Genomic DNA, 142699 nt, shown 5'->3' with positions numbered 1-142699 from the left:
TGGGTGGTTGTTTTTTCAAGACAGGATTTTTCTATATAACCCTGGCTGTCCTGGTACTCTTCTGACCAGGCTGGCCTTGAACTCACAGAGATCTGCCTGTCTCTACCTTTCCAGTGCTGGGATTAAATGTGTGTGCCACCATACCCAGCTTTTTTTTTTTTTTTTTGAGATCAGGTCTCTATTATATAATTCTGGCTGTCCTAGAACTCTGCCTCTGTTGATGCTGGGATCAAAAGCAAGTGCCACCACATACAGTGACAAACCTCCAGTGTTATAGCCTCTCTCGAAATAATAAAAAACACAGAGAACCTTGTGCAGAAATGCTCATATTGGTGTTTTTAATAAGACTGAAAACCCAACGTGGGCATGGTGGCTCACACATGTAATCCCAGAATTCGAGAAGCTAAAGCAGAAAGACTGCTAAGAATTTTGTGTCCAACTTAAGCTGCAGAATGAGACCCTGTCTCCAAAAAATAGTGAAAACCTGAATGCCTATTATTTGAGAAATCAATAAGCAAAAATGAGAGATCTATATAGTGCAGTATTCAGTGGTGAGAAGAAATGAGCCAGGTGTGGTGGCACAGTCTTTAATCCTAGCATTGTGGAGACAGAGGCAGGACAGTGAGACCACACCTCAAACAGGAAAAAGAGGAAAAAAGAAATGAAACTCTGATGTGTGATATAAAATGGATCAGTTTTGTCAGGCGGTGGTGGCGCACACCTTTAATCCCAGCACTCGGGAGGCAGAGGCAGGTAGATCTCTGTGAGTTCGAGGCCAGCCTGGTCTACAAGAGCTAGTTCCAGGATAGGATCCAAAGCTACAGAGAAACCATGTCTCAAAAAAAAAAAAAAAACGTATAAAGGATCATTTTTTAAAACATGTCAGACGAATGAAACAAAAAAGACCAAATATTAGGTTAGGAATATAGCTCGTTTGGTAGACTGTCTACCTTGCATACCCAAGATCCTGGATTGGATTCCCAGCACCATGTAAACACCATGTAAAACAGGTGTGCTGGAACATGTAATCCTAGTGCCTGGGAAGTGGAAGCAAGAGGGTCAGGAGTTCAAGGCTGTCCTGGATTACATAGGGAGTTCAGAGTAAGCCTGAGCTGTATAAAGAACCTGTCTTAATGGCTCACCAGTTAAGAGAGAGCATGCCGTTCTCACAGAAGACCTGAGCTTATTTCCCAACAGCTGTGTTGATTGACTCACAACTGCCTATAACTTCAGCTGTAGGGGACCTAAAATCGTCCTCTAGCTTATTCAGGCACACCCCCCCCCCACACACACACACACTTTTTTAAAAAAGAAATTATCCTGTCTCAAAAAATAAGGATCACATAGTATATGGTTCACACATACACACCATATTTTTTTTTTGGTTTTTCGAGACAGGGTTTCTCTGTGGTTTTGGAGCCTGTCCTGGAACTAGCTCCTGTAGACCAGGCTGGTCTCGAACTCACAGAGATCCGCCTGCCTCTGCCTCCCGAGTGCTGGGATTAAAGGCGTGCGCCACCACCGCCCGGCTACACACCATATTTTAAAAAAAAGATCCTGTCTCAAAACAATAAGGACCACACAGTATATGATTCTATTCATATGAAATACCCAGGAAAGATACCAGGCATGGTGCACCTTAATCCCAGTACTTGGGAGCCTGAATCAAGAGGATCTTATGTTCAAGGTCAACATGGGTTCCACAGGAGAGAAAAATCTATAATAAAGACGGAAAGTACCCTGGTGCAGTGGTACAAGTCTGTAATCCCTAGCAGAGGCAGAGGGGGGGGGGATCGGAAATTCAAGGTCATTTTGGCTACGTAGTGAATTTGAGGACAGCCTAAGTTACATGACACCCTGTCTCAAAAAACAAATGCACCAGGACTGCATTTTTATTTTTCACAACAGAATAAAAGTACACTGGAAATGAGTAAATTTTTAAAAATCGTGTGTAAAAGTGTCCCTTGCCTGTGTGTCTGTGCACCACGTTTCTGATGCCCACAAAGGCCAGAAGAGGGTGTTGGAATGTCTGGAACTAGAGTTATAGGCATTTGTGAGCTGCCGTGTGTGTGAGTGCAGGGAACTGAATCCAGGACTTCTAAAAGAGCAGCCAGTTCTCTTACCTGCTGAGACATCTCCCCAGTCCCCCAAATGAGTCAATTTTTGGAGTATGTAAATTATAACAGTAGAACTAGGGTTTTGGTTTTGAGATGTTGAGAATTGAACCCAGGACCCAATGCACACTAAGCATGTGTTCTACCCATGGGCTACACCCCCAATCCCAAAGCTTTAAAATTTGAAAACAAAGGAAATCATGGTTTTACTATATTCCTTTTTAGTACAATTAATGGTCACTTGCACTGCACATAATTCATCTGCCAGAGGAGATATGGGATCCCCTACTTTTGTTTTTCCAGTTCTCAACATATCCAGTGCTATCTGGCAGGGTGGAATATGTGCTCAGATGAGGAAGGCAAAACATGAGAACGAGGACCCATTGGGAGGTTGTACGGTCCATGCTACTACACGTACTACAGTCCTGTAGAGCCTGTACTATGGTACTACGCCTGTACTATGGTACTACGCCTGTACTATGGTACTACGCCTGTACTATGGTACTACGCCTGTAGCGTATCACCTGCACCACAGGACTGTTTGTGAGCCTGGCAAGGGCCTGGAGATTGACACACGCACAGACAGAGACATGGGTCATCCTTGAATTCCCCAAGAATGCCCACCTTATTGTGCTCAGGGGCAGCTTATATAGGGCTCTGGCCACACCCCAGCTGTCAGGATCTTTCAGCTGCAAGCCCCATCAGAAACCACTCCCTGCCATCAGGGTCTCAGCCACAGGCTGCTCAGAGCAGAGGAAAACAAGTTTTGCTCAAAGCAGCTGCAAGAATAACATGTTGTTCACAGGAAATTCAGGGTCTGGGGTCCAGAGCCCCCAACAGGAGGTGGCAAGCTGAGCAATTCTAGCAAAGCCTAGAGCAGTGGTTCTCAACCTTCCTAATGCTGTGACTCTTTAATACCATGTGTGGTGACCCTCCAACCATAAAATTATTTTCATTGCTACTCCATAACTAATTTTGCTAGTATTATGAATTGTAACTATTTTATATGCAGGATTTCTGATATGCAACCCCCACAGGAGTTGTAACCCACAGGCTGAGAAACACTGGCTTAGACTTCTGAGTAATCACAAGGGGGGCAGCCTGCATCTAGAACCACATACAGCAATTCCATACACAGCAACTCTTGGAATAGTGAGAAATGCCCCTATAGAGTCACATATTTGAACACCTGGTCCCCAGTTGGTGGTGCTATTTGTGGGAAATTTGGAGATATTAGGAGGTAGAGCCTTAGCAGGACGGTGGCGCACTCCTTTAATCCCAGCACTTGGGAGGCAGAGGCGGGTGAGTTTGAGGCCAGCCTGGTCTACAAGAGCTACTTCCAGGACAGACTCCAAAGCTACAGAGAAACCCTGTCTTGAGAAATAAAAAAATAAAAATAAAAAAATAAAAAAGGAGCCTCCTGGAGGCAGACTTTGAAGATTTTTTTTCTGTGTATGCTTTGCCTACATGTGCCTTGATGGAGGCCGCCAGAGGGCATTGACTTCCTAGAACTGAAGTTATAGATGATTCTGAGCTGTCAGGCTGATGTTGAGAATCGAACCCAGGTTCTCTACAAGAGTAGCCGGCACGCTTAACCACTGAGCCATCTCTCCAGCCCCAGTAATGGCAAGCCTTGAGAGTTCATAGGCTCACTCCACTCCCACTTTACTCTCTGGTTCATGTTTGTTGTTGAAGATTTGATCTCTGAGATTCCTGCTTGGTCTGCCTGCTGCCATTATAGACTCTCCCTCTAGAGCCATAAAACAGAAAGATCTTTCCATAAACTGCATTTGGACAACAAGGTGTTTTATCCAGCAATGGAAAAGTAATTAATATAGGTCATTAAGAATTGAAATAAGACAGGTAGTGATGGCACACGCCTTTAATACCAGACTCAGAAGGCAGAGGCAGGCGGAGAGATCTCTGTGAGCTCGAGGCCAGCCTGGTATACAAGAACGAGTTCCAGGACAGGCTCCAAAGCTACAGAGAAATCCTTTCTTGAAAAACCATAAAAAAATGATTAAATAAGGATAAGATCTGTGGTAGTGTACCTTTAATCCCAGTTCTCAGGAGGCAGAACAGGGGTATCACTATGAGTTTGGGGCTAGCCAGGGTTGCTTAGTGAGACTGTTTCCAAAAAAAAAGAATTAAAATAAGGGTGGGCTAGGTAGCTCACGCGTGTAATCCCACCATTCTGATAGCTGAGACAAGAGGATCACCAAGAGTTCAAGGCTAGTCTGAACCCTTTTTCAAAAAAGAGCTTGATGTTGCATAACTGGGTCATGTGATAGTCAAAGTTTTTGAAGAATTTCTATATTGATTTATGTACTGGCTAAGCTAATTTACATTCCCACCCCACCCCCCCAAAAAACATAGAAATCAAAGTCAGCATATAGAGAGACACCTACCTGGACACCTGGTTTTCAGGGCAGTATTTTTGTTTTGTTTTGTTTTTTGTTTTGAGACAGGGTTTCTCTGTAGCTTTGGAGCCTGTCCTGGAACTCACTCTTAGACCAGGCTGGCCTCAAACTCACAGAGATCTGCCTGTCTCTCTCTCTCCCAAGTGTGGGAATTAAAGTCGTGCGCCACCACCACCTGGCTTTCAGGGCAGTTTTTACAATAGGCCAGTTATGGAATCAGCTTAGGTGTCTGTCAGCAGATGAATGGATAAAGAAAATCGGGGGGCGGTTGGAGAGGTAACACACCAGTTAAGAGAAATGGCTGCTCTTCCAGAGGCCCTGAGTTCAATTCCTAGCACCTACATGGTGGCTTACAACCATCTGTAATGAGATCTGGTGGCCTCTTCTGGCCTGCAGACATACACGTGGATGGAAGACTGTATACATAATAAATAAACAAATCTTTAAAAAAAAGAAATATGATTGAAGCACCTTATATGTGTGTATTAAAATGTCTTAATAAAACCAAATATTTTGTGCAATTAATTAACATTTACCAGAGGAGTGAGGAAATGGCTCAGCAGTTGCAAGTGTTTGCTGCTTTCCCAGAAGTCCTGAGTTCTCTTCCCAGCATCCACATCAGATGGTTCACAATCACCTGTAACTCCAGCTCCAGGGGATCCAGCACCTTTGGTCTCCGAGGGCACTTCACTCCCTGCACACATACCCCTGCACAGACACATAATTAAAAATAAATATTACACACACACACGCACACACACACACTGCTTTTTAAAGCCAGAACAATCGGAAAGCATTTAGCGTTGAATCGAGGATGGAAGCAAGCAAGGCCACCCTTAGAGACACAGAACAGCTAAGGACAGTGACAGAAGATACCCCAGAACTCATTGATGACGGTTTTGTTTTATTTGGGTGATACTCTTGGTCTCTCCGTAAGGTAAGATGTGAATGAGAAGGGAAATGACCACACAAGAGATTTAGGAGCCCAAGGTCGGTGGTGGTGCACACCGTTAATCCCAGAATTTAGCTGTTCTGGAACTTGCTCTGTAGACCAGGCTAGCCTCAGACTCACAGAGATCAACTTCCCTCTGCCTCCCGGAGTGCAGAGTTTAAAGGCCTGTTCCTCTAACACCTCCCTGGTGGGACGTAGCTTTTTCAAGGACTAATTCCGTATCACCAAGTCCACGGCGCGAACACTCTGATAAACATTTGTCTCAAAAGGCATGTAGAGAAAAACATCAAAAGAAATACAGACCAGGGCTGGAGAGATGGCTCAGAGGTTAAGAGCACTGGCTGCTCTTCCAAAGGTCCTGAGTTCAATTCCCAGCAACCACATGGTGGCTCACAACCATCTATAATGAGGTCTGGTGCCCTCTTCTGGCCTGCAGGCATACACACAGACAGAATATTGTATACATAATAAATAAATAATTTAAAAAAATAAAAAGAAAAGAAATACAGACCAAACGTGGTGATGCAGGTAGATATCTAAGTTCAAGGCCAGCCTGGTATGTATAGCAAGTTCCAAGTCAGCCACACTACCCAGGGGAACCTTGTCTGATAAATCAACGCCAGGAAGATGGCTCAATGTGTAAAAGCACAAGTGTTGCACAAACCTGATGACTTGAATTTGGTCCCCTAGAACCCACTTTATTTACTGCTTTCTACAGTTGACTTCTATACTAAACTGGAGAAGTTTTCCACATTGAAGACAAATGGCTTGGCTGTCAGAAGTGTCACAGGAAGCTGTAAACCAGACACTCGGGGTGAAGAAAACCATGTGAACACTCCTCAACCTTGAGCTACACACAAAACCTGTGCTTTTTTTTTTTTTTTTGGTTTTTCGAGACAGGGTTTCTCTGTAGCTTTGGAGCCTGTCCTGGAACTAGCTCTTGTAGACCAGGCTGGTCTCGAACTCACGGAGATCCGCCTACCTCTGCCTCCTGAGTGCTGGGATTAAAGGCGTGCATCACCACCGCCCGGCAAAACCTGTGTGCTTCTTAACTTAGAAGTAGCAAGGGGTGAGGAACCATCAAGTATAGCGGTGTATTATTTGTATTTTAATAAATAGAGCATGCCTGAAGATCAGAGTGCAAAGCAGCCACACTAGTCAGCCGTACAGGCCAGGCAGTGGTGGCACACTCCTTTAATCCCAGCACTCAGTATTGTGAACATTTAATTAGAAGTTTATTAATAAGCTTGTGGTGGAGGCTGAACCCCAAGTGCAGTGCTTACTATGTAAATGCTCTACCACTGAGCTATACCTTCAGTACTCAAATGTAGGCAGTTTAACCCTGTAAAAATTACCCTTGGGTCTGGGGGGGGATGGCTCCATGCTTAACAGTACTTGCTGCTGCCGGTTGGTGGTGGCGCATACTTTTAACCTTCTTCTGGCCTCTATGGGTGGTACTATATACATGTGGTTCACAGACAGACATGTAGGCAAATTAAAAAAAAATTTTTTAGCCGGTCAATGGTGGTGCACGCCTTAATCCCAGCACTCGGGAGGCAGAGGCAGGCGGATCTGGTTCGAGACCAGCCTGGTCTACAGAGCTAGTTCCAGGACAGGCTCCAAAGCCACAGAGAAACCCTGTCTCAAAAAACCAAAAAAGAAAAAAAAAATTTTAATGGGAAAATTACCCCCAGCTAGTGCTTTCACAGAACCCCATAAATTACAATATGCTTTGGTTTTTATTTTCCTTCAGTTTTAAATATTTTCCACATTATTATTTCTTCTTTGGCTTATTGTTTATAAAGACATGGATTTCTTGCCAGGCAGTGATAAAAAAAAAAAGAAGTAGTGGGTTCTTGAGTCAGGTATGGTGGCAGGTAGGTCTCTGTGATTTTGAAGCCAACGTGGTCTACATAGCAAGTTCCAGAGCTACACAGTGAGACCCTGTCTCAAAAAAAAAAAAAAAAAAAAAAGCCGGGCGGTGGTGGCGCACGCCTTTAATCCCAGCACTTGGGAGGCAGAGGCAGGCGGATCTCTGTGAGTTCGAGACCAGCCTGGTCTACAAGAGCTAGTTCCAGGACAGGCTCCAAAACCACAGAGAAACCCTGTCTCGAAAAAACCAAAAAAAAAAAAAAAAAAAAAAAAAAAAGCGCGAATTCAAGGTTGTAAAGTGGCTGCCTGTGTGCGAGCACAGTGGGACTGAGAGGAAGACTGAGGATTCAGGGAGCTGGAGTTAGAGCTCAAGGCCCACCATGGCCTCCCATGAAGCTGCGGAAAGAAGGCAGTGTGACAGCACTGTCACTGTGTAGAGAAGAGCTCTAGGTCCAATCTGGAGATGGCTCCATTCGCTATTGGAGACAGAAGGTCCGGAAGCAGCTGGCGCTTTCTCAGAGCCCCATGAATTTCAATATGCTCTGGGTTCATTAGCCTTCGGTTTTAAACATTTTCTGCATTATCCTGTCATTTCTTCTTTGACTGATTGTTTATGAAGAAATGGATTCATGCCAAGTGGTGATGGTGCTCACCTTTGATTCCAGAACTTGGGAGGCAGAGGTGGTTGGATCTCTTTGAGTTCGAGGCCAGCCTGGTGTTCGGAGTGAGTTCCAGGACAGCCAGGGCTACACAGAGAAACTGTCTTGACAATAAAGAAATAAATAATAAATAAGTAAAAGATTTGCATTGTGGTATAGAATATGTTTAATTCTGATAAGCAGTCCTTGAATACATGAAAAGAATGCATTTGCCTAGTTACTGGTATTGTGAGGTATTCACCAAAGAAGGGTGCTCGGACATGGTTTTTTTTTTTTTTCTCTTTTTTTTAAAATTTATTTATTGAGCCGGGCGGTGGTGGAGCACGCCTTTAATCCCAGCACTTGTGTGAGTTCGAGACCAGCCTGGTCTACAAGAGCTAGTTCCAGGACAGGCTCCAAAGCCACAGAGAAACCCTGTCTGGAAAAACAAAAATAATAATAATAATAATAATAATAATAAAATTTATTTATTTATTATGTATACAGTGTTTTGTTTGGTGGTGAGAGGATGTATGTCTGCAGGTCAGAAGAGGGCACCAGATCTCATTACAGATGGTTGTGAGCCCCCATGTAGGTACTAGGAATTAAACTCAGGTCCTCTGGAAGAACAGTCAGTGTTCTTAACCACTGAGCCCTCTCTCCAGCCCTAGCTCAGGCTTATTACTAGCTACCTCTTAGATTCTTACATTTTAAGATTTATTTATTTATTATGTATACAACATTCTGCCTCCATGTATGCCTGGATGCCAGAAGAGGGCACCAGATAAATGGCTGTGAGCCACCATGTGTAGTTGCTGAGAACTGAAGTCAGGACCTCTGGAAACCAGACAGTGCTCTTAACCTCTGTGCCATCTCTCCAGCCCCTTGAACACGGGTTTAAGACATTACAAAGTCTTTATTAGCCTTCTGGTAACTGCACTTCATGTTTAGGATCCCAGCATAGTCCTGAGCCTTTCTCAGGGTGAGGTTTTTTTTTTTATATATATTTATTATGTATACAATAGAGGGCACCTCATTACAGATGGTTGTGAACCACCATGTGGTTGCCGGGAATTGAACTCAGGACCTTTGGAAGAGCAGGCAATGCTCTTAACCACTGAGCCATCTCTCCAGCCCCCTCAGGGTGAGTTTTTAAGCATAAAAACCATGTCCTCGGTTGACACACTTCAGTTGACAAGAACAGTTAACCAGAAGCAGAACCACAGAAGCCTAAAAGCAAGGTTAGACATGTAGAGACTTTCCCAGAACTATGGACTTTGGTGGATTAGGTCTTTGTTTAGTTTTGGCAGGTGGTGTGGTCCACATGTTGGCATTTCTAGCCTGATTGGTATGTCTTCCACCATGGAATCAGTCCTGCTAAGGTCTCAGAGCCATTAAGTCTGGGGTCCTGTTACATACCCCACTGGTCTTAGTGAATGAGTCAAATCTTGGATTTATCCTGCTCGAAAGAGATGTAGTATAAGTAGATGACATATAATTGGCCATGTAGTTTAAGATGCAGCAGCCCACTGTTAACCCTATCAGAATGGGAATTAAAGGCCCAGTCAGTGCTTATAGAGTACTTAACCAAGAGAACAGTGACAGGGGCTGGAGAGATGGCTCAGAGGTTAAGAGCATTGCCTGTTCTTCCAAAGGTCCTGAGTTCAATTCCCAGCAACCACATGGTGGCTCGCAACCATCTGTAATGGGGTCTGGTGCCCTCTTCTGGCCTGAAGGCATACACACAGACAGAATATTGTATACATGATAAATAAATATTTAAAAAAGAGAACAGTGACAAAATAAAATAAAAAGAGAACAGTGACTGGTATCAATTATCTGACTTATGCCTTTGTTTTTTTCTTGTTTTTTTTCCAGCCATGGAAGATTTTTTTTTAATTACTCCTGATCAATTAGCATAGAAACAACAGGTTTTTCCCAAAGCAACTTAAAGTATATCTCATGGAAAGTAAGTCTAAACCTTTCTAATTTCTTTTTTAAAAAGATTTATTTATTTATTGTGTATATAGTGTTCAGCCTCCTTGTATGTCTGCAGGCCAGAAGAGGGCACAAGATCTCATTACAGATGGTTGTGAGCCACCATGTGGTTGCTGGGAATTGAACTCAGGACCTCTGGAAGAACAGCCAGTGCTCTTAACCTCTGAGCCATCTCTCCAGCCCAACCTTTCTAATTTCTGTAGGACCATTTCTGCAAGGGAATCTGTTGTTTTAATACCTCCAGGGTCTGGTCAACCTGTCTACTTAGTTGGGAAAGCATCAGAAGAGGCAATTTAGACAAACCATTGGTACACGCCCACCAAGTATTCCCAGGGGCTTGGTAATACTGCTGTTATCCAGATGAATTAGCCCATAAGGCAGAACAGCGGGCATGAGAATAAGGGGAAGTGCCTAGGCTAAAGGTGGTGGTGCCTGCTCTTAATCCCAGCACTCGGGAGGCAAAGGCAGGTGGATATCTGTGAGTTCGAGGCCAGCCTGGTCTACAAGAGCTAGTTCCAGGACAGACTCCAAAGCTACAGAGAAACTCTGTGTTGAAAAACCCAAAAGGAAAGAAGGAAAGAAAAGGTTTTGGATATTAACAAGTTTCAGCCCAGTTCCGAGTATTGGGTCCAGGTATCTAAGCATAACCAGCAATCCTGGCTGATTTCTTTTTTTTCTTTTCTTTTTTTTTTTTTTTTGTTTTTCGAGACAGGGTTTCTCTGTGGTTTTGGAGCCTGTCCTGGAACTAGCTCTGTAGACCAGGCTGGTCTCGAACTCACAGAATCCTGGCTGATTTCTGGCTGGGAATGATTAACTCCATCCGTCCCCCAGGCACAGAGTGGCATAGAGTCTAATTCCCCAGGTTTGTCCTGTTTCCCAGAGGAATTTTTTTTTTTTTTTGGTTTTTCGAGACAGGGTTTCTCTGTGGTTTTGGAGCCTATCCTGGAACTAGCTCTGTAGACCAGGCTGGTCTCGAACTCACAGAGATCCGCCTGCCTCTGCCTCCCAAGTGCTGGGATTAAAGGCGTGCGCCACCACCGCCCGGCTCCCAGAGGAATTTTAAAGGAATTTTTTGGAAGTCCCAGTTTTGCAGTGGAAACTCCTTTGTTTCTGGCAACTGGGAAGCCCAGCTACAGGGCAAGCATAGATTTGTAAACTCTGCATTTCTATCTCAAAAGATAAATTTCCATAGCTTTCCTTTCTCTAGTGCAACCAGATATTTAAAGTAGGCATCAGCAAGTAAAGTCAATACAGAACATGGGTTGCTGGTCGGTAGTCCCTCTAGCTGATATCTTCCCTGTATCTGTCCTCCTCGGTTTCCAGTCCAGGCCTGAGGACAGTGGGGGTTGGGTCATGATCTTGCATTTATACCCATAGTGCAAAACACAAGACTCAGGAGGAGGTAGAGGGGCAGAGAGTGGAAGGGCCAGGGACCCAATGAAACTTTCATTTCAATGGCGCATAGTCTGGAGACAGTCCACTTGGCAGCAGCGTCTGTGGTTTCCGTTTTCTTGACGTGGATGCAGTAGATCCATGGAGTAATGCCAGCTGCCTTCACCACTGTAGCACTGGAGAGAATAACCGTGTAGGTTCTTTTCAAGTTGATTTCAGTGCCCCTTTGGCTACTCACTTGACCCAGACTGTATCCTGGACTGGAACAAGGGGAACCTGGTGGTGGACTCAGGGGTCGACTGTCTCTCGGATAGTCTGGAGAACTGGAGGGCCTGTCGAGAAACAAATGGTTAGAGAGTTCTGCCAACTGCTGGTCTCTGCGTCTGGGAACAGTGGGGAGGTCTTCCTATCATAATCTCATAGGGGAGTAGATTCCTCTCTATATGGAGTGCAGTGGGTCAAAGCAAAGGAAGGAGCCCTGTCCATTCTTCGCTGGACTCTAATGAGAGCTTTGTTCTAGTTTCTTTCCGTGTCCTGTTTATCCCTTTTACCTGGCCAGAGCTCTGTTGTCTGTATGCACAGGGAAGTTTTATTTTTTTATTTTTATTTATTTATTTATTTATTTATTTATTTATTTTTGGTTTTTCGAGACAGGGTTTCTTTGTGGTTTTGGAGCCTGTCCTGGAAGTAGCTCTTGTAGACCAGGCTGGTCTCGAACTCACAGAGATCCTCCTGCCTCTGCCTCCCGAGTGCCACAGGGAAGTTTTAAATCTATGTCTAAAGCTTTAACTATTAACTGAGAGATTTTGGCTATGAAAGCCAGGCCTGTGTGGGGCCTCGGATGAGACCAAATCAGGGGATGAGTTCCTGGAGGAGTTTTTAGCTACTATTTGAGCAGTTTCAGTCCCGGTGAGGAACGCTTCTACCACCCAGAAAAGATATTAAAACTAGCAGGCACTTTTATCTTTCTCCTGCAGGCCGGATGTTGGTGAAGTCAGTTTTCCCAGAAATTGGGGGCCTGTTGGTCTCTCATTGGAGCCCTGCCTGGGTAAGGGCTCCCTGTTCTGTATTGACTTGAACACAAACCTGGCATCTGGCTGAGACATCCCGCACTAGGCTGTCCAGTCTAGGTATAACATACCTTGGTCTGAACAACTCAGAAAGTTTTGTGGACCTGAGCTGAGCGACCTGGGGAAGGTCAGTTACAGAGTCCTGCCTGGTGTTTCTGGGAGAATGGCCTTTCCCTCTGGGTCCTCCACCAGCCTGTGGGTTTGAGCTGTCCATGCCTTCTTTACCGTGGAGTCTCAGACAGCACCGGATCATGCTATGTCATTAGGATATTAATAGGCCCCACTGGTCTTGGGGCTGCTCGTCGGGCAACCAGGTCAATAGCCTGGCAGTGGAGGACAACAATTTGTAGGGGAAGCCAAATAGCCTCTAGGAGGGCCAAGACATTATTTTCTTGAGAAGCCCCCTTTCTCTATAGATCATACTGTGGGCATGGCCGGTAGTAAAAGCACACTGACCGACAGTCCGTGTGTATGTTGTTGTTAGGCCTTCCTTTCCCCATCTGAGAGCCTGGCTCGGATCAATCAGTTCTGCTCTCCAGGCTGAAGTACCTGGCTTGGGCCCAGATCATTTCAGTTAAAGTAACTATTGCAGCTCCCATGAACCTGTCTTTAATCCTTAAGAAGGACCTAACGAAAATTGTTTAAAGTCTCCTTGATCAGTGTTGGGCAGAAGGGAAAATTTGTTCTGTCCAGGCTGTGTTGTTGGCAGTGATACCCCTGCCAAGAGTGACTCAGGGGCAATTTTTCTACTTTTTCAGAGAATGGTGGGTTTTCCCGATTGCTGGTTGAAAAAGTGACAAATACCATGGAAAGGAACAGAGTGCAGCTTTCTCTTTTCCTTCAGGCTCAGCCCTGGGAAACTTTTTTCCTTCCCTGGAGCTGCTTAGAGCAGGCACAGAGTGGAGCAAAGGGGGTGTTCACCTGGGGGAACTATTTCCCCCTTTGTGTGCATTCCACTTAGATGGGAGGGGATCTTAGATGCGGGACCCAGCTCCTCCCAACAAGGACCAACCCTGATCATGAGCTCGAGCCTAGCAACGAAGCAAGTAGGTGCTCCTGCTCCCAGAGTGGGACATGGGACGTGTAGGTTTATGGTTTTGTGTTTGTTTTCTTGTTTGCTTTTCTGTTTCTCTCGATGACCTGGAAGAGCTAAAAGGATTTGAATTCCCAGCAGAAGGTGGCACAGGTCTTAAGCTGGGAGGGGACGGTCTCACACCAGAGAAAGCCAAAAACTCTCAGAAGCACATAGAAACACAGAAGCCGGGCAGTGGTGCACACACCTTTAATCCCAGCACTCAGGAGGCAGAGGCAGGTGGATCTCTGTGAGTTCGAGGCCAGCCTGGTCTACAAGAGCTAGTTCCAGGACAGGCTCCAAAGCTACAGAGAAACCCCGTCTCGAGAAACACACACACAGAGGGGGGGTGGGGGGAGAAAGAGAGAGAGGACACAATCGGGGCAGCCAGCACACAGTCACACACCTGAACAGACAGAGGAATCCAATGATGTCACACGTGGATCCAGATCCTGCATCAGCCGCCATGTCTGACCTCTCCTATGCATGCAAACAGAAGGAGCCTTAACCAGACTCACCAGGAGGTGACAGACGGAGGTGACACACCAGGGGACTTTCTAATTGGTTTCCTTTTGGAGTGGAGGTGTCAGCTCCCTCTGAAATGTTAGGCAACAACCTATAAAAGGGAGCCCTGGGGGCCTGGGTCATCTCAGGTTACGCACCCCTAGGAGATCCTTACCCACCACACTCTTCCTCACTCCAGGGGCTCTGAGACCCCCAGTGTATCGAGGTCTGATCTCTGGGATCTGTGTGGGACCTCCAGAAATGTTGTGGGGTGCTCACAGAGAAGATTGCTTGGGCATGGGTTTAAGCCAATAAGAAGCTTTATTAGCTGGCGGTTGCACTTGGTGTTCAGGATCCCAGTGTAGTTCCAAGCCTTTCTTAGGGTGAGTTTTTAACCACAAAATCATGTTCTGGGTTGACATACTTCAGTTAGCAAGAGCAGTTAGACAGAAACAGAAGTAAAGAAGCCAAAAATCCAGGTTAGACATTAAGAGACTTTCCCAGAACTATAGACATTGATGGATTAGGTCTTTTTTTTATTTTGGCAGGTGGTGCTGTCTACATGCTGAGTTCTATAGTGTGAATGGCCACTTCCATTCATGAAATTAGTTGGGAGAAGGTATATGGAACTACATCTGGGGTTCTGTTACACTAGGGAGAATCTTCTATAAAAGTCAACCAGATCACCATGATCCATGGTATTTCTCATTTCTACAATAGCCTTGCTAAATTTATGCCTGTCTGTTCCATCCACTATTGAAAGGGAACACTGAAATCTACAGCTTGCTCTCAGGAAACAGGTATTGTCATGAATTCCAGGTCAGCCTCTGCTGCAGAGAAAGACCCTGTCTCAAAGAAATCTTTGACTCAAATTGTAGACCTACCTTTTTGGTTGTTGTTGATTTGTGTCTGTTTTGAGACAGGGTCTCATTATGTAGCTCTGGCTGGTTGTCATGGAATTCTGTGCCAGAACTCACAGAGAGTTCTATGCCCTTGTCTCCTAAGTGCTAGGATTAAAGGCATACCCCCACCACATCTAGCACTGGAATCCTTTGTGTTTGCTGGGGTTACTGGAAATCTCACCCATGCTAGGTGAGCACTCTGCCACCGAGCCCCACTCCTCTCTCAAGCTTCTATTCTTTGTTATTTTACTGACTCTTTAAACCTTCTGAGGGTACCATTCTACTTTCAAGGATGATTGAACCATTGGGCATGGTGGTGACAACTTTCATAGCAGCACTTGGGAGGGAGAGACAGGTAGATCAAGGTCTGTCTTGTTTATACAGGGAGTTCCAGGCCAGCCCAGGCTACACAGTAAGACCCCGTCTGACTCTGTCTCCACCACCTCCCTGCCCCCCAAAACAAATAATAAATAAATAAACTTGGTAGGTAAGATATATATATATATATATATGTGTGTGTGTGTGTGTGTGTGTGTGTTTATATATATATACACACATATATATATTGTGTGTGTGTGGTGCGTGTGTGTGCAAGTGTGTGTGTGTGTGTAAAACAATACTAAAGAAGAGAGCATGAATTTGCAGGGGGAATTGGGGTGGGAAGAGGGAGGTGCCCAAGTGATATAGATGAATGGGTCTATGAAATTTTCAAGAAAAAATAAAAAGTAAAGTTTGTTTGGATGTGCTAGAGCACACCTTTAACCTCAGTACTTGAGAGGCAGAAGCAGGTGGATCTCTGCAAGTTTGAGGCCAGTTTGGATTCTAGAACAAGCTCTAGGCCAGCCAGGGCTACATAGAGACCTTGTCTCAAAAATAATACTAAAGCTTACGGGGCTGCAGAGATAGCTCAGCAGTTAAGAGCATTCATCATTCTTGCAGAAGACCCAGGCTCCATTCCCAGCACCCACATGGTGCCTTGCAGCTGTCCATCATTCCAGTTCGAGAGGAGCCAACGCCCTCTTCTGACCTCCCTGGACAACAGGAGGTGCACATAAACACACACAGTCAAAACACACATAAAATAAGAATAAAAATAAAAATTTAAAAATCTAATCTTAGGAAAAAAATCTAATCTTAGAACATTTTCATCACAATCTAAAATTGCCTATTTTTAGTTGCCTCTGCGTCCAGAATGATGGGATTAAAGGTGTGCACCACCACCGCCTAGCAAGTAACCCCACCTTGTAACAAGCCACCAGGTAGCCATGTTATGTGCCAGATTTACATAAACTGTGTTTGCTAAATCTAGAGAAGTCCCCCAATAAGGACAAAGATATTCCCAGAGTCTGGTTCAAGCCTTTAATCACCTCTGCTAATATAACACTAGGTGGCGCTCTAAAACCACGTTTGTTAATATTACTGTAGCTATACCGCTGTAAACCAGAGGAGGATGCGAGGTAGGGGGTTGACCATTTGGGGAAAATGAAATTGTCCACATTTGTCCTTCCCCCTGTAATCAACATTCCAATAAACTTTTCCTAGGTCTTGCAATGCTAGGTAAGCATTTTATCAGTAAGTTCCATCGAAGATGTACGTAAATGTGCCCCATTCTTTGAGCCATCCCAATGCAAAGCCAGATGTGGGCTCTTCCCCGCCTTTTGGCTAAAATCATGTGCAGAGTCAAATGTTAATTTACATCTAGGGATAGTCTCATGAGAATCTGCCATTTTTCGAGGCTAGTTTAAAGTTATCGATATTACAGTGTTCATCAGTACTTTGTCTACTTTTATTACCTAATTACATTTCTTTGTGGGTTTTGTTTGTTTTGTTTTGCGTGAGGCAGGGTCTCTGCTGTAGCCAAGTCTAGCTTTCAACACAAAGCCTGTTTGGAGCTCCCAAGTGCTGGGATCCCAGGTGTCTGTGTTACCACGCCCAGCTCAGCATATATCTTTTGTGCTCTTTGTATTTCTCTTTTTTCTATAAAACTTGTTTTTATTATTTTTAATTACATATAGATGTGCATGTTTGTATGTGGGTATATGCACATAGATACTATAGGGGCTCCTGGAGCTGGAGCTAAAGATGGCTGTGAGCCCCCTGAAGATAGTTCTGAAAATCAGACGTGGGTCGGAGGAGCCACAAATGCTCTTATCTGTTGAGTCAGCTCTCTGATCCCTTCTTTTAAGTTTCATTTTTTTCTTTATTTTGATTTTTTTGTTTTTATTTGTTGCTTTTAATTTTTGTTGATTTATTTTTATTTTTTTACTGTTTTTTTAAAGGGTATAAATTTACTCTGATTTACGTGCATGTCTGTAGGAATGTGTGCCATCTGTGTGTGGTGGCTGTGCAGGCCAGAAGATGCATTGAATCAGTCTATACAATGTTACTTGTATCTGTGTTCTCAGGATAGACTATTGGGATTGGATAAGCAGTTGGTGTGCTCCTCCCTGGGGAAGACTATCTCTCCCTCTAGCATTCCTTAGTTGACTGTAGGCCTTGTGTAGGGCTGAGGCCTCCTGGGCTTTCCCCTGTCCATGTTACCATGTCTATTATTGTCCTTGTTTCTTTGCCTGGATCACTTTATATCTTCTGTTACTATTATAAGTAGAATTTGTTTCCTATGCGTGCTCTTAATAGCGGAGCCATCTCTCTAGCCCTCAGGATTCAGGTATTTTAGGTCATTTTGCATATAAATGCTTCCTTTGTTTAACGAATGGAGAGTTGATTGTTTGGATTTCCACCTTGTTGTAGGGCATTCACCAGAGAAGAGTGCTTGGGGACATGGGTTTAGGCCAACAGAAAGTCTTTATTAGTCACTAGGCAACTTACACTTGTGTGTTCAGGATCCCAGTCTTTCTCAGGGTGGAGTTTTAAGCACAAAAACCATGATCTGGGTTGACATATTTCAGTTAATAAGAACAGTCAGCCAGAAGCAGAACCACAGAAGCCCAAAAGCAAGGTATTTAGAGACTTTCCCAGAACTATGGACTTTGGTGGATTAGGTCTTTGTTTTAGTTTTGGCAGGTGGTGCTGTCTATATGCCAAGTTTTATGGCCTGAATGATACTTCCATCATGGGGTCAGTTGTACTAAAATCTGGGGGCCTACTAAGGTCTGAGGTCCTTTACAAGGTCAACTGGAAATGATGAATTTCATAATACCTTTTATTTTGATTTCTCATTTCACTGCATTGGTTAAGATTACCACGATACCTGGGGTTGAAGCTGAGGGCAGAACACTTGCCTAGCATGCACAAGGCCCTGGCTCAAATTCCCAATATCACAGGGGAAAAAATAGAATGCTATCATAAGCTTAAATGGTAGCTAAGTAGTAATTGGGCTTCAGGAAATAAGAGGAGGACTGCCAGTCAGGCAGAGTAGCACAAGGCTTTAATGATGGCACTGGGGTGTTGCAAGGAGGGCTGCTTGCTGGTTCCCGGGCGCTTAGCCCCAAAATAACCACACTGAAACTGTATTAATTAAATCACTGCTTGCCCCATTAGCTCTAGTTTCTTATTGGCAAACTCTTACATTTAATTTAACGCATTTCTATTAATCTGAGTATGGCCATGTGGCTGTGGCTTACAGGCTAAAGTTTCAGCGTCTGTCTCCAGCGGGGCTACATGGCTTCTCCCTGACTCCGCCCTTCTTTCTCGCAGCATTCAGTTTAGTTTTCCCTGCCTAGCTAAGTTCTGCCCTGCTAAAGGTCCAAAGCAGTTTCTTTATTCATTAATGGTTAATCACAGCATACAGAGGGAAATCCCACATCACTTAGGAGGCAGAAGCAGGCAGATTTCTGTGAGTTCAAGGCCAATCTGGTCTACATAATGAGTTCTAGGACAGTGAGGGCTGTATAGAGGGACTGTGTCTAAAAACAAAACATATAGATAGATCACAACATCCCCTGTACCCTCCCCACCAAAAGATGAAAGAACTCAGGCGGTGGTGGCATACGCCTCTAATCCCAGCACTTGGGAGGCAGAGGCAGGTGGATCCCTGTGAATTCGAGGCCAGCCTGGTTTACAGAGCAAGTTCTAGGGCAGCCAGGCCTACACACAGAGAAACCCTGTCTCAAACAAACAAACAAACAAACAAGAACACAGAAAAAGAGAAATGATTAAAACTGGGTTTCAATGGTATGAGCAAGAACTGTAGAGGTGTCAAGAAAAAATAGGAAAGACCCTAGAAGAAATGGACAACTAGAGCAGCTTAAAGGTTCTAAAGAAAGTCCGGGTGCACACCTCAGTGGTAGACTGCTTGCCCTGAATACACAATATAAGAAACAGTCAGGGCTTAGTGGATAAAGGTGCAAGCCTGACTATGGGAGTTCAATCCCTGGGGACCACCCACATGGTGGAAGAGAACAGACTCCCCTACAATGCACACACACTAAATAGGAATTTAATAAACATGTAAAAAAAAAACTAACAAAAGAAATAGTAAAGTGCCATGGCTCTTGGCTATAATCCCAGTACTCATGAGACTGAGGAAGGAGGTCAGAAGTTGAAGGCCACTCTTGGCGATAGTGAGTATAAGGCCCACTGGGGCTACATGATCTTGTCTAAAATCCAGAAAAAGGGAAGGGGAGAAGGAGAAAGGGAAAAAGGCAGGAGAGGAAGGGAGGGGAAAAAAAGGAAGGACAGGAGGGAGGGAGGGAAAAAGGGAGGGAGGGAGGGAGGGAGGGAGGGAGGGAGGGAGGGAGGGAGGGAGGGAGGGAGGGAGGGAGGAGGCATAGTGTCTCACACTTGTAATCCGAGCATTTAGAAAACCAAACAAAAATCAGAACATCCTCGGGAGGCAGAGGCAGGCAGATCTCTGTGAGTTCGAGACCAGCCTGGTCTACAAGAGCTAGTTCCAGGACAGGCTCCAAAACCACAGAGAAACCCTGTCTCGAAAAACCAAACAAAAAAAAAAATCAGAACATCCTGAAGATGTAATTTGTAGATTAGTGATTGCCGAGCAGGCACAAAGTCCAGTGTTCAAGTCCCCAGTTCTGAGTAACTGCCTGCACTGCCGAACATTTCTAATCTCAGGCACTCTAAAGGTTGGAACAAGAGGATTAGAAGTTCAGAGTCATCCTTGGCTACAGAGCAAGTTGGAGGCCAGCCTGGGACATATGAGACTCAATTAAAAAAAAAATACAACAAAAGAAAAGAATCCCAACTCTTGGGCGGGTAGAGTAGGAGATCCCTAGGAACTTGAGGCTAGCTTGGGGTTGTACAGTTAGTTTTGATCCAGCCTAAACTACAGAATAAAGCCCTATCCCAAAATAAACAAATACCCTGAGACTCAAGACAATGTAGATTATGATATCTTTGTACTAGGGCAAAACAAAGGTTATGAACACGTGCTTATATATATGAATATTGAGACAATCTGGGGGGCGGTTGAAACAGGGTTTCTCTGTAGCTTTTGGAGCCTGTCCTGGAACTAGCTCTTATAGACCAGGCTGGCCTCGAATTCACAGAGATCCGCCTGCCTCTGCCTCCGGAGTGCTGGGATAAAAGGTGTGTGCCACCACTGCTCAGCTTCTATCCAAATTCTTGATAGCAGCTGTTTATTTTGATTAAAAAAAAATCTCATGTGTACAAAGATATCTTGGCAGTTAGACACTGTCTGCTCTTGCAGACGACCTGGATTCAGTTCCCAGCACCACATATTGGCTTACGAGCACCTGTCATTCCAGAAGAGTCATTGCCTTCTGACCTCCGCAGGCACCAGGCACACACATGGTGAACAGACACAAATGGTAAGGGTTTTTTTTTTTTTTTTTTTTTTTTGGTCTTTCAAGACAGAGTTTCTCTATGTAGCCCTGGCTGTCATGGAACTTGCTGTGTAGACCAGGTTGGCCTCGAACTTACAAAGATCCACCTGCCTCAGCCTCTTGAGTGGCATGATTAAAGACATACACTACCACTGTTGACCGAGGTTTCTGTCCCACCAGGTCCCACATCTGTTTAGTTCAAATCATCACACAGAGATCTACATAGATTATAAACTGGTTGGCTTAGTAGCTCAGGCTTCTTATTAACTCTTATAACTTACATTAGCCCATAATTTTTGTCTGTGTTAGCCACGTGGCTTGATACCCTTTTTGCAGAGACAGTCACATCTTGTTTGCTCTGTGTCCGGCTTTCTCTGTGCCTGGATGACGACTGGAGACTGCCTCTTTCTCTTTTCAGAATTTTCATTGTTCTGTCTCCACTTCCTGCTTGGTCGCCCTGCCTATACTTCCTGCCTGGCTACTGGCCAATCAGCATTTTATTAAAAATAATGCAAGTAACAGGATAAAAGACCATTATCCCACAGCATATCACCACCCGTCAAAATAAATATTTTTTTAAAAAATTTGAAAAGATTTCATCCGGATCATGATGGCACACACCTTTAATCCCAGGACTCAAGGGACAGAGGCAGGCGAATCTCTGTGAGTTCGAGGCCAGCCTGATCTACAGAATGAGACCTCATCTAAAAAAATAAAAACCTCAAAAATAAATACATAGAAATAAAAAGATTTCAAATATCGGGATGTTCATAAAAATAACCTTTAATTTTGCAAAACAATTAAAACTATTAGACAGGCTGAGTAATTCTGGGACTCAGAAGGTAGAAAGGAGGGACATGCAGGTGTTCAAGGCCATTCTCAATCAAGAACAAGCCTGGGATACATAAGACAAACACCAACCCTTCAGTCTCAAAAGAAAAAGACCATTATACCAAGTCTTTTTATAAAGATACATCTGAGTTCCCAATTTTCTTTCTTTTTTCTTTTTCTTTTTCAAGACAGGGCTCCTGGCTGTCCTGGAACTCACTTTGTAGACCAGGCTGGCCTCAAACTCACAAAGATCCTCCTGCCTCTGCCTCCCTAGTGCTAGGATTAAGGGCGTGCACCACCACTACCCAGCTTGACATGTCAATTTTTATCCACAAAAATGCATTGCTGTGGGGCTGGAGAGATGGCTCAGAGGTTAAGAGCACTGACTGTTCTTCCAGAGGTTCTGAATTCAATTCCCAGCAACCACTCGGTGGCACACAACCATCTGTAATGAGATCTGATGCCCTCTTCTGGCCTGCAGGGATATGTGCAGGAAGAATCCTGTATACCTACTTAGTAAATAAATCTTTTTTAAAAAATGCATTGCTGTGTTTCTGTTGAATAGACCCACACCTCATTCAAATGTGGGATGTACCACACTTAAGTATACCTGGAAGTTCCCCTCAGGAACTCAGCTGAATGAGATTGACTTTGCAGGCACAACTGAATCATATCCCTGGTTGTTACTTTAGTGTATTTTTTACATTTATTTATTTATTTACCTACTTATTTGTGTGTGTGTGTGTGTGTGTGCACGCTCATAGGAGCATTTGCCTCATGTATGCGACACAGGACAGTTTGGGGGAGTGGATTTTCTTCTTCCACCATTCCAGTTAGTTCCAGGGATGTGCACAAGTCTGAGGGCTTGCTGGCAAGTACGTTTAGGTTAGCTGAGCACTTTTTTCTGGCCCTTTTGTATAACTGTTAATGAAGGATTATTAAACCATGTAGGGATCCTGACTAAGCTATTTTTACATGTCTAAAAGGCATTCTTTACTATGCTTATTAAGGTGACCTATTTGAAGCAAGCCTGACTTAAATATTGAGAACTTGTTTCAACAAACAAAAGGATAAGAATGGGCTCCATCTGACCACTTCCTAAATTTCACCCCAGTAGCACAGACACTGAGAGAAACATTTAATAAATGGGACCTCCTGAAACTGAGAAGCTTCTGTAAAGCAAAGGACACAGTCAACAAGACAAAATGACAGCCTACAGAATGGGAAAAGATCTTCACTAACCCCACATCTGACAGAGGTCAGATCTCCAAAATATACAAAGAACTCAAGAAATTGGTCATCAGGCCGGGCGGTGGTGGCGCACGCCTTTAATCCCAGCACTCGGGAGGCAGAGGCAGGCGGATCTCTGTGAGTTCGAGACCAGCCTGGTCTACAAGAGGACAGGCTCCAAAACCACAGAGAAACCCTGTCTCGAAAAAAAAACCGAAAAAAAAAAAAAAAAAAAAAAAAAAAAAAAAAAAAGAAATTGGTCATCAAAGGAACAAATAATCCAATAAAAGCATAGAGCACAGACCTAAACAGAAAACTCTCAACAGAGAAATCTAAAATAGCTGAAAGACACTTAAGGAAATGCTCAACATCCTTAGTTATCAGAGAAATGAAAATCAAAACAACTATGAGATTCCATCTTACACCTGTAAGAATGGCCAAGATCAAAAACACTGATGACAACTTATGCTGGAGAGGATGTGGGGAAAAGGGAACACTTCTGCATTGCTGGTGGGAGTGCAAGCTGGTACAACCCTTTTGGATGTCAGTGTGGCGATTTCTCAGAAAATTAGGAAACAACTTTCCTCAAGACCTAGCAATACCACTTTTGAGTATATATCCAAAGGATGCTCAATCGTGCCACAAGGACATGTGCTCAACTATGTTCATAGCAGCTTTGTTGGTCATAACCAGAACCTGGAAACAACCTAAATGCCCTCAACCGAAGAATGGATAAGGAAAATGTGGTACATTTACACAGTGGAGTACTACACAGCAGAAAAAAATGAGATCTTGAAATTTGCAGGCAAATGGATGGAGCTAGAAAACATTATATTGAGTGAGGTAACCCAGTCCTAGAAAGACAAATATATGTACTCACTCATAAGTGGCTTTTAAACACAAAGCAAAGAAAACCAGCCTACAAATCACAATCCCAGAGAACCTAGACAACAATGAGGACACTAAGAGAGACATACATGGATCTAATCTACATGAGAAGTAGAAAAAGACAAGATCTCCTGAATAAATTGGGAGCATGAGGACCATAGGAGAGGGTTGAAGGGGAGAGGAGAGGAAGAGAGGGGAGCAGAGAAAAATGTAGAGCTCAATAAAATCAATAAAAAAGAATGGGCTCCATCCTCAGCAGTGCATAAACTAAGGGGCACGGTGGCACATCCTTGTAATCCCTGCACTTGAGAGGTGGAAATAGGAGAATCTTGCGTTCAGGGCCAACCTGGAACATAAGAGAGCTTGTCTCACACACACACAAAGATAAAATATAGCTAAGAATTTACTCTGTTTTTTATTGAAATAGAATCACACCACTTTCCCTCTACCTTTCTTCCCTCTAGTCCCTCCCAGGTACCCTCTCATCAGCCCCTTCCATGCTCCCTGCTCAAGTTGACAGCCTCTTCTGATTCTTATTGTTACATAATACACATATATGTGTGTATACAAATATATAACTAAATGTATTTAGTCTGTTTTGTTGTTTGTGGATATATATTTCAGGGCTGACCCTCTGTGTTGAATTAGTAAGAGGGCTCATCCCTGGGAGGGGCTAACTCTCCTCCCAGCAGCCATTACTTGCCTATAGTTCTTTTTAGAAGGGAGGGACCTTGAAAATCTCCCCCTTCCCTGTTAACATGTCTGCTGATATTGCCACTGTCCTGATCTTTGTCAAGAGCCATTTCTAATAGAGACTGTTTCACAGTGGGTTTCCTGGTGTTCTGACTCTTACAATCTTTCTGCCCACTCTTCCACGTTCTTCCCTGAGCCACGGATGCAGAAGCTATGACGTAGATGTATCTGTTAGGGCTGGGCTCTCCACCATCTGTCCGTCTCTGCATTGTGTCCAGTTGTGGTTTCCCTAATGGTCTCCATTTGCTGTAAAGCGAGGCTTCTTTGATGAGGAGTGGCAGCTACCCTTCTCTGTGGGTGTAAGGATAAGATTCAGAATGCAGTAAGGCATTGCACTGGTCTAGCAAAATGGCAGTAGTCAATTCTTTTCTAAGGTCCATGACTCACTAGTCCTAGAATATTATTTAGGTTTCTAGTTCCAGGCATGATTTCCCTCTTGATGTGGGAGAGTCTTCTGTTTTGTGTTGATTTCATTGGTTAAGAAACTGCTTGGCCTTTGATAGGACAAAAAATTAGGTAGGTGGAGTAGACAGAACAGAATTCTGGGAAAAAGAAGCTGAGTCAGGCAGTCGCCATGATTCTCCACCAGACACAGACGCAGGTTAAGATCTTCCCTGGTAAGCCACCTCGTGGTGCTATACACATTATTAGAAATGGGTTAAAGCAAGATGTGAGAGTTAGCCAGTAAGAGGCTAGAGCTAATGGCCCAAGCAGTATTTTAAAAAAATATAGTTTCCATGTAATTATTTTGGTAAAGCAGGAACGCAGCCCATCACAGCTCATACTACACACTCTTTTGGAGTGGGTCTATTAGCCAGCTGTTGTCACCAACATGTGAGTGCCACTTCCTGCACCTTTACAAATCCCTTGCCATGCTGGTGACTATCACGGTTCACAGGTGTTACAGATGACTATTTAATTGCTTTCCTCCATTGGCAGTTTGCATAGTATTTTTTTTTTTTTTTTTTTTTTTGGTTTTTCGAGACAGGGTTTCTCTGTGGTTTTGGTTCCTGTCCTGGAACTAGCTCTTGTAGACCAGGCTGGTCTCGAACTCACAGAGATCCGCCTGCCTCTGCCTCCCAAGTGCTGGGATTAAAGGCGTGCGCCACCACCGCCCGGCTCTGCATAGTATTTTTCTGTCACCATGGAAGCCAGACTGTAGGAAAGAGGCTTTTAGGTCAGATCCAGCTCTACGCATCCTAATTCTGTGTCCTAGGTGCAATGTCTTCAGCGATACGGGTCCACTCTCAAGCTGAGGGCAACCAAGGGCTACAGTGATAGTCTAGCGTTGAAAGTCACTTGGACTACACTTACCAAGCACTCAAAAGGAGATTTATTGTGCCTCGTACTAGGGTTTTTGTTAGCTTTGTTAGCTCTATATCTGCCAGAGGATTGATATGAAGAATGTACAAAGAACTAAAAAAAAATCAAGGAAACAAATGACCCAATTAAAAATGAGTTAGGGATATAAACAGAGTTCTCAATAGAGGAAATAAAAATGCTGAAGAAATACCTCCAAAAGTGCTCAAAATCCATAGCAATTATGGAAATGCAAATTAAAACAACTTTGAATTGTTCATTGTCACTTTGGCCTACCCCTTGGACAAAGCATCTGGAGATTTCCCAGGTGGGAGAAGAGCTGTGTAGGGTGGGGATGAACGAGCTCAAGTGTGAGCACAGGTAAACTGCTGCTGATAGACTGCATTTCCTATTTTTAAGTTTCATTTGGATTTTAGAAATGGGAAGGGGGTGGATGGAGAGATGGCTTAGTGGTTAAACCTGCAGGGAAACCACCAATGCACACAAATTAATAATAATAATAAAGCAATTGTGTGTGTGTCTATGCATGTGAGTGTAGGTGATGGTGGAGGTCAGAAGTATCAGTTCCCCTTTGGCTATCATTATAGGAGCTTATGAGCTGATATGAGGATTCTCAAAAATGAACCTATGAGCCAGGCGGTGGTGGCGCACACCTTTAATCCCAGCACTCGGGAGGCAGAGGCAGGCGGATCTCTGTGAGTTCGAGGCCAGCCTGGTCTAGAAGAGCTAGTTCCAGGACAGGAACCAAAAGCCACGGAGAAACCCTGTCTCGAAAAATCAAAAAAAAAAAAAAAATGAACCTATGTTCTTTGTAAGAGCAGTATGTAGTTTTATTTTGAAACAAAGTCTCACTATGTAGCCCTGGCTGTTTTAGAACTATCTTTGTATATTAGACTGGCCTCCATCTCAGAAATCCACCTACCTCTGCCTCCCAAGTGCTGGGAATAAAGGTGTACATCTGGACATCAGTATGTTCTCTTAACTGCTGTGCACAGAACTCTTGTCTTAAATAGTTTTATTTATGCTTACGCATGTGTGTCTATATGGGGGTATGCACACGTGTGTATGGTACCCCAGGCCAGAAGAGAGCAGCAGATCCCCTGGAGCTGGAGGTATAGGCTGCTGTGTGCGCGCCCTAATGTGGGTGCAGGTCCTCTGGAAGAGCGGTATGTGTGGCTCTTAACCACTAAGTTGGCTCTCCTGCCCCAGGATTTTCACTTTTTTAAATGTGACCCCTGACTGTGTGGCCCTAGTCCAGGTCATAGAGCAATCTCTTCAGAGACAAGACCAGAGAAGTCACCACCACAGCAGTCACGCTCTGGGTGAGCCTTTGTCTGTCATGAATGAGAGCTTGCTGTTCTTCAGAACCCCCATGAGATTTCAGCTGAGACTTTGCAAAATGTCTGGCACTGAACATCCATTATAAAATGCCAGTGAACCAGCCTGGAAATGGTTGTATTAAGAATAATCTAGAAAGTTGGGGGCTGAGAGAATAGGAATAAATTAGTCTATAATGTTTTTGTGTAAGGCGTGCTAAAAATCAGAACCCAGGGCTTTGCACATGCTAAGCTACACTCCTAGCCTCTTTTCTTCCTTTCTCTTTTGAGGCAGGATGTCTTTTAGCCCAGGTTGGCCTCAAACACACTTGTGTAGCCAAGGATGACCTTGAATTTTGCTCCTTTTGCTCCTGTTCCCCATGGTGGAATTAAGTACACCACAGCACCAATATATGAGGACAGGGGATGGAATCCAGGGATTTGTGCATGCTCTACTAGCTGTCCAATCCTTCATTTCTTTTCTTTCCTGAGACAGAGTCTCACTTTGTAGCCCTGGATGTCTTTGAATTCACAGACACCTGTCTGCCTTTGCATCCCAAAAGTGCTGGGATTGAAGGTGAGTGCTACTATGCCAGGAATTCTTTTTTTTGCCCAGGAATTTCTGTCTTTCTTCTTCATCTTTTTCCTTCTTCCTTTCTGTCTCTGTCTCCTGTATATCTGCATTAAGTGTTTCATCTGCATGTATGTATGTGCTCTATGCTATCTGTGGAGTACAGAAGATCCTGGATCCCCTGGTCCTGGAGTTACAGATGGTTGTCACTATGTGGTTAGGTGCTAGGAACCAAACTTGAGTCTTCTGCAAGAGTAACACATGCTCTTAATCAATGACCCATCTCTCCAGCCCCATCTTTTTTTTTTTAAGATAGGGTCTCACCTTGTAGACCAACCAGGCTGCCCTCAAAGTCATAGAGATCCACCTTCCTCTGCCTCCTGAGTGCTAGGCTCAGAAGCATGTACCATGGAAACTGGGCATGATGACACACACCTTTGTTGTGTGGATTTATGTGTGTACATGTTTTACCTGTTTGTATGTCTGTACATCTGTACATCATGTGTACCTGGTGCTCATGGAGGTCAAAAGAGGGCATCAGGCTGGACATGGTGGTGTACACTTTTAATCCTACCTAGTACTTGTGAGACAGAGCAGGTGGATCTCTGTTCGAGGCCAGCCTGGTCTACACAGTGAGTTCTAGGATAGCCAGAGCTACATAATGAGACCCTATCTAAAGAAGAAAAATGAGAAAGAAAAGTGAGAGGAAGAAGGAAGCAGTGTGTGAGGTCCTGGAACTGGAGTTCTATATGGATGGCTGTCAACCATCATCATTCAGGTGCTGGGAAATGAACCTGGCTTCTCTGACAGAGCAACAAGTGCTCTTAACCCCTGAGCCATCTCTCCAGCACCTCTTTCTTTAGTTTTTTTGTTTGTTTGTTTTTTGAGACAGAATTTCTCCATAGCTAAATCTAGTATCATACCAGAAACTCACTAGACATGATTGCTAAATTGGGAGCATAGCCCCAGCCCCTGGCCTCAATCTCAGCCTCCATGACCTGGTGAAAAGCCCTCGTTTTCAAGGGCGGTGGGAGAAATCCCCCAGTCTCAATAATTCAGGCCAACAGATGCAATCAGCACGAGGTGTCTTTATTGATTACACAGGCGCCTGAGGGTACAACAGTAGCTTACGCCAACTGCCCACCCTGGGCAAATTCAAACAGCCATATTTATAGGGAAAAATGATTACATAAGAGGGTAGTATAGTACAAGCATTTCATTGGCTCTCAAATTGGTGGGCTTAGCTCATCCTGGGAATGGCCCCATGTCTATTCTCGAATTTCCCCGAAAAACCATAAAGACAGATAAAACAACCTGTAGCAAGTTGGCAATTTAGATAGGATGTCTTGGGGGGTGGAGTATCCCTCTCCTTAGCCTAGTCAGTGAGTCTGCAACCCATAGATATCCAGTTTTAGCATTGGCTGAGCCCTGGAGCCCAGCTAAATTTTCAGCAGAATTTAACATAGTATGTGGGCACGGGGGTCTTTCAAGTATGGGGGCGTCTTTCACTGGGAGTTGATTTGGTCTGAACTCCAAATCCCAGCATGTCAGGACCACTCCCACAGGGTACTTAAATAGGCTCCCACAGAAGAAATACGTGGTTTTCGGGTCTGATGGGCTCCCTGTTGTCCTGTCTTCCCGCCATGCGCTCGGCCACCCAAGAGCGTCATTCTTAATAAAACAATGGGCATTTTGATTTGGTTTGATTTGACTTAATTGGATTTTTTGCCCCGGTGGAGCTCCCTTTTTTTTTTTTTTTTTTTTTACTATTTTTACTTAACAATGATTTCTTTAGAAGTAGATTGTATTGCCTCTATTAGTCTCTCTCTTTCTCTCCTCCCCCTCCCCCATATAGGTCAAAGAATCTCTCACAGGAGTCAGTTCCCTACTTCTAGTGGATTCCAGGGCTCAAACTCAGGCCATTAGGCTTGACAGAGAATGAATTCGACATACTAAGTCATCTCACCAGCTATTTACCCATATTTTATAAAGTAGAATGCTGAGTTAAGTAGAAATACCAGCCAGGTGCTGTGGCATATGCCAGTAAGCCCAACTGTAGGGTAAAAGACAAAAAGACAACTGGGGCAGGACACCGACTAATCACTGAGCACCCTGACTCTGAACCCAGACAGTAAAAGAAACACACCCTGTTTTTGAGACCTGAGCCGGGAAAGAAGCATCTTTATCCCTGAACTCAGAACTAAGGACGTGTGCCCTGGCTCTGAAAGTAGTGTCACAGAAACACACTTTGTCCCTAGAATCAGAGTCAGTGAGAGAAATGTGCCCTGGTCCTAAGGTTAGAGTCAAAAAGTGTTGTAATACAAGCGGCGGGGCTGCATCCCCGCCACCCGGCTGCCCACATGGCTAGCTTATGCCCCGAAATAATTACACGGAAACTGTATTCTTTTGAACACTGCCTAGCCCATTAGTTCCAGCCTCTTATTGGCTAGCTCTTACATATTGATCTAACCCATTTCTAATATTCTGTGTAGCACCATGAGCTGGCTTACCAGGAAAGATCTTAACCTGCGTCTGTCTGGAGTGGGAGAATCATGGCGACTCCCTCACTCGGCTTCTTTCTCCCAGCATTCTGTCTGTTTACTCCACCCACCTAAGGGCTGGCCTATAAATGGGCTAAGGCAGTTTCTTTATTAAATGAAAGTAACTCCTCCATCAAAAAAGCTAAAAAGAACCAGGGAAAGAAACACAGTTTGGCCATGAAGGCAGAGCCACCTCTGGCCCTGCCCAACTGAACCAACCAATCACAGGGCAGGACACCGACCAATCACTGAGCACCCTGACTCTGAACCCAGGGCCAGTGAAAGAAACACACCCTGCCTTTGAGACCTGAGCCGGGAAAGAAGCATCTTTATCCCTGCACTCAGAACTAAGGACGTGTGCCCTGGCTCTGAAACTAGTGTCACAGAAACACACTTTGTCCCTAGAATCAGAGCCAGTGAGAGAATGTGCCCTGGTCCTAAGGTTAGAGTCAAAAAGCTAAAAAGAACCAGGGAAAGAAACACAGTTTGGCCATGAAGGCAGAGCCACCTCTGCCCGGACCAGCTAAACTGACCAATCCCTGAGCAGGGAAATGAACCAATCCCCTTTTTTCCTGGGAAAACTCCGCCCCCATGAAGCCCTATATAAGCCTCTCCACTGCTTTGGTTGAGAATTTGTACTAAGTGGTTGAACATCCACTTTTATTGGAATCTCAAATCTCTTTCTTGGAAAGAGTCTTCGTTATTGTCATTCACTCTCTTTTCCAAGGTTGAGGTGTCCCATTGTAGCTTGCTGACAGTCAATCAGTCTAGTTCCAGCTTCAGTGACAGACCTTATTTCAAGGGATATTCAAGTGAAAAGCAGTAGAGCAGGACAGCCAATGGCATCTTCACAAACGTAGGTACACACCCCCTCACACATGTAATTAAAACATGATGGGTTGGAGAGATGGCCTAGCGGTGGAGTGTGGGCTGCCCTTCCAGAGGACCTGGGTTTGATTTCTAGCACCCATGTGTTTGCTCACAACCACCTGTAGTTCCAGTCTCGGGATCTGATACTCTTTTCTGGCTTCTACAGGCATACACATACACAGTACACAGATATACATGCAGGCAAAACACTTGAACACATAAAAATAAATTTATGGAATTTAAAACCTAGGTTAAATCCCTAAAACTACAAGTCAGATTCAGTAGCACGTACGTGCCAAATCCAATCAGGAGACTGAGGCAGGAGGATTGGACCTGTCTTGAAATAAAAAGGGACTGGAAATATAGCTCAGTGTTATAGAGTGCTTAAGTAGCATGCACAGAGCCTGGCTTCAATTTTCAGTACTGAAAAAAATCAAATGTATCCCCAGCAGTGGTGAACACTTTTAATCACAGCACTTGGAGGCAGAGGCAGGAAGATCTCTGAGTTGGAGGACAGCCTGGTCTACATAGTGAGTTCCAGGACAGCCGGGGCTACACAGAGAAGCCTTGTCTTGGAAAAAAAAAAACAAAATGCAAGCCTGATTTGCACTCAGAGAAGGCTAAGACAGAATTTCTTGGGCCAAGGGGTTTAGGATAGTCTGGGCAATAGAGCAAGACCCAATTTCTTTTCTTCTTTCTCTCCCCCTCCCCTCCTTTTTGAGGGTTTCGAGTCAGGGTTTCTCTGGTTTTTTGTTTTGTTTTGTTTTTCAAGACAGGGTTTCTCATTAGCTATGGAGCTAGTACTAGAACTTGCTCTGTAGATCAGGCTGGCCTTGAACTCACAGAGATCCACCTGCCTCTGCCCCCTGAGTGCTGGGATTAAAGGCTTGCGCCACCACTGCCCGGCTTTTTTTTTTTTTAAATAAAACACCACCCATCTTTTTCTTGTTTTGTTTTTTTTTAATTAATTAATTTAGTATACAGTGCTCGGCTTGCATGTATCCATAATGAGATCTGGTGTCTTCTGGTGTGCAACCATGTGTGAGCCACCATGTAGTTGCAGGGAATTGAACTTGGAACCTCTGGAAGAGCAGGCAGTACTCTTAACTGCTGAGCCATCTCTCCAGTCCTCTTGTTTTTAAAACAAAAATTTAAATATATTTTACAAGAAAATTTCTCACATTCAGTTAGTACACGTGAGTGTGTGTTTGCATGCATGGGTACAGTGCACATGTTGAAATCAGAGGGCAACATTTGGGTTCTGGGCATCAAACTCAGGTAGTCAGGCTTGGCAGAAAATGCCTTTGTCCACTGAGTCATCTTACTGGCTCTCTATTCTGGCATTGCTTTGTTTTGGAGACACAACTTTACTATATCGCTGTGGCTGGCCTTGCACACAAGGCAATATTTCTGATTCAGTCTCCCAAGTGCTAGGATTATAAGTATACAACTCTATGTCCACCTAGCTCAGACCCAGTTTCTTTTGTCTTTCATAGGTATGTTTGGGTGGTATGTGTTTATACATGTTTCTCTTCATAGGAAGGTACACATACATGTGGAGTCAAAGATTAATATCAGGTATTTTGATCTATTGCTTTGCACCTTTATTTTTTGAGATAGGATTTCTCACTACACCTGAAACTGATTCAGCTAGACTGGCTGACCTGTGAGCTCCAGGGCTCATTAATCTCCACCTCCGCCCCAGTAATGGGGCTACAGATACATGGTGCTGTGACCAGCTTATACACTAGTACACTTGACCCACTGAACCATATCCCTAGATCCCAGATCCCATTTCTTTTAAAAAGGTGTCAATGTGGTAGGGTGCACACCTTTAATCCCAGGATTTGGGAGGCAGAGATAGACAGATCTCTGAGTTTGAGGCCAGCCTGGTCTATAGTATGAGTTTCAGGACAGCAAGGGCTGTTACACAGAAAAATCCTGTCTCAAAAAACAAAACAATAACAAAAAGTGGCACTGCATTTCTATGTACTGGCAATGAAAATTACAACCCCCCCTTGGGGGGATCTAATGCTCTCTTCTTCCACGGAAACTCCAGTCACATGGGTACACAAGTAAATGCAGACACACATACATAAATACAGGTACACATACATACACATAAAATAAATATTAAAAATAAGACAAATAGGTGGTGGTGGTGCATGCCTTTGATCTCAGCACTCAGGAGGCAGAGGCAAATGGATCTCTGTGGAGTTCAAGACCAGCCTGGTCTACATAGCAAGTTCCAGGACAGTCAGGGCTACATACACAGTCAGACCCTGTCTCAAAAACATGTTATGAAACTCACCCTAACAGTCATATAGGATCTGAAGGAACCTCAAGTAGCCAACATAATATTAAAACAAAACAAAAATGGGCTGAAGAGATGGCTCAGCGGTTAAGAGCACTGGTAGCTCTTCCAGAAGTCCTGAGTTCGATTCCCAGCAACCACATGGTGGGTGGCTCACAGCCATCTGTAATGAGATCTGGCGCCCTCTTCTGGCCACAATGTATACACAATAAATAGATCTTTAAAAAATTGTCAGCTGGGGGGCTGGAGAGATGGCTCAGCGGTTAAGAGCATTGCCTGCTCTTCCAAAGGTCCTGAGTTCAATTTCCAGCAACCACATGGTGGCTCACAACCATCTGTAATGAGGTCTGGTGCCCTCTTCTGGCCTGCAGGCATACATGTACACAGACACGTAATAAATAAATAAATAAATAAATAAATAAATAAATAAATAAATAAATAAATATTAAATAAAAATGTCAGCCGGGCGGTGGTGGTGCATGCCTTTAATCCCAGCACTTGGGAGGCAGAGTCAGGCAGATCTCTGTGAGTTCAAGGCCAGCCTGGTCTACAACAGCTAGTTCCAGGACAGGATCCAAAAGCTACGGAGAAACCCTGTCTCGAAAATCAAAAAAAAAAAAAAAAAAAAAAATTGTCAGAGAACTCAAACTTCTGGATTTCAAAAGTCTCTGCAAAGCTTCAGTGTAACTGGAGGTTTCTCTCCCGCCCGTCAGTTTCCGAATAACCACTCTGAGGCTTAATATTAATTACAAACTGTTTGGCCTATTAGTTCAAGTTTATTATTAACTTGCTCTCACAACTTAACCCATTTCTATTAGTTTCTATTTACCACAGGCTCATGACTTGTCACCTCACATCTTGCTTCTCCAGCAGCTGCTGGCGTCTCCCTCGACTCAGCTTTCTTTCTCCCTGTATTCAGTTTGACTTTCCGGCCTGCCAAAGGCCAAAGCAGCTTCTTTATTAACCAATGGTAATAAAACATATTCACAGCACACGGAGGGAATTCCACATTACTTCCATAATGAAAACTGTGGTCCTGGTGCTGGGGTTGCAGCTCAGTGCTTTCCATGTGAAATATCTGTGCTACAAAAGCACTCCATCACTGTGCTGCATACATGCTCGGGTTCTTAACCGCTTTGACATGTACAGCACACCATTGTTTACTGTATTCAACAGACAATATAATACATCTCAAAGAAATTCAACTTATCTATTCTAATTGAGGCAGCAGACCTTTGCCTATCATCTCCCCATTCCCTCTACCCCTCTCAGCATCTACTTACCACCATTCTGCTCCCTGCTTCATTGAATTTAATTATAATTGAGAAAATACAGCAATTGCAGCACTATTCACAATAGCCAAATTGTAGAGATCAGTCAAAGCATACATAAACAGATGGATAGATAAGGGAAAAGATAATTTCTGTGCACAGAATGAAACACTACTTAGGTTTTAAAAAGAAACCTTGGGGCCAGTGAGATGGTTCAGGTGGTCAATGTACTTGCTGACAAATCAGATAATGCAATCCCTTAGACCCATTTGGTGGGAAGTGAGAACCAATTCCTGCAAATTGTCCTGTGACCTCCACATGCACATTGTAGCAAACACATGTGCACACAAAATACATGTAAAAGATTTAAGGAAACTTAGTTATTTGGAAATAGTTCCAAAGGTAGAATTAGGGAATATGAATCAAGCTTGAAACATGATAAGTGAATGAAGTCAGATACAAAAGGACAAGTGGGGTAGGATTCCCTCTCATGAACAAACTCATGGACACTTACATAGGCAAACTCAGTAGTAAGCAGTATTTAATATTTATACACTTCAAATTACTAAAACAGTACACTGCCTGAAAAAAAAAAAAACGCTTTTTTATAAAAGAGAAATTCAGAATGACTTTGGTGGATCAGAGGTGGGGAAGAGAAGGGGAGAGCAATTCAGGAAATATTTCAACTCATGATAAAGATCATTCTTCGAATTTTCCCAATGGTGTTTTTTAGTAAACAAAATGCTCAAGTATAAAGAAAAAAAACCCAGAAAACTGGACAGCAGTCACGAGTGGCATATATACTTATACAGGAGTGAAATAGACATAACTTTTTGTTGAGACAGGATCTCTCTATCATGTAACTCTCACTGTCCTGGAACTCACTCTGTAGACCAGGATGGCCTCAAACTCACAGAGATCCACCTGCCTCTGCCTCCCGAGTGCTGGGATTAAAGTGTATCACCATGCCCAGCCAGCTTTTAGTTTTAAAAAGCCAGTCTCACTGTATAGATGTGCCTGACCTGGAACTCACTATATAGACCAAGCAGGCCTCAAACTCGTAAAGATGCATCTATTTCTGCCTTGCAAGTGCTGGGATTAAAGGTGTGTCACCATGCCTAGCATACAGGATTTTAAGTAGGTGACATGTGGAGAGAAGAGGAAACCCTGAGTCTGTGAAGTCCGGAGTGGAGTGTGTTGTCGACGTGAGCTGGCCATGTCAAGGACTCTAGTCTCAGACAGATGGCCGAGCCTTTCTCCTGGGTGAGGGTCAGTGGGATAGCAAAGCCTTCCTCTTGCTTAAGTACAAATGTTGATACTGTGTGCAGAACATGTCCACTGGAGCGTTCTCCCCCTAGATACTTATGACTGAAGACTGCTACCCTACAGAACATGCTCCTAACCAAAGATTAGCTAACCCTGCCTCCTTATGTGGCTGTATGTAATAGCCTACCTCCATGTTCAACTGTATATAATAAATGCACGGAACTCCAGGATGCTGCAGTTTCTCCACCCGAGAGCTTAGTAGGCCACCAGATCCCAGCTTTTTCATGTATCCCTGTGTTCCGCCTTTCTTCATTTTCTTGCAGCCCCTGTTAGGCCAATCCCTGGAGCCATGAAGGATGCGGCAGTGAAAAACACAAAGCTGATTTTATGAGATTATAAATTAAATACAAAAGATTGTAAATTAAACACAAAGCAAGACAAAAACTTTTATTATAAAAACGGTAATATCAGGGATCACTGAGGAAGAAGGCACAGAAAGACCTTAAGAGCCAGAAGTGGGGGATATTTTTCAAGGAAGCATTTCACTGCATATAGAACTCACAGTGATGAGAACTGTATGCACAAGACCTTTGAAAGCTCAGACCAAAGTCCCAGCAGCTTATTGGTGTTTACAGTCCTGGGCATCAAGTCCCACCCCTAACTAAGGTGTTATTGGCATTCAAGAGCTGCTTGGAAGGGAGAGTCAGTGTCCTTTTAAGGGTGTTACCCCTGGTAGGGCCACCATACTCCAGGGAACGCCCCGTCCCCAACAAGACTATTTGGGCAACACAAACTGGACTACATGGTTGGGTAGAGAGGTGGGGGTGGATGTTGAGGACTTGGGTGAGGGGTGAATATGATCAAAACACATTGTATGAAATTCTCACAGAATAAAAGTACTTTTGAATGGCAATATCAGAAAGTATACTAGTACATTATTTTGGTAAGAATATAGAGAAACACCCTCCTGTTCTGTTGTTCAACTGTTGGTATAAGTTTTGGAAAGGCAACTTGTCAAAAAATTTTAGCAGTACACATTCTTACTGGGCATGGTGCCACATGCCTTTAGTCTCAGCACTTGGGAGGCCAGCCTGGTCTACGTAAGAGTGCTCCAGGACAGTCAGGGATACACAGAGAAACCCTGTCTCAAAAAACAAAACAACCCAAAGCACACATCCTTTTAAAATTAGCAAATTACAGCCGCACGCCTTTAATCCCAGCACTCGGGAGGCAGAGGCAGGCGGATCTCTGGGAGTTCGAGACCAGCCTGGTCTACAAGTGCTAGTTCCAGGACAAGCTCCAAAACCACAGAGAAACCCTGTCTCGAAAAACAAAAACAAAAAAACAAAACAAAACAAAATTAGCAAGTTACAAAAAAACCCAATTCCAATAGGTTTCAACACTAAAGAGAATTTCTCGGTTCATTCACTTGAGAGCTTCAGAGGAGCAGGTATTATGCTGGTTTGATTTCATAGATAACAATATCCAAGACCTAATTTCCTTCCCTTAGCCTTCCGAAGTATATGGACTTCATTTTAAATTTCATTCATTTCTTGGTGGCAAAAGGAATGAAGTACCTGGAGGCAGTCATACCACATTGTCTAAAAGAAGAAAAAAACATAAAAATATTCTACCCACAAATCCTTCAGCAAATCTCCTCATTTTATTGGTTTTCTGGTGCATTCCCGATCAATCCCGTTGGACAGGAAAATGGTGTCACGGGGGTAAGCCTGAGTTGCCTGAACCAATCTATGAGACTTCCAGGCATGATTGGGTTTCACCCATGGTACACCACTCTAGAAGCTGGTGAAATCAATTCTGCCTCTCCACTTCCAATGTTATGAATACTAAAGATGAGGAAGATGTGGGATGAACTGGCCAAAGAATGTGTGATACTATGTGATATCCAGCAATACCTTGGGGATTTATCCTGCATCATACTGCATATGTGCACAAATACTTGTGTTCAAGGGGTTTTGCATGTTAGGAAACTGCAAATAACTGAAATGTTGAGGGCTGGTTAAAGTACGACATAGGCATATAGAAAAATAAGGCACTGTGTATATATATTGGTATAATACAATCTTAGAGATCTATTAGTGAAAGAATAGAATAATAGTATGTGGCTAGTTCTGGAAAAAACAGAAAGAGATATTGATACATTCCAAGTAAAAAAAGAAAGTAAGCTTCTGTTTTTAGCAATAAACCAGACTAGATAAACACATGTGCCAGCAGGCATGGGGGCACAAGCTGCAACATCAGCACTCTTCAGTTTGATGCCATCTTGGCTTATGTAGTGAGTTTCAAGCCATCAGAGGCTAAACAGTGAGACCCCTTTTCAAAAAACCACAAAAACCATTAGCAATAGAAGTTGCATCTGGAAAGAGAATCAGGGAATTGGAGTAATATATAACTAAAAAAAAGTGTGTGTGTGCGTGTGTGCATGTATATGTTTCTCGTGCTTGTTTTTTTCCTCTTTGTCCATTTGCTTTATTTTATTGTTTTTTTAAATAATTTATTTAGTGTGCACTGGTGTGAAGGTGTCAGATCCCCTGGAACTGAGTTACAGACAGGAATGAGCTGCAAGTGGGTGCTGGGAATTGAACCTGGGTCCTCTGGAAGGGCAGCTAGTGCTCTGAGTCATCTCTCCAGCCCCCTGGGTTGTTTTTTATTGGCTTATTTATTTTCAAAAGAGAGAAAGAAGGTGTGAAGGTGTGGAGTTGGATGGGTGGGGAGGTGGAGAGAGTCTGGGAGGAGATGAGGGAGGGGAAACTGTGATCCGAATATATTGTATGAAAACAAATCTTTGTTTTTTTGTTTTTCAAGACAGAGGTCTGTGTAGCCCTGGCTGTTTTGGAACTAGCTAGGCTGATTTTAAACTCAGACAATCACTAGCCTTTGCCTCCCAAGTGCTGGGACTAAAGGTATGTATCATTATGCTTGCCTAAAAACAAATTTGCAACTAAAAAAACAACCCTACATAGCAAGTTCCAGGATAGCCAGGACAGTTACACGAAGAAACCTTGTCTCAAATAAATGAAACAAGAGGAAAAAAAAAAACAACCTAAGTGTCTATCAATAGGGGAACAACCAGGGTATAAAATATCCACATAATAAAGTGCTATGCAACACAGACTGAGTATCAGAGATCTCTACATATTGACAAGGAAATAAATACCTTCAAGGATTATATGTGGAGGCTGGGTGTAGTCAGTGACAGAGCGCTTGCCTACCACACATAAGGGCCTGGCTTTGATCCCTAGTTCCACATAGTGGATTATACAAAGATGATGTAGTTAGTGGTTACACAAGTTACAGAACACTATTACAAAATGACTGCAGGCTGGGGATGCAGCTCAGTGACAGAGCGAATGCTTAGCATGTACAAAAGTCTGGGTTCAACACCCAGCACCAAAACATTTTTTTATTCAAAATTATCCAGAAAGAAAAAAACAAATTTTGCATATTAGGAATTGTGAGTATTTGTTCATTTTCTATGCCTCTAAAGCAATGGCTCTCCACCTTCCTAATGCTGCGACCCTTTAATCCAGTTCCTTATGTTGTGGTGACCCCAACCATACAATGATTTTTGTTGCTATTTCATAACTATAATTTCATTACTACTATGAATTATAATATAAATGATGGATATGCAGGATACCTGCTATGCAAACCCCGTGTTGAAAAACACTGCTCTAATGTTCTAGTGTTTATCTGAAATGCCTAGAGAACAGATGAATCACAGACCACGGTGACACATGCCTGTAATTAAAAAGAGCCTGGAGGATCACTACAAGTTCATCGAGGGCTGCACACAGCCAAATGCTGTTTCACACTTCTCCACTTGTACCTCAAAAGGAAAAAGGAAGTTGACAGATGCCTGAGTCTACCAAACTGCTAAATGTGACTTTCTCTGAAGAATAAATTGGAGTAAACACAATTTTAATTTTCATTTAACTCACGTCTGTAAACTTGTTCCATTTTACAAATGAAGGAATCTTATATGAAAATATTAATACTAGACGCGGTGGAACACACTTTTAACTCCAGCGCTCAGAACAAAGGGGCAGGAAGATCAGGAGTTCAAGGCCAGAATCTGCTTTGTGAGACCTAAGTTTTTCTTTTAACTTTATTGCTTTACTTTGGGTCTATATGTGTATGTGTACACGTGGGTATGTGTATGTGACTATGGTGGCGGCTCCATTTCCAGGGGATTGTGATAATCTTCTGACCTCCAAGGGCCCCAGGCATACACATGGTACACAGATGTACGTGGGAGCAAAACACTCATACACACTAAATAAGTCTAGATAAATGAATAAAGTTGGAGATTTTAAAATAGCACAAATGATGCAGGTAATACTCATACCTATTTTGAGTGGTGACTTTTCTCACAAACTCCAATGTTGCATTTACCAATAAGTATCTCCTTGCTTTCCTATTCCTACATGTCTATCTTCTCAAACTCATTTCTAAAATAGCATTCTCACAACAATATTCAAATAATAGTAGTTCCCATTGTTTTACTATGGTTTTTTGTTTGCTTTTATTTTTTTGAGACAGGGTCTCACAGGGTCTCTCTATTATGTAGCTCTGGCTGTCCTGGAACTCACTAGATAGACCAGGCTGGCCTCAAACTCACAGAACTCCACCTGTCTCAGCTTGCTGAATGCTGAAACTGAAGGCATGTGCCACCACATCCACCTTGTCCTATGCCTTCTAAGGTCCTAGTTTGCAGGGCTCAAGATGAGCTCAGTGGGAGTACTGCTTAAACATGCAAGAACCTGGTTTAAATCTGAGGCATAAGAGGCTGGAGAGATGGCTCTGCAGCTAAGAGCCCTGAATACTCTTGTAGTGAAGCCAGGTTTGATCCCCAGCATCTACATGATGGTTCACAACTGTCTGTAATTCCAGCTCCAGGGGGTCTAACACCCTCCTTTGGTATCAAATATGCACGTGGTCCACAGACATAGGTGCAGGCAAAACATTAATACACATAAAATAAATATTGAAAAGAAACTTTAGCCGGGCGGTGGTGGCGCACGCCTTTAATCCCAGCACTCAGGAGGCAGAGGTAGGTGGATCTCTGTGAGTTCGAGACCAGCCTGGTCTACAGAGCTAGTTCCAGGACAGGCTCCAAAACCACAGAGAAACCCTGTCTCGAAAAACCAAACAAAAAAAAAAAAAAAAAAAAAAAGAAAAGAAACTTTTAAAGTCTTTAAAAAACAATCCCAAGCATAAGAAGAAAGAGTATAGCCTTCTACTTACTACTTCAACTTAAAATCTCAGCAACATTTTATATATTTTTTCATCCTATCACAAAAACATCATCTTCCGGGGAGATGGTTCAGCAGGCAAAAGCACTCATCCTTTAAACCTAAGGACCTGAGTTTGGTCCCCAAGACCCACAAGCTGGACACAGAAACCTGAGTCCACAAAGGTGTCCTCTGGACTCCACATGCGAGCCATGGTGTTGACATGACCGTGCATGTGGGTGTGCACACACGTACAGCTCCACCGGGAGCCATGGTGTTGACATGACCGTGCATGTGGGTGCGCACACACGTACAGCTCCACCGGGAGCCATGGTGTTGACATGACCGTGCATGTGGGTGCGCACACATGTACAGCTCCACCGGGAGCCATGGTGTTGACATGACCATGCATGTGGGTGCGCACACACGTACAGCTCCACCGGGAGCCATGGTGTTGACATGACCGTGCATGTGGGTGTGCACACACGTACAGCTCCACCGGGAGCCATGGTGTTGACATGACCATGCATGTGGGTGTGCACACACGTACAGCTCCACCGGGAGCCATGGTGTTGACATGACCGTGCATGTGGGTGTGCACACACGTACAGCTCCACCGGGAGCCATGGTGTTGACATGACCGTGCATGTGGGTGCGCACACACGTACAGCTCCACCGGGAGCCATGGTGTTGACATGACCATGCATGTGGGTGTGCACACACGTACAGCTCCACCGGGAGCCATGGTGTTGACATGACCGTGCATGTGGGTGTGCACACACGTACAGCTCCACCGGGAGCCATGGTGTTGACATGACCGTGCATGTGGGTGCGCACACACGTACAGCTCCACCGGGAGCCATGGTGTTGACATGACCATGCATGTGGGTGTGCACACACGTACAGCTCCACCGGGAGCCATGGTGTTGACATGACCGTGCATGTGGGTGCGCACACACGTACAGCTCCACCAGGACAAGCCTAGTGCCTCCACAAGCTCAGCTATACTCTACCACTGAGCAGGATCACCAGCTGAGGATTTCCTTCCTCTGGGTTATTATTTTACATGCCACCCCCACTTTTTTTTTCCTGAGACAGGGTTTCACTGTGTAGGCCCCACAGACCTCTAACTCCCTGTGTAAAGCAGGCTGACCTCAAACTCAAAAGAGATCCACCTGCTTCTGCCCAATGAGTGCTAGAATTAAAGGCCTGGCTCTTGTTTGGTTGTTTGAGACAGGATCTCATGTAATCCAGGCTGACCTGGATCTTCCTGTCTCAGCCTTTCAAGCAGCTAGGACAACAGCACACATTCCAGCACCTGGCTCCTACCCATTCTTTGCCAGCTCAATTGAGGTCCTCCATCCAACAAACATTTATTGTTTATTTTTTTTGATTTTTTGAGATAGGGTTTCTCTGTGTAACAACAAACATTTATTAATCACATATTGTGTATATTCTCGGTAAATTTTGGTTCTGGGAATATTGCATTAATACAGCATTTTATTCTAGTGGAAAAGAAATAATGTACAGATAAATGAACAATCATACAATAAGATAACATTTAACAATGTTAACATTTAGCAGTGGACCCTGTACCAGGCACTATGCTGAGGGGGTTTATATATGTCATTTGATTCACTGTTTCTAATGATACCATGATACAGTGTTATTCCTGTTTTATAGTTAGACATACTAATGCACATAGCTCCTAAATACTTCAAGGTAATATAGCTAGAAAGTGGAGAAGACGAGTTGAATTCAGTCTGACATGATAGTGTATCCTCTTACCTTCCTGCTCTACTGCTTCTCATGTAAGGAAACCAGTTGATAAAGGTTATGGGAAAAATAACCAAGGCTACTCTGAACATAACTGGGACACTAGGTGCTGATTTAAAGGAGATTGTCTAGAATGGCCTTCCTGAGCCAGGTACAGTGGCACAGGCCTGTAATCTTAACATTGGGAGGGCTGTGAGTTCAAAGCCAACCTGAGTTTTAAGTAACTGAGATTACATGCCTCTACCACCACACCCAGATCGATCTATCCGTCCGTCCGTCCATCCATCCATCCATCCATCCATCCATCCATCCATCCATCCATCCATCTATCTATCTATCTATCTATCTATCTATCTATCTATCTATCTATCTATCTATCTAAACAGGGTCTCTCTATGTAGCCTTGGAACTCATTATGTAGACCAGGTTGGTCTACAGAGATCTGCCTGCTTCTATCTCCATAGTACTGGGATTAAATGCTTTTGCCACCATGCCAGGATCCACATCTAGATTTTTTTTCTGTAGAAGGAGACTGCATGTTCGTTTGCCAGCTGCCCAGACCCAAATAATCACACAGAAACTATATTACTTACAACACCGTTTGGCCAGTGGCTCAGGCATATTTCTAACTAGCTCTTATATCTTAAATTAACCCATTTCTATTAACCAGATTTCCTGGCTGGGTTTGCTCTGCTAAGCCATTGGCTGAAACAACTTAATTCATCAACCAATAAAAGTAACACATTTACAGAAGGATATCCAACATCATCTTTCTTTAAAAAATGGTAATATTCTAATTTGTTGGAATACTTTTTTTTTTGGTTTTTCGAGATAGGGTTTCTCTGTGGCTTTGGAGCCTGTCCTGGAACTAGCTCTTGTAGACCAGGCTGGCCTCGAACTCACAGAGATCCGCCTGCCTCTACCTCCCGAGTGCTGGGATTAAAGGTGGGCACCATTACCACCCTGCTTTGTTGGAAAACTTTTATAAAAAAAAAAAAGACACAACTAATATTCTAGTTCCCCTGAGAACAGGTTAATGGTGCATTTTTTCCTTTTATTGGCCAGTTTTTCAACTTAATTAACCAATTATCAGTTAATAGTTATTCATCCTTATGATATGTAATTTGAAATCTGGAAGAAAATTATTCTAGGCAGAAGAAGCAGATAGCACAGAGACACTAGAGACTGAATTGTGTGTGTTATGTTCAAGAACAGAGAAGAGAGCCGGGCGGTGGTGGCGCACGCCTTTAATCCCAGCACTCGGGAGGCAGAGGCAGGCGGATCTCTGGCCAGCCTGGTCTACAAGAGCTAGTTCCGGGACGGGCACCAAAGCTACAGAGAAACCCTGTCTCGAAAAACCAAAAAAAAAAAAAAAAAAAAAAAAAAGAACAGAGAAGAGGGCTGCAGTGATGGCTCGGCCATTAAGAGCGCCTGCTGATTTTGCAGTGTATCTGAGTTTGATTCCCAGCTCCCATATCTGGTGTCTGGAACTCCAGCTCCAGGGGGATCCAACACTTCTCACATCCAAAGGCACCTAAACACATGTGTGGCATGCACACACACACACAATAAACAATAAATCTTACATAGCAAACAACAGAGAAGAGCACATTCCTTCCTCATTCCCAGCTATGGCACTTTCTCACCAGTCCATCCACATACCTTCTGTTCTCCCCACCAGAGCTGCTTCGTATGGCTGGACTATGTTCTGTCCTAATCTGGACATGATGCTACACACAGGGAGTCCCAGGGGAGGGTGCTACAGAATAGGTTCAACTCAAATCTTAAGGCCATCCTGGGCATCGTAAACCCCATCTCCAAAAAAAAATCAATCCCTTGCTGCTGGAGAGATGGTTCAGTGGTTATGTGCACAGGCTGCTTTTACAGAGAACCAGAAGTCTCAGCACCTATAGGGCAGCTCACAACTGTCTGGAACTCAAGTTCCAGAGGATCCCATACTCTCTTCTGATCTCCAGGGCACTAGGTACACATGTGATGCAGACATACAACATACATGAAGACAAGACAGTCATACTTTTTTGTTTTGGTTTGGTTTTTTGGTTTTTTTGAGACAGGGATTCTCTGTAGCTTTGGATGCTGTCCTGGAACTAGCTCTTGTAGACCAGGCTGGCCTTGAACTCACAGAGATCCACCTGTCTCTGCCTACCGAGTGCTGGGATTAAAGGTGTGCGTTACCACTGTCCTGTAACAGTCATACCTATAATAAAGAAATTTTAGAAAAGATTATGGGTTCATGTGACCACTCTTAGATACAGTATCTTTTATTTTATTTTATTATTTTATTTTGGTGAGGAGGTCTTGCTATGTAGCCTTGTCTGGAACTTGCAGCAATCAGCCTGCCTCTGCCTCCAGAGGACAGGGATTATGTTTTGAGTCACCACACCTGTTAAATAGGTAGGTTTGTTTGCTTATTGGAACACAATTCCCAGTAGCCCAAGCTAGTATTACCTTCCCTATGTAGAATGACCTTGAACTCCCACACCCCAAATGATAGTACTAGAATCCTGCACATACCACCACTCTTGCCTCATTAAATGAATCTTATTTTGATAACAGCACTATTATAAAATTATCCATATGATTTCTTTCCTCTTTTTCTGGATTTTTTTGAGGGGGGGCAGACGAGGTCTCTCTACACAGCCCTGGCTGTCCTGAAACTCACACAGAAACTCTGCATCCTGTATACTGAGATTAAAGGTGTGGACCACCAGGCCTGGTTTATCCATACATTTTATCAATAATTAGGGAGGCTTAAAAGATTTGATGATTTATTTAACCTTTTTTCATTTGATGTGTAGGAGTGTTTTGCCTGCATATATGTCTATGCACCACTATCTTCCAGCCCCATAATAAATTTTTTTTACAAAATAACCAAGTAGGCATGGTGGCACACACCCTTAGTCCCAGCAGAGCTACATAGTCGGGAGAACCCTATCTAAAAAACAAACAAAGACTCTAATTATAGGTCAGCAAGACAAATGAATGAATTAAGGTGATGGCCCCAGGAATGACTGACCACTCACCAGGACCTACCTGGTGGAAGGAGAACTGACTCCCTCAAGTTGTTCTCTGATCCATGCAAATGGTGAGCAGCGCATCTCTCCCAACACAAACAGTAAATAAATGTAACTCTTTAATTAAGCAAACCAAAAACCTCAGTCACTGCTAAGAGCTGTCTTAGTGCCATCTGAAAACATGCAAAGTCTATGACCCTGACAGGGATCTTAGAAGAAAAGAGCATCTCCCCAGCCTCCCAGTCTGTCCCTTTGACCAACCTAACTGCGGACTGGGGATCCTCTTGCTCAGTGATGTCATGCACTGATGTGAGACTTTTCTAAGCTACTCGGACCTCCCCCCCCCCCCCCCCATGGCCTGATCTCTGACCTCAGTGGGACTGCAGCCACCGCACCCCCTACTTCTCCAAATTAAGACATTCTCCCAGGTATACTTGCCTTCACACTCCCTGCAGCAGCCACCTCAGTGGCACTGCCTCTGGGTCCCTCATCTACTGTTCTCTCTTTCTCTTCCTGCTCCTAAAGTCCCAGGTCACTGCTAGAGGGATGAACCTGGCAGGCGAGTATGAATTCATGCTGTCCAGTTCCAAGTTGGCCCTCGCAGCTGCTCAGCAACCCTTTATTTGTCTCATCCGTTCCCTGGCACTCTTCTGCAGGCCTCTTCAGACCGTCTGTCTTCTTCTGAAACTACAAATTCCCATCTCGCTCCTACTTCAAAAGATTCCCTGCTAGATACTCTGATCAGATTAACTGTTCTGTCCGCAACAAATTAGTACTATCTGTCTGCCTTCCAGCCCTTCTTTCTCTTACCTATCCAGTTCCCTCCTGCAAAAGCAATCACCATTTCTCTCATATATTCTTCCTTACATAGGACCCTAATAGTAAAAAGACGAAACAAAGAATGCGTGCTGGTTGTTACACATGACGAGAGAAAGAAATTCCAGCAGAGGACTTGTCCTGGGCAAAGGCACAGAGGGAGAGAAGATATATTTAGAAAACAGGAGTTGAGTAGAGTAATCCCCTGAGCAATAGTCCCAGCTGCTGCCTCGACTGCAGCTTCTCCTTTTCCAGCTCTGACTTCAACCTCAATGTTCCTTGCCTGGTCTGCTACGCATACCAGCTGTGTGGAAATTGGACACTACAAGGCCCCTCGCACATCCTACCTTTCCTGGACCTCTGTTACTATTTATTGAGCTTTGACTCCAACCATCTGTTTTAGTCCTGGTAAAGACGTCCTAGTTCCGTTCTGAGTCACTCTTCAAGCCAGTGAGCAGTCTCCCATTTCCTTTGTCAAATGGACAGTTTCTCCACACCACTAAAACCAGGATAATGAATATAAAAGATGCTTTTAGCCAGGTAATGGTGGTGTATGCATTTAATCCCAGCACTCGGGAGATGGATCTCTGTGAGTTCGAGGCTAGCCTGGTCTACAGAGTGAGTTCCAGGACAGTCAGAACTGTTACACAGAGAAACCCTGTCTCAAAAAATTTTTTAAAAAAGATGCTTTTATAAAGATGTTAATACAAAGAGGTAAAAAGAACAGGTTAAACTACATAATAGACATGCAGTCAGTAAAATCCAGGCTTCAAAACTACAAAGAAACAGTCCAAGTTTTTCAGTACAAACCTTAAAAAGAAGATATATGCGATGATGCACACCTCTAACCCCAGCACTCAGGAGATGGAGGCAGAAGGAGAACAAGTTCAAAGCAACCTGGGCTGATAGTGAGTTCTACATTAGCCCGAGCTACATAGTAAGATTCTTTTTTTAATATTTATTTTATGTGTGTGAGCTACCACATGTATGTATATCTGTGTGTCACATACACACAGTCCGCAAGCAGGCTAGCAGAAGACAGATATCCTGGATCTGAAGATACATATGGTTGTCTACCACTGTGAGTGTGTGCTGAGAATTGAACCTGGGTTCTCTGCAAGAGCAGCCTCTGCTCTTAACCGCCGAGCCATCTCTCCAGCCCCAGTAAGATTCTTAAAACAATTGCAAGAAAGGAAAAAAAGGAAGAATGTGAACCTTTACTTTAAGAATGGCATATATGGTCCTATAAACCTAGTCAAAAGTCTGTGGCTGGGGAGATCTTGGGGCCAGGCCCTAGTAGGGAAGCTAGTTACTACTGTTCTTTTGCAAACTGGGCAAATGCCTTCTAAATAACTGCGTTTATGCTCACATAATAATAATGCTGTTGGTTTTGATCAGAGAACTTTTTTGCAGTGGTTAGCAGTGACCTCAGAGACTCATAACTAGTCAAAGTGTTAAGAAAAAGTGATTGCAGAGCAATCGCCATAAATGGGACATCTGTATCCCACACTCCAATGCTCAGGGAATTACTGGGGAAGAGATGGAGGGAGGACAGACATGGCATGGCTGCTGCACTCCTGTAACTCACAGCAGCCATGATGACTGCATGAGGTTGGGCCTGCTATCATTCTGTCATGGGAGGGAGTGACTTATGGACCTACTCTTCCATGGAGACTTGTTTCCTTGAGACAGGGTCTCATTTTGTAGCTCTGGCTGTCTTGGAACTTACCAGGCTAGCTTCTAACTCATCTGCCTCTTCCTCCCAAGTGCTGGGATACAAGGTGTGCACCACCATGCCTGGCTCCTAAGGATTTGTATACATTTAACAGTTGAAGGGAGAAAGAGAAACATACCATTCAGTGATGTAACCATTGGTAAGGTACCGTCCACGCTCCAGTAAACAATCCTAATGTAACTTACTACATCACAAAAAACAAAAACATGAGCACAGAAAGGGGGCTGACGGCGAAGAAGAAGAGGATTAGCAGAAGTGGAAGGGGATAAGAAAGTAATAGGTGTGGATATGCGAATATGGGCAAGCACATCATATACACATATGGAAATGCCACAATGAATCCCATTACTGTGTATAATTCACATATGATAATACAACATTTAAAAAGAAAAGAGGGCTGGAGAGATGGCTTAGCGGTTAAGAGCACTGACTGCTCTTCCAGAGGTCCTGAGTTCAATTCCCAGCAACCACATGGTGGCTCACAACCATCTGAAATGACATCTGATGCCCTCTTCTGGCCTGCAGGCAGACAAACAAGACAGAATATTGTATACATAATAAATAAATAAATATTTAAAAAAAAAGAGAAAAAGGTGACATATAATACCTGGTCACCAATCACTACTAGAGTCTAACTTTATTTGGATAGTGACTCAAACAAAAAAAGTTATATTTTTTACATAATACAGATACCAATTTGTATTGGGTGTCATTTATGTGCTAATGCATTAAATTGGGATTTTTTTACAATTAGGATTTTTATTTTTTGAGATGCACACTGAAATTCTTAAGTATGGAATGATACACTGTCTGGGAGTTTCTTCAAAATAATATAGGAGGAAGGAAATGAATGAAAGATACTTGGAATAAGATTACCCAGAAATTTGTATTCCTTCTGAGTGCTTGGTAAATGATTAAGCTATTTTGCTTATTTTTGTCTTTGCTGTAAATTCTCCACACAAAAAAAGTTTTATAGCGACGTTGTGGAATTCTAAGCATCTGATGAAAGTCTATATATTAGATTGAAAGAGTAGAACAGGAGGAGTGGAATTTAAGATGAGGACAGTCTGAAGAGGCCTGCAGAAGAGTGCCAGGGAACGGATGAGACAAATAAAGGGTTGCTGAGCAGCTGCGAGGGCCAACTTGGAACTGGACAGCATGAATTCATACTCGCCTGCCTGGTTCATCCCTCTAGCAGTGACCTGGGACTTTAGGAGCAGGAAGAGAAAGAGAGAACAGTAGATGAGGGACCCAGAGGCAGTGCCACTGAAGTGGCTGCTGCAGGGAGTGTGAAGGCAAGTATACCTGGGAGAATGTCTTAATTTGGAGAAATAGGGGGTGCGGTGGCTGCAGTCCCACTGAGGTCAGAGATCAGGCCATGGGGGGGGGGGTGGGAGGTCCGAGTAGCTTAGAAAAGTCTCACATCAGTGCATGACATCACTGAGCAAGAGGATCCCCAGTCCGCAGTTAGGTTGGTCAAAGGGACAGACTGGGAGGCTGGGGAGATGCTCTTTTCTTCTAAGATCCCTGTCAGGGTCATAGACTTTGCATGTTTTCAGATGGCACTAAGACAGCTCTTAGCAGTGACTGAGGTTTTAATTAGCAGCCACGTGTCCTCAAGCAACCCAAACAATCCATTTCTTTCTTGTATCTCTTTTTGTTTGTGTGCTTGTGACTGAATGCATGACCTTGAGCACACTTTAGCACTAAGTTATATTCTCAGCCTACCATTTTTTTTCTTTCTCCCTCTTTTTTTTGAGAGACTCTCATAGAGCTCAGATAAGACAATCTTCTTTGTATCCATTCCTGAGTGTTAGCATTATAGGTTCACGCCAACATGCCAGGTTTATGTGGTGCTTGGGATAGAACCTAGGATCTCACATGCTAGACAAGTATTTTACCAATTGAGCCACATCTCCCACCCCATTTCCTTGGTTTCTTCATCTCTAAGAAGTTGGGAAATAGTGTGGTGATAAACATATGTAATTCTAGTGCTCAGGTTGGATAGGAGGGTCACAAGTTCAAGGTCAGCCCACAGTGCATGGGGAGTTGTTAGCCAGCATGGGCTATTATATAATTAGATCAAAAAAAAATAAAAAAATAAAAAAATAGGTGACTAATCCCTCCACCAGAACAGTTGTAAGAATTCCGTAAAAGAACATTGGTAGAAGTGTGTGATGTAGGTGGGTCTTTTGTCTATGTGTTAATTTCATTGGTTAATAAAGAAACTGCCTTGGCTTTTGATAGGGCAGAAAATTAGGTGGGTGGAGTAGACAGAACAGAATGCTGGGTAGAAGGAAGTGAGGTCAGACGCGATGGAGCCAGCCTCAAGGTCAGACATGCTGAATCTTTCCCGGTAAGCCACCATCTCATGGTGCTACACAGATTATTAGAAATGGGTTAAGCGAGATATGAGAGTTAGCCAAGAAGAGGCTAGAAATAATGGGCCAGGGAGTGTTTATATGAATACAGTTTGTGTCTTGTTATTTTGGGGCATAAGCTAGCCGTGCAGGAACCGGGTAGGATGAAAAGCAGGTCTGCCTACAGCTCCTTCCACAAGTGTGTAGCATTGTGGACGGGCAGATGACAGCCCTCCCTAATCTTCAAACTGATGCAAATCTTTAGTGAAAATGTCATCACCTCAAAGAACAGCAAAACCCCACTGTCAAGAAATCGAACCTTTTTTTTCCTTAGCTTTTTTTTCCCTTTGGTGTTTTGAGACAGAGTCTTAGTATGTAGTATTGTCTGCCTTGGAACTTGCTATGTAGAACAGGCTGACCCCAAACTCAAAGAGGTTCACCTGCCTCTCTCTCCCTAGTTCTGGTAATTAAGGAGATGTACCATCATGCCTGACTCCCTTGACTTTTTAAAAAGGATCTCATCTCATATAGGCCAGGCTAGTCTCAAACTAGCTCTGTCAATGAAAATGATCTTGACTTTCTAATCCTCCAGCCTCCACTTTGTACATACTGGGATTACATTATTATGCCTAACAGAAAATCTTTTTTTTTTGGGGGGGGGTTCAAGACAGGGCTTCTTTGTGGCTTTGGAGCCTGTCCTGGAACTAGCTCTTGTAGACCAGACCGCCCTTGAACTCACAGAGATCCGCCTGCCTCTGCCTCCCAAGTGCTGGGATTAAAGGCTTGTGCCACCACCGCCCAGCTGCCTAACAGAAAATCTTATTTTGTTACTGAAACATAAAATTGGACTTTGGAGTTACATCCCCCCTTCTCAGAAGAAAAATTCCTCCAATTTCTTAACAGCCTGAAATAAAGAATATAATAAAAGGCTGGGATGGTGGTGCGTATCTGTAATCCCAGCACTTGGAAGGAGGCTTCGAATCTGAAGCCAGCTTAGATAGCATAGTAAGACCATGTCTCACTAAAAATCAGAAAAAAATCTTAGTGAATACAATGGATAGATTAGGACAGGAGGTGGTGGTGCACACCTTTAATCCCAGCACTCAGGAGGCAGAGGCAGGGGGATCTCTATGAGTTCGAGGCCAGCCTGGTCTACAAGATCTAGTTCCAGGACAGGCTCCAAAGCTACAGAGAAACCCTGTCTCGGGAAAAAAAAAACCCAAAGGATAGATTAGTAAGAATAATAGTAAATAATTACATGACAATTATTAAATCTGGACCAAAAAGGAAGGCCCAGAGATAAAAAGGTGAGCAAATGCCCTACATGAAGTGTTTGAAGTCATGGGTAAACTGGGTTTCTGGAAGAGGAGTCATATAAGAGAAAGGCTAGGATTGAGAGCCAAGTAGAAAAAGAGAAGCTGAACAGGAGTGGCTGGAGTGGTAGGAAGACACAGGCTTGGGAAGCCTGTGTATAAAAGGGTTTCAAGGAAGAAACAATCTTTTTTTTTTTTTTTTGGATTTTCGAGACAGGGTTTCTCCGTAGCTTTTGGTTCCTGTCCTGGAACTAGCTTTTCTAGACTAGGCTGGCCTTGAACTCACAGAGATCCGCCTGCCTCTGCCTCCCGAGTGCTGGGATTACAGGTATGCGCCACCACCGCCTGGCTAGGAAGAAACAATCTTGAGTGTCACATATTGCTTCACAGGTCAAGCAGGATGAGAACTAAATGTATCCACTGGATTTATTGACTTGGTGGCCAATTATGACCTTATTATAAACTGAGGTTTGGAGGTCAGATTAGAATGTATAGAATAGGAACAAACAAGCAGTCAGGCACTTGGGAGGAGGACGCAGGAGGACCTGAGGTTCAAGGTCTACTTTGCCTCAGCTACATCTATGGGAATTTTAAGGCCAACCTGAGCTACATGAGACCCTGCCTCAAAGAAAAAGTACAAAAACCAAACACATAGCCCTAGCATGATCCCCAGCACAACAAAAGAAAGGGAAATACAAAGAGAATACAGTTACTTCCAGAAGAAAGGGAAGGGAGATAAATAGTAGCTAGAGAGGCTATGATGCCAAGAGACACTGTTTTGAAGACTGGAGAGACTTGATCATGTTTACACATCCCAACAAGATGGGAAGGCTGACTAAACAGGAGGAGAAAAGATAGTACCATAAGGCTTCTAGAAAGGTGTAAGGGGATTAGATCAGATCCAAAGTATAATGGATAGAAAGAAATGTAAGGCCTAGGCATGTAACTTGGCAGTAAAGTACTTACTTAGCATATGCAAGGCCCAGGGTTCAGTTTGCACACTGCCCAAAACTAAAAACTACAGCAAACACTTTATTCATATAAAGAAGTGTAAAAGGAAGTAGGGAGAGGATTTGTGTTACTATAAGCAAATATAGACCTCAGAGTAGGAGATGAGGGATTGAGATGATGCACTTAGCATGAAGCCTGGCATGTTAGCTTGTATGTATCAGAAATTTTACCTATGGATGTCATACTGTCAGGAGATGCAAAGCAGCAGATGGTCCTATTTGGAGCAAGGAGACCGGCTCATAGCCCTTAAGGGTACACCTGTTGAAGGTCCCTTATTTATCTCTGCCTCCGGGCTGCCAGGAGGTGAGCCTCTTTTCTGTCACAGCCTCCCTTATCTTGATGCTCTCCTTTCCACACATGGAGAAGCAATAGAGTAACTATTGGAAGGAACTAGGAGCAAAAAAAATTTCTTTTTAAAAAATAAAGAAATAAGGCTGAGACATGGCTAGGTTGGTGAAGTGTCTGTTGTACAAGTATGAGGACCTAAGTTTTGATCCTCAGTACTCACATAAAAGCTGGGCATAAGCCGGGAGGTGGTGGCACATGCCTTTAATCCCAGCACTAGGGAGGCAGAGGCAGGCGGATCTCTGGGAGTTCGAGGCCAGCCTGGTCTACAAGAGCTAGTTCCAGGACAGGCTCCAAAACCACAGAGAAACCCTGTCTCGAAAAACCAAAAAAGCTGGGCATAGTGGTGCATGTGTTTAACCCCAATGCTTGGGAGGCTGAGGCAGAGGGATTTCTGTGAGTTCAAGGCCAGCCTGGTCTACTTTGCAAATTTTGGACATTCAGACCTTGTCTCAAAAGAATAATCAAAAGCCATCCCAGCACTAGAAAGGCTGAGAGAAGGGGAACTCCGAAGTTCACTGGCCAGTCAGACTAGCCAAATCAATAATGAACTATAGATTCAGTGAGAGAATATCTTTAAAAATTAAGGTGAAAAACAATTGAGGAAGATATTGACCTCTGGCTCCACACACATGGTCACACAACATGCATATGCATGTGTACACACACACACACACACACAAAGTAGTTATTTGACTATTGCTACTATACAGATCACATATTGGATATACAGATCATATTGGAAATTTCTTATATTTTAGACTTTGGCTTTATAAAATGAACTAGTACCATACTTTGTTAACACTAAACATTTGGCATTTTATATATCAACCTTATATATAAGAATTATTTGAATTTTTTGAACTCTTACCTTCTTTCTCTTCAGGATTTCAGGACAGTTGCCGTTATCCTGATTTTGATAAGACAGAAAAAGTTACAGTTAGGATTAATGCATATTATGTATCTTTCTCTAGTCATTTTACCTCAAACTTTGAAAGTCTCCCTAGGAAACCAACACTAGCCTTGAACTTGTTACATACCCCAGGGTGGCCTCAAAGTTGCCACATACTTCAGTTTGGCCATGAACTCATGATCCCCTTGCCACAACACCTAAGTACTGAGATTACGGATAGGTATGCACTACCACACCTGGCTTGGGGGAAATCTTTGTTTTCTTCTGATTTTTGAGATAGGGTCTCATTACACAGTCCTGGCTGTCCTGAAACTCTCTATGTAGACCAGGCTGGCCTTGTACTTAGAGATCTGTCTGCTTCTGCCTCTAGGAATTAAAGGCATAAGACACCACATTTAGCCCATACCTGACTGTTTTACCTCTAACTTTGTTTTTGATTTTGAGATAGGTTCTTGCCTATACTAATATTGAATTCATATTGATCCTCCTGCCTCAGCCTCCTGTGCTACCATGCCCAGCTGACAGTGCTAACTTCTCAGAGGGTAAAGGCACTCGCTCCCAAGCCTGACAATGGACTTCAATGCCCGCAATCTACATGGTAGGAGAGAAGTGATTGGCACAAGTTTTCCTACAACCTCCACACCATATATACCACTCCATCCTGTGCATGTCTACAAAAATAAATTAAAATGTAATAAATTGTTTTAGTTTTGTTTTTTTGAGATAGGGTCTTACTATGTAGCTCTCATTGGCTTAGAACTTGCTGTGTAGACCAGGCTGGCCTCCAACTCAAGAGATTCCCCTGCCTCTGCCTCCTGATTCTAGGATTAAAGGTGTGTGGTGCCATGCACATACATCTAAAGAAACGAATGGAATAAAGAGTAAAGAGTAAACTGCTTCCAAGTTTGGAAAGCATTCTTGGCTGAAGATAGTGGCACAAACGTTTTGAATCCCAGCACTCAGGAGGCAGTGGACCTCTGATTTAGGTCAGCCTGGTTCACATTTTCAATTTCAGTGTCAGCTCAGTGGAGCTACATAGTGAAACCCTGTCCCAGAAAAAGAAGGAAAGAAGGGGGAGGGAGGGAGGGTGTAAGGGGAGAAGAAAGGAAGACAGGACTCTTGAGGCTTTAGTTCAAAGGAGAAAATTTATTTGCCCCACGAATCCAGAATGAGAGCAGTGAGACTTGAATGAGAGCAGTGAGATATTATGTATCCTATATAGCCAGGAAGTCTCTTTACCTCTGATCAAACTCCCCTGTGGGTGGAACTCACATCCTCGGAGATATCCCCTGCCATTGCCTAATGTTCCCTCAGCCTCCAAATCCTCATGTACACTACTGTCCACATTTGTTCTAGTTCATTTCACTCCTGGATCCCAATCACATACTAGTTATCTTCAATTTGATCCAAAAAGACACCAAATGAAGAGCTTGATGTGGGTGTGCTGGCAGGAGTATCTCTACAAGTTCAAGGCTCACCTGGTCCACATATTGGGTTCCAGGTCAGCCAGCGCTACATGATACCCTAAAGAAACGAGGAAGAGGGCTGGAGAGATGGCTCAGAGGTTAAGAGCATTGCCTGCTCTTCCAAAGGTCCTGAGTTCAATTCCCAGCAACCACATGGTGGCTCACAACCATCTGTAATGGGGTCTGGTGCCCTCTTCTGGCCTGCAGGCATACACACAGATGGAATATTGTAAACATAATAAATAAATAAATAAATAAATAAATAAATAAATAAATGTTAAAAAAAAAAAGAAACGAGGAAGAGAGGGAGGAGACAGATGGAGGAAAGAGAGAGGATGGGCAGTGGACTTAAAAGAAATAAAGAACTTGAGATTGCCTGAGGTTTGAAGAGCTTCCTTGTTGGGTATTTCTTGGAAATTTATTATTATTGTGTGTCACACCATGTGTGTAAGTGTGGGCACCCACATGCAATAGCACATGTGTGGCGATCAGAGAACAACTTTCATGAATTGGTTCTCTATCATGGATTCCAGGGACTGAAAGGCACGAGCCGTGTGTAGCAACTGTCTTTACCCCCTGAGCCATCTTTCTAGTACTGTTTCTAAGAATTTGATTTTCTCAGATTATTGATTTTGCTGAGGGAGACTAAAAATAAACAAGTCTACATTTCAGCTGGGTATGGTGACCTATTCCTGTTGCCCCAATATTCAGAAAGCTAGGTAGGAGGATTGTTCCAAGTTTGAGGCCAACCTGAGCTATATCTAATGAGTTCCAAAGCATCCTGGGCAACAGTATGAGAGCCTCAATCACAAAACAAAAAATAACAACAGAATCAAAATAATAGAAAGGTCTATGCAGTCATTCTGTGTAATATCAGTAGGAGGGAAATCCATCCAGGAACCTCCTGCTTGCACCAAGCTTGGAAGATACTTAAATTCTTTATAGGAAAAGGCATTATAGCTAAGTGGTGGTGGCACATGCTTTTAATCTTAGCATTTAGGAGGCAGAGTCAGGTAGATCTCTGAGTTCTAGGCCAGCCTGGTCTAGAGTGAGTTCCAAGACAGCCAGGGCTACTCAGAGAAACCCTGTCTCTGAAGAAAAGGCATAGTATTTGCATATAACATACACATATTCTCCTATAACTATCCACCTCTAGATTATAGTACTAAATAAATGCTTTGTGATTACTACACTATTATTTAAGAAAATCTATAACCATTTAGTGCAAATTTTTCTTTATATCTTCAACTCACAATCATTGACTCCATCCATAAACGCAAAATCTGTAGACACAGTGAGCTAACCATAATGTCTTTTATTTACTTTTGAGGATTTTTTTTTTGTAATTTTTTTCCATCACATAGTTCTGTAGTTGTTTTTAAGAGTTTAAAAATGCCATGTGGTGCCGGGCAGTGGTGGTGCACGCCTTTAATACCAGCACTCAGGAGGCAGAGGCAGGCGGATCTCTGTGAGTTCGAGGCCAGCCTGGTCTACCAGAGCTAGTTTAAGGACAGGAACCAAAAGCTATGGAGAAACCCTGTCTCAAAAATCAAAAAAAAAAAAAAAAAAAAAAAAAAAAAAAAAAAAAAGCCATGTGGCAGGCTGGAGAGATGGCTCAGCGGTTAAGAGCATTGCCTGCTCTTCCAAAGGTCCTGAGTTCAATTCCCAGCATCCACATGGTGGCTCACAACCATCTGTAATGAGGTCTGGTGCCCTCTTCTGGCCTGCAGGCATACACGCAGACAGAATACTTTAATCCCAGCACTAGGGAGGCAGAGGCAGGCGGATTTCTGTGAGTTTGAGGCCAGCCTGGTCTAGGACAGCCAGGACTGTTAAACAGAGAAACCCTACCTTGAAGAACCCCCCAAAAATTATGTGTGTGTTTGTGTGTGGGTATGTGCATGCGAGGCCATAGGAGTTGGATGCCCTAGATCTGGAGTTACAGGTGGTTGGGAGACACATGATGTGGGCAATAGGAATCAAGCTCAGCTCCTCTGGAAAAGCAGTACACACTGTGAGCCGTTGAGACATCTCTCAAGCCCCCATATTGTCTTTTAAGTTCCCTTTAGCAGGAGCTGTGGCTTAGTGGTAGAATGTCTGCACAGCATGTGGTAGGTCCTGGGTTAGAGTATCCCCAGTACTACGAACAAAAAAACCCCACACTTTTTGGGTCTGAGCATGGGGACTTGCACCTGTAATTACAGCAGTGAACAGGCTGAGGCAAGAAGATTCTGGGTCATATAGCAAGACTATAAAAATAATGACCTATAATTTTAGGATTTTTTTCAATCTAGCCACATCCTATAACTTTTGTGTTTTCTCTTTGCACATACACTCTGATATGTGGTTGAGTAATCAATAGCAAAAGCACTAGGGTCAACAAGAATGTCATCCAGGCATCTGGACTTTCTATGCAGCCTATGTTGATCTTATACTACACTGCTCCTGCTTCAGCCTCCTGCTTACTAGAATTGTAGGAACAAACCACTACAACTAGCTTTTTTATTTTTTTTTAGCTCAAACTAGACCAGGCTGGCCTTAAAATCATGGCAGTCCTTCTAATTCAGCTTTGCCAGTGCTGGGATTCGAGGTGTAGGAGCCATCAGACCCAGCTTAGAATGTCATTTCTTTTTTTTTCTGTTTGTACCTTTTATTCAGAGGGAAAGCTGTAAGACAAGGTTTCATGTAGCCCAGGCTAGCTTCCAATTCAGTATGTAGGTGAGGATACCAAGAACTCCCGACCCTAAGTGGTAGATTACAGGCATGCACCACCATGCCCAGCCCAGGTCTTTCTCTTGAGAGAAATGAATGAGCCCGATTCTCAGCTTTCTGTAAACCATCTAACATGGAACTGGACATACAGGAAGCGCTCATAAGCTCCTGGTGGCTGTGAGGAGCAGAATGCATATGCATGTGCTTGTTTTCATATGCTCCAAACACATAGCCAAGTGGGGGCGGGGCGGGACTGAATCCACTCTTCCATGATGAGGTGAGAGATGACGCTTATGTGAAACTGCAGAATATAAGGTTTATTTAGGGGAGTAGCAGCACAGTTTGTTCTCTCCTCCTCCAGTCTCCTGCTGCTCAGTGATACCATACAGTCAACCATATCCTCGTCTCTGAGGTCGCCGAGAGCCTACCTAGAAACTCAACTGGCTGCTGTTACTATTCCCCCATAGCTTCTTCCTCCTCTTCCTCCTCCTCTGTCCAGCTCAGGTCATCATCTGAATCCTCAGATTCTTCCTCATCCATCTCTAACAAAACCCCTGCCCTCGCCTTCTCAGCTAGTGAATCGGGGTGCTCCAGCTGGGCCCAGGATCCTGGGTCAGCCTTGACCAGGGAGATTTCCACCCGTGATGGCATCAAGGAGACAGAACTCTGCTCCACGTTTATGACCTAAGGAGGAGGGGGAGACAGAAAGAATGAAGAAATCACAGACTTGGGCTTAGAGTGTTGATGAATAAGAACAGAACAGAAAAAAAGGGGGGAAGACAGAGAACGCAATGGGGAAGAACAGAAGGAGGGAAAACCAAAGCAGTTAAAGAAAAATGCTCTATTCCCCACAGCTTACCCTTCACCTGTCAACCCCCCATGCCTCTGTCTGCTTCTCTTCACTTACCCCCCAGAGCTTCATTTGGGCTTGGAACACGCGGTTACCGTCAAAGGCAATGTGCACATGAAGCTGAGAGGAAAGAATTAGAAGGGTAGTATCAAATCCAGAAGGTCAGAAAAAGTCATTACTTCAGAACCAGGTAAGAGGCAAGATTCACAGGCCCGCCAGCCAACCCTGCTGTAATAACTTTCCATTCCTCTTGGGGGACTCTGGAACCTAAAGAGTGACAGTATACGATGGGTAGTGGTGGCGCATGCCTTTAATCCCGGCACTTGGGAGGCAGGCGGATCTCTGTGAGTTCGAAGCCAGTCTGGTCTACAGAGTGCATCCCAGGACAGCCAGGGCTACACAGAAAAATGCTGCCTTGGAAAACCAAAACAAACAAAAAAGAGTGGCAGCATACAGCATTTGTCCCCGTAAGACTGTACGACCACCAGAGTTCACTCGCCCCCATCCTGCCCCAGATCATCGCTCACCTCAGTTTGACTGGCTTTCACCCAGTTAAATGCAGGAAGTGGAATCTGGCCGTATACAGTCAGCACTACCAAGGAATCCGTTTGGTGCCAATCATGGCGGCAAGAAGCTGGCAGCTAAAGAGATGCGAAAAGAAGATGGGAAATTCAACTCGTAAACCAGGAGGAGTCTCATGGGGAATAAAGACACAAAAAAACCTCAAAAAGATTAACTATTTCATATAGCCAAGACTCTGGGCTATAGAGAGGTAAAAAAACAGAATTTTATTTGACTTGTATTAAAGGAAAATTTTAGGGAGGTCAGCCAGGAGGTATGAGGAGAGCTTATCTCTGTAACTGGGGCCTAACAACTGTTTAAGAAGTGGTGGGGGGCCTTACCTGCTTTGCCCAGTCATGTCTACCAACTCTGCATCCTGGCTGTGCCAGAAATGCCCCAAAATCCAGAGTCTGGATACCACAACAGCTCCAAGACTTCATCCTGAGGGAGGAAGATCATTTATATGAATTCCACTCCAAGCCCTTACTCTCATTTATATTGGGAGAAACCTACCCAGTACTTTCTCTTACCCCTCATGAAACCGAGGTGCCCCTGGGTGGTAGGTACATGGAGCAGAGTCACTCTCAGGACCTTGGTAAACCTAAGGCCAAAGGAGAAACAGGTCATTCAAATTCATGCCTATCCCCAGGTATCACTCAGCCACATGCTTGAGTCCCCCCCAAAACTCTCACTCACAGCATCACATCCTGGGTTCTGGCAGCTGGAACCAGTCCAGATCAGACTACTGTCAAGTCCTGGGCAAAGGAAACAGTCAGGAACTTTTCTATTTGCCCCACCCTACTGCCGTTTACATGAAATTCCAGTCTTTGAGACTTGGCCTATTAAAGGCCCACCTACCTGCTCCAGGTTCCTGGTCTAGTTCCTTCTGTTCCAATGCCACTCCCAGGGCTTGAGATATAATAAGTGGCAGCAATTTTGGAGGCATCTCTGCCCTATAGGTTATAAGCAGGCACTTAGATCTGATCCATTCATCAGAGTAACCTAGCACCCATACCCACACTGTTAGAATCAAGTAAGTCTGGTGAAAGTATATCAGGATCAGAGAAATCAGGGGACAACTCTACTGGCAATTGTCACCTTTGTGGACATTCAAATCCATAGCCCTGGAGAAGGCTCAGGGCTTCCTTTGCAGTTGGTTGCTTCTACTCTTCCCACATTTCTCTGCAGAACTACATCACTTCCTCTTCCTCTATCTGATGTGAACCCAATGCCTTCTTGCTTATAATATTCTCTGCAACCTCCTGCCTTCCTAATACTACTAATACCCTATGATGTAAGGTAGCCTTTTGGGTTTTTTTTTTTTGAGAGGTTTTTCTGTGTAGTCCTAGCTGTTCTGGAACTCATTCTGTAGTTCCAGGCTGGCCTGGAACTCAAGAGATCCACCCGCCCGTTTGCTGAGTGCTGGGATTAAAGGCATGTGCCACCACACCTGCAAGATGTAGCTTTTTAAGGGGCTGGAGAGAATATGCAGCCTCAAGTGGGGGAGCCTCACTACTGCAGAAGACCTGAGTTCAGTCCCCAGCACCTACACCAGGCAGCCACAATCACCTGTAGCCACATACACATATAAATAAAAATGACAGGGTTACCTTGTTTCAGAAAGAAATTCAAATAAAATAATGAGCTTTTGTTATGAATTTTTGTTTATTATTACTAGCATAGTGTCGGGACTGCATACTACAGCACACGTGTGGAGGTCAGAGGACAACTTTGTAGTGTTACTTCTTGGTTTATGTAGACTTTATGTAGACTTCCGGGACCAAACCCAGCTAGTATTATGGAGGAATCACCTTTTCTTGTTGAGCCATACTACTGGCTCCTTTTCTTGTTTTGAGACAAAATGTCCCTCAGTAACCATAACTGACCTGTAATTCACTGTACAGAATGGACTAGCCTTAGACCTCTGGTGATCCCGCCACCTCTGCCTAAGCTTTGCAATCTACGGGCACAGAGCAACATGTGCAGCAATTTAAGATTTACTTTTTATTTTCTGTATCCCAGGCCAGTTCAATATCCACAGCAATCTTACTGACCAAGCATTTTAAGTATTGGGAATACAGGAATGAACCAACAAAACACGTAAGATTAAGTTCTTCCAAAACCAAAGAGATCAATAGAGGTGTGTTGGGGGATAGGCATGAGCAAGGTACAATAATACATATATGAAAACTTGATGAAACCCATTCATTTCTATACTAACTAAAAATTATTAAAAACTGAAAATGCACAACAAAAATATCACTTCATTTTCAAGCAGGTGTGGTTGTGTACATCTGTAAATATGTTGGCCTTCAGGAAGTTAAGGTAGGAGGATCAATTTCAAGACTGGGCCACACAGCCTAGCTCAACAAAATCAAAGCACAGGTTATCTAGTCGCTACTCTGCTCTATACCATGTATTTGAGGAGTTACCTAGTCCCTAGAATAAAGGGATCTATTCCATCATCCTTACACCATCTTATAGCAACAGACATTTCTTGACACAAATTTCCCCTATGACAAAAGATGCATCATGCAAGCCGCCAACACACGACCCTCCTCACATCTCTAACCCCTTGTTTCCAATCCCCAGTGAGCCATTAATCCCTGCATCGGTAGAGAAAAAAGCCTTGGGTCTCTTTACTTAGGCCTTTCTCGGAGCAAGGTCTCTGCTGACTTTGGAATTGTATTCAGAGGTTTTTGCTCCTGAAGTGAACTCGTGGCAGGGCCCTCAGGCTGAGGGCCCTCAGGAAGCTTCTCAGCACAGTGTGGTCCCACAGTACAGCCCTAGTAGATAAGGAGATAAGGATTAGAAAAGTTCTTCCATAGGAACTAGAATCCAAGGAAGTAAAGGCTTTACCTTGATATTTAAGAACTCAGAGAAATCTACAGTTCGCTTTCGGCAGCAGGACCAACCCTGACAACAAGAGACCCTGATCAGCTTAGATTTCCTGGGGGAAAATGCTCCTGCTAGGTCCCCATCACCTATTCCTCACCTTAAGTGCATCATGGAAGATTGGGACCCCAGGGTGATAGTGACAGGAATCTGTAGATACCAGAAAGCAGGAAAGAACTATGTCAAATAGCATCCCTCCTATTTTCTTCAGGTTCGTGTTAATGGTTCTTCATACAATGTGGAAAGTAGACCAGCAGACTGAAGAGCACCCAAATCATGCCCAATTTTTGTTCTTCCTGTTCCCAATAGTCAGCCCACAGCTGAACAACTAACACCTACTCAGAGCCCAAGGTCCATATTTACTCACCAGGGAGATTGATATTAGGGTCAAAGTGTTGCCCACAGCCTTTGTTATGGCAGAGCAGAGACATGGAAGCGCTGGTTGAGCTTACTCAAAGGGTATTTCAAGGAGTCTGGCTGCAGAGTGGGGAATACCTCTTAAGTCTGAAGGCTTTTAGCTGCCTAGAAGGGCCAGCTGTTTCTATCTTTAGTTCAGGAGGCGTCCACCTCCAAACATGGGCAAGGGAACTTCAGTTGGTCTTCCCAACCAATAGGAAAGTGCTCCAGAGTATTTTAGCTCTGAGGCTCAGGAAGAGCCCTTGGAACTTGGGTGAGGTCAGTAACTACAGCAGTTTTAGATGTTGCCAATTCCAAGCCTCTGACATACCAGCAGCTGCTAAGAAACAAAATACTAATTAAGATCCTCCCTCCCTGTGGTATGGACACAACCCCTCCATTTTCTGCCATTTGGAATAGCTTGTCTGCCACTACCATTACCCAGCACTGATCCTAGCCACTCTATCTTGCATCCCACCCTCCCCTGCCCATGTTTGCCTAATGTTTAGTATTTCAAAAGGTGACAGAGATCACCATTATGCAGTCTACTGTATGCATCTCCCAAGACAGAATTTCTTCCCTTCCCCTTCAAAAAACAGCACAGAAAATTAAAAGGCTTCAAATGTATTTTAATAAGGTGATGCTGCATTGCTGCTCCATTTCTCAGAAAAATTTCAAATTGAAGGTATCAGGAACAAATCAAACATAGTACATCAATAAAAAATGCACAGCATAACTACCTAAGATAGGCAAGGCTAAGAGCTACTGTCAGACCTTCAACACACAGCAACCCTGTTCCCAAGATTGTACTAGGCCTATCAAGAAAAGCTGTGAACAGCAATATCAGACAGAAAAGGGCATTTATTCTTGAGTAGTCCTTACCCAAGAAAAACATGGAGGCAAGTTAACACAAGACTTTTTCTTTTTTTAAAGATATACTAAAATGAAAACCTCTAAGAGAAAATGTCTTCCTTAGGACATGAAGGGGTTATATATGAGATATAATAGAACCGTATGTATGTTGTAACCTCTGCGGACATTTGTCTGAATTCTCACCTGGGAGTGAATGGAGGAACTGGGCTAGGTCATTGGAGGATTTTAGGTTTTGTGGTATATATGTGGCAGTGTCTCTGGGGTTGGGGGAATAAAGATGAAAAAGTAATTAAAACATGATGAATGAAGGAGGGAGGGATGGAAGAAGGCAAGGAAGGAAAGAAGGAAACAGGAATGATCAAGATTAATGGAGCTCTCTGAGTTCACTTTGCTATGGTTCAAGGCCCTCAATAATCAACACATTTCAGGAATGCACCAGACAGACTTGAGAAAGCAATATACCACAGACTTTGATTTGTTAAATAACACCCCTCCCTTGCCCTCTGCCTCCAAGCATACTCCCTAGAGTATTACAGGCAGGGAAGACCTATCTATTGGGAAAAACCCCTAACACTTTTCCAGGGTAGAATTCTGGCTAGTCCAAAAAGAACCTTTCTTTTAAGGGTTGCGGGAAACTAGACACTGCAACTTTTATTTAGTATCGGCGGCGTTTATTTGGAGCAAATTCAGCTCCAGGAGCTGGACGGTTGAAAGCAGGAGGATTTCCACCAATTGCTCCAATTCCTTCCATTGTAGCAGCTTGGCCGAAACGTTCAGTTGTTGGTGGGGTCTTAAAAGAGAAAGAGAACAATTTTAAATACAGTCTCTGTCCTCAGCTTCTCGCTCATTTATGGTCTTGCATTGTAAACCATTTCTACTTAACTATTCAAGCAAGACTACTGATTGCTAGGGGCAAGGTAACTAAGTCTGCTTAGAGTTCTCGTGGACCTGAAAGGAACAGAAGGCTGTACTTCTTTAGCTTTTTATCCCTATTTTATATACAACTGAAATTTCTATTTGGATAGGTTCTATCCAAGTCCTTTTTCCAAACCAGGAAGAACAGGTTATCATTTCTCTAGAAACCTTAATTCTATCCAGTTTTGGCCATTTTGATATTTGAACAACTTCGACTTTATGAACTACAAAGCCCTTGAATTAACATTAATTATATGTCATTATATCTAAGCTTTCTTGACTTGCCCCCCTAAGAGCAACCTACCAGTCAGGCAATGTGGTGCATACATTTGGAAGATAGAGGCAGGAGCATCTCTGTGAGTTTGATGCCAGCCTAGTCTACATAGCAAGCTCCAGGGCAGCCAGAACTAGAGACCCTATCTCAAAAACTCCAAAATCAACAAAACAAAAAGCAATTTGTTTACTGAGGACAATGATTACAGTCAGATAGCCAGATAAAGGCCATTGTTTAAACTCCAATGTTAAAATAGCATATGGTATTGAATTTTCACAAGATTAGAAATAAAATATCAAGAACACGGAATAGTGAGACAACTGTTGCCTAATATCTATCAATCAGATCCTGGGTTTAATTATCCTTACCATCCCCTAAACATCTTAAGGTTACATTTTATGTATACCAATAATCCTAAAAATCAGTACCTATAACAAAAAACAAAGTAAACTCAGGTAGTAGATGCTGGGCAGATAGCTTAGTTGGGTAAAATACCTGTCCTGCAAGCTTGAGAGTTCAAGTTTAATTCCCCAGCATCCAATGTCCAAGACCAGTCAACCTAGCCTAATGGCAAGTTTTAGTCACAGATGAATCCTGAGGAACAACACACAATTCACACTTACATGTACACACATGTGCGCACACACACACATAGATACACACAGACCTATATCCATAAAAATTAGACTCCAGAGGTTGAGAAGCTCCTCCTATCACTATTTACAATTATTATGAAGCCCTGTAGTTTATTACCAATCCCAAAGTTCCATCTGGCATCATAGTGGCAGGTCCTGGAGGAGCTGGGGTACCAGTTGGCACAGGAGCAGGGGGCATGGCACCTCTATTGTTTATGCCCATAGCACCTAAAGCAGAGTAGTATGATTAGTATAGGGGAAAGAGTCTCTTTCCCTACCAAGAAACAATTCAGTAGGATCTGTAGACAAGATATATCAACAGCCTCCCATTTCTAGCCCTAATGTTTCTGGAAATGTCAAGTTAAATGTGGACTAGGTAGAAGCTCCATAACTCAGAGATCAGGTTTTTTTTTTTTAAAAAAAAAAAAAAGAAGAAAAAAGAAATTAGGCTCGTCAGATCTGAGTTTAAATTAAATGGAAAAAAAAAAAAAAAAGCCAGGCATGGCATCCCAGCACTCGGGAGAAGACAGGTTCCATGAGTTCAAGACCAGCCTGGTCTACACGTTGAGTTCTAGGACAGCCAACAGCCAGATGTACATACTAAGACCCTGTCTAGAGAGAGAAAAAAAGAGCCAGGCAGATCATAGTAACTGGCCAGCCAACTTAGGGGGGAAAAAAAGGTAGGCAGTTCTTTGGTTACTGGATACCTGCTGCTCTTTTCCTTCTTTCTTTTCTTCTGATGTTACCATGTTTATACTTTCCCATTTCACAGCACCTAGTCTGGCTGATGGGCTAATGGAGTGGCATCAAATGACCCATTATTGGCTTTATTTCCTGCTGTTCTTTTCTGTAACTATCCTTTTCACCCTAAAAGTCACCAGAGCTATTTAACTTACCTCCCATAGCCATTTGGCCCATCCGTATTTCTTGTTCTCTCTGAAAAACAATACATACTCACAGTCCAAGACAACAATAAGGAAGTAAACAGTGACGACATACTAATGCCCTCTTGCTATTTGTGCAGTGACTTCAGGTAACAAATTAGAATTTTCTATTAGGAACAAAAAGAGGCAATGGGGGAAGAAAGTACTAATTTCTTATTGGGGCTGCAAACCATCTAACTACATGGATAGCAGTGAATTAGCCAAATTCTGCTACAGGGCTTGATTTACCTCTTATTGTCACTGGACATGAACAGTGGTACTGGCTTTTTATCCTAAATTTGCAATAAAGCAAGAGCTCTTTTTCAAACCTTACCTCATCTCCCTATCAACATCTTTTTTCTCCTAAAAGTAATTTTATAGCATAGAAAAACTGGTCATAAGCTGGTATCCTAACAGATATTTTATGGTAGTTGTGTCTTATCACCACTGGCCTGGCACATCAAGGGCACATGGGAGATATACCGCATCAGGGAAGGTTCCCTTGAATCCTTCCTGCTGTCGCCGCATCATTTCTTCTTGTTGCCGCCGCATTTCTTCCTCACGGCGCCTGCGTTCCTCCTCCTGCCTATAGAGCCACCAAGTTATTTTAATATAAAGGCATTCCAGAGCATGAGCAGACCACTTGGAACAGGAAGAAGGTTGAGGCAAAGAGACAACCTTACCAAAAACCTGCATAGCTTGCCAAGTACCAGGGCAACAACCAAAGAGATCCAGGGACAAGCACTCATCTCTTTCCCTTTTCTGAAGCCCTAAGGCAATCCATAGAACCCAAATGCAGCTAAAACATCTACCCAAAGGGAGAACCTGAGAGGCAGCAGGAATATTTGCCAGTATTTACAATGTATCAGAGAGAATGGTGGGGAGAAGAAAAAAATATTACTCTTGGAGAAAAAAAGGTTAAAGAAAAGAAGTTACAAAGCTGGAGAGACAGTTCAGTGGAGAAAGGTGTTTATTGATGACCACTTTATCCCTAGGACTACACAGGTATAGGAATGGAATTGCTTCTGAAAGTTGTCCTATGGCCTCCACACACTGTAACATGCGCCCAGGCCCCAAACAAACAAAAGGAGCTACCTGAGCTCTAGCTGCTTTCGTTTCTGAACCTCTTGGTTATGTAGCTCCTCCATTCTCCGAAGCTCTTCTTGACGCCTCATCAAATCTAGCAACAGATTGAGACTTTTGATTTTCTTTTCATATACAATAATTTCCCACAAATATCCAGAAAGCAAAGATGTTGACTAGGCACAAGCTATAGTCATTTTGGAAGAGGGAACCTCAATTGAGATTGGTTGGTGGACAAGTCTACGGTGCAATTTCTTGAATGATGTGGCATAGCCCAACTCATGGTGGGTAAACCAGGCATAGTGGTACATGCCTTTCTTTCATTCCAGCACTCAGGAGGCATAGGCGGTGGGTCTCTGAGTTCAAGGCCATCCTAGTCTACAGAACAAGTTCCAGGACAGCCAGGGCTTCAGAGAGAAACCATTCCTCAAATAAGCAAACAAAACCCCCAAAGCAAAAAGAAAGCAGGGTGGACAAGCCATGAGGAGCAACCTAATAAAATTCTCCATCAGTTCCTTCCTGCAGGTCTCTGCCCTAGCTTCCCTCAATGATAGACTGTTATCTGTAATTCTAAGACAAAATAAACTTTTTCCCTCCTCAAATTGCTTTTGACCACAGTGTTTCATCACAGCACTAGAAACCTTAACTAAGACAGTATATAATCCCAGAATGACTATCCAAATGAACTCAAACCTTACTATCTGCTTCTTCATAGAATCTATCTAATATTCAATATTCCAAACCCACCCCCATCAAAATCAACTAAGTTATTTTAGGGAACAAAAGCAGAAATTTGTTTTATTCTATCAAAGGACAAAGAAATTATTGAACAAAAAATGACATTTGATATTTATTGTACTTTTACAACCACAGGCCTATACTCACCCTGCCTCATTAGCATAACCTGGTGCTCATGGCGTGCTGCCTCCATCTCCATCTCCAGCTTCTCACGAGCCTCCTTGATGTTGCGGTCCACTTGATCCTGCTGTTGCTTCTCCATCTCAATGAGTGCCTTCCAGCGCATGGCATACTCATACTCAAAGGACCCCGGCTGTGCAAATCTGGGTGGCTGTTCTCGTTCCCTATAGACAATAAATATTATGTATGTACACTTAGTCCAGAACTTCTTAGAATCATCCTTTTCTAAGAGCCAAGTGAACACACACATGTATGTATAAATACAAAGATATGCACAATGTACACACACAAATACATATGTACACACAGACATGACTCTTAAACACCCCTTTAAATTTCAAGAACGGGAAAATAACTAGGGGATGGAAATGTAGTCAAACAGGTTATGGTCCTGTGTTCAACCGCCAACACCACACATATAAACACACACCCCACCACCACCACCTGGACCACATACTTGTGAAATTGCTGGTTTTTTATAACCAGCTTCTCTGGAAGTCCCTCCTCATCATCTAACTGGTCCATAGGTTCCACAGTCACAGGCCGAGGAAATCTGGGTAAAGGAAAGGGTTAGTGTAAATGAAGCCATACCCCAAGAAGCATGTTCCCTATGCTTGACACTGGCATGATGAACTAATTAGGGATCAGAACTTCAGAACTGGACAACTACAACATTTTTGCCAGGAATGGGAATTTGGCAATGATTCAAACTGTAAGCTGGGTTGGTCTCAAGTTAATGGAGTTAACTCCTCTTTTTTAGTCTCCCAAGTGCTGAGATTATAGATGTGAATTCCCACATCTAAACATATTTCTGACAAGATTTTTATACTCCAAATAACCAAGTCCTTCTTACTGGCATTATGGATAATTTGGAGTTAAGAGCCCAGGTTTCAGATCTCTCAAAAAAGTAAGTCAGTATGTTGGAAGAGTACTTATCTAATATTTGGTAACTCTAGAAAATGAAGGAGAGAAAATCATTTTCCAGAATTCTAGAAAATGTGCTACGATTATTCCACATGTATGTTTTTTCCTGTATTTATGTCGATGTACCACATACACCTGGTTCCTGCTGAGGTTGGCATCAGATCCTGAAGTTACAGATGGCTTTTCTGTTTGTTTTTGTTCTCTGTTTAACAGCTCAGGCTGTCCTGGAACTCTCTTTGTAGACCAGGATGGCCTCAAACTTAAGAGATCTACCCGCCTCTGGAATGCTGGGATTAAAGACATGTGCCACCTGCCCAGTGTTACAGTTGATTCTGAGTCAACAGGTGGGTGCTGGGAATCAAGCTCAGGTCCTCTGCAAGAGCAGACAATGCTCTTAACCATGGAGGCATCTCTCATCTTGACAGTTCAATGGATAAAGGCACTTGTTCATGCAAACTAGGCAACCTGAGTTTGGTCCTGAAGCCCATGTAGAGGTGGAAGGAGTGAAAACTGGCTTCCCAAGTGTGCACTATGGCATTTACATGCACATATATACATAACCATTTAAGATTACACTGAAAATCGTCATTAGAAAAGCTGAGTTAATGTTAAGTCTTTAAATAAATAAAAATAGGAACAGGATTACAAGACGCTAATTCTCCATACCAAAGAAAGATTAAGGAACCCAAAAAACATTGTCTGAAAACTCCACTTACGTGGTCAGCAAGAAGGAGCCTTCACTGCATCTGTCCAGAGCTTTCCGAGCAGCTGGCTTCCCTGAGAACTCAACAATGCCTTTCCCTGAGGGCCTTCCTCGGTCATCCACAATGACCACAGCCCTCTCCACCTGGCCAAACACAGAAAAGGCTTCTTCCAGCAGTTCGTTGGACACATACTGAGGAAGGTTGCGGACTGTAAGGGATGCACTATGACAGGCAAAGCGCACACGTAGCTGCTTTCCACGGAGTGGCATATTATCCAACTCCACTTTGGCAATTTCCGCTAGGGTTCGTGTTTCCTGGGAAAAACAAGAAAATCAGAATTTAACAGAGATGAAATGGTGGGTATGGTGGCACATGCCTTTAATTCTAGCCCTCAAGAGGTAGAGGCAGGCAGCTGGTCTAGACTACATATCGAGTTCTAGATGAGGGTCACAGATGCATACTTAACAATTCAGAATACTTACCAGTTCAGAATATTTTAATTTACACTATTATACCAGAATTACTTCTGTTCTAATAACTACTTTATGCGTATGAATGTTTTAACTGCACAATGTGTGTACTTGGTGCCTTTGGTGGTCATTAGAGGGCATCAGATTGCCTGACCAAGAAGCTTATTTAGGTCAGGTAGTGGTAGCACACACTTTTAATCCTATCACTCAGGAGGCAGAGGCAGGCGGATATCTGCAAGACCTAGTTCCAGAACAGCCAGAGAGGTACATAGTCAAGTCCTTGTCTTGAAAAAAACAAAACAAAACAAAACAAAAGCTTCTTTCTTATATACTACTCCTAAATCAAATGAGATTTTTTTTTGTTTTGTTTTTGTTTTTTTTTTGTTTTTGTTTTTTTGTTTTTTCGAGTCAGGGTTTCTCTGTGGCTTTGGAGCCTGTCCTGGAACTAGCTCTGTAGACCAGGCTGGTCTCGAACTCACAGAGATCCGCCTGCCTCTGCCTCCCGAGTGCTGGGATTAAAGGCGTGCGCCACCATCGCCCGGCAGATTTTTGTTTTTTGAGACAGCGTTTCTCTGTAGCCCAGGCTGTCATGGACCTCACTGCACATCACACTGGCCTTGAACTCAGAGATCCTCCTGCCTCTGCCTCCTGAGTGCAGGAATTAAAGGCATGCACCACCACTGACTGCCTGGGTTAACTCAAACCAGATTTAAACATAAAATCTGCATAAAACATTGGCAGAACTGAGAGCACTACTGAGCAGCAGCACACTTATCTAATATCAGAGTCTGCATTTGATTCTCAACTGTCTCCCTCAGAAAGAAAATGCATATTCACTTGACTAATAGTAAAAGATTTTGAACCTCTCAGGGTTTTTAAGAGTAAGACAATACATGTCTTACAAGGACTTGGGGAATATAAACCTTGATAATCACTAAAACAAACTTCATTTTCACTTAACCCAAGCATGGTGGTGCAAGCACGTGTGTCATCCAGCACTTGGGAAGTAGACATAGGAACCCTGTGAGTTCAAGGAAACCCTGGGGTTACATAATGAGATCTGCAAGCAAAAATAACCCCCATACTTTAGTCTTTGTGTACAAGGCAAATAAACCTACATTGGCCTTCAAGCCTAAGGGAAAATAATCTTACCAAGCGAATAAAGCCAAAGCCTTTATCCTTATGAATGAAAACCTCGCCTGCTTTCCCATATTTCTCAAAAAGTTTCCTCATTTCCTCCTCAGTGATGTCAGGAGGAAGATTGCCCACAAAGAGACGGCTTCGTTGGGTGAAAGTCTTCTCTCCTGGTTTCCTAAAGTTCTTCAGGTCAATGGTTAAACCTTCATCTGGAAGACAGTCAATCAAAAGATTAGGAAAAGAATTAGCCATATCCTCAGCATTGCTTTTGTGATGAAGACAAACACCACTTGCAAATGCACCCTATCCAATCCATCAGTAAATGGCATTTTAGAATGTGAAAGCAGCAATTGTGATACACGCCATAGACCCAGCACTCAGGAGGCAGAGGGAGACGGATTTCGGAGAGTTTGAGGCCTAGCCTGGTCTACAGAGCGAGTTCCAGGACAGGAAGGGCTGTTAACACAGAAAAACCCTGTCTCAAAAAAACCAAACCAAAACAAACAACAGATTTGTATGTTTTGTCTGCCTGGATGAGTTTATATGCAGATCCCTAGAACTCAAGTTAGTTACAGGTGGTTGTGACCCACCTGATATGGGTACCCAGAATGGAACCTGGATCTTTTCTAAGAGTAGTACAGGCTCAGCTCTTAACCACTGAGCCACCTCATCAGCCTCTACTTCTATTGCCTTTCAAAACATTACTTTATGTGTGCAAGTGTGACTATGTTCCATGTGTGTATGGGTCCCCATGAAGTCAGAAAAGGATGTTGGATTTCCTGGGAGTTACAGTTGGTACTAAGATACCTTATGCAGGTGCCAGGAACCTAACTCAAGGCCTCTGAAAGAGCAAAATTAAGCATTTCTCTAGCCACCCCCATACTATCGGGTTTCTATTCTTTTCTTTTCTGGTTTTTCAAGACAGGGTTTCTCTGTAGCTTTGGAGCCTGTCCTGAAACTAGCTGTTGTAGACCAGGCTGGCCTTGAACTCACAGAGATCCACCTGCCTCTGCAGGGATTAAAGTGCTGGGATTAAAGGCATGCGCCAACACCACCCAGCCAGGTTTATATTCTTTTTTTTTTTAATTTTTTATTGAAAAAAAAAATTTCCGCCTCTTCCCAGCCTCCCATTTCCCTCCCCCCCCCAGGTTTATATTCTTATAGGTACTCAGATTCCTAAAGGAACGAGAACATACAAAGACTTTTTAACAGATTAAAAATAGCCTGGGGATATAGACCAGAAACTAAGTCTTATTATAGTATTAAGTCTTAATTTTTTCCCTATATTCTCTGATGGCTATCTGTAAGACCCAAACTACACATAGACAGACATTTGTTTGTCAGTAGAACATGACAATAACAGTATAACCTATACTCTACTGATGTCTGCTTCTTTGTTTCAGGTGATCAACCCCCTTCTATCATAAAATACCACTTAAGAACCAAATAGGAAAAGCTAGAGAATTGGCATGGCAGTTAAGACCACTTATTATTCTTTCAGAGGACACAGGTTTGATTCCCAGCACCAATGTGGCTGCTGACAACCACCTTAAAAACAAAAAAAACAAAAAACAACAACAACAAAAAAAAACTCGGAAGATCCAATGCTCTCTTTTGACCTCCATGAGCACTAGATACAAATAACAAAACATTCATACACATAAATTAAATATTATTTTAAAAACAAAATCTTATTTTAAAAACAAATTTTAAAAACAAATCTTATTTTAAAAACAAAAACAGGAAGCCAGTTTCAATTCCCAGCACCCATATGGTAGCTCACAACTCTTTGTAACTCCAGTTCCAGGGGATTGGACACCCTCACACAACATCAATACACATAAAATAGAAGTAATTTTTTAAATGTTGTTTAAAAAAAACACACACACAGAACAAAACAGAACAGGACATATTCCAATATCCCGGAGGGATGCAGAGGCAAATTCTAAGCCAGCAGTCAAGGGCTGCATGATGAGACCCTATCTGGAAAAAAAAAAAAAAAAAAAAAAGCCAGGCAGTGGTGGTGACTCCTTTAATCCCGGGACTCAGGAAGGCAGAGGCCAGCCTGGTCTACAGAGTTAGTTCCAGGACTGCCAGAGCTGTTAGAGAAAGCATGTCTTGATAAAATCGGGAAAAAAGTACAAAGTATGCCACTAAAGCCCTATTCACCTAATATCCTAAAAACCATGATGAACTGTTCTTGATGGAACCTATTCATGTTCCATCACTCACAATTTACTTACTCTGGCTGCTTGCCTGCTGTCCATTTGCAGGTATTGGTGGGGGTGGCTGCTGCTGCTGCTGCTGCTGCTGCTGCTGATGGTGCTGCTGGTGGTGATGTTGATGGTGCTTCCTTGGAGTATGGTTCTGCTTCTCCAAGTTAAAGGTTTTATTGCTCTGCATGTTTGCACCCTACAGAAAAAAGTGGAATGTCAAATATCCAGCATTTAGGATTTAGTCAGTTACTGACAATTTACATTTCATTAAAATTTATCTTGGTATTCCATCATTTGTGTTTTACAACTGGCTTCTCTGAATAACAAGGCACAATTTAAGACAGCCTAAGATATTTACGACTATATTTTAGCTGGGCAGTGGTGGAGCACGCCTTTAATCCCAGTACTTGGGAGGCAGAGACAGGCAGAACTCTGAGTTCAAGACCAGCCTAGGCTACAAGAGCTAGTTCCAGGACAAGCTCCAAAGCTACAGAGAAACCCTGTCTCGAAAAACAAAAAAAAGGCTATATTTTAAACTAAAAACAAAAAACAAACAAAAAAAACCACTTTCCTCCAAACCAGCCCTATTGTGTATGAAAGCACATTTTAAAAACATTCCTCCCAAGGTTTGTGAGGCAGAGGCAGAGAGATCGCTGAGTTCAAGTGTAGACCAGTCTACAGTGCAAGTTCCAGGACAGCCAGGGCTACACAGAGAAACTAAAGCTTGAAAAACTAAAAACAACAAAACAAAACCACAAAGTGTCAGGCCTGATGGAGCTCACCTTTAATCCTAGCACTCAGGAAGGAGACAGAGGCAGATCTCTGAGTTTGAGGTCAACCTGGTCTACATAGTTAAGTTTCAGGCTAGCCAAATGCTGCCCAATGAGATCATGCCTCAAAACAAAGGAGAACCAAAAACCAGAGGGCCAGGCATGGGGTGTGGTACTGGTACATGCCTTTAATCCCAACACTTTCTAAATTTTTTCTAATCTATTTAAAATACATCTAGTACTGGGTGGTGGTGGCACATGTGGCTTTAATTGTAGACTTGAGAGACAGAGAAGGTGGAGTTCTGTGAGCTCGAGGCTAGCCTGGTCTACAGAGTAAGTACAAGGACAGTCCGAGCTACACCAAAAAACCCTATCTCAAAAATACATAAATAAATAAAAAGATGCATCTAACTCCAGCTCCATATAATTAAATGCTATCTTCTGGCCTCCATGGGCACCTGCCCACACTCAAACATACGCAAACAATAAAATCTTTACAAGTTTTTTTTTTTTTTTTTTTTTTTTTTTTGGTTTTTCGAGACAGGGTTTCTCTGTAGCTTTGGTGCCCGTCCCGGAACTAGCTCTTGTAGACCAGGCTGGCCTCGAACTCAAAGAGATCCACCTGCCTCTGCCTCCCGAGTGCTGGGATTAAAGGCGTGCGCCACCACCACCCGGCAATCTTTACAAGTTTTAAATAAAAAAAAAAAGCACCCACTCAGTGTGCACCTGTTGTAGTGGCACATGCCTTTTATCCTAGTACCTGGGAGGCAGAGACAACCAGGGTTACACAAAGTAAATAGCGGTCTCCAAAAAACAAACCACAGCCTGGGATGCAGAGACTTTGTCTCAAAATAAATAAATAAATAAATAAATAAATAAATAAATAAATAAATAAATAAATAAATAGATAACGAAAGATACAAAGTAAACAAAACTACCATAAAAAGTTCAGAAGTCTTGATCATCGCCATCACCTAAAGCAAAGTTCACTGTAGATACTTCCAAATTAAGTGAGGGAAGTATGGACTGCAGGGTTAAAGACTTAGGTTTGAATTATGGTCCTAATACTATGCACTCACTACAATGAAATCTGCCTCATTTCTTATAATGCTGTTATAAACAGGCATTCAAAAATACCTGCTCCTTGATATGGCTATAAGGATTAGAGAATAACTCACTACTGGCATATACTAAGCACTCACTAGTTTTGTTTTTTTTTTTTTTAAGATTTATTAACGTGGTCAGTGTGGGGGTAGCACCTTTAGTGCCAGCATTCGGAGGCAGGCAGATTTCTACAAAACAAGTTCCAGGAGACCTGGGGCTGTTACCTGGGCTTGTATTGCAAGACCAAAACAAAACCTTACCCCTCTCTGAGGAGCAGATAGGGTATGGGGAAGGTGGGGGAGGGGGAACGGGAAGAAAGGAAGAAGGGGGTTACTGGGATTGGCAAGTAAAAAAATTTAAAGACATTTAAGTGCATGGGTGTTTTATCTGCATGTCGATGTACCAAGTGTATTATGCGCCTTATGTCCTGTGATGCTAGAAGATGGCTCTGGCCGGGCGGTGGTGGCGCATGCCTTTAATCCCAGCACTCAGGAGGCAGAGGCAGGTGGATCTCTGTGAGTTCGAGACCAGCCTGGTCTACAAGATCCAGGACAGGCTCCAAAACCAGAGAAACCCTGTCTCGAAAAACCAAAAACCAAAAAAAAAAAAAGAAGATGGCTCTGGTACTGGAATTACTGTTATAAGCTGCTCCCTGGATGCCGGAAATCAAGCCCAGGTACTCTAGAATAGCAACAAGTACTCTTCTTAATGGCTGAGCCATCTTTCCAGACTCTATAGTAATTCTTAATCACAATAGTAAGATATAAGGTTTGAGAACAGGTTGTGACTGAGCCTAAGAGTGAACTCAATTTGTAGCAAAGCAAAAGAAAAGCAAATACAAAAAGACAAAATGTTCCCTTCTGTCATTTGAAAACTAAGAAAAGACAAGAAGAGTCAGCCTTACAGTAAGGGCTCTTGCCTCTAAACCTGATAACCTGAGTTCAATCCCTGGGCTCCACATAGTAGGAGAGAACCGCGAACATATGAATTCCTGCAATTTGTTCTTTGATTACAAATACACACAAATAAATGTAATAAAGACTAAATCTCTGTATGTAGCCAAGGCTGGTCTTGAACTCTGATCCTTCTACTTTCAGTTCTCAACGGCCTGTTTTATAAGCATGTCCAACCATGTCTAGCTAAAAAGATGACAGTCTTTAAAAAATGGAGGATCATCATCCTCATCCAAAAACTCATGACTCATCCAGTGAACGAAGATTCCCCAGTCAGAATTCAGTTGAAGCAAAGTTGTCAATAAAAGGAGCAGAAAGGCCAGGTGGTGGTGGCGCAAGCCTTTAATCCCTTGGGAGGCAGAGGCAGGCAGGTCTCTGAGTTCGAGGCTAATCTGGTCTACAGAGTGAGTTCCAGGACAGGCTCCAAAGCTATAGAAACTCTGTCGCAAAAAAAAAAAACAAATAATAAAAAAAGTGCAGGTTTTTCCACATATTGTTAACACAGGATACCTTTAATAAAAATTATGTCCCAAATTGTGATAAATTTTTGACCAACTGTTGGTTTTAGTTAAGTACATACAAAAGATTTTCTCTTCTTTATTTTTTATCTGAAGGCTATTTCAGAAGGCAGAAAGTGTGTCAGAGTCAGATCAGTGGGTAAAGGCACTTGTTAAAAAGCCAGTCCTGAGTTTGATCCCAGAAACCACATGATGGAAGGGGGAACCAACCCCATGAAGTGGTCCCATGATTCTCTACATGCATACTATGGTACACGCAAACCTATACTTAATATTTTTTTAAAATTTTAAAACAGCACACAAAACAAGAGCCATCAAGATGTTCATACCTTTTCAATTCAGGAATAAGAATCATACTCCTAGACTTAACCTAAAAAAAAATTTAAACACCAGAAAACTAAAAGCCCAAACAAAAACTCCAATTGAGGCAGTACATCAGAAGGATGATGTTTCAGTCCAGCACAGGGGACTGGAGAGCTGGAAAGACAGGCCAGCAGCTATGAGCTCTCTCACAGAGGACATGAGTTCAGTTCCTTACATCAATGTCAGGTGGCTTCACGACTGGGTCTCTGGTTCTCTGGGTCTCTCTCTCTCTCTCTCTGTGTGTGTGTGTGTGTGTGTGTATTTGAAGAGAGAAACAGTGTGGAGCTGGGTGGGTAGAGAATCTAGGAGTTGGGAGAGGGGAAAGTATGATCAAACTATACTGGATGAAATTTTCTATTTTAAAAAAGATACACAGGCAGGGGCTGGAGAGATGGCTCAGTGGTTAAGAGCACTGACTGCTCTTCCAGAGGTCCTGAGTTCAATTCCCAGCAACCACATGGTGGCTCACAACCACCTCTAATGAGACCTGGCGCCCCCTTCTGGCATGCGGGCACACATGGAAGGAATGCTGTACACATAATAAATAAATAAAACCTAAAAAAAAAAGATACACAGGCAAAACACCCCCCCCCACACACAAAGGCACAAAATAATGAAGTATTTTTTAAACTACAAAACAGCAAAAAAAAAAAAAAGAAAAATTTAAGGTGTGGTCATGAAAATATTCACTATGATGGCCTTTATGGAGATGAACAATAAAAATGACGGAATTACCAAAGATTAAAGGAATAGGTCATGCTAAATTTTTGAAAGAACTCTGATGGGAATCACATGGCACTGAAAATTATGAGGGTTATATTGTCTGTCTGTGAGAGAGAGAGAAAACTTTGTTCAAGAGATAAATGAAGCCGGGCGGTGGTGGCGCACGCCTTTAATCCCAGCACTCGGGAGGCAGAGGCAGGTGGATCTCTGGGAGTTCGAGGCCAGCCTGGTCTACAAGAGCTAGTTCCAGGACCGGCACCAAAGCTACAGAGAAACCCTGTCTCGAAAAACCAAAAAAAAAAAAAAAAAAAAGAGAGAGAGATAAATGAACAATATACAGACCAAAAAACACGTATCTGTACTACTGATAATCTTTCATTTCACCAATTCATTTAACAAATATTGGATGCCTACTATTTGCTAGGTGATATTCTAGATGGACACATCACATTTTGACTTTCAGAGCCTACTTTTCTGTGAAAGCTAAAATAGACAAATAAATTACACAGGACTTAAGAGGTTAGTGCCAATTAAATACAAAAACTGGGAGAGATGAGACACAAATGGGCTATTTGGGTGCCAATGTGATTTTGAATTGCCTGACTGAAAAGCTGACATTTCGGAATAGACATGAATTGTCAACATTTCTTCTCTGTCTGTGTCTTTTGTTTTCAAGACAGGATTCTCTGTATAGCACTGGCTGTCCTGGAACTTGCTCTGTCTCCCACAGGGATTAAAGGTGTGTGCCACCAACCACACCTCTCTGCAATGTTACAAAGCCCCAGTTAATAAGGCCCTCACTAACACTCTGTGCTGTACCCCAGGACCCTACAGCTAAAGGAGAACTGACTCCCACAAGTTGTTTTTTGACCTCACTTACACACACACACTGAACTTAAAAATGGTTCTTGAGACAAAATTTCTCTATGTACTCCTGGCTACACTGTAGCTTACTGTGCAGACCAGGCTAGCCTTGAACCCAAAGACTCACCTGCCTCCCAGAGTGCTGAGATTAAGGCATGTACCTCTATGCCCAGATGGGACAAAACCCACACCTGGTATGTGAATCAAAAAAAGTAAATAAATAAAACCTAAAACAACCAAATAACAAACCCAAAACAGCTACGGTGTGCCTATAATTTCAGCACTCTGAGAACCTGAGGCAGGAAATGAGTTTGAGGGCAACCAGGGCTATACAGACCAGGAGGGAGAAAAAGGAAAAAAAAAAAAAAAAACAAGCAAGCCTGGTCCCAACACCCATACTGAACAATTCACAAATGCCTGTAACTCCTGCACTAGGAAATCAGACACCTAAGGCTCTCTTCAACACCATATGCACATACCCACATACAGATATACATAAAAAACAATAAGTTATTATTATCATTATGGTACACCCTTTGTTATGGCTATTCTTGGTAGTCAACTTGACTATATATGGAATTAATTAAAAACTAAGAGGCTAGGTACACCTGTGAGGGATTTTTCTAAATGAAGTCACCCGAAATGTGAAGATCCACCTTATGGGCCACACCTTCTGGTGGCAGCAAATATAAAGAACATGGAAAAAAAGCTTGCTTTTTTTGCCTGCTTGCCCCCAATCTCAATGGCAAGTCCATGCCTTCACGGGCACTTTAAGATTCCAGTGCATACTTTAGACCAACTGAGACATCCAGCCTCATGGACAGAACTACTGAGTTCTTGAACTTTCCATTAGTAAACAGCCATTGTTGGATTAGCTGGACCACAGCCAATCCGTCACTCCAATAAACCCTCTTTATATCTATCTATAAACAGATACAGATAGATCTATCAGTTCTAGAGAATCCTAACACACCCTTCTAGTCATTAACATAGATTTTTTTAAAAAAATAATTTTATTTTCATTATGTGTATGCAAGTACAGTGTCTGATGAGAACATGACAGCCCCTGGAGCTGGACTTTTCAGGGAGCTGTGAAGCCTCCTGACATGGTTGGTGGGAACTAAACTCAGGTCCTCTGCAAGAGCAATGGATATTCTTAACAGCTGAGCCATCTCTCCAGTCCCACCTGTGTCTATCTGAAGTTGCACATTAAGGCAAACAGTTCATAGGAGGCTAAAGACATAGTTTAGAGGTTAAGAACACAGGTCAACACAGAAAAACCCTCTCTCAAAAAATAAAACAAAACCAAAACCAAGTATTTCTTGTTCTTGAAGAGGACCCACAGTACTTCACAACCATCTACAGTGTAACTCAGTTCTTCAGACCTTCATGGACAAACAAGGTATAGACATACACACTGATGAAACACCCACATGAAATAAAAAATAAATAAATCTAATTTAAAATATGCCAGTCAGAGGTGGTAGAATTCACCTTTAATCTCAGCACTGGGTAGTCAGAGACAAGAGAATCTCTGTGAGGTCTACAGAGCTAATTCCAGGACATCCAGCTATACAACCAAACCGTTTCCAAAAGCAAACAAAACAGCCGGGCGGTGGTGGCGCACGCCTTTAATCCCAGCACTCGGGAGGCAGAGGCAGGCGGATCTCTGTGAGTTCAAGACCAGCCTGGTCTACAAGAGCTAGTTCCAGGACAGGCTCCAAAACCACAGAGAAACCCTGTCTCGAAAAACCAAAAAAAAAGCAAACAAAAAGAAAACACCATAAAAAAACCAGTTTGTAACCTTTCTTATGATATACAATAAACCATTATGTAATTAAATCGTTAACATGGCTGGACATGATGGGGCACACCTTTAATTCCATCATTAAGAAGACAGAGGCAGGCAGATCTCTGGTCTACACAAGTTCCAGGGTTGCCAAAGCTACATAGAGAAATCCCGTCTTCCCCCTGCCACCTCTCCAAATATAACAACATTCACCTGTCAAGGTTGCTTCTAATATTTACGATTAGAATCAATGCACACAGATATCTCTAGGCACATGTGCATTTAAATATTTCTTTCACCTCTTCCTTTTCATCTCGTTTTATTTACTTTTCCTGAGACATTACTGTTTTAGTTTAAACACCAATGTACCATTTGATGTTTAGCTTTCCCTCATTTCAGTAATGTCAACATAATTTTAATGAATCCTGGATACACAATTTATTAAACCTCCGTAATTTAGGTGCTTTCAGTTTTTTTTTCTATTACAGCACTGTAGTGCTTTTAGCTTTGTTTACTTATTAGGAAACAATCTTAGCTTTGTGACTCTTGCTAATGTAGTTTTCCTGAAAAGCAATAATTTTAAATTTTATCAACAGGTATAGTGATTTAATAGCAAATAAAGCATCATATTTTTTTCAAAAAGTTTTTGCTTTTCAAGACAGGGTTTCTCTATGTAGCCCTGGCTGTCCTGGAACTTCCTCTGTAGACCAGATTGATCTGACCTCGAACTCAGGTCAGCTATACCTACACAGTGTAATTCTGTCTTTTAAAAAAAAAGGAAAAATATTCTAAACCATTTATTTCAAAGGAGGTTGTATTTTGGCTTTGGAAAGTATATTCTGGAAAAATAAGTTTATTGTGGGGCTGGTGGAGATGGGAGAGAATAAAGAGGATGAAGGGGGAATAGCCACCTTTATGCATCATAAACATGTATGAAATTGTGAAAGACAATTGTTTTTAAAAAGTACACTCTGCAAATTAAGGTAACATATTTAGTGCTCATTAGAATGCAGGCAACAAGATGAATGAGAATGGGATGCTGCACGCCTTCATTCCCAGGGCTCACTCGGGAGGGATCTTAGCCCACTCCTTTAGTCCCAGCACTGAGGAGACAGAAGTAGATGGATCTCTGTGAGAGAGGCCAACCTTGTCTACATGGTGAGTTCTAGGCTAGGCCATTTAGAAATTGAGACCCTGTCTCAAAAAAAAAAAATCCAGGCAATGTTCTACATGTACATTATTTTATTTAGTGCCCCCAGCTGTTATTATTTTGAAAGAAAACAGAACCTAAAAAATACTTTACCCACACAAGTGTAAGGAATGAAACCCAGATCTGTTGATCTCTAAAAACTCAAAACACAGCAAAGCCTTAAATTCAACTTAAACTCCAACAAACTCACTGGCTACATCACCTAACTTGTGCAACCTGTTAGGATGGCGATAATGGGGGTGAACAGCAGTTAGTGACCTTAAAGGAGTGGTTAACTTTAAGGCCTAAGTGAAATACCACTACACAACATTTAGCTGTCATTCTGGAATAGACAACGCACTTGTTCCTGCAGGAAACTACCATTTCTAGTTCCACTTAAGGAACAGGAATGCTAAACAAATGTCATCTCAGGAGGCAGAGGCACTCTGTCGACCAGGCTGGCCTCAAACTCAGAGATTGGCCTGCTTCTGCTATCACACCTGGCCATGAATGACTTCTAATAACCAAACTGCCCACCTTTATGTTTTGAATAAAGATCCCCCACAATCTGTCCCTTTCTTGTAGTCTTTTCCCAAAGCTTGCATTTGCCAATGAGGGTAAGGTAGTACTGTCTAAAGTACCTGAGCTACCACGGCATACACAGTTGAGTACCAGGCACTCAAGACTCGTACTTCCTACCACCAACTGCAACAAACACAGAAACAAACTTAGAACTCCTAACTATTGGCCTTCAGAAAGAGATCAGCAGCAAGGATTTCTGTCCATTTATGTGTCCTAAGATTACCCATGATGAAAAGGACTGTTCAGAGTGTATGTGTTTTTGATCAGAAAGACTGTGTGCTTATACAATTGCACACGTGTTTAGGTACAGGACCACGTTAGTACAGGCATCTGAGAGCTACGTCAAAGATCAAGGATCCCTTAGTATTTAGAAGAGTCAAATCACTAAGTGGAAAACGCTGGAGAAATACAATGTGAATTCACCAGGCTGAAATGGCCGCCTGGTGGGTCACTGAGAAAGCTGTAAAATACAAACATGGCAAAGGCTGCTACCGAGTTTTCTTTTTTTAGGACTTTTCATTTAATAACAACGAAGTTGTACAAACATAAATTTAAGCACTATCCCCAATTAGAGCAGCCAGATTTTTGGGGAAAAAAAACCCACACAGCTCAGTTTCATTTTAAGATTTAAAAAATATTTCGCATAAATAACATGAGAAGTCCACCGAAATTAATTTGTTGTCAAATTGAAGTCCGTATTCAACTGAGCATCCTACACTTTACCTGGTAACCCTAACTCCTACACCTACCTTGACTTCGATTTGAGCACAGCAAAGTGTCTGTCTCCCAATCCTCTCTAACCCCGACTTCTGTTAAAAACACAAAGAAAGGTGTCAGCTTACAGTAAGACTTCCACAAAGTGAAAAAGACTCGATAGTAAAGCCATAAATGTAAGTTTAACTTAGAAAAGCGATACCTACAAATGGCTAGGAAAAGCTTAAGCAGCAAGAGGTTTGGAAAAAAGGCGCGCGCGCTCTAGAGCGCGAGGGTGGGGTGGAGGTGTTTCATGAACTTAGCTCCAAAATGCCAAGGGGGTCTGAACTAGCAAACTTCAAACTTAAAAGTTGTTTTCACAAAGAAACATAGCTCCAGGGGCCCCACTGGCCCTCTCGGAATTAACGGCCTCGCGGGGCTAAGGAGGAGGAGCGTCCGACAAAGCAAAGCGCCACCTCCTCCAACCACGACTTCAGGGCTTTCGCATAATAGACCCCACACCCTCCGGCCCAGGGCGGCTCAGAAGCCACCAACTATGGTCGCTAAGATTTGGGAATGAGTAGTACAAAAGAGCCGGGCAGGAAAACAAGAAAAGCATGGGCTGAAGCCCCCGCGCGTGGAGCGGCGAGTGTGCCGGACCCCACGGGTGGGCTGCGAAGGCCGTACGCGGAGGGGGAAAGGCCTCACGGGGCCTTCGAACCCACATCCTCTGTCCAAACTCAGCCTCGCCCTAGCTCCTTCCTTTGCGGATCGTTGCAGGAAGCGCCACTGCCCTCCCAAACAAGCACCGAGCCGTTCCTAAACTCACCCTCTGCCCACAGTTCTTTGCTCAGAGTAACGGCGACGCTGCACGGCCTCCACCGTCCCGAGAAAAGAGCGCGCGACCGCCGGAAACGAGCCGACGGAGCTCGGTGCCTCCCAAGGGGGTCAATATTGGATTCCCGATTGGCTATGTGAACTGCCAATCAAAGTTTATCTCCAGAGGAAGACTCATTTATCCGCCATTTCTTAGATTCTATTGGCTACCAACTGTCAAAGCCTTGGGTTCGTGTGAACGACAGATGGGGGACAAAGAGCGAGGCTTTGTACCTTCTGCGCATGCACTAGAGGCACAGCGTGAGAGACGGAAAAGGAAGGGGGATGGGAGGTAGCCTTGGACGGTAGGAGGTCGGAAGGAAAGACTAACCGGCCCACGAAAGGACTGAAAGACCTAGTGGTGGGAGGAGGAAAGGAAAAACTAGTGAGAGGAAAAGTGGAGAGAAAAGGGAGAAAATGCGCGTGTAGGCGTGCGCTAAGAGTTTATGCACTGCGCCTGTGCAAAAATCAAGAGTAACAATGTCATTGTATTCGGTGTGGCAGAGCTAGCCGTTTGCTACTGGAAAAAAAGTGCCCCGCCATGTTTCTTTTTTCACACTTCCTTAAAGCTTGCACCCTAACTGTCCCATTTTAGTTTCCTTTCCCAGTGCTGAGTATATTTGGGATGTGCAACTGAAACGGTATTGATTATAGAAAGGGGCAGGAGGCTAAGAGATTTTGACACTTTAATCTCTGTTGATTACCCAGAAACTGTAGCCAGCACTATTTCCATGGTAACCAGAGAACCCGATGGGCCAGACATCACTAAGGTTCCCGTCGCGGAGAGATTCAACAGGTTGGTCGGCGGTGCTGGAGCCAGTATGTTGGAGGTCTTCACATCAGACCTCCACTATATCTCATAGAAAGCCGATCAGGTAATAATAACCTTCGTTGTTCCTTAATGCCTAACTCACCCAGGCGGTTAACCGAGGATTGCAAGCTTCAATTGATAGGCGCCAGTAGTTAATTCCTATCTAATTAATTCGTACTCTGGATGGCAGACTATCCAAGCAGGTACTACCTACCTTACATGGGAATGATGATCCAGACCTGGCTTGTCTAACAAGAGTTCTTCCAATGCTGGAAAGGTTCTGTGGCACCGTTCAATACGGTAGAGATTAGCCATATTCTATACCACCCCGCTGTGTGTGTGTGTCAGCATATGGCTACTAGCTACTATATATTGGGTATATTTAGCCAAGTGGTTCCCAAACTCTGAGAGAAAAAAATAACACATGTATTATGAAAAAAGAAAATGAATTCCTACTCGTGTGGGAAAAAAGTCAAACAATGCTCCACATTACAAAAAGAAATCTCACCCTTTCTACTACTCTCCTATACCCACTACCCAATTCTGACAGCTGCCTTCTGTGTATGACTGTTCCAGTCAAAGGGAAATTAGTATGCCTTTAATACCTGCACTCAGGAAGCTGGGAAAGGAGGATCACCCAGGAGGCGACCTGGTCTACATAGTGAGGATCAGACCATCCAGTGCAGAAGACAAGACTCTGTCTCGACACACAGTCACACAAAACTACATCCACATGTATATGTATGTATGATTTAAAAGATGGATATACTTTTCTAAGCTGAGACTTTCTGTTTTTAAAAAAGATTTATTGGGGTCTGGAGAAATGGCTCAGCAGTTAAGAATACTGGCTGCTCTTCCAGAGGACTAGAGTACCTACCCAAGCACGCATTGGTGGCTGCCAACTGTCTGTATCTGACGCCCTCTTCTGGCTTCTGTGGGCACTGCATGCATATAATTGTTGCACAGCCATATACATAAAATGAGAGAAGTCATACGTAAAGTGAAAGAATAAACAACAAGCCGGGCAGTGGTGGCGCACGCCTTTAATCCCAGCACTTGGGAGGCAGAAGCAGGCGGATCTCTGTGAGTTCGAGACCAGCCTGGTCTACAAGAGCTAGTTCCAGGACAGGCTCCAAAACCACAGAGAAACCCTGTCTCGAAAAACCAAAAAAAAAAAAAAAAAAAAAGAATAAACAACAAAAGGTTTATTTCTATTTTGTGTGTGTGTGTGTGTTTTGCCGGCATGTATGTAAGTTCGCCATCTCTATGCAGTGCCCAAGGAGGACAGAAGACAGTGGATCCCCCTAGAACTGGAGTTACAGATAGTTGTGAGCCACCATGTAGGTCAATGAACCCAACCCAGGTCCTCTAAAAAGCAGACGGTGCTCTTAACCTCTGAGCCATCCTTGAAGTGCCAGATTTTCCTTTTTTATTAGTTTATTGTTTTTAATTAATCTATACCTCCCCCCCCTTCTTTCCTCCGAAGTGCCAATTTTCTAAACCACGATTTTTTTTTTTTTTTGTGGAAAAAACATAACACGGGGACTGGAAAGATGGTTTCAGAGTGAAGAGCACTGACTGCTCCTGCAGATAACCTGGTTCCATTCCGTGCACACACATGGCAGCTCACAACTATTTGTGACTCCAGTTCCAGGAGATCTAACATCTTTTCTGACTTCTTCGGGCTCCTGCACGCTTGTGATGAACAACATACATACACTCAGGCATAGCTCATCATGTAGGTGGGGTGGCCCACACCTTTGATCCCTGCACTTGGGAGGCAGTGCTGGGATCAAGGGTGTGATCCCATTTTCTGTGAGTTTGAGGCCAACCGTGTCTACAGAGCAAGTTTAAAGATAGCCAGGGCTACACAAAGAAACCCTGTCTCATAAAATAAACAAACAAATAAACAAAAAACTCAGGTGAAAACACACACAAACAAAACTTAATAAAAACAGATATTTAAAAAAATACTTTAACAGTGTTGCATGCCTTTAATCTTAGCACTCAGGAGGAGGAGGGAAAGGCAGGTAGAATTGTGAGTTCAGGACCAGCCTGGTCTACAGAGTGAGTTCCAGGACAATCAGGGCTACACAGAGAAACCCAGGCTCAGAAACAAAATCAACGTTAGCAAAGCCAGGTATGCCAATAGTGCTCACCTGTAATCTCAGCACTCGGGACTGAGCAAGGAAACTCTTCAGTGTGAGGCTAGATCAGGCTACAGAATGAAACTGGATTTCTTTGGTTTGTTTTTGTTGTTGTTTTGATTTTTTTAAAAAGCTGGTTTTGGTGACTCATGTCTTTAATTTGAGTTTTTACTCAAGAGGCAGAGGCAGGAGGATCTCTGTGAGTTTGAGGCCAGTCTGGTCTACAGAGTCAATTCCAGGCCAGGCAGGGCTACATAGCAAGGCATTCTCAAAACAACAAAAACAACAAAACAAAACAAAAAGTCAGGGCCAGTAAGATAACTTCACAGGTAAAGGCATTCTACTATCCTGACAACTTGAGTTCAAGCCCCACGACCCACAAGGTGGAATGAGAGAACCAACTCCTTCACGTTGTCCTCTGACCTCCACACATGTGCTGTGGCATGTGCACACCCACATTTATAAATACATATATACATCAAATACATAAAGAATAGAAAAGTTACTTATTGTATGTGGTGTGTGCCACATGGAATTATAGGTAGTTGTAAGCTGCCCAATTTGGATGTCAGGAACCAAACTTGGGTCCTACAGGAGAACAGGAAATTCTCTTCACCATTGAGCCATCCTCTAGTCACAGAAAGTTTCTTTAGAAAAGACAGGCGGTGGTGGCGCACGCCTTAATCCCAGCACTCGGGAGGCGGAGGCAGGTGGATCTCATTGAGTTCGAGACCAGCCTGGTCTACAAGAGCTAGTTCCAGGACAGGCTCCAAAACCACAGAGAAACCCTGTCTCGAAAAACCAAAAAAAAAAAAAAAAAAAAGAGGCAAGAGCCGGGCGATGGTGGCGCACGCCTTTAATCCCAGCACTCGGGAGGCAGAGGCAGGTGGATCTCAGTGAGTTCGAGACCAGCCTGGTCTACAAGAGCTAGTTCCAGGACAGGATCCAAAGCTACAGAGAAACCCTGTCTCGAAAAACAACAAAAAACAAACAAACAAACAAAAAAAGACAGTCTATGTTGCATATGCTAGACTCTAGCCCTTCTTGCCTCAGCCTCCTGAGTACCCGAGACTACAGGCCTATCTTATCTGGCTTATTTAGCTGTCTTTCCATATAGGAAATGATCTACTATAACTTTTCTTTTTGGAGAGTAGAGGTAAGATACAGTCTCACTATGTAGCCCAGTCTGGCATCATACTCTCCATCCTCCTGGCTTGGCCTGCACCACCACATCCAATTTCTAGTTCATTTTAATGAAGTTAATTTTAGCCCCATATTGCTAGTATATCATTCCATACACCTATAATCCCAGAACTAGAGATGCTAAGGCAGTAGGATAGAGTTTGAGACCATGGTTGTCAAGGTGACTCAGTGAGTCAAGGTGTCTGCTGTCAAGCCTTTTAACCTGAGTTTGATCCCTAGAACTGAGAAGAAATGAGAACAGATTCCCACAGGTTGTCCTCTATCCACGGTGGCACATGAATGTCCCCCACATACACACATAAATTAGTATTGCAAATGGAGACATAGCTCAGTGGGTAAGACATAGCACTGATTGTTCTTGAAGAGGACCTGGATTTGAGTCCCAGCACTCAGTTATGGTTCACAACCATCTACAACTCCAGTTCCAAGGGTATATGGTGCCCCCTTATGGTCTCTGCAGGTACTGCATGAAGGTAGCACACTACAGGCAACTGATGAGTTTGAGGCCACCTGATTTACAGAGTGAGTTCCAGGACAGCCAGAGCGACACTGAGAAACCCTGTCTCAAAAAACCAAAACAGGGGGCTGGAGAGATGGCTCAGAGGTTAAGAGCACTGCCTGCTCTTCTAAAGGTCCTGAGTTCCATTCCCGGCAACCACATGGCTCACAACCATCTGTAATGGGGTCTGGTGCCCTCTTCTGGCATGCAGACATACATGCAGACAAAATATTGTATACATAATAAATTAAGTTTAAAAAAAATCAAAACAGTAAAAACAGACAGGTATATAAACAAATAAATAAATGCCCTAGCTCAACACACACACTTATACATCAATAAACATAATTGAAAATAACCGGGTTATGGAGGTATAAGCCTTTAATCCTAGCCCTTGAAAAGCAGGCAGGAGGATCTCTGTGTTTGAGACCAAGTTCCAGGCCAACTAGAACTACATAGTGAGAAATGTCCCAATAACAACAAGAGCCTCTGGTAACTCATTGCAGAGCAAGTGCTTCCCAGGTAAAAAGTCTCTAGGTTTGATACCCAGTGTCAAAAGTGCAAATAAGCCGAGCAGCGGTGGTGCACGCCTTTAATCTCAGCACCTGGGAGGATCCCTACGAGTTTGAGGCTAGCCTGGTCTACTAGTTCCAGGACAGGCTCCAAACCCTGTCTCAAAACAACAACAACAACAACAAAAGTGAAATAAAAGAATTAACATATTCTTTGTAGCTTTTTACTTTTGTGTGGACAGTGAGTTCCAGGGATCAAATTTAAGTCATCAGGGTTGGCAGCACGTACCTTTACTTGCTGAGTCATATTGCTGGCTCTGTTTGTTTGTTTGTTTTTGTTTTAAGATTTATTTATTTATTGTGTATATAGTGTTCTGCCTGCATATATACCTGCAGACTAGAAGAGGACACCAGATCTCATTTAGATGGTTGTGAGCACCATGTGGGTGCTGGGAATTGAACTCAGGACCTCTGGAAGAACAGCAAATGCTCTTAACCTCTGGGCCATCTCTCCAACCCTTGTTTTTTCTGGGCCATCTCTCCAAAGCTTGTTTTTTTTTAATTTATTATGTATATACAGTGTTCTGTCTGCCTGTCTGCCTGAAGGCCTGAAGAGGGCAGCAGATCCCATTACAGAGGGGTGTGAGCCACCATGTGGTTGCTGGGAATTGAACTCAGGACCTCTGGAAGAGCAACCAGTGCTCTTAACCTCTAAGCCATCTCTCCAGCCTTGGTTTGTTTTGTTTTGTTTGTTTTCAAGATGGGGTCTCTCTGTGAAGCCTTGGCTGGCTTCAAACTCATTCTATAGACCAGACTGGCCTCAAACTTGAGATTCACCTGTCTCTGCCTTCTAAATACTGAGATTAAAGCTGTGTGCCACCTCGCTGTTTTTTTTTTTCTTTTGAGACAGGGGTTCTCTCTGTAGCCCTGACTATACTGGAACTTATTATGGAGACCAGGGTGGCCTCAAACCTGGAGATCGACCTGCCTCTGCCTCCCAAGTGCTGGCATTAAAGGCACACACCACCACCATCTGGCTCACTTATTCCTTCCTTTCTACTTTCTTTCTTTCCTTCCTTCCTTCCTTCCTTCCTTCCTTCCTTCCTTCCTTCCTTCCTTCCTTCCTTCCTTCCTTCCCTCCTTCCTCCCTCCCTTCCTTCTTTCCCTCCTTCCTTCTTTCCTTCCTTTCCTTTCCTTTCCTTTCCTTTCCTTTCCTTTCCTTTCCTTTCCTTTTTTCTATCTCTGTGTAACATTCCTGACTTTCCTGAAAACTCACTTTGTAGACCTGGTTGACCTCAAACTCACTGAGATCCACCTGCCTCTGCCTCCTGAGTGCTGGGATTAAAGACATGTGCCACCACTGCCCGGCTCTCTTTCTTAAAGCTTTCTGTGCTTTCCAAAATCTTTAGAGTGAAGGAGTGAACATTTATAGATTAGATAGATAGATAGATAGATAGATAGATAGATAGATAGATGAATGATAGGTGAGACATGGTTTTATTTATTTATTGCAGCACTGAGGAGATTGTGTGTGTATGTGCATGTGTGCTTTTGTGGCTTATGAGGCAGTATCTCTACATAGTTATGGATGTCATGGAACTCACTTTCAACCAAGCTGGCCTGGAACTCAAGGATTTGCCTGCCTCTTCCTCCATGTGCTATGAGTATCATGAGCAACAACTCCTAGCAGAATGCAAGGCAAGTGCTCTACAATTCTATCCCCAAATCCTCTTTTTATCTTTTATTCTGAAAACAAACAAACAAAAAAACCCGTGTATATCTTTTTTTTTTTTTGGTTTTTCGAGACAGGGTTTCTCTGTGGCTTTGTGGCTTTGGAGCCTGTCCTGGAACTACTCTGTAGACCAGGCTGGTCTCGAACTCACAGAGATCCGCCTGCCTCTGCCTCCCGAGTACTGGGATTAAAGGCGTGCGTCACCACCGCCCGGCCTGCTGTTTTTCTTTTTGTTTGTTTGTTTATTTGTTTTGTTTTGAGACAGGGTTTCGCCGTAGCTTTGGAGCCTGTCCTGGAACTTGCTCTATAGACCAGGCTGGCCTTGAACTCACAGAGATCCGCCTGTCTCTGTGTCCAGCGTGCTGGGATTAAAAGCACGCACCACCACTACCAGGTCTGAGAAATGCTCTTAATAGGTAATAGGTTGACCTTGAACACAGTCGTCTCCTATTAGCCTCCTGAGTACTGAAGTTACAGACCTGTGTTTCCATGACTGACCTATTTATACCTATGCAATCAGAAAAATATATAAAACGAAGAGGGTGCGGTTCAGTTATATAGCACTTAGCGTGTGTAAGCCTCGGGTTTAAATCCCAGCACTGCAAAAGCTGAAATAAAATCTTCATGCTGTGCGGTGGTGGCGCACACCTTTAATCCCAGCACTTGGGAGGCAGAGGCAGGTGGATCTGTGAGTTGAAGAACTACAAGAGCTAGTTCCAGGACAGGCTCCTAAGCTACAGAAAAACCCTGTCTTGAAAAACCAAACCAAAATAAAAAGAAACAAATAACAACAACAACAAAAACCTTCTGGGCTAGGGCTGTGACTCAGCGGAGGTGGAAATTGAGGTCAAATATCTGCCTATTATTCACAAAGCTCTGGGATTGACCCCCCAGCATAGCATAAAACAGGCACTGTGACACACATGTAATCCTAGGTAGAGACAAGAAGATCAAAAGTTAAAAGTCATCTTTGGATACAAACAGAGTTCTAGGCCAGCCTGAGTTACATAGCAAATTCAAAAACTACCAGACTAGGGCAATAAGACCCTTACCCAAAGCAGAAAAAAAACAAAACAAACAAAAACAAAATCTCACTCAAAACCAAAGACTTGCGGGGAGGGGGCTAGAGTTTTAGTTTCATAGTAAAATTTGCAGAACACAGCTTTCTTGTATAGCTGGTGTCCCTGCACACATGGCCTTTCCAACTGTCAACATCCAGGGCAAGACAGGTACATTTGTTGCAATCCATCAATAGACAGGGATGCCTATGAGCACTAGCCAAACTCCATGGTTTACATTAGCACTTACTCTTAGTATTTTATATTACAGTTGAATAACGGATGTTGACCTGTATGTATCATTAGGACATCATGTGGAGTGATGGTAGTTGTAGAACCCTGTGTTCCTTGTCATTAGTTTTCAAAAATGTATTGATTTTGTGCGCCTGTGTGTGTGCATAGGTGCTGCACCACAGGTGTGAAGGTCGGAGGCCTAGGTTCTCTGCTATGATCTGGTCCCGGAGGCTTGGCAGCGAGAGCCTTTGCCCGCTAAGCCATCTCACGACCCCAGTTGTTCTGTAGTTGGACTGCAGTTCCAGGCTGGCTTCGAACTGCACGGAATCATCCTGCCTCAGGTTCCCTGTGTGTGCTACCACACCCAGGTTTTGTTTTTTTGTTTTGTTTTGGTTTTTGGTGTGTTTGTTTTTGGTTTTTCGAGACAGGGTTTCTCTGTGGTTTTGGAGCCTGTCCTGGAACTAGCTCTGTAGACCAGGCTGGTCTCGAACTCACAGAGATCCCCTTGCGTCTGCCTCCCGAGTGCTGGGATTAAAGGCGTGCACCACCACCGCCCGGTCAGGCTTTGTTTTTATTTTGAGACAGGGTCTCACTGTGTAGCCCAAGGTATTCTCAAGTTCATAATCCTCCTGACAGCCTCCTAAATCCTGGAATCCCAGACCACTATGGCACATGAGAACTCACCCCTCCCTCTCAGATGGTCTGACAATTAGTGATGAAGCATTCTACCACCACAGTAGCCGAGGAGACAGGCCCACCGGTGTTGATGGGGGCAGACAAAAAGGAACTGGGTGGCCCAACAGAAAATACAAAGGCAGTACAAAGAGAAAGAAGCAGAAAGTGGGAGACAGGTGCACAGGCTACTGATTAAGATAAAGCTGGGTTTAGGCAACCTACACTGAAAAAAATTACATTTATCTCCGATAGAGGAGAAAGTAAAGACAATCTCAAGTCTGATAGGGGAAGCTAGGAAAAACAAGGTTTCTGTGAAAACGTGGGTAAAACTCCCAGAGACTAGGCTTGGGAAGGCTTTATGTGGGAAGGAGGAAAGGCCAGAGGCAGGCTAGACGGGCAACGGGCAACACTGGACTCTTTTCTCGGCCGAGTTTCTAATATTTAAGCTAGTCAGTGCTGTACAGCCCTTAGGAACTATCGTGGGACTGGGGGAGAGGGGTTGTAAAGGGCCCTAGCATGAGGCCTGAAAATGAACACTAGCACTTACTCTTTTCTAAATCAATAGACCTAAGGTAAGTGGTCCCTACCCCTACCCTTCTTCTCGCCCTAACCGTAGCCACGCCCACCATCAAGTAGGATCCCTGGAGCCTGTGTTTGCCTGAGTGCTCCAGAGGCAGAGACGGGGAGACAGTGAGGGACAGGGACAGATAAGAACCGAAAAAAGAGGGTAGAGGGAAGGAAGGACAGTGTGCGTGTGTGTGTGTGTGTGTGTGTGTGTGTGTGAGCGCGCACGCGTGAGCGCGAGTGTGTGTGTGTGGGACGCGCACGCGTGAGCGCGCGAGCGTGTGTGTGTGTGTGTGTGTGTGTGTGTGTGTGTGTGTGTGTGTGTGTTGGGGGGGTGGAAGCTTCTGGTGAGGAAAACTATTCAAGAGATAATTCAAGCTCCTACAGTAAGATTCAGTGAAATGATCCCAGAACTTACCCAAAGGCCATGGAGGGAAAAAGGGGTGTAGCCTTGCAGAACCTGCTTTGGGGGTCATCAGGCAGTAACCGTTACTGCATAGGCGTAGTCAAGAAGCCAGAGCCATTTAACTGACAAGGGTGGTTGGAAGCAAGCTTAAGACACCCCATAACTACGACTCTTAGACAGGTTGGAGGGGGGCTGAGGCTTGCAGACAAGGGGAGGAGGGGCACTTGAGGGTTGGGTCTTTGCCTCCCCCCCATTCTCTGCTGTCACTCACTACCCCAACAGTCGCCCGGGGGGCGGGCCCCGGAGAGGTGGGGATGGGGGAGGGTAATCTTGGCAGGCGTCTGCTGCATGGCGTAGGTAGGGACTGCTGAGGGGGGATGCGGGGGGGGGGGCGTTGAACACGAGTGGGAAGCGAAGAGGGACACGGAGAGGGGGAGGGGACCGGGAACCATTTGAATGAGAGGAGGGGATCACGGGTACAGTGGGCTCTGGAGGTAGGGCGGGCACGGGTGTGACGGGGCCAGACTCTTGAGCCAGGTAAGGAAAGCAGGTGCGTAGATCTGGGTTTTTCCTCCTTTTTTGTGTCTTTAGTGTACTAGGCCCTTCGGTAGAAAGGGGGCGCCGCCTTCCCCAGGGGCGGGCTTCAAAGCTCCAGAGGCTATCTTTCCCTCAACTAACGGGGCCCCGGGCGGGGGCTCAGACTCCATCCCCAGTGACTAGACTCCAGTCCACAATTTCCAGGCGGCCACTGGGCTGGGAGTCTCGCGCCGGGGGCCGGCGCTGTCTCGCGAGCCCCCTCCTCCAGCCAGCCAATGGGATTGGTTGCTGGCACCGCCCGCCTGCCTGGTGCAGAGCGCTCAGCGCTGCAAGCAGCGCTGCCATTTAAAGGGGCCGCGACCCCTGTCCCGGCTGCTAGGGAGGGAGGTGGAGAAGGAGTGCGGGGCCGTCGCTGTCTGCAGTTCTAGGCTTGTAGCCGTTACTCTAACCCTGCCTCAGGTAGGGGTCGGGACTGATCAAGCCGAACCGAACCTGCAGGCGGGATCTCGCAGTAGCCGGGAGGGGGGTCTAAGGAGAAATCGTAGCTCCAAAATGTCTTCCTGTAAATGCCTGAGGTGGGGGGTGGGCAACAGGAGAAGGGAAAGACTAGGGGAGCAGTAGGGAAGGGGGACGGGGCTGAGGAAGTGGTCTACCCTGAAAGGTAACCGAAAGGGGGAATGGTTAGGAAGGGCAGTTTGTGGGGGCGGGGAAGGGCTGAGGGACGACGAGGCTCTGCGGGGAGGGGCAGCGGGGCTGGACAGGATGGGTAGAGATTGGAAACCTGGGGGGCTCTTGGAGAGTAAGGGGGGACCGGGGGGCTGAGATCGCTGGAGCGGGAAAGGCTTCTGGCTGCGGCGGCCAGAAGAGACTCTGAGGGGGCGTTCAGCCTGAGGTGGGGGGTGTGTGAGAGGTAGGGAGGAAGGAGCTACGAGTCTCGGTGGGGGGTGTCGGGCGGGTTAGAGACCAACTGCCTGGCGAGTGTGGGCACCCGGCCAGGGCGGGGAACGCCACTCCCCGCAGAGGGCGCTGTATGGGGGGGGAGTGGACATTGGGACTGAAGCCTGTGGAAATGCCCATCGGTTGTTGGGGGGGGGGCGGCTGCTAATGAGAAATCCAAGTGCATGACGGGGTGTGTCTCAGCCTACATAAGAAATTCAGGCTAAGACCACCTCTATTGCCCCCTCTTCCGATCTGCAGCCCATACCCAGCCATGGATCCCAGTGATTTCCCCAGTCCATTTGACCCATTGACCCTGCCAGAGAAGCCCCTGGCTGGAGACCTTCCAGTAGACATGGAATTTGGAGAGGATCTGCTGGAATCTCAGACTGCTCCCACTCGAGGATGGGCCCCCCCAGGTCCGTCTCCATCCTCTGGAGCCCTGGACCTGCTTGATACCCCTTCTGGCCTGGAAAAAGACCCTGGAGTAGTCCTGGATGGAGCCACTGAGCTACTGGGGCTGGGGGGGCTGCTTTATAAAGTCCCCTCTCCCCCAGAGGTGGACCATGGTCCTGAGGGGACCCTTGCATGGGATTCGGGGGAGCAGACCTTAGAGCCTGGACCAGGGTGCCAGACCCCTGAGGTGATGCCACCTGATCCAGGGGCTGGGGCTAGTCCCCCTTTACCTGAGGGGCTACTAGAACCTTTGGCTCCGGATTCTCCAATAATCCTGGAGTCTCCTCATATTGAAGAGGAGGAGATACCCCCCATAGCTACAAGGAGAAGGGGCTCCCCTGGGCAGGAGGAGGAGGAGGAGCATACCCAAGGGCAGCCACAGAGCCCAAATGCAGCCCCTAGCCCTTCAGTGGGAGAGACTCTGGGGGATGGCTTCAACAGTTCTCAGAGCAAACCTGGGGTCTCTATCCCTGCTACACATCCTTCTTTGCCAGGTAGGTTGCCTAATCATTTGGAGGGTGCTGGGGAAAGGGTGGTGGTAAGGAGGGCTGGCGATGTTCTTTGAGAACTGAAAGAGGGGGCAGGAGGGGGGAAAGATTAGAGTAGGGATCCGTGTGGGGAAGGAGTTGGGGTTTTGGAAGGAAGAGTGGGGTGTGGTGAAGATTATGGAAAATAGAGGTGGGAGGAGTGGGGGGGGCTGCGCAGGATGAATGGGGTAGTATGAGGGGCTGAATTTGATGGCATAGGTTCCCTTTATCACATCCCAGTGGGCTTTCACTCCCAGGGTCCTTCCTTCAGAATTTGAAGAAAAATAGCAGGCTTCTAGGCGCTAAAATTTTTCCAGCTGTTTGGTTCTAAAAGGGAGTGGAGTTTCTGGGTTTGGTGAATGGTAACTCCTCTCCGAAGTCCCTAAGAGCATACTGATTTCAGGGGGATAGTAGAGAGGCAGGATCTAGGATGCATCTCTGGTAGGGGAGGGGCCATCTAGACCTGAGACTCTAGTTTCTCCCTTAATCTACCTAGTGATATCCCTCCTCTAGGCTGTGATAAGGGTCTGCAGATATATAATCTTAAATACCACCAAAGCCCAGAGGAATCTACCCATAACATTTGTTTTTGTTGGTACAATATAAATTCTTCATGACCAGTGGGACAGAAATGAGTAGGAGGGTAGGATAATGCATTTATTTAACGGAGAAGAGCCGCACACATACCTTCCCCACTTCCACCCTAGTACCGAGTCTGAGGTAACCCTGGAAGGGTTAGAAGCCAGACACTTGAGTTTTCCCTTTCAGTTTTGAGTAAATTCTTCCCCAGGAGGGGAGGTGGGGTTTGGGCCTGGGCGGGCTCAAGATTTAGGTTACTTTCTTGCTTCCTTTGCAGGAGATGGTCTGACTGGGAAGGAGATTGAGAAGCCGCCTGAGAGGGTGAGGGGGAGGGAATCGGAAAGAGTCTGGGTCCCCCATAGCCCTGAGAAGGACAGACGCTTCATTTTCCTTCCTAGATGGTGGGGGGGGGGGTGCTGTCAGGAGATTCAGAGAAGGGAGGAGCTCTTGTGTCTACTGACTCTTAAGTATGAAGTCCAGCTCCCATTTCCCCCTTCTCTTCAGGGATGGGCCAAGGGTCCCAACCCTGACACCCCACCTTCCATCTCCTATTCCTTCCCCAACCTTGGGCTCCGGTTAGCGGTTAGCTTCAGCTTTCCTCCCTGCCCCTCTTTCCAAGGTACAGAAGAGAAGCGAGCGCGTTAGAAGAGCAGAACCTCCAAAGCCTGAGGTTGTGGATTCCACTGAGAGCAGTAAGTAGGATTTGAGGAAGTGTGACCTGGGAATTCCTGGTGTAGAGAAGAGCTGAAGGTGGGATTATGACAGGGCACGGATCTTCTGGCTCCTGTAGTTCCTCTCTGCAGAAAGAGAAGTGCCTGTCTCTGCTGTGGGTTGGCATGGGAACCAAGAGGTAGTGGGGGAAAATTGAAAACAAGAACAATAAGAATAGAAAGTTTTACGTTTCAACTATACTGTCCCTGTCCATAAACTTCTTTCTTGGAAGCCCCCTCCTTAATATTGTATAATAAGCATGAGTAGCTTAAGATACCAATGTAAAGGGAGAGGAAGTATAACAGCCAGAACAAGAGGAGTCCCAGAGATCCCAGGATCAGTTTTGAAGTTACTATTAGTCTGGTCATCTAATGGCTAGAGATCTGTTCTGGCGGTCTTTTCTCACTGCCCCGCCTACTCCCACAGTTCCAGTGTCAGATGAGGATTCTGATGCCATGGTAGATGACCCCAATGATGAGGACTTTGTGCCATTCCGGCCCCGGCGCTCTCCTCGCATGTCCCTGCGCTCAAGTATGGCACAAAGGGCTGGGCGCTCTTCAATGGGCACCAAGATGTCTTGTGCACATTGCCGGACACCACTGCAGAAGGGGCAGACGGCCTATCAGCGCAAGGGGCTGCCTCAGCTCTTCTGTTCTTCATCTTGTCTCACTACTTTCTCCAAGAAGCCTTTGGGCAGAAAGACCTGTACCTTCTGCAAGAAGTGCGTGGAGATCCTAGGGTGGGAGGGGGCAGGGACCAGGGGTGGGAGTTCTGGGTAAGAGAGATTGTGTTGGCAAAACCAAGCAGGATGGAGATGATAGGGTTAATTTAGGGAAGTGGTTAGAGTATTTGATTCTGTGGTCCTCAATCCAAATCCTAGGGAGTACAGGGGTTACTGCTGGGATAAGAGGGCGGTCCTGGGAATGCTCAAACCTGTTCCCACCTCCAGGGAGATCTGGAACACCAAGGACTCAGTTGTGGTACAGACTGGTTCAGGAGGCTCCTTCCAGGAATTCTGCACATCTGTCTGTCTGTCTCTGTATGAGGCCCAGCAGCAGCGTCCAATCCCCCAGTCTGGGGATCCTGCCGATGCCACTCGCTGCAGCATATGCCAGAAGACTGGAGAGGTGAGGCTGCTCACCACAGGCCAATTGACAGAGCCTGCTGGCTCTGACCTGCCCCCCTGTTTCCAGAGCTGCAGGGGACAAGCCCCCGGGGAAGAAAGGGATTTGGGTGGAAAAGGTAGCCATTATGAGGGAGCAAACTCAAGGATAGAGCTTCTCCAGGATGTATGCAGCTGACCTTCCTTACCTCCCAGGATCTCGCCATCAAGTCTACAGCCTGACGCACAGGTTGGGGGGTCCTAGGCCCACTGTCTGCTGTGAAGGTCTAGGGTGAGGTGGGAGTTCTGTCCTTGCATTGATTGGGGTGGGCGGTGGTGGCCTGGCCTCAGCTCAGGGTGTGTATATGTATGTGTGGCAGGTCCTACATGAGGTCAGCAACGGCAGCGTGGTTCATCGACTCTGCAGCGATTCTTGCTTCTCCAAATTCCGAGCCAACAAGGGACTGAAAACCAACTGTTGTGACCAGTGTGGGGCTTACATCTACGCCAGGCCTGGGAGCCTTGGCCCAGAGCTCCTCTTCCATGATGGTCAACAAAAGCGGTTTTGCAACACAACGTGCTTGGGGGCGTACAAGAAGGTGGGGCCGAGGGAGTAGTGCATTAGAGGGCTATGGAAGGGGGTGTGGTTCTTGGGTGATAAATAAAGGTGCCTGAAGGGTCGAGGGCTGGGAAAAATAAAACAAATAAAGGGGGTTTCAATTGTATCTGTTATGTTTTATTTTTGAAGCTGGCTGGTGGACACACAGGTCTTTGTTATATCATCATCTATACTTTTTTTTGTATGCCTGAAAAATTTCATGTTTAAAAAATTTTAAAAATAAAAGTGAAGGGACAAATCCAGCCTCAGCCTCTCCTTCCCCATCCTCACAGAAAAACACACGTGTGTACCCCTGTGTCTGGTGCAAGACCCTGTGTAAGAACTTTGAGATGCTATCACATGTGGATCGTAATGGCAAGACCAGCTTGTTCTGTTCCCTGTGCTGTACCACTTCTTACAAAGTGAAGCAGGCAGGGCTCACTGGTAGGTGCAAAGCCCTCTTCTCTGAGATCCCTGCTGGCCTTCCTTCTACTTCCCACATTCCCCTCTTCTAGAGTAATTTCTGCTGCCCAACCTCAGCCCCAACCACATCTTCCCGTGGATTTTCTATTCCACCTCTGCCCTGCCTTACACCTTCTATGTGCTCTCTCTTCCTCTTTCTCTTTCTTTCTCTCTTTCTTTCTATGCCCCAGGCCCTCCCCGACCCTGCAGCTTCTGCCGCCGCAGCCTCTCTGACCCTTGTTACTACAACAAAGTTGATCGCACAGTCTACCAGTTCTGCAGCCCCAGCTGCTGGACCAAGTTCCAGGTACTCCAGACCCTGGACCAGGGGATACAGGTTGTGGCCACAGGGAAAGGGTAGGAGAACTGGGGGTAGGTAGGTCTGGGTAGGGCAAAGAGAAAGCCTGACCTCCCATCCCCTCCAGCACTGCACACATCTTGCCCCCACTCCTTATTTGTCTTCCTTCCCTCCAGCGTACTAGCCCTGAGGGGGGCATTCACCTGAGCTGTCACTACTGCCATAGCCTCTTCAGTGGCAAGCCTGAGGTCTTGGAGTGGCAGGTAAGATCCCCCCCCCCACATCTTGCCACGTGTTTGAAGAAGTCTTCTTGAGCTGTGCCTTTCAGGTGCAAATGTCCTAGCTGTGTCCTTCCTGTCCTGTGTTTCCATCTCAGGACCAGGTCTTCCAATTCTGCTGCCGTGATTGCTGTGAGGACTTCAAGCGGCTTCGGGGTGTGGTATCCCAGTGTGAGCACTGCCGGCAGGAGAAACTCCTGCATGAGAAACTTCGGTTCAGTGGGGTGGAGAAAAGCTTCTGCAGTGAAGGTAAGGAAGTGAGGTAGGGACCGAGGCCCTGTCTCTTGTGACCAGGGAGGATGGCAGAGAAAGAAGCAAGGCTTAGAAAGCAGTGTGTAAGGTAGGGCCTTGTCAGAACGCTCCACTCCACTTATGCTAAGGCTTTAGGCAGACAAGGTTTCAGATGCAGCGCTTTGAAAAGATTGGGTCTTATACCTGTGAATAACTCTGTCTCCAGGCTCTCTTTCCTGTTCTCCCCTTTCTAGGCTGTGTGCTACTGTACAAACAAGACTTCACTAAGAAACTGGGCTTATGCTGTATCACTTGTACTTACTGCTCCCAAACCTGCCAGCGTGGAGTCGCTGAGCAACTGGATGGCAGCACCTGGGATTTTTGCAGCGAGGACTGTAAGACCAAGTACCTGTTATGGTACTGCAAGGTAAGGAGAGTCAGCATGTCAGAAAGAAGGCGACAGGGGCATGAACTGTTGTACTGGCACCAGCACCAGATCTCCAGTCTCTAGGGTGCTCTCCAAAGAGACAAACATGACTTATAGAAGAGAGGGCCCAGCATATTTCTAAGAAGCAAGTCTGACCATTCTGTCAATGCCCTCAGGCTGCCCGGTGCCATGCCTGTAAGCGCCAGGGGAAGCTGCTGGAAACTATCCACTGGCGTGGGCAAATCCGTCATTTCTGCAACCAACAGTGTCTGCTGCGCTTCTACAGCCAGCAGAACCAACCCAACTTGGATACTCAGAGTGGGCCAGAAAGCCTCCTGAACAGTGAGTCTGGGACAGTGGGACTTTTTTAGAACTGGCCTGGGCTCTTTCAATGTCAGGTCAAGCCCCTTCTTCCTTTTCCTTGCATTTGCCTGTTCCCTGGCCAGAGTACCACTACCATGCTCTTTTATCATTTGGACTCTTTGAGTATTCTTCTTTAAATTTTGGAGTGAGTGATGGTTTTCTGCAAGGATGTGTAGTTGAAGGTGTACTCAGGTAGGGTAGGACTTGTGGTGGTTATGGTTAGTTTTCAGAGAAAGGGAAGTATCAGCAGAAGCTTTACCTTCAGTGGCACTGAAAACTGGTACCATTTCTAGAACATTAGCCTGGTGCTTCAGTCACTAGGAATGTTTCATTCTTCTTGGTAGCTAGAAGCAAAGAATCTTCTTGGCTACTGTTTCTGAAGCCCAGAGAAGATCAGACTTGGGTAGGAAGGAAGAAAAATCCTAGACTTTCTATTTCTAAAGGGTGCTCTTTCATAAAGCTCTCCTAGAAAAATGGTGCGGAAAATAATTAGTTCCTCCAGTAATAGCATTTCCTTGTTTGATTCTACAGGTCAGTCTTCTGAGTCAAAGCCCCAGACACCCTCTCAAACCAAAGTGGAAAACAACAACACAGTGAGGATCCCAGAGGAAAATGGGAATTTGGGCAAGGTCAGAACAAAAATCAAGAGGGAGGACTGTTTCAGAGGAGGGTACTATAATTGGCAGAACTTACATTCCTTTGATGCTACAGATTCCTGTGAAGACTCGATCAGTTCCAAGTGTGCCCACTCCTCCACTCCCACCACCCCCAGCAACACCCCGTAAAAACAAAGCTGCCATGTGTAAGCCGCTGATGCAGAACCGGGGAGTCTCCTGTAAGGTGGAAATGAAGTCCAAAGGAAGTCAAACAGGTGAGTGCCATGATACCTCCATTCCATGGACTGTGTTCCTAAGTTGTCGCTTCTAGCTTCATGGCCAGGAACCTAGGTAACGCTCTCTTTGTTTAAGGCAGTTTTATGACATTGAACACATGTTTAGAGTTTTGGGGGATGATAGATGAGTATCAGGTCTTAGATCAGATATCACGAATCTAGAAGGGGGTGCTGAAAAGAGTTTTCTTGTCTGCAGAAGAGTGGAAGCCACAGGTGATCGTATTGCCCATCCCAGTGCCCATATTTGTGCCAGTGCCTATGCATCTATACTGCCAGAAAGTCCCGGTGCCTTTCTCAATGCCTATCCCGGTAAGTGGACTTGCCCTTCCTGACCAGTCCTCCTTTATCCTGACCAGTCGTTCTTTATCTAGGATTCAGGTCCACTCTCTCTGGTTTTCTCATAAGTTGGTACCCTTATCCACTGGTGTGATTCTTGACATTTTATTGGAATTTGTGTCTCTAGGTGCCTGTGCCCATGTTCTTGCCCACTACCTTGGAGAGCACAGAGAAGATTGTGGAGACCATTGAGGAGCTGAAGGTGAAGATCCCTTCCAACCCCTTGGAGGCTGACATCCTGGCCATGGCGGAAATGATTGCAGAGGCTGAAGAGTTAGACAAGGCCTCTTCTGATCTTTGTGGTATGCAATAGATAGCAATGATGGCGGAAACAGTGCTACCAGTCTGCCTGCCTATAAGGGTGGGAGGTGTGGTCTTGGTGCTAAGTGGGAGGGGAAGGGATGGCTGTGACAAGCCCCAGAAGCCTGTTGTGGGTGTTGGACAAGAGACTACAGTGACTGAGCTGACTTCTCTGCCTCTCAGATCTTGTGAGCAACCAGAGTGCAGAGGGACTTCTGGAAGACTGTGACCTGTTTGGCACAGCTCGAGATGATGTTCTGGCCATGGCTGTTAAGATGGCTAATGTCTTAGATGAGCCTGGGCAAGACTTGGAGGCAGATTTCCCCAAGAGTAAGTAGGATTTAAGGCATGCCCACTGAATATCATAGCGTTGTGCTATTAGGAAAGGAGTGTTTCTTGTGATCCTGAGCATGACTCTAAAGAATGTTGATTAAGACAGGACAGGGGTTAGATGGTGGTGGCACATGCCTTTAATCCCAGTACTCAGGAGGCAGAGGCAGGGAGATCTCTGAGTTTGAGGCCAGCCTGGTCTACAGAGAATTCCAGGACAGCCAGGACTACATAGAGAAACCCTGTCTTTAAAAAAATCAATCAAACAACCAACCAAACAAACAAACAAGCAAAAAACAAAAATAGACAGGACAGGGTACTGTTTGGTTTTGGTTTTTGTTTTTTGAGATAGAGTCTCAACTAACCCAGCTCAGACTGTCCTTGAATTCACTCTGTAGCTAAGGATGAGCTTAAATTTCTGAACCTTCTGCCTGGATTATAGGTGTGTACCACCACCACTCCTAGCTTATATGGTACTGGGGATTGAACCCAGGGCTTCATGTGTACTGGGTATATGTCTACTAGGCTACATCCCCTACCCTTTGTTTTTTATTTTTAGTTGTGTGTGTGTGTGTGTGTATGGGTATGTATGAATGTTCATGTGTATAAAAGTTCATGTTCAGGCCAGAGAAAACCTTGGGTATCATTCATTAAGCACTGCCCACCTCCTTTTTGAGATGAGGTCTCTTTCACTGCCCTGGCATTTGCCAAGTAGGCTACGCTGGCTGATCAGCAAGCCTCAGGAATCCACTTGTTCTTGCCGCTCCAGTGCTGGGATTACAAGTACATGCTGCCACTCCTGGCTTCTCATGTGTATGTTAGGGAATCAAACTCAGGTCCTCATGCTGGCATGGCAAGCACTTTATCAACTGAGCCATCTCCCCTGTCCCCATTGTCACCATTTTATGTGTACAGTTCGGTCATGTTAAGTATATTCATGTTGCTTTGAATTTGTGAATATTTGTGTTCAATGTGGTTGATTGTGGGAATGCAATCCAAGGTCCTGTGTATGTTAGGCAAGGTCAACTACTGAGCTACCCCCCAGCCCTATTTTTTGCTTTTTATTTTGAAAGAGGGTCTTTTGAGTTGCCCAGATTGGCTTTGAATGCATTCTGTAGCCTAGAAGGTCTTTTGCCACATGCATAGCCTGTGTCTGGTGTTTGTGTACCTCTGACTGCCTTTCATATATTACGTTCAATGAAGCTGACGAAGTGCTTCTTCCTGAGTTGAATGAGCAAGTAACAAGGATGGGATGAGAGGACATTAGAGTTGAGGCCTAAAGAAATTGATTTCTTCTTTCTTTCCCTTCTATTAGATCCTTTGGACATTAACCCAAGTGTAGACTTCCTGTTTGATTGTGGCCTTGTAGGGCCTGAGGATGTATCTACTGAACAGGACCTTCCTCGAGCCATGAGGAAGGTGAGGACTGGGGTTACTGTATCCACAAAAAGAAAATGGACATCTGAAGGAGTGGGGCTGCTCTCATAGACACACAAGAAAGCTTCCCTGGTCTTCTTTCTCCAACACTAGAAGTACTGAGTTCACAAGATTATTAAAGCTATTCTTGGGCTCTCTGCCATGGTAGCTTTCTGTGTTCTTACATCAGTGCTCCCATCCCCAATGGTGAACACTGTCCTGCATGGTGCCCTGGTGTTGTTGCCTTTGTTACTTACCATCCTCCTATTGTCTTCCTTTCCAGGGTCAAAAGAGGCTGATGCTTTCTGAAAGCTGTTCCCGGGACTCTTTGAGCAGCCAGCCTAGTTGTACTGGTCTCAACTATTCGTATGGTGTGAATGCTTGGAAGTGCTGGGTACAGTCAAAATATGCCAATGGAGAAACCAGCAAGGGTGATGAGCTACGCTTTGGTCGTAAGTACTAGGGAGGAAAAAAGGCACAGAGAGGGAAAGAGAAAGGGGCTATATTAACCTAGTAACAGCTGAAGATGTCTAGGAGTGGTAAGGGTGTGATCACTTATGGGTTCCCCATCCAGTAAAGGCAGTGAACAGTTGTAGATTAAAGGGAGAGCCTGTCTAGGTTCAAGGCTGAGGACTTCTTTCATAATTGATGGTTTTTTTCAGGAGCTAGTTGTGACGAAAGGGTTAATGGTGGAGCTATGTAAAATTCTCCACATGGAGTTTTCTTAATCCTATTTACCTCTACTACATATCACTACAGCCAAACCCATGCGTATCAAAGAGGATATTCTCGCCTGTTCGGCTGCTGAGCTCAACTACGGTCTGGCCCAGTTTGTGAGAGAAATTACTCGACCCAATGGTGAACGATATGAACCCGACAGTATCTACTATCTGTGTCTTGGCATCCAGCAGGTACCTCTTGCATACCATCTTGTTTTCTGTCACTTTCAACATAGCATACACAATTCTACTGAACTGCTTCTAGCCCACCCCTTCTCGTCACTTGTCTCTTCCCCTGAATAGGCAGCTTGTCTAAATTTCCTGTGACAAATATATGTCAATGGCCTCCTAAAATCAGTGCTCCGTTCCAGGACTGTTGGTCAAGCACCAGTCTCCATTGCTCTCTGGATCCTCTAGATCACCCTTGAGTCTTGAGGAAGGATGTGAGGGCTGAGTTCCTTGAGTAGTTGGGTAATGTTTAGTTCTCACTTGGTGAAGTTAGCAGCTAGGACCTGCTAAGGGTATCTGAGCTTGTGAGGGCCATCTGTCTCCAAGCTCCACCTCTTTCAGCAAAGCCTCAGTCCACCAACAGTCATACCTGAGGGAAAGTGCGCTCGGTTATCTACTCAAGCGGTTGTCTCCCATCCTCTTTAATTACCGCGGACCATGACTGCAGCTTTCATCGTCATTCTCTTTCCTGTAGATCCTAGTCTGGCTTTATGTATTTCTGTTTTTCTTTCTCTAGTATTTGCTGGAAAATAACCGAATGGTGAACATTTTCACGGACCTTTACTACTTGACTTTCGTTCAAGAACTCAACAAGTCTCTGAGTACCTGGCAGCCCACACTCCTTCCCAACAGTAAGGGACAGGAACTTAGCAAGTCCTTCTTCCTCTCTTCCCTTCTTCCAACACACCACTATAAAAGTCCTGTACTGTCTGGCCTGTCTCTAAGGGTTCAAGGGTAGGAGTATATACCTGGTTACCTCAGGGTTTCAAGCTAATGGAGCCAGAGTCCCTGTCCTTGAACATGAGGAGGAGAGCCACTTATGGTGATGCATGCCTATAATCCCGGCATCAGGGAGGCTGAGGCAGAATTGTGAGTTCTGGACCACCCTGGACTATAGAGTGAGTTAAACATGGTGGTATATGCATTTAATCCCAGTGGTAGGAGAGTTCAAGGTTTTAATAGTGAGTTCTGGACCAGCCAGCCCTGCATAGTGAAACCCTGGTTTTTGTTTTTTGGTTTTTTGGTTTTTTTTTTATTGAAATGGAAACACTAAAAGAGGAACACTAGGAATAGGGGCAATGACATGTGCCTATAGTTCAGGCTTCTTGGGAGACCGAGACAAGATCTCAAGTTTAAGGCTAGTCTGAGTTACAGAGGGGAACCCTTTTCTTAAAAAGGAAAAAGAAAAAAGACTCAGGTTTGTAGACTTATCTCTGATACCAGAAAAAAAGACAGTCCAGGTTTGGGTGGTTAGTTAAGATAAAAACCAAGATGTGGGAATCCTAAGCATTAGGTCTACTTTCATATAACTTGGAGATGGTCAGAGAAGTGTTACATGCAAATGAATAGTATATAAAAAATGCCCAATTCCAGGATAGGCTAGGCTACACAGAGAAACCCTGTTTCAACACCACCACCTACCCCAAATTGCCCAACTCTACTGTGTAGTTCAGATATCAGGGTTTATATGCAGTAAGAAGCCTACAGTTAATGTATGTATGTGTAGGAACTCAGGTGGGTTTGGGAAGCCCATCCCCTTTGTTTTTCTCTTTGTCCATCACAGATACTGTATTCTCCCGTGTGGAGGAAGAACACCTCTGGGAGTGCAAGCAGCTGGGGGTCTATTCTCCCTTTGTCCTTCTCAACACCCTCATGTTCTTCAACACTAAGTTTTTTGGACTGCAGACAGCTGAGGAACACATGCAGCTCTCTTTCACTAATGTGGTACGGCAGTCTCGCAAGTGTACCACTCCTCGGGGCACCACAAAGGTGGTGAGCATCCGCTACTATGCCCCAGTCCGACAGAGGAAAGGGCGAGGTATGAGGCTCTCCCCTCCTTTGCTTCTGCCCTTTATGTTCTTTTCCTGGCATTCCCACCATACCCGCCAGGTTGGTCCTCTGCTTTGCCCCCAGCTTCCCTCTGTTTGCAGAAAAGATGAAAACAGTCCTGATAGACAGCGGCTGGCTGTTTCATAATAGGAGGGCAGTTAACGCCTGCTTCTCACCTTCATCATTTCTAGGCAGTTTATTTGCTTGCCGTATCTTGAAAGAATGAAGAGTGGACAGATAGTAAGCTGTTACGTGTGTCTGACTATCAGGGAGAGTTGAAAGTGAATAACAAATTTTGAATGACTCAAAAACTGCGTACTGAGGACTGGAGAGATGGCTCAGTCGATAAAACACCCATGCAAGCCACGTAATATGAGGTCCTGAGTTTGGATCCCTAGCACTCATGTAAACCTAGGCATGGTGGCCTATGTCTATAACCTAGAGCTGGAGCAAGCAGGGGTAGAGACAGGTAGTTTCCCCAGAGCTCATTGTTCAGCTAGTCCTGCTAGTCGATGAGCTCCAGGCTCAGTAACAGATTCTGTCTCAACATAATATAGACAGGAGAGAGGAAGGTACCCAGTGTCAACCTATGGCCTCCACATACGCACATATGCACCTGCTCTCTCGTGCCCATGCCCAACAAAAGTATGCACTCACACATACACACAAGTACAACAATAAAATCAAGACTGTACAGAGGGAAGAAAAGAAACTATTGGTTTCCATTTTCTATGGCCCTGGAATTCTGTCTTGTCTGCGTGTGATTCTTCAGGTCCCTTCTTTGTGCCTCTACATAAATTAATGGGCAAAGGTCGTGGCCATCATTTTTAATCTGACCTAGAAGGAAGCCTAACCTTCCAACAAACTGTTTACCAATTGTTTTGTGTGACTTGTGAGATCACCTCTTTAAGAAGTCAACTCGGGAAGGATTATATACACTTTGTCAGGAAGAGCTGGAGAAGCCCGCAGAGTAGTACACATATAGGATGTTTGGTTAGTGTGGAGACTAACAAACCTTCTGCTTTCCTTCCTTCCCTCCCTCCCTCCCTCCTTTCTTTCTCTTTTTTGTGGTAATAGAAATAGAACCCAGAGCCTTGTATGTGCTAGGCGAGCACTTTTCTACCTAGCTACACTCCTAGCCTTCCTTTATTCACCATTTTATTTCTTTATGAAGCTGTATTTTTTGATCCTGTGGCTTTATCTCTGTGCTCTTGATTGTGCTCTGGGAGGTGGCTCATTGGGCCTGTGTTCTAATGAGTCTGGGTTATTTCCCTCCACTATAGACACAGGCCCTGGGAAACGGAAGAGGGAAGATGAAACTATCTTAGAGCAACGTGAGAATCGCATGAATCCCCTCCGCTGCCCCGTCAAGTTCTATGAGTTCTATCTCTCAAAATGGTGAGTTAGTGAGTTCCTAGGAATGGTTTCCCATGTGGACCTAAGAGGCCTGCTCTGCCTTGGTATATTACTAATGTCTATCTTCCACCCTCATCCCCACTATTGTAGTCCTGAAAGCCTCAGGACTCGAAATGATGTGTTCTACCTGCAACCTGAGCGCTCCTGCATTGCGGAGTCACCTCTCTGGTATTCTGTGATTCCCATGGACCGAAGCATGTTGGAGAGCATGCTTAATCGCATTCTGGCTGTGCGTGAGATTTATGAGGAACTTGGTCGTCCTGGGGAAGAAGACCTAGACTAAACCCATGTGGTACCTTGTATCCATCTTTCACATCAGTGTCTGTCCTGTGGGGCAACTGGCCCAGGAACCATGTTATCCATTCTGAAGGCCCCTGGCTGCCTCTTTCTATTTTTCTCATTCCCTGCCTTTCCCAGGAATCCCTGGCTTTAACCTTCCATACCACTTGTAACCCTGGGGCCCCAATCTTCTGTACTCATGGGCTAGTCCCCCTGTGATGGGCATGAACCAGGTAGCCCATTTTCTTTATGCTTCACAGTGAACCCTTTCTGCTGGGGCCTGACTCTGATGGAGTGATAATAGCTCTGGTGATCCTGTTGGCTTTGGCTTTCCTGACCTATTTCTATGTAGGTGAAGCCCTGTGTTCCTAGGTCTGACCTAGGGAAGAACCCAGCTGCCTTCTCTGCCTTGTGTCTTCTCTCTCTCTCTCCTCTTCCCCAGTATCATGTGAAAGGGTCTTGTCTGAGAGATACGAAATAAATGAGGGGACCATTTCCCTAAAGCACAGAGCTCAGACACTTTTATCCTTCCTGAAATCAAGTGATTGTTAGCACCCTTACCTGCCCTTTGAGCACCGCTGGTGTTGTAGTTTCTCAAGGGTTTCAAATGCTTTTCCTCAAAGGCAGAGAATGACTCAGTATGGGGAGCAGACTCCTACTGTGCATATTCCTGTCCCCTTGGTTTATGTGTTTGTCTCTCCTGCCATCTTAGGGTGGCACGAGCCATGGTGTCAACATGCTTACCCCTAACTGCCTCCCTTTAGTTTCACGAACAGAGCGCTCAAAGCAAAAATGACCTTCTGACTCGGATTGGGGCTGGGTTCCCCAATGTTGTTGTTCTCCCCCTATCATCGGAGCCAGGCCCACTGTATGGGGGCCTAGGCCATACAGGATGGGGTTTGTGGTCAAAAGATAGGTGAGGAACTGTGGGTAAGGGTCCTGCTCCTACTACCTACATCTTCTCTTTTCCCCATCTTACATTTGTGGGCCCAGAAAATGTAGTGTTTGGCAGAGGGAGTGCCCAGTTCTTTCCCTGTTGGCTTTGCTGCTCCCCAGCCTTCTTTTTGTGTTTTCATAACTGTCACCAGTTTAGCCACTGTTTAAATTGTATATATTGTACTGAGGTGCCTGGCCTGTTCCTCCAGTGAGCCATGCCCACCCTTGTGTTGTAGTGAGAAACTATTGTCGCAACTAACCTTCTGTCTCTGGAATTGTTTGTTTCAAATAAAGAGTTAAAATTGTCCTTTGCTTTCTCTGGGGGAGGGAGAGCTGGCTTTGAAGGAGTGGGAGATAAAGAGGAAAAACACTGCCTGAGGATCCTTGAGAATTAATCTTACCTCATCCAACAAATATCAGAAATTTGGTCCTTTTGTCATACATTTCCAGAAACATCAGGAAAAAAAATCTATTTTTCAACAGTCATTTATTGAGCTGGGGTGGCTCATGTCTGTAATCACAGAAGTTGAGAGGCATAGGCAGGAAGATTAGGAATTCACAGCCATCCTTGACCACGCGGTGAGTTCAAGGCCATCCTGGGCTATCTGAAACCCTGTCTCAAAAAGGGGATAGGGGATGCAGGTGTAGTTCAGCTGATGGAGAATTTGCTTAGCATGCACAAAGTCCTGGGTCCAATTCTTAACAACAGGCCGAACTGGGCCTGTGGTCCCAGTATTCTTTCAAGGTCATCATCAGCCACTAGCTAGTTGAGACCTGCCTGGCCTACGGGAGACTCTGTCAACAACAACAAAAACCAAGTAAAAAACCAAGATATCCATCTGTTAAAGATCCCTTAGGTTTTAGGATTTAGATTACATACATAATCTAAACTGGGTGGTGGTGGTGGCACACGCCTTTAATCCAAGCCCTTGGGAGACTGAGGCAGGCAGATCTCTGAGTTCAAGGCCAGCCTGGTCTACAGAGTGGTCCAGGACAGCCAGGACTGCAATTATTTATTCTCATTTTTTTTTGAGACAGGGTTTCTCTGTGTAGCTTTGGTGCCTGTCCTGGAACTAGCTCTTGCAGACCAGGCTGGCCTCGAACTCACAGAGATCCGCCTGCCTCTGCCTCCTGAGTGCTGGAATTAAAGGCGTGCACCACCACTGCCCGGCTAAACAAAGGGTCTTACTATGCATCCCTGGCTAGCCTGAAACTCACAGAGTCACTTGCCTCTGCCTTCCAAGTGCTGAGATTCCAGGGATGTACCTCTGTGCCTGGTTTCAAAATAAAGTTTAGACATTAAAATTAATTCAGAGATTTTGAAGTTTACATCTGCAGGATCCAGTGAACAAATGATAGTGAGAGTTGGTTTCTAGTCTTAATGGTTGGGAGAGATACCCTTAACTAAAGCCAGTGTGGGAAGGCTGAGAACCATCCCAAATTCCAGGTGGACCTGGATTACAGAAAAAGATCCTGTCTCATTAAAAACAAAACAAGGGCTGGAGAGATGGCTCAGCGGTTAAGAGCACTGCCTGCTCTTCCAGAAGTCATGAGTTCAGTTCCCAGCAACCACATAGTGGCTCACAACCATCTGTAATGAGGTCTGGTGTCCTCTTCTGGCCTACAAGCATACATACAGGCAACACTGTATACATAATAAATAAATCTTTCAAAACAAAACCAAGACAGTAGAATGAAGTGATGGTTCAACATTTAAAAGCAGGCACTGGCTGATCTTCCAGAAGACCTCGATTTGAGTCCCAGCACCCCCATGGCAGCTCACAACCATCTATAACTCCAATCTCAGGATATCTGACACCCTTCTGGGGTCTGTGGGCACCAAGTGTACATGTGGTACACAGACATACATGAGGGCAAAACACTCATACACAAAGTAAAATAATAAAAATTTTTAAAGTCGGGTAGTGGTGGCACACATCTTTAATCCCAGTACTCAGGAGGCAGAGGCAAGAGGATCTCTTGAGTTCGAGGTCAGCCTGGTCTACAAAGAGAGTTCCAGGACAGCCAGGAATACACAAAGAAACCTTGTCTCAAAAACAAACAAACAAGCAAAAATTTAAAGAGTGAATACTAGTCTATCAGAGGACCCAAATTCAGACCCCAGCACCCACACAGGTGGTTCAAAATGCCTGTAACTTCAGCTCCAAGGGATCATACACAACCACCTCTGGCTTCTGTGGACACACACACACACATGCACACAAATAATCTTTTCCAAGATTATTTTTATTTTATGTATGAGTGTTTGCTTGCATGTATATATGTGCACCACATGTATGCATGGTTGAGAAAATCAGGTAACAATGTGGAAATGGGGCTGGCAAGTTAAGTCAGAGCACTTGCTGCAAAAATAGAAGGAGAGAACCCACACGTACCAAAAGCTGTTTTCTAACTTCCACAAGCAGGCTGCCCCCAATCTTCCCCCACTTGCCTTCACGCATCCATCGCACACATACACACAAATAAAACAAATAAATGTAAGAGAGAGAGGATAAGAAAAAAAATTGATAGGAAAAGCAAATGATGATGTTACCGTCTATGCTAGGCATTTAGAAATTCAGTACTAGGGAGTGGGTGGTGGCTGGCAAGATGCTCTGCAGGCAAAGGCACCTGCTGCCAGATCTGATGAACTGAGTGTGATCCCTGGAACCCACATGGTGGAAGGAGAGAATCAGTTCTCACAAGTTGCCCTCTGATACACACATACACATAGTGGGCATGCACATGTTTGCATACATAACATTTTTTAAAAAAAAGTCAGGGTCCTAGGCTTGGTGGCATATGCCCATAATCTCAGCTTTTGAGAGATGCAGGCAGATGGATCTCTGTGAGTTCACGGGTTTACATAGTGAGGTCCAGACCAGCCAGGGCTACAGACTCATCTCAAGCAAACAAACAACAACAACAAACTAAAACAAAACACCACTGACAATGTTTCTCATTAACAAAGAAGGAAACAGAGGGGAGCAAAGGAAAGCAGGAGGAGCCCCAAGTCTAAATGCCAAAGGCGCACACGATCCTTGTCTTCACAGCTTGGGCCAAGGTGAGTCTATTCCATCTGTTTTCTCTGTCTCCCATTCGCAGCAGGGCCCAAAGCCGCTGTCTTTCTCTACCTCTTTCCTCTGCTGGAACAGAGAAGGAAGAATCTGATGTCATTTATTTAGCTAAATTTCTACTTGGTGCCCAGCTAACTAAGAACTTGGGTCCCTCACTTGTGAGCACTCTAGTTTGATAGAAAGGACCAGGATGCAACTAGGGGGTGGAAATGAAGGGACCTATGGTGCAGCAAAGGCTCTTGCTCTTGGGTCACAGAGCAAGGGTTGGCATCTGTGTGGTCCCTGAGAATGAGTCCTGTAAATTTTCATTCTATAAGGTCTCTGTTCACCCTCATTCTAAGTCTGGGAAAGACTCACAAACTGACAAACTAACAGGCTCCAATGGAATTATTTCTCATTCTCTCTCCGGAGGTGACATGGGAACTGGGTTTTCTGTCTCAAAAAAGAGTGGGCACAGCTGGATGGTGGTGGTGCACACCTTTAATCCCAGCACTTGAAAGGCAGAGGCAGATGGATCTCTGTGAGTGAGAGGCCAGCCAGGTCTACATAGTGAGTTCCAGGACAGCCAGGACTGTTTCACGGAGAAACCCTATCTTGAAAAATGAAAAAAAAAAAAAAAAAAAAGGAGTGGCCACTAGTGGAGATACAATAACCAGTGTGAACAAAGCCAAAGAGGAGGCACAATGCAACACTTGTGTGTGTGTGTGCGCGCGCGCGCGCGCGCGTGCTCACATGCATGCATGCATACATACCATAAGGAATCAGTAGCTGAAATCTGGGCTGTAGAGGGGTGGACAGGAGGATTTCCTGAAAGGATGAAGGTGGTGGGAGGTCCTGCTAGGGAAATGAAGATCAGATTGGAAAAGGCATTCATTACTGCTTCCCTTCATGCCCTGCTAGGACAGAATTCACCCAAGACATTTTTTTTTCAAGTGAAAAGTCAGCAAGGCAAGGAAACCTTCACTTTTTTTTTTTGTTTTTGTTTTTGTTTTTCGAGACAGGGTTTCTCTGTGGTTTTGGAGCCTGTCCTGGAACTAGCTCTTGTAGACCAGGCTGGTCTCGAACTCACAGAGATCCGCCTGCCTCTGCCTCGCAAGTGCTGGGATTAAAGGCGTGCGCCACCACCGCCCAGCAAACCTTCACTTTTGACAAGTGTGTGTGGTCAAACCTGATCCTGCATAGTATCCCCGTTGTGCTTTACCCATCACAGTGTTGACAAGGTAGCACAGGCTTACTGCCCTGCAGCCAGAAGACAGAGGCCTGAGGCTCACAGATTCAAGGCCAGCCTGTGATACCTGGAGAGGCCCTATTTTAAGGAAAAGACCAGAGCTGACCAGAGCTGAGCGTGTGGCTCAATGACGGAGCATTTGTCTAACAAATACAAAGCTCTGCTTTGCTCCTTAGGACCATACCAAAAAATGAAATTAGGACTTTCACTAAGAATTGGCAGCCCAACCAGACTCTGTGTCTGGGTGTGTGAGTGTGCAACATCTGCAGACGTGTGTGAGTGTGCAACATCTGCAGACGTGTGTGAGTGTGCAACATCTGCAGATGTGTGTGAGTGTGCAACATCTGCAGACGTGTGTGAGTGTGCAACATCTGCAGACGTGTGTGAGTGTGCGTGTGGAGGCCAGGGGTCAATATCAGGTATCTTCCTCAATCACTCTCTGTCTTAACAGGGTTTCTCATTGAACCTGAAACTCCTCAATTCACTATCCAACTTCATTCTGCATGGCATGCCTATCCTTCTTGGTCTCTCGCCTGCCACGTGGCTTCCTGCCTGGGACCCAGCTGCCATGGTCTCCGGACCTGCTGCCCTGCAGCATTTTATTTAAACCATTACAACAAGCACACCCCAATATACCCTATTCTTGCTTTTAGTTTCTTTCTTTCTCTCTCTCTTTCTCTTTCTTTCTTTCTTTCTTTCTTTCTTTCTTTCTTTCTTTCTCTCTTTCTTTCTTTTTTTCTTTTAATTTCTTCCTTCCATCTTCCTTCCTTCTTTTTTTTTCTTTCTTGAGACAGGTTCTCACTACAGAACCCTGACTATCTTGGAATTCACTATGTAGGCCTCACTAGTGCTAGGATTAATGGCATATACTACTATGCCTGATGTCTGAACCCTACTTTTGTTTTATTTAGAAGTCTGCTGGGGTGCTTTATTTAGATAATAATGGTTTCTGATCCTTTAAGAGGTTGACTCCAGCTTCATTGTTGGTTGTAGTCACAGTTTCTTGCAACACGGTTGACACACACACATCACTTACTGTACCATGGGCAGAGCAATCTTTAAGTTTCCATGTTCATTTCCTATTCAATTTTGTATCTTCCACGTTATTTTTATGCTATATTGGGGAGGAGGAAATATGCACAGCAATCACTTTTACATACATAAAAATAACGTGGACCCTACTTTTAACCAGATGCTGTGGTTTAAACCCAGGCCCTCAAGCTTGTAGGTGGCAAACATTTTACTCACTGAGACATCTTCCCCAGTTCCATGGTGTCATGCTTTTTAAAAAATATTTTATTTTTAATTCTGTATGTGTGTGTGTGTATATATATATGTGTGAATTTGTATATGCACACGAGTACATTGCCCATGGAAGCCAGAAGATGCCAGAGCCTCTGCAGCTGGAGTTACAGGCTATTGTGACCTGCCCAGTGTAAGTGCTGGGAGCTGAACTTGGGTCCTCTGCAAGGGTGGCAAGTAAGTGCTCTTACCCATTTAGCCCCACCATGGCTTCATGCTTTGTTTATCTAAAATAAGGTCTCACAAGGTAGCCCTGGCTGGTCTAGAACTCACTCTGTAGACTAGGCTGGCCTCAAACTCACAGAGATCCCTCTGTCTCTGCCTCCCGAGTGCTGGGATTAAAGTGCTGGCCACTTTGAGTGTGTGGATGAGAAGATGTGTGAGGACAGGGCATTAAAGAAGCCTTGACGGCCAGTCCAAGGGGACAGAAAGGCCCAGATATGCCTAGTTCTTTGTCTTCAGCATCCGGCTAGCTGGAGTTCCAGTTCCACAGTTTGGCTCCTTCTTCCTAGCTGAGTGATATGGATAAGTTAGTTATTCTGCATGGGCCTGTTTCCTCATCTGTAAAATAGGGACAGCATGGTGCTCACTCGAAGGAAGGGTGAAGATTAAAGGAGATAATATTTAACACAGCGCCTGGCACGGAACAAGCACTTTACTACGTATTAAGTCCCCTGCTACACCTTATCAGTTAGGGCATTATGGCTACCGAGGAGGAAGAAAGGGATTTGAGAAAGCTTTGACGAGAATTACCAAACCTCATGTATTTTTGTGAGAATGAGTTCAGGTTGGAGCTAATTTTCCCGGGTGTTTTTGTTGGAGGTGTCGAGGTTACAGAGGAGGAAACCTAGGACCTTGCACATGCCAGACACTCTACCACTCAGCGACTTTATCCTCCGTTCCCCACCCCCTCCCCTTTAACCTTTCTGTTGACACAGAGTCTCACGAAGTTTGCCTGGCCAGTCGTTTTGAACTAATTAGTCTCAGTATCTGAGGGAATGCAAGGCTCCGTCTCTTGAAGGGAGGCCCTTGAGGAGTCTGGAAAAGGCAGAGGGAGGTTGGAGGTAGAGTACTTGATTAGCATGAGTAAGGTCCAGGTTCCTTCCCCAGCGTGGGGCGGGGGAGGGTAGAAAAGCCAAGAGGGACTTTAAAAGGTCACTGCTGGATTGAGGAGAAAGGAGGAATTTCAAAAGATTATCTTGAGAGAGTTTAGGGGTTAAGAGCACTGGCTGCTCTTTTAGACGACCAGGGCTCCGGATGACAACCTGTGACTCCAGTTCCAGGGAATCTGGGGCCCTCTTCTGGCCTCCGTGAATGCGAGGCACGAAAGTGGTGCACCTACATGCGTGCAAAACACTCATATACATAAAAATAAAATAAATGCAGAAAACTTACCTTAACTTAGCCATTTGAAGGTTGGGAGCCTCTTTCCACCTTCCCTGTATCCCTGACTACCTGCAGCCCACTTTGGGCAAAGCTTCCCACAATTGCCTCTCTCCTGCACCCCCCCTTCACTCTAGGGGTGCAGAGGGGCCATTATTTTGTTTCCTTTTTTTTTTTGTTTCGGTTGTTTGTTTGCTTGTTTTAACTTTCAGCATTTCTTTCTTGAGCTGGGAGAATCAAATGCTCATTTCCCCCCTGCAGGTTAGTGCTCAGGGACATTTTACTAGAGTGAGTTCTGCGTAAACCACCACAGGCCTCAGCGCCCCCTTAAGCGTGCCTTTGGAATAGAGAAAATGGTGCAAAAGGGAACTCACCAGTAAGCACCCGTCCACTGTGAATAAGACCGTGGGGTCCATCTTCAGCACCACCTTTCCTCCTAAAAAGATTTATAGACAGGAAATAGTACAAATTTGAGATTGGGATAGCCTTAGGATTTTTTTTGGTCATTGTTTTGAAACAGTGTCTTGCTATAGCTCAGGCTGACCTTAAAGACCTCTGTCTTGCTGGGTTGTGGTGGTGCACGCCATAAGCCCAGCACTCAGGAGGCAGAGGCAAGCGGATCTCTGTGAGTTTGAGGCCAGCTTGGTCTACAAGAGAGAGTTCCAGGGCAGCCAGGGCTACTTAGAGAAACCCTGTCTTGAAAAAGCAAAAGAAGAAACAAGCAAACAAACAAAACCTCCAAAACAAAAATCCACTTCTGTCCTCGTGCTTAGCCTCCTGAGTGCTAGGATTATAGAAACACCACACCAGGCTGCTTCTTTCTTTCTTTCTTTCTTTCCTTTCTTTCTTTCCTTCTTCCTTTCTTCTTTCTTTCTTTCTTTCTTTCTTTCTTTCTTTCTTTCTTTCTTTCTTTCTTTCTTTCTTTCTTTCTTTCTTCTTTCTTTCTTTCTTTCTTAGCAAAGTCTCACAAAGTCCTGACTGGAACTTGGTAGGTGGACCAGGCTGTTTTTTTCTTTTTCTTTTTTTTTTGTTTTTTCGAGACAGGGTTTCTCTGTGGTTTTGGTTCCTGTCCTGGAACTAGCTCTTGTAGACCAGGCTAGTCTCGAACTCACAGAGATCCGCCTGCCTCTGCCTCCCGAGTGCTGGGATTAAAGGCGTGAGCCACCACCGCCCAGCAACCAGGATGTTTTTGAATTCACAAAAGTCTACCTATTGGGATTAAAGGGTGACCACCACGCCCAGTTTAAACTGTGCAACCTTTGGAAATATCTATCATCTATCTATCTATCTATCTATCTATCTATCTATCTATCTATCTATCTATCTATTCCTTCCTCCCTCCCTCCCTCCCTCCCTCCCTCCCTCCCTCCCTCCCTCCCTTCCTTCCTCTCTCTCTCTCTCTCTCTTTCTTTCTTTTTATTTTTTGTTTTGTTTTTTCCAGACAGGGTTTCTCCGTAGCTTTGGAGCCTGTCCTGGAACTAGCTCTTGTAGACCAGGCTGGTCTCGAACTCACAGAGAACTGCCTGCCTCTGCCTCCCAAGTGCTGGGATTAAAGGCATGCACCATTACTGCCTGGCTTGGAAATATTTCTTAACCTTTCTGAGTCACCATTTCTTCATCTACAAGTATTGGAATAGTAATAGCTATTTTGCTAGTACCAATATAATAGGATTATATTAGTGCTTAATATGGTGCACGCTCCTATCCCTTTTTGTTGGTTTTTTGAGACAATGTTTCTTTGTATAGCCTTGACTGTCCTGGAACTCACTCTGTAGATTAGGCTGTCCTTGAACTCACAGAGATCCTCCTGCCTCTGCCTCCCGAGTGCTGAGATTAAATGTAAGCACCACTACCGCCCAGCGTTCCTATTTTTTATAAGCATTTTTTGTTTTGTTTTGCTTTTTTGAGACAGGATTTCTCTGTGTAACAGCTCTAGCTGTCCTGGAATATGCTCTATAGACCAGGCTGGCCTCGAACCCAGAGATCTGCCTACCTCTGCCTCCTGAGTGCTGGTTCTAAAGGTGTGTGCCACCACTGACTGGCTATATGCAAATTTGTATTTATTTTGTGTGAGTCTATGTGTGTCATGCATTTAGGGAAGTTAAGTCTCTGCTACCGTATGGATTCCAGGGACAGAACTCAGTTTCAGACTCGACATCAAGCACCTGCTGAGCCATAGTTTCTTCATGAAAAATACATTAAGAATTATAGCCAAAGTCTAAGAATTATAGCCAAAGTCTAAGAATGCAATTCAGATGGTAATGTGTTTGTATAGCATACATGTGTCGTGTAGCAGTCTCCTCTGAGATTGAATCTGGAAGTTTCGTGAGCCAGAAGGTAAATAACACAACACAACTTCAGGAAGTTCCTGAAACTGACCAGATTCACTAAGCCTCTCCCTCACACAATTAAACAATGAATGCTGAAAGTCACTTACAGGCAGGCCAAGTTACAATGAAGATTCCGAGAACAGAACAGCTGCCTGGAAGAGACTTAGGCCAACTGAGTCCCATGGAAAGAACACTCTCTGATCTGCTGAGCTGCCTGAAGGCTGTGCTCCAGGTTCCCAGCTTTTGCGAGCTGTTACTGGTGCAGGGATGGGCTTTGGTGATGCAGCTTTGAGTTGTTTCTGCATCCATAAGTAACCAGCCTCTCTCCCATATTCTGGTAAGCAACCCCAATAAAATTCATTGGTTCATTAAGTTGGACTTTGGTGGTGTCTGTGCTTTGGTCTGTCATGGGCTCCCTATCTGGGGTGAGTAGATGTGTATGCTGCATCTCCCCATGTCTATTTCTGTGAAGAGACATCATGACCAAGGCAATTCTTACAGAAGAATACATTTAATTTGGGGCTTGCTTATAGTTTCAGAGGTTTAGGTCATTTTCACCATGGCAGAGAACATGGCTGCATACTGGATGCAGTAACTGAGAGCTGCATCCTGATCTGCAGGGGGGAGAGAGAGAGGCTGACTAGACCTCGCATGGGCTTTTGAAAACTCAAAGCTGGTGCACCCTTAGTGACATTTCCTCCAACAAGTCCACACTTTGTAATCCTTCTAAACTCAAACAGTTCCACTCCCTGGAATTAAGCATTCAAATATATGAACCTATGCAACCTCCCACACACACACACCCATTTTTGGTTTTTTGAAACAGGATTTCTCTATGTAGCCCCGACTGTCCTGGAACTTGCTCTGTAGACCAGGCTGGTTCTGAATTCAGAGAGATTCACCTGCCTCTGTCTCCCAAGTGCTGGGACTAAAGGTGTGAAATATTACTACTGCCAGTACCAGCTTGCCCAATGGGGCCATTCTATTCAAAGCACCACATCCCAGGAAAAGTCTTGTTATGCCACAACATGAAACCCTGGTTTTGATCTCCAGTGCCACAGAAAAGTGGGCAATAGTAGTACAGGCTTGTAATACTGTCATTCAGGAGGCCAAGACTGCCAGAAGAGAAGATGAAGGTCATCTTTGACTACATAGAGAGTTGGAGGACCACCTGGGGTACATGAGATCCCTGCTTCTCAAAAGTAAATGTTTGACACCTGCCTGGTCTACATAGAGAGTTCCAGGCCAGCCAGGGCAACATAAGACCTTGTCTCAAAAAATTAAACTCATGTTGGGTGGCGGTAGTACATGCAAACAAAATATTTATACACATACAATAAAGTAGGCTAAAATTAAAGCAGGGTGGGGAGAGCTGGAGACATAGCAGCTCACAACATCTGATACCCTCTTCTGACCTCTGGCACCATGGACTAATGTGGTATATATATTTATATGCAGGTAAAACAACACTCATAAACATAAAACAAAAATAAATATATTTTTTTCAAGACAGGGTTTCTCTGTGTATCCCTGTTTGTCCTGGAACTCATTCTTTAGATCAGGCTGGCCTCGAACTGTTTTAGTCTGAGGTTCCACTCCCCAACTACCTAGAGATTGTCTTTTTTCTCTTTTATTACATACATTTATCTCTTTTGTGTGCTGTGTGGGTGCACATATATATGTGTATGCACACATGTGATGGCAAGAGTGTGGAAGTCAGAGGAGGACTGTGAGGCATTGGTTCTCTTCCTCCACCACGTAGGTCCCAGGGATCGAACTCAGATTGTCAGGCTTGGCAGCAGGCACCTTTACCTGCTGAGCCATCTCACCTGCCCTTTTTCTTTTCCTTTCCTTTTTGTGACAGGGTGTCAGAAAACCCAGGCTGGCCTCAAAGTTGATTGGTAGATAAGGCTGGCCTTGAACTCCTGAGTCTCAAACCTCCACTTTCATGTACCACTGACATGTTCCCAGTTTTGTGCAGCTCTGGGGATCAAATTCAGGGCTTTATAAAGTTTAGTCTATATTGAGCTATTTCCATAAGCAGACTTTGAGATAAGGTCCATGTAACCTGACTTCAAACCTACTGTGTAATTGAGGATGACCTTGAACTTGTGATCTTGTCTTCACCTCTCAAGTGCTAGTACAGACATGTACTGACATACTTAACTCTTATAGATATTCTTATAGTTTTTTTTAGATAGTGCCTTTAGAAAGATTTGTTTTATATGTTTTGCTCAAGTGTATGTCTGTGTACCACATGTGTGCCTGGTGCCCATGGAAATCAGAAGATTACCTTGGATCTCCTTGAACTGGATGGAGTTATGAACACTTCGGAGTTGCCATATGGATACTGGGAATTGAACCTAGGTCCTCTGCAAAAACAAGTGCACTTAACCACTGAGACATCTCTTCTGCTCTCTTATAGATATTGTTTCTGTTTTGTTGTTGTTGTTGTTTTGTTTTTGTTTTGAGACAAGGTCTGTCTACATAGTCTTGCTTTTCCTGGAACTCACTAGTAGACCAGGCTGGTCTTGAACTCACAGAGACCTCATGCTTCTACCTCTCCAGTGCTGGGATTAAAGGGGTGTACCACCATGCCAACCTCTCTAAAAGATATTCTTAACCACTTAGAGAGACACACAAGGCCTGCCACACTCTGGCTACAGTTTGTCTTTCCCTCTGCTGTAACCATTCCATTTCTTGGATCCTCCATGACAGATTATTTATCTGACTCTGAAGACAGCACGCCTTTCAGACGTCTGCCGCCTGCTTTATTCTCCCTCACTTCAATGCCCCAATCCTTTCTTTGCTTGCCCTTTTAGGTTCAGCCTGGCCTAGTCTGGCAATCAAAGCGAGCTCAGGTCAGTAGAATTGTCTAGCCCCAGTATACTACAGGTCAGATCCAGCATTTAAACATTGTGGAATCTGGAAATGAACTGACCATCCCCCTCTAGCCCCCACTCTGTGTGCCCAGGCTATCTGATCGAGCATCTGAGCCAGTTTGTGGTTGCCATGCCAATTCTCTATGGATACTGCGGCTTGCTCTGTAATCTCGACTCATTAGCTGTTGCTTTGACTACTGTCCGTAGTTCAGCTTGCTTCCATCCAGGAACCGACTCCGTCTTTTCCCTGCAGCTTCTGGCATCTGCACACCTCTGAAAGGCCATAGATTCCTGCCACCCCACAAACAGCAGATAGCGAGTACGCCAAAAGGTCTGCTCCTCGACCTTTCCTGTCCTCAAGAGAGAGCCCTTCAATATTGACCCTTCGATGGGTCATGACCAAGTCTGCAACATCTCTGGACTTTGTTGTTTGAACTGCTGCCTGCTCCCTGGAGAACCCTTATTTTTGCCAAGATTTTGTTTTTGGTTTCAGACAGGGTCCTTGATAAGTAGCCCAGTCTTGAAGTCTCACTCCTTCCTCAGCCTCCAGAGTGCTGGGATTATAGATGTGTGTCAAACCTGGATTTATACCACCAAATTCTTTCTTTTTCTTCCTCTTCCTCCTTTGACAGCGTCTCTTTGTAACCTTGGCTGGCCTGGAACTCACTCTGTAGACCAGGCTGGCCTGGAACTCACAGAGAGATCTGTCTGCCTCTGCCTCCCGAGTGCTGGCATTAAAGGCGTGCTTTAATCCTAGCTCACAGAGCCAAATTCTTTGCATAAGCTTCAGCCTGGCTGAACTGGATTTCCCCCTTCCTGGCTCCCGGGGAGTTCTAATACACACTTTCTAGGTGCCTTTAAAACTATCTTATATTTATAACTTGATTTCTTTTAACGTTCTTATTGATTTTTTGACAGGGTCTTATACAGCCCAGACTGGCCTCAAACTCCCTGTTTAGCCAAGGCTGGACCTGAACTTCTGCCCCCACCTTCTAAGTGCTGAGATTGCAGGTATGCCACCACTCCTAACTCATTACCTTGATAATTTTTAAAGATTTCTTTAAAATTATCTATTTTTATTTTTATTTTATGAGCATTGAGGTTTTGCCTGCAAGTAAGTCTGTATGAGGGTGTTAGATCCCCTGGAACTAGAGTTACAGACAGGTGTGATGCCATGTGGGTGCGGAGAATTGACCCTGGGTCCTCTGGAAGAGCAGCCAGTGCTCTTAACTGCTGAGTCATCTCTCATTACCTTTATTTTTATAATCAGTTTTTGAACACAACTTGTTTGAGTCTCAAAAAAATAAATAAAAATCAAAACCTAGCTGGTTGTGGTTGTTGTGCACACCTTTAATCCTAGTACTTGGGAGGCGGAGACAGGCGGCTCTCTATGAGTTCGAGTCCAGCCTGGTCTACAGAGCGAGTTTCCAGGAGAGCCAGGGCTGTTACACAGAGAAACCCTGTCTCGAAAAAACAAAACAACCCTGTGAAAGACAGTAGTTATTATGTACTCTATACTGCAGGTATAAATACTGAGACCTACAAGTGGCGAAGGGGTCAAGCCTACCAGTGGAAAGCCCGGTCTCCTAACTCCAGCACCCTCTTCATTATCCAGCTCACTCAGCACATCATGAACTATACGTACTAAGCCCTCAGTGTGTTTCCCTCAAATGAAACCATCAGTCCTGGGGCAGCCGCTCCCACTACGTTTTTGAGACTTTGCCTCTTGGAGCTCCCTTCAAGATTCCTTCAGCCTGTTTCCACCTGGTTAGCACAAGAATCCCGTGTCCTAACCTCTCTCTGGTTCCTAATGTCTGATATTTGTTTCCCCACCTTTGCCCCGCAGAGGTAGCCTCCATCTGGAAATGGAATCTTCTTTTCCTTCCTTTTTTTTTGACAGGAGCTCTCTAGCCAGCCCTGGCTGTCCTGAAACTCTTTATACAGACTAGATTTGCTTGGAACTCACAGAGATCCACTTGCCTTTGTCCTCTGCCTCCCAAGTGCTGGGAATAAAGGCGTGCGCCACCACACAGGGCTTGGGATTGGAACAGTAAATTTCTGACATGATGAGCAGTTTATCCTTTCTTGCTCAGACACGGGTGTGAGGATCCCTTAAGGACTAGGATTAATTAATTGTGTTGGGGACAGAACCAAGGCAAGCGTATTAGAAACCCACTCTACTGACTGAGCTACATCCCAGCCCCCAGGATGGAATTTTGCAAAAGAAAATCTTTCTCTTGAGGACCATTTACACAAGAGGAGATGGTCTATGTTTGTTGCATCGTGGGAAAAGGGGATGGATTTCTATGGGAAGAGGAATTTTGCGGCCCTCGTGTCAGGCACATAAGAACCTCTCCACTGACAGAGTGTGATGTTAGTTTCTAAGGAGAAAGGAGACTTCGTATAGGATGGGAGTGGTTTTGCTGTTGTTCCTGGGGCGGGGTCTTACACCATAGCCCAAGCTGACTTGGCACTACGTACCTCAGGCTGGCCTCTAATTTGCCTTAATCTTCCTGCTTCCACCTCCTGAGCAATGGGATTACAGACAAGTACCCTGCTTGTTTCCTGGTTTTGTATTTTATGCTTTCTCTTAGAAAGGAAAAATTGACTGACAGAGGGAAAACAATTCTGATGAGGTCACACCTGATTTTCTTCATTTCTGGTGTTGTTTCCTCCATGTTACTCTGAGAGGAAGTGGCCAATGCTCTGTCCAGCTCAGAGATGAGAAAGCTGAGGAGGAAAACTTGCTGGGGGGGGGGGACTTGGACCCTGAGGCACCCTTTGTGTGGGCAGTGGCAGTGGGGGAAAGCCCTGTGAGGCTGGGGAGGGGTACTTAAGAAACAGACAAATATAGGAGGGAGGATGAGAGGTATGGGCCATCCCTTGTGTGCACACAGGGAGACAGGCTTGGGAAAGGCCACACCTTGCAAATAAGAGGCACAGCCAGGATTTGAACTCTGCTTTGTCAAGTTCCAAGCCTGGAGCTTTTCCTCCAGTAGTTGACAGGGGGAGGAGGGTCCTGGCAAGGAAACTTCTGGTGGACATGCCTGACCTCTGATGGAGTCCTGGGGGGCATGGATTTAGAGAGGAAAAAGGGAGGGACACTGGGGAGACAGATGGAATTAGAGGCCATATCCAGAGGAAAGAGAGATCAGGGACTTGCAGGGCACCAGAGGGTGAATGTCCAGGGAGGAAGTGGATAGCTGTCTCAGAAGTGTAGCAGAAGGGCCTAGCTATCTGAGGTATACCACACTCTCTCATCCTCTCTCTCTCTCTCTTTCTCTCTTTCTCTCTCTCTCTCTCTCTCTCTCTCTCTCTCTCTCTCTCTCTCCTGAGACGGTTCTGTAGCATTTCTTATTTCTTGTCTCTCTAGAAGAGGCTGTCATTTATTCTTAAAACAAAAGAAAGGAGGCATGTGAATTAGATAACAATAGACTATAAACAATGAAAAAGAAAAGAAATAAGTAAACAAACAAGCCAGAATAAAAATAAGACGGCTCCATGGGTGGCTTTGCCAGGCTCCTACTTGCAGCTTCAAGGGAAGGCACTCTTCCTTCTGCCCTTTTCTTTTCTTGATCAGCAAAATGCCAACCAAGGCCTGCTTATCCAGGGGGAGGTCAGAAAGGAGGGTGCAGGAGAAAGAACTTCAACAAACACTCAAAGCACCTCTTCATTTACTGTAAAATCCTGTTTAATGTGTAACATTTGCCCAGAGAGAGAGAGAGGCCTTGGGAACTGGGAACTGGGGGCAGCCCTGACCAATCCCCACTCCAGTTTATCTGCCTGCTTCTCCCTCCCTAACTCCCTCACATGGCCTTCTTTTCCTCGCCACAGACAGCAAGGCAAGCACCGTTCTTCCTTTTTCTGTGCTTGTCCCCCTCCCTTCTCCACCCACGATGCAGAGCCCCTCCTCCACTCCGCTTGCCCACATCCCTCCCCACTGATGTGACTCCCGAAGTGGGGTACCTGACAGCATGGGGGTTAAGATTAGTTTCATAATTGGAAACACCGACAGAGCATCTCATCTCCTCAGGGAGAGGGAGAGGGAAGAGGAAGGGGTCCAGGCAGAAAGAGCTACCCACACCCTCAGTAACCTTGAGCCCTGGTGCAGAGGTGGCTCTCCACTCCCCAGCAGGCTAGTTCTTAGAGAGAAGGCTCTCCGAGGAAGGGGAATAGGGAGAGAAGGAAGGTTTTGATAGAGTAATCCCCAGCAGGCAGAGGCCTGCTCACGGGCATAGGAAAAGGAGGGGCGGGCCAGGGCTGAGTGAGGGAGGGGTGGGATGGGAGGTTGCCTGGTACATGAGCATCAGCAGGCTGAGCATCGGTCGCCCTTCTCAGCCAGCCCGGCCCCGCTGCCAGGGCTGCGGCGCAGTATGTCTTTCAGAGAGCCATCCTGCTCGCTCAGCAGCTTGTTGATCTCATTCTGCTTGTATTCAGGTGAGAGGCGGTGGCCGAAGCCCGAGCCCTTGCGGGAGGGCGGATTGGAGCGGCGCTGAGCACGGCGGGCACAGGCCCGGATGATGAGGTACACCACCTCTGCCACGTTGAGGATAATGCAGATGCCGGAGGCGGCCAGCATAAAGACAGTGAAGACGGTTTTCTCGGTGGGGCGGGACACAAAGCAGTCCACTGTGTTGGGGCAGGGGTAGGCCTCACACTTGACCAGTCGCACCATGGCATAGCCGGGGTAGAGTAGATAGAACACATACATGAAGACTGCTTCGAACAGCAGCCGGAACACCACGCTGATGACATAGGTCCACCACAGTGTCCCTGAGATGTGCACCTTGTGCCTCTTCACCTCTTCCAGGTGGAGGGGGTCCCCGAGCCCCTCGAGTCGTAGCATTTTCTTTTCCATGTGCTGTTGGTGAGCCACGTGCATTGCCACGAGGAGAGCTGGGGTGGAAACCAAGATAAGCTGCAGGGACCACAGGCGCACGTGGGAGATGGGGAAAAACTGGTCATAGCAGACGCTGTTGCAGCCAGGCTGGAGGGTGTTGCAGATGAAAGAAGACTTCTCATCGCCCCACACACTTTCCGCAGCCACCACCAGCACCATGATTCGGAAGATGAAGATGACCGACAGCCATACTCGGCCGATGGCGGTAGAATGCCGATTCACGCCACTGAGCAAGGTGTACAAACCCGTCCAGTTCATCCTGCCTCATTCACACCTGTGAGACAAGAGGCAGGAAGCAAACTGTCAGAAGGTTAGGGCAGGAAGCTGGGCGAAGTATTGCTGCCTCCCCTGCCCCCATCTCTTCCAAGAGCTGGTGACTGGAAAGTGAGGAGAGTCATAGCTTTCCTCATCCATCCCTCTTGGCGCCAGGCTTTCCTTCTCATTCGCTTGACTTGACCTCTCTGAGTCCCATCCCCTTTCTTCACATACATCCAGCATTCTTTCCTCTTGAGTCCCTCGCTTCACCAGGCCTGTCTAGTTCTGCTCTTAGCCAGCTCTTCTGGCTCCCCTCCCCCAGCTAGCTACTTTGCTCCTGACTTATGGCAAACCCAGAAAGCCCGGTTACCTCGGGGAGCGCCTATCCTTGAGGCCACCCAGACAGCTCCCCTATGGTCTCATGTCTGTGTAGGGGGAGTGGTCCCCGTGGTCGCGCCTGCGTCCCAATTCATCGCCTCCCGGTGCTGGAGAGTCATATGCTGCTTTATACCCAGTGTCTGTACAATGGGACCTTTGTGGGGCGCTGAACAACACCCTTTAGAATTCAGATCAAACGCCCTGACTTCCGCCCACCCTACACACAGAGCACTTGTGTCCCAGCGCCGGACACCCAGCCTTCACCCACCTGTTCTGTGCCCGCCCGGTCCATCGCCGCACCCGCCCCATGGCCCTACCAGAATAATGGCTCTGGGGGAGGGAGATAGAACACAGACAGGTGCATGGAAGCCCGGACCCCAGGGAGCCAGGAATCTCTGGACTAAAGCCCTCTTCCATATTTCTACCAGAAACAAGAGTCAGCAGGAGTTTTCCTAGTCTTGGGTCCCCTTCCGGGTATGAATGTGCCAGAAGGGAGGAAACGTGGGGCATCGAGTTTATCAAGCCAGGAAGTGCAGTAATCACTTCCCCATTCTGACCCATTCAACAATCCTGTTATCCACGCAAAGTCACCTGGCTAAAAAGATGAAGTACAAAGGAGTCTGAAGCAGACTAGAGTCTCACAGCAGCAGGCTCCTTGCGCTTTTGCAGACGGTGCCAGCCAAAGAAAAAGCTAGCCATTAAAGAAGAAAAGAAGGCTAATTTGATGTCACCCTGAAACACACGAAAATAAAGAAGCTGTCCAGCAAACTCTGACTATCCTTAAACTGCAGGAAAGGGACCCTTCTCCAGGGGGTAGGCAGGTGGGCTCATGGTGAGAACAAGCCGAGTGATAAAGCCATCAGGCAGGTTAGACAAAGAATTATGCACGGGTCATGTAGCTTCTGTTCGCATCCTGATTCTTCACCTTGGGCTATTTACTGACTTTCCATGGGCCTGCTTGCTCATCCGTTAATGGCGCCCACGCCCAAGGTTGCCACGGGTGTCAATGAAGATACCTGCTCCAGTTTCTCAAGTGGTTATCAAGGGGTTAAGAACTGTCTCTGGAAGAGGAAACAATACTGCCTTAGGCAGCCAAATGGTCCGCTAAGCCCACATTTCTCCTTTTTCTCTCCAGTAACGTGTAAGCACCTAGAGTATCTGCCATAGAACAGACAGCTCAGTTGCTGCCCTGGCCCCAATGTCAAGTGCATATTGTAACCTCCTGCTTATGAATCTGCCAATGACTCTAGGGAGGAAATTCTCCTCTCTCCCTTAGGCAGACAAAGAAGGCCTCTCCCCACCTCCCACCACTTCTGCCATTGAAGTTGAAAGGAGATTGTGTTAGAAGCAAGGAGCTGGATGAGAGCACCTCAGGCCTGGACCTACAGAAATACAGCAAACGCAGTGCATTTTTGGCCTTACCCAGGGCACCTCCACAACAGGGATGGCCTGTGCAGGAAGAAGCCTTGTAATCACTTCTGGGTGCCTCTCTTGGTTATAGAGGGAAGAGGCAGTGAAATAGTTACTGGAAATGTTGGGGAGTGAGAGAAAAGAAACAGGAGATCAGGGCAGGTGGTACACACCTGTAGTCGGGCTATCTGGGGTGTGAGGGTTAAGGGAGGAGGCTCACAGGTGGCACACGCCAGTATTCTGGCTATCTGGGGTGTGATGGCTAAGGGAGGAGCCTCACAGGTGGTACACCTGTATTCTGGCTATCTGGAGTGTGACGGTTAAGGGAGGAGGCCCACGAGCTCAGAAGCTTTAGACTAAGGCCAGGCATGACGATGCATACCTGTAATCTCAGCACTTGGAAAGTAGAGCCTCAGTTACACTGTGATTTCAAAGCCAACCTGGATTACATGTGGCCATGTTTTAGCACACAAACACACACAGAGAAGCTCATGCACATATTTAAAAAAAAAAACGAAAACAAACAAGAGTTCTAGTCCAGTCTATGCAACTTAGGGAGGTCCAGTCACAAAAATAAAGCAAGAGGACAGGAAGAAGGGACAGCCTACGGGACATGAGTTACTTCTCTACACGATGTTTCTTTATTTAGGTTTTGTTTTTTTTTTTTTTTTTATAAAAGGCTTGTCAGGCATGGTGACACATATCTTTAATCCCAGCACTCGGGGAGGTAAAGACAGGCAAATTGCTTTGAGTTCAAGGCCAACCTAGTCTACGTAGTGAGTTCTAGCAAGGGCTACAAAGTGAGACTTCCCCTGTCTCAAAAACCAAAAAGAGTGGGTTGTGGTAGCTTACACCTTTATTCCTAGCACTCAGGAAGCAGAGGCAGAAAGGTCTCTAATGAATCTGAGGTCTGTCTTTTCTACAGTGAGTCAGTGAGTTCCAGGACAGCTAGGGCTAGGGCTACATAGAGAGAGCCTGTCTCTATCCTCCCACCTCTAAAATAATAATAATAATAATAATAATAATAATAATAATAATAATAAAAGGAAAGGAGGGATGGAGAGGGAAAATGTTTTTACCAATAAAATGTTTTAGGCTTCTCAGACTAGACGTGGGTACTTGGGTCAGTGGTATAGAGGACTTGCTTTGTGTGCACACAGCCTTGGGAGTGAGGAGTAACCTGGGCTAGCAAGATGGTTCAGTGAGTAAGGGTGCTTGCTGCCAAACCTGATTACCTGAGTCTGATACCAGAATCTACATGGTGAAAGGACAGAACTGACTCCTGTAAGTTGTCCTCTGACTTACACGCAAGAGTGAGCACATACGTGCACACATAAATGTAATTAAAAATAACCCAACTCCTGCAGGAATAAGCATTTGCCAAGTATATATTAATCATGTGCCAAGCCCTTGAACGTGTGCTTTCTCCAGTGAGCCTCAGAACAGTCAGCAGGCCAGAGCACTTGTCGGGCAAGCCTGATGACCCGAGGAAAGAATCACCTCCTGAAAGTTGTCCTCTGATTTCCATGTGTGCCCGGACACTGACGCAACCACACTGACACCCATTCACATTATAAACACACATGTAAATAGGCTAACAATATAAAAGAAAAAGATTAAGGAACATCTTGGGGAGGTAGGATGTTATTTTCAGCCTCTTGTCATGGAGGAGGAAACTGAGGCAGAAAGGGTCATCCCCGCCGGGCGGTGGTGCACACCTTTAATCCCAGCACTCGGGAGGCTCTACCTTCTTTTTTTCTTCTGTGTAAATGCTACAGCATCTTACAGAGTTACCACTTTTCTTTCCATGTTGGTTCAGGGCCGAGAAGACTCAAAGCTTCCTTCCCAGGGTTCCTCTGGCCTCCTGATTTGGTTCATTTTCCTTTTCTCAGGCTGTTCCCATGAACCCCAAAGCAAACATAGGTGTTTTCTCTCTATTTCCCCTCAGAGGTGCCCCATAAACCTCCTGATCAACCTCAAGTTTCTAGGTCCTTCTAAGAAATTCTTTGCCTCTTACTTTGAGTTTTCTGGGACACAGCCAGTAGCTCCCTTTGGGACCTCTGAGAACACTTGTGTGGGCACTGGGGTTTCAATTTTTGCTTTGTCTATGTCAACACCAGTACCTCAAAGCTGCATTTTAAAAACATCGAGAGGAGTGACCTGATTTTGAAATCCAAACTGTTTTCCTGACTTTAGGTTAAAGTCCAGCTATTGATATGGTTTGAGTTGCAGCAGGCATGTTTTGCTCTGTGTTTAATTAGATAGGGTTTCTGAGGCCTTGTCAGGCTTTGAATTCCGGTTTGCCCAGCACTTGAGCACAGAACAAAAGTAGGAGCTCACAAAAAATTCTGTAATGTCATCCCCATCTTTCAGACCAGAAAGTTGAGGCAGAGAGAGAGAGAGAGAAAGAGGTTCAGTAACTTGCTTCACTGGCAATTGCCCTACTGCCAGCTAATGGAATCAGATTGCAAATTGATTTTCCTCTGACCTCAAAGCTTTTGCGCAGAGCGCTGCTTCTGAGGGCCCCTCTTCTGAAGGAATGTTTGCTCTGAGACAGAGCACACAGCCCCAAAGCTCCTATGCGTGTTGGCATGTGTGTGCACACATGACGCATTTATCACCTCAGTCTCCCTTCCGACCCTGTCACTCTTTCCTCCTGCATGTGACTCCTTGTGCTTTGTGGGTTTGGGCAATGCTACTCTGGTGGGACTGGATGAGGTTACTATACTCAGGCCCAGACACGAAGGTTGAGGATGTGGTTCAGTTGGTAGAGTGCTTACCTAGCTGGCAGGAGCCCTGAGTTCGATCCCCAGAAGCAATAGTACTTGTGTATTTGTTCCCAGTTCTGTGGAGGTAGGAGCAGAAGGATTAGGAGTTCAAGGTTATCCTCAGCTACTTAGTAAGTCTGAGGCCAGCCTAGGCTACATAAGATCCTGTTTCAAAAACAAACAATAAAAAGAAAAAAAAATTAACCCAAATTCTATGTTCTTTCCTGTCTCACAGGCCACCCATAGTCAGGAAGGGACTTCCTTCTGAATTTGGGGGCGCTTTCCTCAGGGTGGTGTGATTAAAGCCAGCCTCATCTGTCTCTGTCTCTTTCCCTGTTATCTTCACGCCTCCACCGTGGTTCTATAGAATCTCAGGTACTGACTTAGTCTCCACCCCGTCATCCATCTGTCATGGTCAGGCTTGCTCACCATGACCAGTCTAGTGCGTTCAATTTTCTCTCCCCCGCCACCCCCCCCAAGACTCTTCAGAAGGCTTCTGCTGACATTCCTTTTCTTTTCAATGCTTGGCTTATTGCTCCTCCATCATCCACTTCACTTGCTAGTGTTGTTTGTGACGGCCACCATTTATAGAATGCTCCCTGAGTATTAGGAATTGCATGCTCATGAACTCTCATCCTCCGAACAACCCCAATTCACACATGTAGTCAGATTAGTCTTGAACTCACACTCCTCATGCCTCGAGTCTTCTGAGAACTGGGATTATAGACATAAGCCGCTATGCCTGGCAAACACTTTAACTCATTACACAGCCGGTAAACAAGTGGTAAAACTCAGATTGCAAAGCATATTGGCCCCTCTTCCCAGACTGGGTCCCTTACCAATGGTTTCTGCCTATTAAAACTTCTTTTGTGGCTGGGCTGGTTGGTGCATGCTTTTAATCCTAGTACTCACTCAGGAGACAGAGGCAGGAGGATCTGTGAGTTGAGCCCAGACTGGTTTATATATTCAAGGCCAGCTAAGGCTACATAGTGAGATCCTGTCTCAAAAACCAAACCAAACCAAACCAAACCTTTTGTGTATGTTCTCTTTCCCCCATCTCATTCTCTAAGTCCGTGGGTTCTGCTATACCATTCCTGACAGCTGGAATGGCTTTTTAACAGCTGGGAGCCACCCTTCCAGTAAATCCTCAAACCATCAGTTACCAAGTCCAACTTGAGCTTGCCTGCCCCCCACTCAAGCAAATGGAAAGGCATGCTCCCACATCCTTGGCCCTGTTAGCAGGCCCATGTCAGATATGTGCCTGCTTTACCTTGTGGCCCAGAAAAGAAAGCGGCATGTGGCATTGTCTGACAGTCCCACAGAACCCTGACCCTGCATGCCAGAGAAAAGCAAACTTGGCCACCTTATGTTTCGAGTTCTTCAAGTCTGTCTTCCTGGGACTCTGACCCTATGGGCAAGAGAAGAATCTTTGGCTGAGAAAAAGGAGAGAGAAGAACACGGAGCCTGGAAAGAAGGTAGGAATTGGAGGCTGAAGAGAGAATCTAAGCAGCCTGGGCACCTGGCAGGAGGACGCCATCCCAGGTCAGAGGGAAGCACAGAAAGGCCCCAAGTGGCTGAATGTTGAAGTCAGAAGATAAGACCCAGGCTTTTCTCCAGCCAGCATTTCGACCCCAGCACCATATCAGCCCACCGTAGCCCCCCTCCCTCCCCACACTCCTCACCTCCCAGGCACTGCCACACCTGGTTGCAGCTACCTTTTCCCAGGGAATGTATGCAGGCGTGTCTGTTCAATGCCACTAGGTACTGTCAAAGCCCAGCCCAGGGGAGGGACAATAAGTCCAGGACCGGAGCTTTACATGGCCCATAGCCCAAGAGGAAGCAGAGAAACATTAACCAGCCCCACCCCTGTCCCACACACAATCATTAAACAAGATTGATCCCTGAGCTCCCAATGGATTTGGACCTAGAGTTCTTGCCCTGTTCCAGAGGAAGAGAAGCATCACTGTCACCAAAATGTCATGTTGGGCCCTATCTGAGGTACTGAACTGGACTTGACCGCGTTACACCCCTCAGCTCTGCCCGATTCTCGGCCTTCAGGGGACCCACTGTGTGGGCAAGCAGCAGAGAGGACTCTGGTGCTGGATGCCATCTCTTCTAGATCCCAGCCTCTAAAACTATGGATAATTGAGAGGTCAAAATGCCTGAGGTCAAAATGGAGGACAGCCTTGCTCCCTCCCTAGATAGCAATACCAGGGGAGCATCTACTTACTGTCCGTGTACTTACTAGCTAGAGACAGACTACAGTATTTCCAGTTACACACCAAAACCATAAAAACCTAGAAATTATCTTTTACTCTTGGGACCAAAGCAGTTAATCCACAAAGTGTGCCATCGGCAAGCCGGGACTCTTAGCAATCATTTAGGTAAACAGACAGTGTCAACCATTAACTGAAGGATCCATTTAGTCTCAAGGTCTCTACAGCGAAGGGCTCACCTGAGGACCCTGCTCATTCTGCAAACTGAACCACTGAGGAAACACGTGAAGTCAGCAGAACCAATTTCCTACTTTCTGATTGAACTCGCTGCCAGAAATCAAGCCAGGGCCCCAGCTTCCCTCAGCCAAATCTGAGTTATGCCAGATATGTCAGCAGCTGAGTCTTTACTGGATACCTACGGGGAAGCCAGCATGAGGCTACGTGCTGGGGTCAAGGGGGCAGGGGAAGAGAGAACATGATGATTCTTAAAGTGTTTATTGGGCTGGAGGTGGGGCCCAGTGCATGTACTTAGCCTTGTGTTGAATGTCCTCAAACAAGCTAATGGAATTTAATAACCTCTTGAGGCTACATGACCAAGACCAAAATGATTGCTTTGTGTTTTCTGGCAACATGGTTCCGATTCTGACTGGGAGGGAATTCAAAGGGGAAGAGAAGAAGAAACTGATAGAGGGCTGGGTGTGGTGGTGGCACACACCTTTAGTCCCAGCATTTGGGAGACAGAAGCAGGCAGAGGCCGGCAGAGGCAGGCAGCCTGGTCTACAAAGTGAGTTCCATCCAGGACAGCCAGAGCTACACAGAGAAACACACTTCTCAGAGTGACTAAGATCAAAATCACAGGTGACAGCTCATACTGGAAAGGATGTGGAGCAAGGGGGACACTCCTCCTTTGCTGGTGGGAATGTAAACTTGTACAACCACTATGGAAATCAATATAGGGGTTCCTCAGAAAAGTGGGAATCAGTCTACCTCAAGACCCAGCTATACCAAACACTCTTAGGCATATACCCAAAGGACACTCCATTCTACCACAAGGACATTTTCTCAACTTTGTTCAGAGTAGCTTCATTTGCAATAACCAGAACCTGGAAACAACCTCGACATCCCCCAACCAATGAATGGATAAAGAAAACGTGGTATGTTTATGCAATGGAATACTAGTCAGCTATAGAAAACAATGACCTCATGAAAGTCTTAGGTAAATGAATAAACTAGAAAATTAATCATCCTGAGTAAGGTAACCCAGACCCAGAAAGACAATATGGTATGTACTCACTCCTAAGTGGGTATTAGCTGTAAAGATAACCAGGCTATAACCCACAGACCCGGAGAAGCCAAGTAACAAGGAGGGTGCAAGGGGGGATGCGTGTTTCTCCCTGGGAAAGGGAACTAGAAGAGATTTCATGGATAGATGAGGGTGGGGATATGGGAACAGGAGGGATCAGGTGTCAGTGGGGGAAGGTGGAGGGAGCGAGTATGAGGAGGGATGAGTTTGAACTGGGGGGATTTGGGGGACTATATGGAAACCTAGTGCTGTGGGAACTCCCTGGAATCTACAAGGTTGAGCCTAGTGTGGACTTCTAGTAATGGTGATATAGAGCCTGAACCAGCCATCTCCTGTAATTAGTGATGGGACTGGGACACCAAACAAGCCATAACAGGTAAAGGTAGTGCAGAACTTGTGGGAGTGGCCAACCAATGGCCACTGGTCTAACTCATGGGCCTATGTCACGAGAGGCAGCCCCCTTTGATGGCCAGAAACCAAGGCTGGATAGCCCAGAGACATAGGCTAGAACCAAGCACACTGGCAAAAAAAAAGTCAATGAGTTGATTCCTAATGATAACCTTCTATACTCAATAGATCAGTGCCTAGCCCAGTCATTGTCACAGAGGCTTCCTCCGGGAGCTGATGGGAACAGACCAGAGATCCAAAGCCAAACATTATGCAGAGCTCAAGGAACCCTTCCCCCAGGAAGAGGTGGGGGTAAGGATTCTAGGAGCCAGAGGGGTTGAGGACAACAGGAAAACACAGCCCACAGAATCAACTAAACCGGACTCACAGGGGATCAAAGAGACTGAAACAATCACAAAGCCTGCATGGGTCTGAGCTAGGGCCTCTGCATATGTGTTATGGTTGTATAGCTTGGTGTTCTTGTAAGACTGACTCCTACCGGTGGGAGTGGAGCTGTCTCTGACTCTTTTGCCTGCCATTGAGACCCTTTTCCCCCTAGGGGGTTGCCTTGTCCTGCCTTGGTATGAGGGTTTATGCCCAGTCTTACCATAACTTGTTTTGCCAACTTCAGTTGATGCCCCTGGGAGGCCTGCTCCCTGAAAGGAAATGGAGGAGGAGTGGATCTGGGGGAGAGGAGAGATATATGCAGGCCGACTGGGAGGAGTGGAGGGGTGGGAAGCTGCAGTCAGTTGGGATATAAAATAGGAGAGAAGGATAAAAAAGAAAACTAGTAAGAAGAAACTGATATAGTCAGGGAAGGTTTCTTAGATGAGGCAAGGTTTGAACAGAGAAGGAAAAGATGGGAAGGAGAAGGAAGGGAGAAGGTAGAGTTAGAATTCCAAGGAAGAAGAACTGCGTGAGAAAAGGCACAGAGCAGAAATGAGCAAGGCTTACCTGTGGGACAGCAAGGAGCTGTCTTCCCGTCAGCCAGGGGTTCGGAGCACTGGTAGATTTTAAAGTCAGCTAGAGAATTCCTTTAGTGAGTGTCTGCGGAAGTTGGTATATGACACCAAGCCAAAATCCCTGGGGTGCAATGGGGGTGATAAATGTCATTTTGATTCTTAGTGATTCTTGCTCAGTATGGGCTGGAGTGGATGGAAGGGTAGCATTTTTTGAGTACTTAATGGCTGAATGGCAGTGTCCAAACTGTTTTTGCAAGTTCTATTTCGAGCCTCAAACTCATTCTATGAAGTAATATTACTATGTTATTGAGGAATTAAGGCACAGAGAGGAGGAGTAATATAGCTAAGGTCTCTTGGCTAGTGAGTAACAAAGCTGGATTTGAACCCAGGCACTCTGGCATTAGCACTACACCAGAGTTGATGCGCTCTGCAGTTTCCATCAAGAACTGGCATACGAGGCTGGGAAGATGGCTCAGAGGTTAAGAGCACTGGATGCTCTTCTGAAAAACCTGGGTTTGATTCCAGCACCCACATTTCAGTTACCATCTGTAACTCCAGTTCCAGAGGATTCGATGCCCTATTCTGACCTCCATGGGCATCAGGAACTCACATGTTACACAGAGACACGCAGGCAAAATGTCCATCAACATAAACTAGTTAAGAATAACAACAACAACAATAATAATTGGTGTAAGGGTCTGGAGAGATGGCTCAATTACTACTCTTCAGAGGACCTAGGTTGGGTGTCCATCACCCACATTGGGCAACTCATAACTGTCTGACACCTAGACACACATGGCACAGACTTCATAGACTAACAAACTAGCAAAAAAGTAATATTAAATTTGCTAACACAGGTACCAGGCATACAAGCAATCCACAGATATACCTGTGGACAAAACACCCACACACAAGATAGATACATAAATAAATAATAAATAGAAGTTAAAATAAAATCAGTGTTTTGTTTTTCAAGGTAGGTTTCACTGTGTAACAGTCCTGGCTGTCCTGGAACTCACACTGTAGACTAGGCTGGCCTCAAACTCAGAGATCTGCTTGTCTCTGTCTCTCCAGTGCAGGGATAAAAGGTGTGTGCCACTATGTACAACAAGAAAATAAATCTTGGGGCTGGAGAGATGGCTCAGAGGTTAAGAGCACGGGCTGCTGTTCTAGAGGTCCTGAGTTCAGTTCCCAGTTACCACATGGTGGCTCACAACCATCTGTAATGAGATCTGATGTCCTCTTCTGGTGGGCAGGTATACATGCAGACAGAACATTATATATATAATAAATAAATAAATATTTAAAAAAAAACAAAAAAAGAGGAAGAAAAGAAAAGAAAGAAGAATCAAAATAAGAGTCATGCATGGAGATGCGTATTTGCAGAGCTCTGTACTAGGGATCTGTACTTGGGAGATGGAGGCAGAAGACTCTGGGTCTCATCTCTATAGCGATGTTCAGGCCTCTTAGAGTTACATAGTGAGACTCTGTCTCAAAGCACACATACACTCCAAACAAAACACACAAAAGACTGTGAGTAAGAAGCAGTCTCCGATAAGCTAGAAGGAGGGGTGAAATAGGCAGAAAGATCAACAGTCAGGGAATAGCTCCCAGGGGTAGAATTCACAAAAGAGGCAGGACCACACTCGTTACAGGACACAGAGGGCTGGACATTTCAGGAGACAGGAAGCTGTGGATGTTTTAAGAAATGGTGGGCAGAGCTATTCGATGAGCAGGCAGAACTCCTGAGAGGGAAACTCCAGGTCAATTATCAGCGTACTCAAGGTTCCTAGCAACTCAGGCAGGGCTTCTCTGAGAGGCTTGTAGTTCCTGGGCCACCGGAAGTCTATTTGAGTAGTTTGTAGCTATGAAAAGATATTACTAAAAGCAAAAGAAAAAACTCAAAAGTAATTTTTTTTTCCCAACACAGGGTTTCTCTAAGTAGCCCTGGCAGTCCTGGAACTCACTCTGCAGACCAGGCTGGCCTTGAACTCACAGTGATGTCCCTGCCTCTGCCTTCCAAGCACATGCACCACTACCTGGTGTAAATGAATATTTTAAAATCTTGCTGTTGGAACCAGCTTGTCCAAGGCCTGTTACCACTCAGCTCATTTCCTTGCCGAGAAGCTGCACGAGAGGAAGGAAAGGGGGGGTGAGGGGAGTAGAGCTCCAGCGCAGGGCCTGTCTATCAACTCCCTACAAGCAGCTGAAGGCAGCTTCTCCCTTGGCTCCTCAGCAGACTTTCTTCTCCTAATGAATGTTTGGGGGCCGGTGTTGAAGCATTTTAGGTCAGCCTGGTGAGTTCCGGAATCCGCTCAAGGATCCTGACACACACGAGGTAAGAGGCCCTGAAGACAAGAGCCTGCTGTCTCCAGCACTGCTCTGTTGTCAGCTCAAACAAAGGCTCTTATCCCTGTTCCACCCAAGACTGGTACAAAGGATGGAGAAAACGGATTGTATTCTGTAGGGCACATCTGACCAGCAACACCGTCATAGTTCAGAAGCCTGGGCTTCATAAACAGCCGTGAGAGAGATCTGCTCATGACGTCACAGGAGCGTGGCCAGCTGGCAGACAGCCGCACTGCCTCACACATGGAGTCCATCATCCGGTTGTCCCTGGGCTTCATTACCAAACAGAATGAGCCATTTTGGGTGACTTTGATCAATGAGACAGTGTTGCTGTATGGTTCAGGCGTCAAAGGGACACTTTTCAGTACAAATGACAGTTTTCAATACACATAGGCAAAAGCTTCCTAAGTGGGTCTCATGGGATGGGGGAGATGGTTGACCCAGAAAATCTGCATACCATTTCAATGGTTCCCACCTCAGCCTGGGCTCCTAAGGAAAACGGAGGTGGCTGTGCAGTTCCAATTGTCATGGTTATTTATTGTTTACGTGCTTACTTATTTATTTACATGTCCTTGCAAAAGGCTATGTCATCACATGGATGAATCCGTGCACCAGAAATGCATGTTCTTAGGAGGCCAGCTGGAGGTAATTGTCAATATTTTTCTAAAGGTTTCCCCAGAGACTGTGCTAGTCCATTTGCCATTGCTGTGACTAAAGACATGAGGAACATCAAGTGACAAGGAGGACAGGTCTAGGGCCGGTGGACAGACAAACACATATGCGGTGGCACATATGCACACCCACGAAATAATCAAATAAAATGCACAATGGAGGAAAGAAAAGATGGGAAATTTGGAACTCTGGAGCTCCTATCATAATATTGCTTAACATGGGCCCTACTAATCAGTATCCACACCCTCTTCTCTATGCCCTTGATGTAGAACATGGTAGAACCTGTGGAGAGACACGGGGGTAGGAACAGTACCCACATTAAATTCCATGCTAGATTTTTCACCCAAGAGACTTAGAAGGTAGGGCAAAGCAATCACAGAGAAGTCCAAGTCTCAGACCTGAGAAAATGAGGCCAAGTGTCAAACCTGAAGGGTGAGGCACAAATGACACAGAAGAACTGAGCTTGTTCTGTGTTGGTCAAGCAACTGATAAGTTGCTGTCCTGCCCATGAAGCTGTGAATAGTTAAAGTACATTTCCTTCCATTTCCAGTCTTTGTGTGCACAGTCATCATTGAAATCTAGCTACCGATCTACACGAGGGGTTACCCCTGTAGGTTTTCTTCCCCTGGGTGTTCTATGGAGAAATCTACCCATCCATCACCCTCACCTCAGACCGATGATTTAATGGAACATAGGGGGCTGAAGAGATGACTCAGCAGTTAAGAGCCCTTGTTCTAGCAGAGGACCTGGGTTTGATTCCCGCACCCACATGGTGGCTCACAACCATCTGTAAGTCCAGTTCCATGGCTTCCAGGGGATCCAAAGCTCCCTTCTGGCCTCTGTGGGCACCAGGCATGCATGTTATAAACAGACTTACAGTTAGACAAAATACTCATACACATAAAAATAATAAATTAATAATAAAGCATATAAACTATATACCCTAAGTAGATCCCTGGTAGTCACCGTTCCTGTTGAAAGAAACTTTGGACTACCCTACTCCCCTCTCGATTAGTCAAGCTTGCCAACAGAACCCACCAATGCCTTGTCCAGACTCCCCTAGCCTCGGGAGCGACAATCACTATGCCTGCTACTTCCACGAATCAGTCAGTACTTCCAGATCACTAGATAGGGCAGCGCCGACAGCACCCTTGGGCCCAGACCTCGGGTGGCAAACATTATTCATGGGAGAGATGATGGAATGTCCAGGCAAAAAACGAGGGCTGCCTTCTTCCTGCCCCAGCCAAGACCATACAAATCTGAGGACTGATTCATAGGGTCTTTTGACCTGCAGAACCTAGGAACACCATCGCCCTCTGCTTGAAATTCTCCACCTCCCTTTCCATACATGTCCACCAGTTTTATCAGGGTCAGGGAGCTAGAGCATGCCGTTGCTGAGGCTCCTGGACAATTCCACCATGGAGGATTCCAGCACCTGGTCCAGAGAAGCATCTGCAGTAGACTTCATCCAACCTTGTCTTCCCTCTGTAATGCCTTGGTGCCTCCGTAAAGCCAGTTTAGCTCTGCCTGGCCTATACAACGCATGAGCAACTCAAAGGGAAATAGCATATAGCTTTGTATGCTTTCTTTTTAAAATTTATCTCGGCTTTTGGAGACAGAGCCTCACACAGCCCAAGATGACATGAAACTCAATGTTTAGCGGAGAGGGATCCAGAGCTCCCGGCCCACACACCTTCACCTCCCAAATGCTGGGGTACAGGAGAGTGCCACCACACCCAGCTTCCGCATGCCTTCACTGTGAAGGCCTTGAATTCAGCATTCAGCTGCCTCAGCTTCCCAGGCGCTGGGCTACAGGCATGCTCCATCCTACTCCCCTTTGTACACCTTTTTAGCCTATTGTCCTTAGTCTGTTCCGAGCCAAAGCCTAAATGGGATAGTACTTCTCTCCGGCCTCCAGGCCAAAGACTGTCTCCATCCTTCTACCCTGACCCTGGCCTCACTCTTGAGCGAAGACTGTTTCTCCTTGGTGACTCTGCTGCCCCAACTTTCCTCAGGTGAAAACCTCTTCTTGTTGGCTCCTTAGGATCCTGCTCCTTCTGCTCACCCC

The 142699-nt window shown here is 44.9% G+C and overlaps 4 protein-coding genes across 13 annotated transcripts; 1 reads left to right on the top strand and 3 right to left on the bottom strand.

Moving 5' to 3' along the window:
* Window positions 1–58910: 58910 nt before the first annotated feature.
* On the bottom strand, window positions 58911–63408 carry Itgb1bp2 (integrin subunit beta 1 binding protein 2). The gene is made up of 11 exons (XM_057760183.1): window positions 63277–63408; window positions 63010–63059; window positions 62874–62930; window positions 62658–62800; window positions 60873–60967; window positions 60711–60769; window positions 60545–60615; window positions 60356–60455; window positions 59981–60094; window positions 59511–59573; window positions 58911–59287 (listed from the first exon to the last, which is right to left on the bottom strand). The coding sequence occupies exons 1-11, from the start codon at window positions 63338–63340 to the stop codon at window positions 59057–59059; spliced, it is 1047 nt and encodes a 348-aa protein (XP_057616166.1). The 5' UTR covers window positions 63341–63408; the 3' UTR covers window positions 58911–59056.
* Window positions 63409–63919: 511 nt separating this feature from the next.
* Window positions 63920–84858, bottom strand: Nono (non-POU domain containing octamer binding). Of its 2 annotated transcripts, XM_057760384.1 has the most exons (12): window positions 84755–84858; window positions 83982–84041; window positions 74405–74573; window positions 72177–72370; window positions 70567–70868; window positions 69384–69479; window positions 68894–69090; window positions 68021–68105; window positions 67409–67511; window positions 66899–66938; window positions 66121–66230; window positions 63920–64968 (listed from the first exon to the last, which is right to left on the bottom strand). In XM_057760384.1, exons 3-12 carry the CDS (start codon window positions 74562–74564, stop codon window positions 64834–64836), a joined length of 1422 nt encoding a protein of 473 aa, XP_057616367.1. In that variant the 5' UTR covers window positions 74565–74573; window positions 83982–84041; window positions 84755–84858; the 3' UTR covers window positions 63920–64833. The 2 variants fall into 2 exon arrangements, with proteins under 2 accessions (XP_057616367.1, XP_057616368.1); XM_057760385.1 differs by lacking the exon at window positions 83982–84041 and having other exon boundaries at window positions 84755–84824.
* Window positions 84859–94955: 10097 nt separating this feature from the next.
* Window positions 94956–111128, top strand: Zmym3 (zinc finger MYM-type containing 3). Of its 8 annotated transcripts, none has more exons than XM_057759343.1 (25): window positions 94956–94999; window positions 96377–97065; window positions 97955–97998; window positions 98297–98369; window positions 98815–99109; window positions 99338–99515; window positions 99871–100089; window positions 100382–100532; window positions 100742–100857; window positions 101025–101111; window positions 101225–101375; window positions 101612–101784; window positions 101961–102126; window positions 102679–102776; window positions 102859–103018; window positions 103236–103348; window positions 103503–103677; window positions 103859–104005; window positions 105321–105424; window positions 105705–105873; window positions 106181–106332; window positions 106886–107000; window positions 107933–108187; window positions 109482–109596; window positions 109705–111128. In XM_057759343.1, exons 2-25 carry the CDS (start codon window positions 96390–96392, stop codon window positions 109895–109897), a joined length of 4125 nt encoding a protein of 1374 aa, XP_057615326.1. In that variant the 5' UTR covers window positions 94956–94999; window positions 96377–96389; the 3' UTR covers window positions 109898–111128. The 8 variants fall into 8 exon arrangements, with proteins under 8 accessions (XP_057615326.1, XP_057615328.1, XP_057615327.1 ...); XM_057759345.1 differs by lacking the exon at window positions 94956–94999 and adding an exon at window positions 95067–95192; XM_057759344.1 differs by lacking the exon at window positions 94956–94999 and adding an exon at window positions 95086–95179.
* A 15814-nt stretch (window positions 111129–126942) lies between these two features.
* Window positions 126943–134461, bottom strand: Gjb1 (gap junction protein beta 1). Of its 2 annotated transcripts, none has more exons than XM_057760131.1 (2): window positions 134425–134461; window positions 126943–128205 (listed from the first exon to the last, which is right to left on the bottom strand). In XM_057760131.1, the coding sequence occupies exon 2, from the start codon at window positions 128187–128189 to the stop codon at window positions 127338–127340; it is 852 nt and encodes a 283-aa protein (XP_057616114.1). In that variant the 5' UTR covers window positions 128190–128205; window positions 134425–134461; the 3' UTR covers window positions 126943–127337. The 2 variants fall into 2 exon arrangements, with proteins under 2 accessions (XP_057616114.1, XP_057616113.1); XM_057760130.1 differs by lacking the exon at window positions 134425–134461 and adding an exon at window positions 128557–128660.
* Between the last annotated feature and the right edge of the window lie 8238 nt (window positions 134462–142699).

The sequence above is a fragment of the Chionomys nivalis genome, chromosome X, assembly GCF_950005125.1.
Source record: "Chionomys nivalis chromosome X, mChiNiv1.1, whole genome shotgun sequence".
In the NCBI taxonomy this organism is placed as follows: Eukaryota; Metazoa; Chordata; class Mammalia; order Rodentia; family Cricetidae; genus Chionomys; species Chionomys nivalis.
The sequence above is the reverse complement of the archived record's forward strand: the minus strand, read 5'-3'. Positions and strand labels throughout refer to the sequence as shown.

Excerpts from the sequence above, each read along its gene's own strand:
- Itgb1bp2 (XM_057760183.1), bottom strand. The coding sequence starts at position 63,340 with ATGTCTCTGCTCTGCCATAACAAAGGCTGTGGGCAACACTTTGACCCT. Across the intron at positions 63,060-63,276 it reads CCCTAATATCAATCTCCCTG|ATTCCTGTCACTATCACCCT; the intron begins GTGAGTAAATAT and ends TGGTATCTACAG. Across the intron at positions 62,801-62,873 it reads CTGAGTTCTTAAATATCAAG|GGCTGTACTGTGGGACCACA; the intron begins GTAAAGCCTTTA and ends CTTATCTACTAG.
- Nono (XM_057760384.1), bottom strand. The coding sequence starts at position 74,564 with ATGCAGAGCAATAAAACCTTTAACTTGGAGAAGCAGAACCATACTCCA. Across the intron at positions 72,371-74,404 it reads ACAGCAGGCAAGCAGCCAGA|ATGAAGGTTTAACCATTGAC; the intron begins GTAAGTAAATTG and ends ACTGTCTTCCAG. Across the intron at positions 70,869-72,176 it reads GCTTTGGCTTTATTCGCTTG|GAAACACGAACCCTAGCGGA; the intron begins GTAAGATTATTT and ends TGTTTTTCCCAG.
- Zmym3 (XM_057759343.1), top strand. The coding sequence starts at position 96,390 with ATGGATCCCAGTGATTTCCCCAGTCCATTTGACCCATTGACCCTGCCA. Across the intron at positions 101,785-101,960 it reads ACCTGTTATGGTACTGCAAG|GCTGCCCGGTGCCATGCCTG; the intron begins GTAAGGAGAGTC and ends CAATGCCCTCAG. Across the intron at positions 109,597-109,704 it reads GAGTTCTATCTCTCAAAATG|TCCTGAAAGCCTCAGGACTC; the intron begins GTGAGTTAGTGA and ends CCACTATTGTAG.
- Gjb1 (XM_057760131.1), bottom strand. The coding sequence starts at position 128,189 with ATGAACTGGACGGGTTTGTACACCTTGCTCAGTGGCGTGAATCGGCAT.